Here is a 135364-nt window from a genome sequence, read left to right on the forward strand (position 1 = left end):
GTACATTTATTATTTTAATTAATCAGAATGTAGCTTTTATGAGTGCCATTTGAGAGATGAGAAAACTGAGTATTTGAGAGTTTAAGTAATTTTCCCAAGGTCAGAGCTTGACACACCCTGGGTTGAGTGTGGTAAAGCAATCTTACATAAAGATAAAACCCACTGATATTTATTTACTTTAGATAATGGCAATATTATCTACTATTCGGTTTTCACTAAATTTAAAATGGAAAAACACAATAATTCCAGCATATATTGGTTCTACTTTCTTTTAGTAAAGTTCTTGCAACAACACTATTCTCTTCTTTTTGAGACGGAGTCTCACTCTGTCACCCAGGCTGGAGTGCAATGGCACGATCTTGGCTCACTGCAACCTCCACCACCCGGGTTCAAGCCATTCTCCTGCCTCAGGCTCCTGAGTAGCTGGGACTACAGGCAAGAGCCACCACACTCAGCTAATTTTTGTATTTTTGGTAGAAACAGGGTTTCAGCATGTTAGCCAGGCTGGTCTCAATCTCCTGACTTCGTGATCTGCCCGCCTTGGCCTCCCAAAGTGCTGGGATTACAGGTGTGAGCCACTGCGCCTGGTCAACAATATTATTCTTAGTTGGGAATGAAAACAGTGTATTAGCCATTATGTAGAAGAGGAAAAAATCCTGACACAGATTTTCTTGATTTGCCATATGTCTTGTCAGAGTGATGCTCACTTATTCTTTCACTCAGTAAACATTCATGGAGTGTTTATATTGTACAAGGCTGGGAGTTTGACAATGAGGAATACAAGGCTGAATGGGAAACTTCAAGGCATTGATGACCTAGTAAGGGAGATTATAAACACATGAATAATTAAGCGGAATGCTTCAAGTCATAATCCAAGTATAGGAATACAAAGGTGGCACAGATTGTTAATACTTTTGGTTGGAAGGAAATCATACCTATGTTCTAAACATAAACACAGACAATCATGTTTAGAATTTAGCTGTTACATAGACCAAAGTTGGACTTAGGTAAATATAAAAGGTTTACTTTTGACGACTTGGCAGTTTTTTTTTTTTTTTTTTTAAACAAAAATCCAAGACATTTCCCAAAATATAAACTTTTTTTTTTTTTTTGAGACGGAGTCCGGCTTTGTAGCCCAGGCTGGAGTGCAGTGACACAATCTCAGCTCACTGCAAGCTCCGCCTCCCGGGTTCACGCCATTCTCCTGCCTCAGCCTCCCGAGTAGCTGGGACTACAGGCACCCGCCACCACACCCAGTTAAGTTTTTGTATTTTTAGTAGAGACGGGGTTTCACCGTGTTAGCCAGGATGGTCTCGATCTCCTGACTTCGTGATCCGCCTGCCTCGGCCTCCCAAAGTGCTGGGATTACAGGCGTGAGCCACCGCGCCCGGCCCAAAATATGAACTTTAGTCTTTCCTTAAAGGTAAGTTTTTAATCTAAAATGCCAGGATTCACTTTAACGTATTAAGTAGTAGACATTTTACCATTCCTCAGATTTATTTGGCATTTTAGATATATTGTCACATAATTCTAACAAGGCCAATTGTAATAAAACCAACTGGAAGACTGAAGAGAGTGTGAGCAGGAGTGGCACGCACAAGATAGTCAATAATTCTTTTTTTGAGATGGAGTCTTGCTCTGTTGCCCAGGCTGGAGTGCAATCTCGGCTCACTGCAACCTCAGCCTCCCCGGTTCAAGCGATTCTCTTGCCTCAGCCTCCCGAGTAGCTGGGACCATAGGTGTATGCCACCACGTCCAGCTACTTTTTGTATTTTTAGTAGAGACGGGGTTTCACTATGTTGGCCAGGATGGTCTCAATTTCCTGACCTCGTGATCCCATCTGCCTGCCTCGGCCTCCCAAAGTGCTGGGATTATAGGCGTGAGCCATTGTGCCAGGCCCTAATTCTTACATGTCTTTGAAATTTAAAGAGACACGGCCCGGCGCGGTGGCTCACGCCTGTAATTCCAGCACTTTGCGAGGCCGAGGTGGGAGGATCACCTGAGGTCAGGAGTTAGAGGCCAGCCTGGACAACATAGAGAAACCCTTCCTCTACTAAAAATACAAAAATTTGCTGGGTTTGGTGGCGGACGCCTGCAATTCCAGCTATTCGGGGGGCTGAGGTACGAGAATCGCTTGAACCCGGGAGGCGTTAAGTCGAAGTGAGCTGAGATTGTGCCACTGCACTCCAGCCTGGGCAACAGAGCAACTCTAGTCACCCCCCCCGCCCCCCCCCCCAAAAAAAACAAAGAAATTTAAAGGGACATGAACTTCAATGAGAACGAGCATGATAAACAAAACCTTTATCCCAGATACTAATCTAATGCTGATTGATGCTTCACCCTTTAAAAGACGTGTTGTACTTTTCCCATTGGCTTAGAATTTGAACCAATAAGAAAGGAGGAAATCTTTATAAATATTCACAACCGAAGGCTGATACTGCGAATGTTGAGTGAAGATTGCTTTGTTCTTCATTCCGGTCTCACTTTCAGAACTTTATGGTATTGATGTTCTTCTTATTGCCACAGTAAACAAACTTTAAAAACATTCAGCTTGGGTGTTGTCTTTGTGGCTTGAAATATATTTTCCAATGTTGAGAAGAGTTTATTTCTTATTGTTCTGACTTAAGATTTGATGAATCCTTAACAGATGTTCAAAGGAAAATAATTTAAATGCTAGTTTTTATTATCATGGTGAACATATTTCAAAAACAAAATATTAATTTCCTCGACATCTTTCAAGTTTATAATTACTACGGTTCTTTCATTTCTAAAGTGGCATATATTACAATTTTTAGTCTCTTATAATGGCTGTTTAGAGGCAGAGTTAATGTTAGGTTCTCAGCAACAGCTATTTATCTCTTGAGATTCTGGGTTACTACAATTTTTTGTTTTTGAAATTTAATAAAAGCATTAAGGGGTTTTTGTATAGAGATTTTTTTTTAAGGATCAACATGAAGTCTGTGATTTAACACTGGGACTCGAGACCTCTTATAAATACAAAATTCATACAAAAGGAAAAATTCCCCTATTTTTCTATGTGGATGGTTCCATCAGAAAATTTACCATCTTGAGTTCTCTCCTTATATATTACTGGTTTCTTGAAAAAGCACTAGAAAGTTCTCATTGTGAATAAGTGTTCCAGTTAGACCTAAACGACAAAAACCACTTGCACTTGCCCCAAATTTACACTCTGTTTAAAGCAACTGCCATAACAACCAACAATGTCTCTTCGATGCAAAGGGACACTTTGTCATGAGGTTATTTCGTTTCTCTATTCTGGAAAAAACCACTGCACGTGGAATGAAAAGTAATTGCAAAGGGAGGGGACGGAGGAAGTAAAAAACAGGCAAACCCACAACCACTACCATCACCACCACCACCAACCAGAAAGCAAAGGTGAAAAATTTGCGCACCCTGAAAACACTAAACATTTCACATCAGAACCCAGAACAAATAAACCAGGGAAAGCAGAGTTGAGAGAAAAAAAAAATGGTGCATGCTTGAGGACGGACTCATACTACAGCGGTCGCAAGAGGGAAGAGTCTTTGCTTTTTCTTGGCACCCGAAAACTGAAGCTCGAACTGGGGGCAAAGGCCAGCGGCTGCGGTTCCACCGGCTAAGAAGCACACATTCCTCGAGCTCAGACCGCACGCTGGCAAGGCCGATGGGGCTGGGCGGCCTCCCTCCACCCCGTGGCAGTCGCCGACCCCTTTGTCTCCCCGTGGGGCTCCGAGGCCGCGCGCCCGGAAGCCCCCCGCGGGAGGGCCGCGCGAGAGAAGGCGGGTTCCCGTGCTCGCCGCAGCGGCCACAGCCCCAGTCAGGCAATGCCGAGGCCGGTCGCTCGCCTCGCCGTCTCTCCCAACTTGCAGCCCGGACCCCGCGCGCGTCAGGGCTCGCCCCAGCTCTGCTTTCCTCTCTCCCCTCACCCCGCGAGGCCGACCTTGTTTGTTTTATTTTTTGGGGCTCGGGAGACTACCGAGGGCCAGAAACAGCTGTGGTTTACTGTGCCGCTTATTTTGGCAAAAATTCCGGGCCTGTTGCAATGTTCCCCAGCGCCAAACAGCTCCCGCCTTCCCCCCCAGCAGAACCCGACACTCGAAGTGGGGCTTGCTCCTCCAGGGACCCCCTGATAATAAAAGTGGGGACCACGGCTGGCTCTCGGGAGAGTCTTGGGGGGTGGGCGACCGGAAGCCGCCGAACCGGCCGGGCAGGGCTTGCTCTCCAACGGGAGCGGGAGAGGTGGGAGCGCCCGCGGGCTCAAGTCCCCCGGGCCGCCGCGCCGAGGCGGAGCTCGGGGACGAAGCAGAGGTCGTGGCGGACAGCCGGAGGGCTTGGGGGGGGCGGTGGGCGGCGATCCACCTGGGCGACGTGGCAGCCATTGCCGACGCCTCGAGACCCCTCCCCACCCGGCCGCCCACCCGCCCTCTCGCGGCGGGCTTCTGCGCGGCTGCTCTTCCTCGGCCGGACGGAGAGCGGCAGTGTCTCCCCGCCGGGCGCGCTCGCCGCGTCTTCCCCGCGGCCGCAGCTGCTTGCTAGCCCTGCGCGGCGCGGGAGAGCGCAGTGGCGCCGGCGGGAAAGGGTTGCGGACCTGCGGCGCCGCGTTGTGCGTTCGACGACGCGGCCCCGGCTTCGACGCCCTCTGCCCGCTCCAGAAGCAGGTAAAGGCGGCGGGTGGGAGGCAGGGAGGCGGGTCCGAGGTGAGGGCACTGGAGGTTAGGGGTCCCGGGGCGCCGAGCCGAAGCGGAGGGCCTGAAGCAGCGGCGGGCGGCGCGGCGAGTGAACCCCCAAGCCCTGAATATGGGGCCCGGCGCGGGCCGCCTCCGATCCGACCCGCGGGCCCGACTGCCCGGACGGAAGGGAAGTGAGGCGTCGGCGAGAGGCGGGCCCTGGCGCTCAGCCCGAGGCCGGGCGAAGGCGGGGGCCGCGGCCACTTCCTTGGCCTCAGAGTGCCTGGCGGGCCTCCAGGCCCCAGACACACCCCTCTCGACCCCCCGAGGTTTCCTCCCAGATCTGTTCCCGCCAGGACCTGACCTTGCGCCCCTCCAGGCGCCTTAAGTGTTTGCCAGGCGGAGCCTTCTGGGAACTTCAGGCCACCTTCCCGAGCACATAGTCCTAGCAGAGCCGTTTATTTACTCACTTCAAGTCCAGACACAGCCACTCACACGTTCGGATTTTGGAGACTGCGGGGAGACTTTCCCCTCCCCGGCATTTGTGTGTCTTTGGCTCTCGTCCCGCCTCCCCTGCCCCCATCTGCAACTTTGACCCTCACTGGGACCCTTCTAGAGCCCCTTTCTCATCGGGACCCTCTCTAAGCCGTCCGTTTGGAAATTCATTCTCAATAGAGTGAGTCATCTTAGCGGGGGCACGGTTTATCCCTCATGCGCTTTTGGTTTAAATAGTTTTTTTTTTTTCCCCTCCGAAAGAGAGCTAGAGTAATAGAATGCAGATAACAGGTCAGTGTCAGTGTTGGCTTCAAAGGCTCTTCTTTCGGCGGCAGTCTTTGTAACTAGAATCTGATATTTGTGGCACGGACAGGTTTGTACACATTCTCGCCATGCGTGGTTGTAATGTCTCCATGGCACAGTTCTGGCTTGAAGGCAGGATTGGCTGCTTTTTCTACTCGACATCTTTGAGCCAATCAGCAAGGGCTGCTTGCCTGGAGACTGGTTAACTCAGTAACGGTGGCGATTGGTTGAGCTCCTAGAAGAAAATCCTGGAGATGAACCTAGCCTCTCAGAAAACAATGACTGATTTGCAGCTGTATTAAAAACATGTTTTCTTTTAATCCCAACAGCAGCCTTTTCACTCCGTTTTTATTACTTCCAGTGTTTTTCTTTCAAACACCAGCTGTCTTTTGTAACTCGTTTTAACTCTCATCCTTCAATTTTAACTAAAAGACTTACGCGCTTTAGGAAATGTAAACATCGTGCGTTCTGTGTTTTGATAAACGTGGTTCCATCTGCCTTTCTAACATTGTTTATTGCTAAACGTCAGAAATAAACAGTTTTGAGTTTCGCTGCCAGGACCTTTAGTATTTAAGTGCCGTGCTAGGATGGGGGGTTGGAGCAAGGGGCTGTAGTGGTGGACATGGTGGGAAGAATAGGAAATAAATGGCTGCTCTTTTGCAAGGAGGCTACAATTTAGTTAATGAAAAAAGACTAACCTGTAAAACAATAAAGAATAAAGCAGTAGAAATCAGCACGCAGTACGTACGAATGCCAGTTTGTGTACTTGTTGACTTTAGTTGATTTGAAGGGGAGATAGAAGTACTGTATTTCATAGAAAAAGTGGGCTTAAGTTATGGTAGAGGCATGTTTTTTCCTTCATTAAATCATATTAAAGTAGGCATAGTATCTTGTATGTACACAGTAGAAGCTAAATATTATCACTGTAGTTGCATTTTTTTTTTTAATATTTATTTTAAATCTAAATACTGTTACATAGTTGCATCTTATTTTATTTATTTATTTTTTGAGACAAGGTCTGGCCATATCGCCAAGGCTGGAGTGCAGTGGCAGTATCTCAGCTCACTGCAACGTCTGCCTCCTGGGCTCAAGCCATCCTCCCACCTCGTCTCCTAGAGTAGCTGGGACTAGAGGCGAAAGCCACTACGCCTGGCTAATTTTTGTATTTTTTGTAGAGAGGAGGTTTCACCATGTTGCCTAGGCTGGTCTCAAACCCCTGAACTCAAGCGATCCACCTGCCTCAGCCTCCCAAAGTGCTGGGATTACAGGAGTGACCACCACGCCTGCCCGGCCGTTTTAAAATGCTGATTATTTTCCTTTTAAAATCTCTCTTTTCATCATGATTATGCATGTTTTTTGATATGCAAAGCAGCAACCATTTATTAGTCAATGAATTTCAGAAAAATAGCTAGCTACCTACCTTCTTCGCTTTCCTTTCAGCTTTTTATATGCAAAATCATATTGTAAGTCTTGGGAAGAATCAGTTGTCTATTAAATGCCTTTAGAAGTAGTTTATGTTAGGAATTTAAGAAGAGATTGAGCATTTTTTATGTATGTATGTATGTATGTATTTTGAGACAGAGTCTCACTCTGTCGCCCAGGCTGGAGTGCAGTGGCGCTATCTTGTCTCAGCCTCTGGAGTAGCTGGGATTACAGGTGCTCAACACCACAGCTGGCTAACTTCTGTATTTTTAGTAGGGATGGGTTTTTGCCATGTTGGTGAGGCTGGTCTGTAACTCCTGGCCTCAAGTGATCCGCCTGACTTGGCCTCCCAAAGTGCTAGGATTACAGACATGAGCCACCCCGCCTGGCCTTAGATTGAACACTTTTTTGATACCTACCTTGCCTGATAATGGGTAAGCATACATCAAGCCATGTATCATTATCAACCTCATTGCCCTCGTCCTCATAGTAATGAAGTGGCGTACATGTATATATACACACATGCACACCAGGTGCTGTTTTAAGCACTTTGCATATGTGATTGTATTTAATTCTTACAACTCTGAGATTTGCACTGTTCTTACAGAGGAGGAGACAGAGACTGAGAAATATTAAGAAAGTTGCTGAAAGTTACCCGACTAGTGTGTAGGAGTGTTATATATGTATCAGGTAGGTTTCAGTCAAACTTAGATCTTTGTGACCCAAAACCTTATTCTTTTTTTTTTTTTTTTCTTTTTTTAAAGAGACGGTATCACTAGGTTGCTCAGGCTGCTCTCGAACTCCTGGGCTCAAGCAATCCTTCTGCCTCAGCCTCTCAAGGCGCTGAGATTACAGGCGTGAGCCACTGTGCCTGCGCCTTGGGAAGAGTATTTTACTTTCTTACCTAAGAGCTTGAATCTCAGCATTGCCCTCCAGAAATTATTTTATTAGAACTGTACATCTAGATTGTGGTTAATCAATTCTATCTGAGCTCTCATACGTTATTTATTTTTTTTGAGATGGAGTCTCGCTCTGTTGCCCAGGCTGGAGTGCGATGGTGCCATCTTGGCTCACTGCAACCTCTGCCTCCCAGGTTCAAGCAATTCTCCTGCCTCAGCCTCCCAAGTAGCTAGGATTACAGGCGCACACGACCACGCCTGGCTAATATTTTTATTTTGAGTAGTGACGGGGTTACACCTTGTTGGTCAGGCTGGTCTCGAACTCCTGACCTCAGGTGATCCACCCACCTTCCCATCCCAAAGTGCTGGGATTACAGGCATGAGCCACTGTGCCCGGCCGCACATACTTTAAAAGTTAAAAGAGGCTTTAATAAATTTATGTGGCTAAGTAGCTAGATTTTTTTTTTTTTTTTTTTAAGACAGGGTCTCCCTCTGTTGCCCAGGTTGGAGTGCAGTGGCACGATTATAGCTCACTGTAGCCTTGAATTCCTGGGCTCAAGGGATCCTCTTGCAACAGCCTCCCGAGTAGCTGGGAGTATAGGCACATACCACCATGCCTGGCTCATTTTTAAAATTTTTTTGTAGAGACAGGGTCTCGCTGTGTTGCCTAGGCTGGTCACAAATTTGTGGGCTCAAGCAGTCTTCTCACTTCAACTTCCCAAGTTGCTGGGAATATGGGCCCGAGCCATCATGCTTGGCCTGTTTTTCTAAATGTGGATTGTGTGACCATATCCTTTGATCATGTATTAGCTGCTTTTCTTTTCTTTTCTTCTTCTTTTTTTAAAATTCAAATTGAGACGGGGTGTTGCCATATTGCCCAGGCTGGCCTCAAACTTCTGGGCTCAAGCGATCCTTCCACCTTGGCCTCCTAAAGCCCTAGAATTACAGGTGTGAGCCACCATCTCAGCTGGCTGTTTTTCTTAAAACTTTATGCAAGCACCAGATTTAAGGTTATTAGTGTCTTTATTATTATTATTTTTTTGAGGTGGAGTCTCACTATGTTGCCCAGGCTGGAGTGCAGTGGCATAATCTTGGCTCACTGCAACCTCTGCCTCCCAGGTTCAAGCGATTCTCCTGCCTCAGCCTCCTGAGTAGCTGGGATTACAGGTGCCCACTGCCATGTTCGGCTAATTTTCATATTTTTATTTCATTTTATTTATTTATTTATTTATTTTTGAGATGGAGTCTCGCTCTTGTTGCCCAGTCTGGAGTGTCATGGCATGATCCCAGCTCACTGCAACCTCCGCCTCCTGGGTTCAAGTGATTCTTCTGCCTCAGCCTCCCAGGTAGCTGGGATTACAGACACGCACCACCACGCCCAGCTAATTTTTGTATTTTTAGTAGAGATGGGGTTTCACCATGTTGGCCAGGCTGGTCTCGAACTCCTAACTTCAGGTGATCCGCCCGCCTCAGCCTCCCAAAGTGCTGGGATTACAGGCTTGAGCCACTGCGCCTGGCGTATTTTTTTTTTTTTTTTTGGGTGGAGTTTCGCTCTTGTTGCCCAGGTTGGAGTGCAGTGGCGTGATCTCGGCACACTGCAACTTCCGCCTACCACGTTCAAGTGATTCTCCTGCCTCAGCCTCCTGAGTAGCTGAGATTACAGGCACCTGCCACCACGCTTGGCTAATTTTTGTATGTTTAGTAGAGATGGGTTTTCGCCATGTTGGCCAGGGTAGTCTGGAACTCCTGACCTCGGTGATCTGCCTGCCTCGGCCTCCCAAAGTGCTGGGATTACAGGTGTGAACCACCATGCCTGGCCATTAGTGTCTTTTTTTCTTGAAAATATTTTCATTAATTTGCTGCTTTATTTATTTATTTTTTGGTTTTATTTATTTATTTTTGTTTTGTTTTTACTGCTTCATTTTTTGGTTACTTTTTTTTTTTTTTTTTTTTTTTTTGAGACGGAGTCTCGCTCTGTCACCGAGGCTGGAGTGCAGTGGTGCAATCTTGGCTTGCTGCAATCTCCGCCTCCCGGGTTCAAGCGATTCTCCTGCCTCAGTCTCCTGAGTAGCCGGGACTACAGGTGCCCGCCACCACGCCTGGCTAATTTTTTGTATTTTTAGTAGAGATGGGGTTTCACCGTGTTAGCCAGGATAGTCTTGATCTCCTGACCTCGTGATCCTCCTCTCTTTAATATCTCTTGAATCTGTTCCTTTTCCCTATCCTCACTGCTGCCCTCCTACTCCATGGTTAGTATTATCTCTCACCTGGGTTGTTGCACGAGCCTCCTAACAGCTCATCCCTGCTTTCAGTCTTCCAATGCGTTTTTCCCACTGTAGCTAGAGTAATCTGTCTAACACATTTAAGCATGTAACTCCTCTGCTTAAAACTTCTTTGTGACTTTTCATGGCCTTTAGGATAACTTTTGAACTTCTTTTTTTTTTTTTTTTGAGACTTCTGAACTTCACTTGGCTTTCAGGATCCTCATTGTTTGGATCCTTATTGACACTTGGCTGTCAGTGTGCTGGCCCTATTAAGTTCCTTGTATTTCTCCCTGAAGGGATCAGAGTTCTTAAATCTGCGCTTGAGTTCAGAAGCCTCTATCTGTCTGGAATACCTTTCCTAGTTTGCTCCTTACCCTCACTTTTGTTTTGTTAACTCAGGCTTGTCTTTCAGGTCTCAGCCTAGGTGGTAGCTCTAGGAGAAAGCCCTCGGATACTTCAAGTCTGAGTTACATGGGCCTCTTCTTTGTGTCCTTAGCACTCCGTGTTCTTTTATTACATTGTGATTGCTTGCTTATTTGTCATCTCACCACATAGCGGTAAATGGACTGTCTTAAAAAATGATGTGATTTGCATAGAGTGTATTGAAAGAGAATGAAATAGTAATTTTGGGGTTTATCTAATAGGGAGAGGAAAGGGACATTATATTTGATAGATGAAAGTTTTCTAAGCCAAAGAAGGCATACCAGGCCCTTTTATAGCCTGAATGAAAAATATCCTTTGATATCTAATTTTTATCAATTTAGTTTCTCTATTTTATTAGTTAGGACTTTTTGGAGTTCAAGTAACAGAAATACAGCTTGAAGTAGCCTGTAGGGGAAAAAGTTATTGGTTCATATGACCATATAATAGACATTGTGTGAATAAGGATGGTCATGAAGAGCTAGGGTGGGAACTTTCCCATAGTTGGGACCTTTCCATAATAATACTCTGTGCATACTGGCTTCATTCCTTTTACTGCAAATATGTTTCTTCACATGGTAAACCTGGTTCCTGGCAGCACAGGGGTATCAACTAGAACCTTGACCAAATCTAGCATTTGAGGGGATGAAGTACTATGCTTAGTTCATTCTAGGTTGTGTGATATGCTCACTTACATGGCCAGGGATCTGTTAGCAAAAAGCAGAGCAGACCTTGAGTAGGGGAGGGGATGGAGTTCTGGGCAGACATAAAGAATATCTACCTTAATTCTTTATAGTTTTATTGATTGATTTATTTTTAATTTAATTAATTAATTAATTAATTTTTTTGAGACGGAGTTTTGCTCTTGTTGCCCGGGCTGGAGTGCAGTGGCGTGATCTCGGCTTACTACAACCTCTACCTCCCCTGTTCAAGCGATTCTCCTGTCTCAGCCTCCCGAGTAGCTGGGATTACAGGTGTGCAACACCACACCCAGCTAATTTTTTTTCTTTTTAGTAGAGACAGCGTTTCACCATGTTGGCCAGGTTGGTCTTGAACTCCTGACCTAGATGATCCTCCTGCGTCGGCCTCCCAAAGTGCTGGGACTACAGTTGTGAGCCACCGTGCTGGCCAATTTTATTTATTTATTTAGAGAGATGGGGGGGTCTCACTATGTTGCCTAGGCTGGTCTCGAACTCCTGAACTCAAGTGATCCTCCTGCCTCAGCCTCCCAAGGTGCCGGGACCACCTATGAACCACTGTACCTGGCCTTATTCACTGTAATTCTTAACCACCTTTCTGATTATGAATTTATTTTCATTGGTACTTTATTTGTGGTAAAGAGATGCCCTGTAATATGGACCTGTGTATTCCAGGTACTAAAATGGTAAGTCCAACATGTTAAAGAAGTTGGCCTTTTGGCTTATGCTAGCTTATAACAAGTATTTATTTATTTATTTATTTTTTTGAGACAGAGTCTCGCTCTGTTGCCCAGGCTGGAGTGCAGTGGCGTGATCTTGACTCACTGCAACCTCTGCCTCATGGGTTCAAGCGATTCTCCTGTCTCAGCCTCCTAAGTAGCTGGGACTACAAGCGTGCACCACCACGCCTGGCTAATTTTCGTATTTTTAGTAGAGACGGGGTTTTGCCGTGTTGGTCAGGCTGGTCTCAAACTCCTGACCTCGTGATCCGCCTGCCTCGGCCTCCCAAAGTGCTGGGGTTACAGGCGTGAGCCACCGCGCCTGGCAATAACAAGTATTTATTGAGCTCTTGTTTGCTAAATAAAACACTTATCTGCAAGATGCTTACAGGCTAGTAGTCTCAACAAGTAAATACAAAGGTGCTAAGATAGAGAGATGTCTAGGGTGCATTGGGAGCTGTGGCTAAATCATGCTTTGAGATAGTGGGAAACTTTCCAAAGGAAAGTAAATTGAACCAAGAAATATGGGTTGGGTGTGGTGGGGTAGAGACGGAGTCTTGCTCTGTTGCCCAGGCTGGAGTGCAATGGCGTGATCTCGGCTCACTGCAACCTCCGCCTCCCGGGTTCAAGCGATTCTCCTGTCTCAGCCTCCTGAGTAGCTGGGTTTACAGGTACGCACTACCACACTCGCTAATTTTTGTATTTTTAGTAGAGATGGGGTTTTACCATGTTGCCCAGACTGGTCTCGAACTCCTGACCTCCTGATCTGCCCACCTCAGCCTCCCAAAGTGTTGGGATTACAAGCGTGAGCCACTGTGCCTGGCTGGGGTTAGAGGGGCTTTCAGGCAGAGAATGTATAAGGCACAGAGCTGTGAAATGGGCTACTTTGTGTGGGAAACAAATAACTAGATACAGGTGGATTAGAGAGTACCTGACGAGACATAGAAGAAGAGGAGGCCAAAGGTAGATAAGGGATCATGTCATAGAAGTCCTTGAGTGCTTTATCACAGAGTTGGAACTTGATCTTGAAAGCCATAGAGAGTCACTGAAGGAAATTTAAGCTGGAACTCTCAGGTTTGAAGTACCCATGGAATATTCAAGTGGATATGTCTGTCAAGCAGTTAACTATATTGGGGTTTGGGAGAAAATTATTGACTGGAGTCACACTTATAGGCATTGAAACCGTGGGTTTGAATGGACCTAGAAGAGGTAAATTGAACAAAAGATTAGGAACAGAACCTTAGCGAGCAATGACACTGAAAAAAGTGAGCAGAAGGCAGGAAGGAAATCCGTGACAGAGACCAAGAAGGGGCAGACAGAAAAAAACCAGTAAATGCTGCTTGGGATGGGAGGGTGGATTGTATTGGGTCAAGGAGTCAACAGAAAAAAGTTGAAACAACAAATATAAACTACTTTCATTTAAGAAACTGAAACCGTATAGGAAATAATAGGAGTTTGGTTAGTCTGATGATTATCAATTCTGTGTGCACAGAGAAAATAAAATTTCTAGACAGTTCTTCCAATGCAGGGATTTGAATTTTTTAGCATTTTTAAGGTCAGGTAGGAGCGGATAGAGGCTTTTTTGGCTGTGTTTGGGAGGTAAGAAGTGGTTGACCGGGGGCATAGATATGATACATGCACAGTCACTGGGGAGTACAAGTACCTAGTAGAGTATTTTGCACATAGTTTCTGGACCTATAAAGATCCAGTAAAGCATTTTTTTTTCTTTGAGGTGGAGTCTAGATCTGTTGCCAGGCTGGAGTGCAGTGGTGCGATCTCGGCTCACTGCAACCTCCGCCTCCTGGGTTCAAGCGATTCTCCTGCCTCAGTCTCCTGAGTAGCTGGGACTACAGGCACACGCCACCACACCCAGCTAATTTTTGTATTTTTAGTAGAGATGAGGTTTCACCGTGTTGGCCAGGATTGTCTCAATCCCTTGACCTTGTGATCTGCCCGCCTCGGCCTCCCAGTGTGTAGGGATTACAGGTGTGAGCCACCGTGTCCGGCCCATTTTTTTCAGGGGACCCAGAGTTAATTATTGATTATGTAGTTGTAATTAAATTTAGTTCATTTCTCAGGATTTCTATTTGTGATATTCTCTTCTGTTTTTTTTTTTTTTTTGAGACAGTGTCTCACTCTGTTGCTCAGGCTGAAGTGCAGTGGCACGATCTCGGCTCATTGCAGCCTCTACCTCCCAGGTTCAAGCAATTCTCTTGCCTCAGTCTCCCAAGTACCTGGGACTACAGGCATGTGCCACCACACACAGCTAATTTTTGTATTTTTTTAGTAGAGATGAGGTTACACCATGTTGGCCAGGCTGGTCTCAAACTCCTGACCTCAAGTGATCCACCTGCCTTGGCCTCCCAAAGTGCTGGGATTACAGGTGTGAGCCACCGTGCCTAGCCCTGGTCTGTTTTTGAGTCTGTCTCTCTTGAGTGAACTTTCTCTTTCTCTGCTAAATCACCTTCTCTCAATTTTTTTCTTTGTAGTTAAGCTACTCATAGTTTTTTTAGTTGGGGAAAAAAGTACAACGTATTTATTATCTTAACCACTTTTAAGAGAACAGAACAGTAGTGTTAACTATGCACATTGTTGTGCAGTTTTTTCCATCTTGCCAAACTGAAACTCTGTACCCAGTGAACCCGTTTTCTCCTTCCTAGCCCTTGGCAACCTCGATTCTACTTTCTGTGTCTAGAGTTTGACTACTTGTAGATACCCCATATAAGTAGAAACATGCAGCTTTTTGTCATTGTTATTGCTGTTTTTGGGGTGACTGGCTTATTTCACTTAGCATAATGTCCTCAAGATTCTTCCATGTTGCAGCATATGACCTAATTTCCTTTTTTTTTTTTTTTTTTTTTTTTGAGACAGGGTCTTGCTCTGTCACCCAGGCTGGAGTGCAGGGGTGTGATCATGGCTCACTGCAGCCTTGACCTCCCCAGACTCAAGCCATCCTCCCACCTCAGCCTTCTGAGTAGCTGGAACCACAGGTGTGCACCACCACACCTAGATAATTTTTGTAGACATGAGGTTTTGCCATGTTGCCCAGACTGGTCTTGAACTCCTGGGCTCAAGTGATCAGTTAGCCTTGGCCTTCCAAAATGCTGGTATTACATGCGTGAGCCACTGTGCCTGGCCTCTTTTTTTTTTTTTAAGGCTGAATAGGATTCCATTGTATGTATGTACCACATTTTTTTTTTTTAATCCATTCACCTGTTGATGGACATTTAGGTTGCTTCCACCTCTTGACTATTGTGAATAACGCTGTGATAAACATGCATGTGCAAGTATCTCTTGGAGATCCTATTATTAATTATTTTGGATATGTACCCTGAAGTGGAATTGCTGGATCATATGATAATTCTGATAATTGTTTTTAATTTTTTGAGGAACCGCCATACCCTTTGCTTAGTAGCTGAGCCATTTTATGTTCCTACCAGTAGTACACAAGGGTTCCAGTTTCTCTACATCTTTGCCAACATTTTTATTTTTTATTTTTTTATTTTTTGAGACAGATTCTCACTCCGTCACCCAGGGTGGAGTACAGTGGCATGATCTTGGCTCACTGTAACCTCTGCATCCCGGGTTCAAGTGATTCTCCTGTCTCAGCCTCCCGAGTAGCTGAGACTACAGGCTAATTCTTGTAGTTTTAGTAGAGATGGCGTTTTACCATGTTGGCCAAGTTGGTCTTGAACCCCTGACCTCAGGTGATCCACCTGCCTTGACCTCCTAAAGTGCTGGGATTACAGGCATGAACCACTGCACCCGGCCTGTTTTTTAACTTATTTGTTGATAGTGGCCATCTCAATAGGTGTAAGGTGATATCTATCTCATTGTGGTTTTAATTTGTATTTCTCTGATTAGTGATAAGTATCTTTTCGTATACTTGTTGGCCATGTGTATACCTTCTTTGGAGAAACATCTGTGCAAGTCCTTTGCCCATTTTTAAGTTGGGTTATTTGGATTTTGTTTGTTGAGTTGTAGGAGTTCTTTATGTATTCTAGATATTACCAACTTATCAGATGTACAGTTTGTAAATATTTTCTGTCATTCCATAGGTTGCCTTATTATTCTGTTGTTTCCTTTGTGACACAGAATTCTTTAAGTTTGATGTCCATTTTGTCTATTTTTGCTTTTGTTGCCTATGCCTTTGGTGTCATCTTCAAGAAATCATTGCCAAATCCGATGTCATGAAGCTTTCTCCCCGTTTTCTTCTACGAGTTTTTTTTTTTTTTTTTTTTTTTTTTATTTTCTTTTTTTTTTTTTTTTTTTTTAAATTTATGAAGTATTTATTGATCGTTCTTGGGTGTTTCTCGGAGAGGGGGATATGGGAGGGTCATAGGATAATAGTGGAGAGAAGGTCAGGAGATAAACACATGAACAAAGGTCTCTGGTTTTCCTAGGCAGAGGACCCTGCGGCCTTCTGCAGTGTTTGTGCCCCTGGGTACTTGAGATTAGGGAGTGGTGATGACTCTTAAAGAGCATGCTGCCTTCAAGCATCTGTTTAACAAAGCACATCTTGCACCGCCCTTAATCCATTTAACCCTAAGTTGACACAGCATATGTTTCAGAGAGCATGGGGCTGGGGGAAAGGCCATAGATCAACAGCACCCCAAGGCAGAAGAATTTCTCCTAGTCAGAACAAAATGGAGTCTCCTATGCCCACCCCATTCTACACAGACACAGCAACAATCTGATCTCTCCTTCCTTTCCCCACACTTCCTCCCCTTCTCTTCAACAAAACCGCCATCGTCCTCATGGCCCGCTCCCGATGGTCGCTGTCTCTTTGGAGCTGTTGGGTACACCTCCCAGACAGGGCAGCCAGGCAGAGGCGCTCCTCACGTCCCAGACAGGGCGGCCGGGCAGAGGCGCTCCTCGCTTCCCAGACGGGGCCGCCCGGGCAGAGGCGCTCCTCTCCTCCCAGACGGGGCGGCCGGGCAGAGGCTCTCCTCACATCCCAGACGATGGGCAGCCGGGTAGAGGCGCTCCTCACATCCCAGACGGGGCGGCCGGGCAGAGGCGCTCCTCACTTCCCCGACGGGGCCGCCCGGGCAGAGGCGCTCCTCGCTTCCCAGAAGGGGCCGCCCGGGCAGAGGCGCTCCTCGCTTCCCAGACGGGGCTGCCCGGGCAGAGGTGCTCCTCACTTCCCAGACGGGGCCGCCCGGGCAGAGGCGCTCCTCACTTCCTCCCAGACCGGGTGGCAGCCGGGCAGAGGTGCTCCTCACCTCCCAGACGGGGCGGCCGGGCAGAGGCGCTCCTCACCTCCCGGAGGGGGCGGCCAGGCAGAGGCGCTCCTCACTTCCCAGACGGTGTGGCGGCTGGGCAGAGGCGCTCCTCCCTTCCCAGATGGGGCAGCCAGGCAGAGGCGCTCCCCACTTCCTCCCAGACGGGGTGGCGGCCAGGCAGAGGCGCTCCTCACTTCCCAGAGGGGGCGGCCGGGCAGAGGTGCTCCTCACTTCCTCCCAGACGGGGTGGCAGCCGGGCAGAGGCACTCCTCACCTCCCAGACGGGGCAGCCGGGCAGAGGTGTTCCTCATCTCCCAGACGGGGCGGCCGGGCAGAGGTGCTCCTCATCTCCCAGACGGGGCGGCCGGGCAGAGGTGCTCCTCATCTCCCAGACGGGGCAGCCGGGCAGAGGTGCTCCACACTTCCTCCCAGACGGGGTGACGGCCGGGCAGAGGCACTCCTCACCTCCCAGACGGGGCGGCCGGGCAGAGGCGCTCCTCACCTCCCAGACGGAGTGGTCAGGCAGAGGCGCTCCTCACTTCCCATAGGGGGTGGCGGCCGGGCAGAGGCGCTCCTCACTTCCCAGATGGGGCAGCCGGGCAGAGGCGCTCCTCACTTCCTCCCAGACGGGGTGGTGGCCAGGCAGAGGCGCTCCTCACTTCCCAGACGGGGCGGCCGGGCAGAGGTGCTCCTCACTTCCTCCCAGACGGGGTGGCGGCCGGGCAGAGGCACTCCTCACCTCCCAGACGGAGTGGCCAGGCAGAGGCGCTCCTCACCTCCCAGAGTGGGCGGCCGGGCAGAGGCGCTCCTCACTTCCCAGAGTGGGCGGCCGGGCAGAGGCGCTCCTCACTTCCCAGAGTGGGCGGCCGGGCAGAGGCGCTCCTCACTTCCTCCCAGACGGGGTGGCGGCCAGGCAGAGGCGCTCCTCACCTCCCAGACGGGGCGGCCGGGCAGAGGCACTCCTCACCTCCCAGAGTGGGCGGCCGGGCAGAGGCGCTCCTCACTTCCCATAGGGGGTGGCAGCCGGGCAGAGGCGCTCCTCACTTCCCAGATGGGGCAGCTGGGCAGAGATGCTCCTCACTTCCTCCCAGATGGGGTGGCGGCCAGGCAGAGGCGCTCCTCACCTCCCTGACGGGGCGGCCGGGCAGAGGCACTCCTCACCTCCCAGAGTGGGCGGCCGGGCAGAGGCGCTCCTCACTTCCCAGAGTGGGCGGCCGGGCAGAGGCGCTCATCACTTCCCATAGGGGGTGGCAGCCGGGCAGAGGCGCTCCTCACTTCCCAGATGGGGCAGCTGGGCAGAGGTGCTCCTCACTTCCTCCCAGACGGGGTGGTGGCCAGGCAGAGGCGCTCCTCACCTCCCAGGCGGGGCGGCCGGGCAGAGGCGCTCCTCACCTCCCAGGCGGGGCGGCTGGGCAGAGGCGCTCCTCACCTCCCAGAAGGGGTGGCTGGGCAGAGGTGCTCCTCACTTCCCACATGGGGTGGCAGCCGGGCAGAGGCGCTCCTCACTTCCCAGACGGGGTGGCGGCCAGGCAGAGGCGCTCCTCACTTCCCAGATGGGGCAACCGGGCAGAGGCACTCCTCACTTCCTCCCAGACGGGGTGGAGGCCAGGCAGAGGCGCTCCTCACTTCCCAGACGGGGCGGCCGGGCAGAGGCGCTCCTCACTTCCTCCCAGACGGGGTGGCGGCCGGGCAGAGGCGCTCCTCACCTCCCAGACGGGGCGGCCGGGCAGAGGTGCTCCTCATCTCCCAGACGGGGCAGCCGGGCAGAGGCGCTCCTCACTTCCTCCCAGACGGGGTGGCGGCCGGGCAGAGGCGCTCCTCACCTCCCAGACGGGGCGGCCGGGCAGAGGTGCTCCTCATCTCCCAGACGGGGCAGCCGGGCAGAGGCGCTCCTCACTTCCTCCCAGACGGGGTGGCAGCCGGGCAGAGGCGCTCCTCACCTCCCAGACGATGGGCGGCAGGGCAGAGGCGCTCCTCACTTCCCAGATAGGGCGGCCGGGCAGAGGGGCTCCTCATATCCCAGACGATGGGCGGCCAGGCAGAGACGCTCCTCACTTCCTAGACGGGGTGGCGGCGGGGCAGAGGCTGTAATCTTAGCACTTTAAGAGGCCAAGGCAGGAGGCTGGTAGGTGGAGGTTGCAGCGAGCCGAGATCACACCACTGCACTCCAGCCTGAGCACCATTGAGCGTTGAGTTAGCGAGACTCCGTCTGCAATCCCAGCACCTCGGGAGGCTGAGGCGGGCAGATCACTAGAGGCCAGGAGCTGGAGACCAGCCCGGTCAACACGGCGAAACCCCGTCTCCACCAAAAATACAAAAACCATTCAGGCGTGGCGGCGCGCGCCTGCAATCCCAGGCACTCGGCAGGCCGAGGCAGGAGAATCACAGGAGCCCGAGGCAGGGAGGTTGCAGCGAGCGGAGATCACGGCAGTACAGTCCAGCTTCGATAACAGAGGGAGACCGAAAAAAGGGGAGAGGGAGAGAGAGGGAGAGGGAGAGGGAGAGGGAGAGGGAGAGGGAGAGGGAGAGGGAGAGGGAGAGGGAGAGGGAGAGGGAGAGGGAGAGGGAGAGGGAGAGGGAGAGGGAGAGGGAGAGGGAGAGGGAGAGGGAGAGGGAGAGGGAGAGGGAGAGGGAGAGGGAGAGGGAGAGGGAGAGGGAGAGGGAGAGGGAGAGGGAGAGGGAGAGGGAGAGGGAGAGGGAGAGGGAGAGGGAGAGGGAGAGGGAGAGGGAGAGGGAGAGGGAGAGGGAGAGGGAGAGGGAGAGGGAGAGGGAGAGGGAGAGGGAGAGGGAGAGGGAGAGGGAGAGGGAGAGGGAGAGGGAGAGGGAGAGGGAGAGGGAGAGGGAGAGGGAGAGGGAGAGGGAGAGGGAGAGGGAGAGGGAGAGGGAGAGGGAGAGGGAGAGGGAGAGGGAGAGGGAGAGGGAGAGGGAGAGGGAGAGGGAGAGGGAGAGGGAGAGGGAGAGGGAGAGGGAGAGGGAGAGGGAGAGGGAGAGGGAGAGGGAGAGGGAGAGGGAGAGGGAGAGGGAGAGGGAGAGGGAGAGGGAGAGGGAGAGGGAGAGGGAGAGGGAGAGGCCAGTTTTAAGTTTAAGGTCTTAGATTTAGGTCTTTAGTCCATTTTGAATTACCTTTTGTATTCAATGTAACATAAGATTCCAGCTTCATTCTTTTGCATGTGGATACCCAGTTTTTCCTATATCATTTGTTGAAGAGACTCTCCTTTTCCCATTGTGTGGCCTTGGTACCCTTGTTGAAGATCATTTGATCACATATGTGAGTATTTATTTCTGGGCTTTCTATTCTATTCCATTAGTCTTATGTCTATCTTTAAGCCCTACCATACTGTGTTGATTACTGTAGCTCTGTAATGTAAGGTGTTTTGAAATAGGAAGTATGAGGCCTCCAGCTTTGTTTTTCTTTCTCAAGTTTGTTTTAATTATTTGGGATCCTTCTCATAATTTTTATCCTTTTAAAAGTTCCCAGGCTGGGCACGGTGGCTCACGTCTGTAATCTCAGCACTTTGGGAAACCGAGGCAGGTGGATCCCTTGAGGTCAGTGGTTCAAGACCAGCCTGGCCAACATTGCGAAACCCCTGTCTCTACTAAAAATACAAAAATTAGCCAGGCATGGTGGCAGGCGCCTGTAATCCTAGCTCCTCGGGACGCTGAGGCAGGAGAATCGCTTGAACCTGGGAGGCAGATGTTGCAGTGAGCCGGGATCGCACCACTGCACTCCACTGAGTGACAGAGCGAGACTCCATCTCAAAAACAAACAAAAACAAAAAACAACAAAAAAATTCCCAGCCGGGCACAGTGACTCATGCCTGTAACCCCAGCCCTTTGGGAGGCTGAGGCGGGCACATCACTTGAGGTCAGGAGTTCAAGACCAGCGTGGCCAACATGGTGAAACTCCGTCTCTACAAAAAAATGCAAAAATTAGCTGGGCTTAGTAGTTCTTGCCTGTAATCCCAGCTACTCGGAGGCTGAGGCAGGAGAATCACTTGAACCTGGGAGGTGGAGGTTGCAGTGAGCCAAGATTGCACCACTGCATGAAAGAGCGAGACTGTTTCCAAAAAAAAAAAAAATTCCCTTTCATTTTTTTCCCTTCCTTTCATTTTAAACTCACTTATAGCATGATTGAATTTTTCTTTTTTCTTCTCGACATGTAAGGACAGATAACCTATACATAACCTTTGAAATATGGAGTGTGCCCTGCTTTATAAAAACTTGGCATTTTTGAATTACATGTTTCATATTAAGAGTTGATATTTGAATTAAAAAAGGATTTTGGCCAGGCACAGTTGCCCATTCCTGTATTCCCAGCACTGTGGGAGGCTGAGGGAAGAGGATTGCTTGAAGCCAGGAGTTGGAGACCAGTGTGGGCAGCAAAGCGAGACCCTGTCTCTACAAAACAAAATAAAAGAAGCAACAACAAAAAATTAGCCGGGTGGAATGGTGCATGCATGTGGTCCCAGCTTTGGGAAGCTGATGCAAGAGTATTACTTGAGCCCAGGAGTTCAAAGCTGTAGTGTTGTACCACTGCACTCCAGCCTGGGTGGCAGGCAGAGTGAGAAAAACAAAAAACAAACACAACCCCCAAAAACTCTTTCTTTGCTTTGTAGAGGTATTCTTTTGGTGGATTAAATATGGTTTTATCTTTTCAAACATCTTAGAAGCAAACCAGTTTGCTTGAAGCATGGTACATTTTAAAAACTTTTATTAGGAAAATAGAGATATAGAAAAGTAGTATGATACATTGAAACCACAGGTACCCACCTCCTTGATTCAACAGTTGTTACCATTTTGCCATATTTGTTTTATCTACATATATAAATTTCCTGAACCGTTTAAAAATAAACTAAGAGTGGCAAATAAGTTTTTTTTCAGTTTTCCCTTTTAAGTATCATATGATTGTATTATAAATGTATGTATTTTGGACTTTGACATTTAAAGATTTAGATTGATATTTGCTCTTTTAAAAGATTATAAGAAGACATATATCTTCAGATCTCTCCAAGGAAAAGGAGGACATTCTCCCTATATAGCCATAAAACCATTATCATTCCTAGCAAAATTACCAATAATTCCCTAGTATTATACTACTTTTTGATTTTTTTTGAGACAGGGTCTTGCTCTGTTGCCCAGACTAGAGTGCAGCAGCACGTTCATGGCTTACTGCAGCCTTGACCTCCCAGGCTCAAGTCATTCTCCTGCCTCAGCCTCCTGGAGTGGCTGGGGACTACAGGCACATACCACCATGCCTGGCTAATTTTTGTATTTTTTGTAGAAATGTGGTCTTGCTGTGTTGCCCAGGCTGGTCTTAAACTTGTAGGCTCAAGTGATCCTCCTGCCTTGCCTCGCAAAGTGCTGAGATTTACAGGCATGTGGCCTGATTCCCTGATACTTGCTACTTATACTATATTCAGATTTCCCGAGTTGTTCCAAAAATGTTTTTTATTGCTGTGTGGTGTTTTTTCTTCTTCTTTTTTTTTTTTTGAGAGGAAGTCTCACTCTGACACCCAGGCTGGAGTGCAGTGGCGTGATCTTCGCTCACTGCAACATCCTCCTCCTGAGTTCAAGCAGTTCTCTTGCCTCAGCCTCCTAAATAGCTGGGATTACAGGTGTCTGCCACCGTGCCTGGCTAATTTGTGTATTTTTAGTGGAGATGGGGTTTCACCATGTTGGCCAGGCTGATTTTTTTTTTTTTTTTTTTTTAATGCCAGATTTCAATCAAGAACTACCGGTTGCATTTGGTTGTAATCTCTTGAGTCTTTTAAAATATATAGGTAGAACTGTCTCTTCTACCCATCCACCTCCTTCTCTACTCTGCCTCTCCTTCCCTACTCTGCCTCTCTTTCCCTGTGATATTGACCCGTTAGGTCTGTTGAGATGATTACATTTGGTATTGCTGCTTGTTTCCTCATGGCATAGTATTACTTCTTCCTCTATCCCCTATATTTATTTCCTGTAAACTGGGAGTTAGATCTAAAGGTGTGAGTAGACTTAGGTTAAACAGTTTTGGAAGAGTACCTCATTTAGTAATGCTGTGCACTTCCTATTGTTTCTAGTTAAGAGGCATATAATGTCAGGTCCCACTATTTTGATGCTGTATTTGATCACCAACCTAATATGATGAGAACCTGATCATTTCATTATAAAGTTATGGTTTTCTTTTTGCTTCTAGCAAGTAGTAATCTATAGGGTGGTACTTTGACATCAGGTAAATTTTTTTATTTTTATTTTTTATTTTTTTGAGACGGAGTTTTGCTCTTGTTGCCCAGGCTGGAGTTGCAATGGTGTGATCTCGGCTCACTGCAACCTCTGCTTCTTGGGTTCAGGTGATTCTCCTGCCTCAGCTTCCCAAGTAGCTGGGACTACAGGCTCCCGCCACCACGCCTGGCTAATTTTGTATTTTTAGTAGAGATGAAGTTTCACCATATTGGCCAGACTGGTCTTGAACTCCTGACCTCAGGTGATCCTCCTGCCTTAGCCTCCCAAAGTGCTGGGATTATAGGCGTGAGCCACCACCCCCGGCTTCAAATTTCTTTTTTTAAAAAACATTTTTATTTTATTTTATTTTATTTTTTAACTTTTTGGAGGCAGAGACTCACTCTGTCGCCCAGGCTGGAGTGCAGTGGCACAATCTCAGCTCACTGCAACCTCTGCCTTCCAGGTTCAAGCGATTCTCATGCGTCAGCCTCCTGAGTAAGGTGGGACTACAGGCATGTGCCACTATGCCTGGCTAATTTTTTTTTTTCTTTTTTGAGATGGAGTCTCCCTCTGTCACCCAAGCTGGAGTGCGGTGGCACAATCTCAGCTCACTGCAATCTCCGCCTTCTGGGTTCAAGTGATTCTTGTGCGTCAGCCTCCTGAGTAAGCTGGGACTACGGGCGTGTGCCACTATGCCTGGCTAATTTTTTTTTTTTTTTTTGAGATGGAGTCTCACTCTGTCACCAGGCTGGAGTTCGGCGGTGTGATCTTGGCTCACTGCAACCTTCGACTCCCTGGTTCAAGCAATTCTCCTGCCTCAGCCTCCCGAGTAGCTGGGATTATAGGCACACGCCACCACACCCAGCTAATTTTTGTATTTTTAGTAGAGACAGGGTTTCACCGTGTTGGCCAGGATGGTCTTGATCTCCTGACCTCGTGATCCACCCGCCTCGGCCTCCCAACGTGCTGGGATTACAGGCGTGAGCCACCGCGCTCGGCCCACCTGGCTGATTTTTGTAATTTTAGTAGAGATGAGGTTTTACTATGTTGCCCTGGCTGGTCTCCAACTCCTGAGCTCAGGCAATCCCTCCCTGAACTCCCCCAGGCCTCCCAAAGTAATAGGACTACACTCGTGAGCTACCACGCCCGGCCCCAGATAAATTTCTTTCTGTTATTTTTGTGGGACTTTTTTTTTTTTTTGGGACAGAGCCTTTCTCTGTCGCCCACGCTGGACTGCAGTGGTGCCATCTCGGCTCACTGCAACCTCCACCTCCCAAGTGATTCTCCTGTCTCAGCCTCCCTCCTGAGTAGCTGGGATTACAGGTGTGCACCACCATGCCCAGCTAATTTTTGTTTTTAGCAGAGACGGGGTCTCACCATGTTGGCCAGGCTGGTCTCAAACTCCTGACCTCAAGTGATCCACTCACCTTGGCCTCCAAAGTGCTGGGATTACAGGTGTGAGCCACCACACCTGGCCAGGTCAATTTCTTTACCAACTTTTCACCTAATGATTTTAGCATTCATTGATGATTCTTGATTAGCTATTTAATTATAGGTTTAAAAATGGTAATTAGTTTTGGGTTCTGTTGTTCCTTTTACATTTAGTAGCTAGCCACCTCCTATAAAGATAATGTTTCTCTCATCAACTAAGGCTATTTTGTTACCTGGAATTAGTGTTCTACTTAAAGGCAGAATAGATGCTTAGTTACTGTCTTTTATACAGACATTTTCAGAGTGCAATAGTCCCTCCAGTGGCAATAAGTGCAGTCTTTCTTGTCTTTTCTCTTTTGTCACTTTCTCTTTGGAATATCATATGTATTATAAATATTATAGACATTTTTGACTTTGATTTCTTTTGTGATTATAGTTTGATGTGAATTTGACTTTAATATATAACTTTCCTTTCATAGTAAGAAGACATGTTGGATAACAAGAAGAGGTGTAGAGTTTGCATATATCAACTGTGGCCTTAATGAGCGTGTTGACAGCATCGATGCTAGACAGTAAGTGTTATTAAAGTTGTAGACTATGAATATTTTACACTTTTTTTTTTTTTTTGAAATTGAGTCTCGCTCTATCACCTAGGCTGGAGTGCAGTGGCGCGATCTTGACTCACTTCAGCCTCAAACTGCTAGGCTCAAGCGATTCTCTCACCTCAGCCTCCTGAGTAGCTGGGACTACGGGTGCATGCCACCACACCCAGCTAATTTTTGTATTTTTTGGTAGAGATGGTTTTTGTTTTTGTTTTGTTTTTTTGAGATGGAGTTTCGTTCTTGTTACCCAGGCTGTAGTGCAATGGCATGATCTTGGCTCACTGCAACCTCTGCTTCCCAGGTTTAAGCGATTCTCCTGCCTCAGCCTCCGGAGTAGCTGGGATTACAGGCGCATGCCACCACGTCCAGCTAGTTTTTTATTTTTAGTACAGACAAGTTTTCTCCATGTTGGTCAGGCTGGTCTCAAACTCCCAACCTCAGGTGATCCGCCTGCCTCAGCCTCCCAAAGTGCTGGGATTACAGGCGTGAGCCACCGAGCCCTGCTTGTTTTTGCTTTTTTTTTGAGATGGAGTGTTGCTCTATTGCTTAGGCTGGAGTGCGGTGGCACGATCTTGGCTCACTGCAACCTACGTCTCCTGGGTTCATGCAATTCTTCTGCCTCAGCCTCCCAAGTAGGTGGGAATACAGATGTGTGCCACCATGCCCAGCTAATTTTTGTATTTTTAGTAGTGATGGGGTTTCAGCATATTGGTCAGGCTAGTCTCAACTCCTGACCTCAAGTGATCCACCCACTTTGACCTCCCAAAGTGCTGGAATTACAGGCATGAGCCACCGTGTCCGGCCGAGAGATGGCGTTTTGTCATGTTGCCCAGGCTGGTCTCAAACTCCTCGGTTCAAGTGATCCGCCTGCCTCGGCCTCCCAAAGTGCTGGGACAACAGGTGTGAGCCACCACTCCTGCCCTACACAGGTTTCTAAGCTTTTACTTATATATTTGAGGGACTAAAAAAACACCTCATGAGAAGGAAAATACAACCACAGATTTTGTTAGTAGAATTTTCAAAAGAGCTTATGGTGGTATAAGACATGTTGACTGAGGAAGCATAAATAACTGAATTGTGGTGTTAGTTTTTCTATTTAATGAGTGTTTTCATTTCTCTGCTTCTTAAAGGCCAGTCTTGGCTGGGCATGGCGCCTCACGCCTGTAATCCCAGCACTTTGGGAGGCTGTGGCAGGCAGATCAGTTGAGGCCAGGAGTTTGAGACCAGCCTGGCCAACATGGCAAAACCCTGTCTCTACTAAAAATACAAAAATTAGTGGGACATGTTGGCATGCACCTGTAATCCCAGCTACTTGGGAGGCTGAGACATGAGCATTGCTTGAGCCTGGGAGGCAGAGGCTGCAGTGAGCTGAGCTCTTGCCACTGCACTCCAGCCTGGGCGACAGAGTGAGACTCTGTTAAAAAAAAAAAAAAAAAAAAAAAGTAAATAAATAAAAAATAGGCCAATCTTGCTTCTTCATATTTTACATATTGTTAGCCATCCATAAATATTTGTGCACCTGTTTTATGTGTGGTACTATGCATAGTACCATTTTGGAGTATATATCATGATCCATGTTCTCAAGAAACATTGTTAGTTGTAGATATAAACACATATAGATGGAAATATAATAAGTCAGTAACACCGACTGACTCTAAATTAAGCAAGACTAGTACTGCAATAAGTAGTTAAGGATTATAGACAGTGTTGATGTATTATACAGAAATACACTTGGAATTAAAGGTATATTTTTTCAGCAACTGGCTTTAACGTTTAACAACATGTCTCAGAGGTCTATCTAGTTTTTACACAGCTTTTCTTTTATTTATTTATTTTTTTGAGATGGAGTCTCACTCTGTCGCCTAGACTGGAGTGCAGTGGCGTGATCTTAGCTCACTGCAACCTCTGTCTCCCGGTTAAAGTGATTCTTCTGCCTCAGCCTCCTCAGTAGCTGGGACTACAGGTGCATGCCACCATGCCTGGCTAATTTTTGTATTTTTCGTAGAGATGGGGTTTTACCATATTGGCCAGGCTGGTCTGGAACTCCTGACCTTATGATTCGCCTGCCTCGGCCTCCCAAAGTGCTGGGGTTACAGGCATGAGCCACCGTGCCAGGCCTACACATCTTATTTCTATATTCCACCTATTTTTTTTATTACTGCATCGTATTCCAAAGGATGATTTCTGCCATAATCTATACTGTTTTCCTAAGTGTTTAGGGTGTTATAACAGATAGATACATATTTGTTTTTTTGTTTGTTTGTTTGAGACAGGGTTTTGCTTTGTGACCCAGGCTGGAGTGCAGTGCTTTGATTACTGCCTACTGCAGTCTTGGCCTCTCAGGCCCAAACAATTCTCCTACCTCAGCCTCCTGAGCAGCTGGGACTACAGGCATGTGCCACCAGGCCTAGCTAATTTTAAATTTTTCACAGAGATATGTTCTCCCTATGTTGCCCGGGCTTGTATTGAACTCCTGGGCTTAAGCAGTCCTCCTCCTTTGGCTTCCCAAAGTGTTAGAATTAGAGGTGTGAGCCATCATGCCTGCCCCTGATAGATATATTTAAAGATGATTGGTTACTTTAATTTGGCTACATTTCCTATAAAAAGTATTTTTTGGCCAGGTGCGGTGGCTCCTGCCTGTAATCCCAGTACTTAGAGACACTGAGGCAGGAGGATCACTTGAGGTCAAGAGTTCGAGGCCAGCCTGGCCATCATGGTGAAACTCTGTCTCTACTAAAAGTACAAAAATTAGCCAGGTGTGGTGGTGCACACCTGTGGTCCCAGCTACTTGGGAGGCTGAGGCAGGAAAATCACTTGAACTTGGGAGGCAGAGGTAGCATTGAGCTCAGATCCTGTCTGTCACTGCACTCCAGCTTAGGTGACAGAGGGAGACTTTGTGTCAAAAAAAACCCCAAAAATATCTTTTTTTTTTTTTTGAGACTGAGTCTTGCTCTGTCACCCAGGCTGGGTGCAGTGGCGCGATCTCGGCTCACTGCAAGCTCCGCTTCCCTGGTTCACGCCATTCTCCTGCCTCAGCCTCCCGAGTAGCTGGGACTACAGGCTCCTGCCACCACGCCTGGCTAATTTTTTGTATTTTTAGTAGAGACGGGGTTTCACCGTGTTAGCCAGGATGGTCTTAATCTCCTGACCTCGTGATCCGCCCGCCTTGGGCTCCCAAAGTGCTGGGATTACAGATGTGAGCCACTGCGCCCGGCCCAAAAATATCTTTTTTAGTGACATACTTTTGCTATCTCATGAGATTTTAGCATCTACCTTTTTCTTATCACAGTAGTATTTTGAAATCATCTTGTAGGTAACTTAATCCTTGGGAAAGACATTGATGATACTGGTTTTTGGTAGCTTCTCTTTCTGAGGAAGTTGTTTGCTGATCATATTTGGGAACATGCTATGTTTGGGTCCTGTAACTTCCCTATATATTACATATAGAGAGATTTTTTTTGTTTGTTTCTTTTTTGATGGTCTTAAGGAGCTAAATATTTGGTTCTTAATATCAGTTTTCTTAGGCCTATTATTCCTAGTTGGTCGATATTGAATATTATGTAGAATATATATGTGTGTGTGTGTGTGTGTGTGTGTGTGTGTGTATATTTTTGTTTTTGTTTTTGAGAGAGTCTTGCTCTGTTGCCCATGCTGGAGTGCAGTGGCGTAATCTCAGCTCACTGCAACCTCTGCCTCCTGGGTTCAAGCAATTCTCCTGAGTAGTTGGGACTACAGGTGTGTACCACCATGCCCAGCTATTTTTTGTATTTTTAGTAGAGACAGGGTTTTACCATGTTGCTCAGGTTGGTCTTGAACTCCCAACCTCAAGTGATCTGCCTGCCTCGGCCTCCCAAAGTGCTGGGATTACAGGTGTGAGCTACTGTGTCTGGCCAGAATATCTTTTTTTTTTTTTGAGACCGAGTCTCGCTCTGTCGCCCAGGCCAGAGTGCAGTGGCACGATCTTGGCTCACTGCAACCTCTGCCTCCCGGATTCAAGTGATTCTCCTGCCTCAGCCATCTGAGTAGCTGGAATTACAGGCACCGGCCACCACACTCAACTAATTTTTGTATTTTTAGTATAGACGGGGTTTCACTATGTTGACCAGGCTAGTCTTGAACTTCTGACCTCAAGTGATCCGTCTACCTCAGCCTCCCAAAGTGCTAGGATTATAGGCGTGAGCCACTGCACTCAGCCAGAATATGTTTTTTGATTGTTATAGAGATCTGTTATTTTCTGGATATTGTTCCACTGAGGTAAGTTATTCAAATTTAATTGTCCTTGTCATATACTACATATAAAAGATTTATTTATAAAATGATACGGAGTGCAGCACATTTCCTAAAATTGGAATGATACAGAGAAGATGAGCATGGCCTCTGTGCAGGGATATGACACGCAGATTTGTGAAGTGTTCCATATTTTTAGCTTCAGTATAAAAACTGTACAGATACTTGTATAGCTGATAAGGGTCTTTTTAGAGAAAATACTTAAAAAAATGCAGCTTGTACCTTTTTGAATTGGATTTTAAAGCTTCTGATGTTGAATATTTCTAAATATGTGTGTGTGTGTGTGTGTGTGTGTGTATTTTTTATTATTATTTTTTGAGACAGTCTTGTGTTGCCCAGGCTGGAATGCAGTGGCAGGATTTCAGCCTCCTGGTTTCAAGAGATTCTCATGCTTCAGTGTCCCGAGTGGCCGGGACTACAGTCATGTGCCACCATGACCGTATACTTTTTGTATCTTTAGTAGAGACAGGTTTTCACCATGTTGGCCAGGCAGGTCTTGAACTCCTGGCCTAGGTGATGCGCCTGCCTCGGCCACCCAAAGTGCTGGGATTACAGATGTGAGCCACCGTGTCCAGCCCAATATTCCTAAATATTTAATGGTTTTTTAAGTTTCTTGACTTGTGTGTGGTGGCATAGCAAACGTGGAATTGCTATCTTTTTTTTTTTTTTACTTTTTTCTTTGAGTCAGGATCTTGCTCTATCGCCCAGGCTGGAGTACAGTGGCACGCTCGTGGCTCACTGCAGCCTTGACTTCCTTGGCTCAACTGATCCTCTCACCTTAGCTTCCCAAGTAGCTGGGACTACAGGTGTGCACCATTATGCCCAGCTAATTGTTTTGTATTTTTTTGTTGAGACAGGTTTTATAAAGTTTCCCTGGCTGGTCTCGGACTCCTGGGGTCAAGCAGTTCGTCCACCTTGGCCTCCCAAAGTGCTGGGATTACAGGGATAAGCCACCTACGCTTGGCCTCAGAATTAGTATCAATAGTAAAGTTTGGGATTTTTAGGATACTGCATTTTGTTTTTTTAAGAAAATCTGTAATAAAATTGTGTATCTTGAAAAATGATATGGTGCTTTTTAATTTTTATTTTCATTTTTTTAGTTGTTTAGAGTGGAGTCTCACTCTGTTGCCCAGGCTGGAATGCAGTGGCGCGATCTCAAGTGATTCTCCAACCTCAGCCTCCTGAGTAGTTGGGATTACAAGTGTGCACCACCACACTCAGCTAGTTTTTGTATTTTTTGTAGAGACGGGGTTTTATCGTGTTGGCCAGGCTGGTCTTGAACTCCTGACCTCAAGTGATCCTCCTGCCTCGGCCTCCCAAAGTGCTGGGATTATATGCATAAATCACTGTGCCTGGCCTGATATGGTGCTTTTTTTGTATTGATGATGTGGTTTTCAGTGGGAAGGTTTTGTAGTTTTTGTTTATTTATTTATTTAGAGATAGGCTCTTGCTGTGTTGCCCAGGATGGTCTTGAATTCCTGAGCTCAAATGATCCTCCTGCCTCGGCCTCCCAAAATGCTGGGATTACAGGTGTGAGCCACTGTGCCCACCCTGGATGGTTTTTTTTTTTTTTTTTTGAAGTGTTTATTGGTGTATCTACTTTAATGGCAGTATTTTTTTTTCAGTGTAGGAAAACCACAGGCAAATAATGTCAGTATTGACCGTTGCCATAACACTATTAGAGATCATGTTTGTTCATTCTATTACTATTTGTAGATTTCATGTTCACCCTGAATTTTAAAAAACTGCTTGAATGAACATATGTCCTTATTAAAAGAAAAACAAAAAACTAGAATTAGCTGAGTGACATGTGCCCATAGCCCTCACTACTTGGGAGGTTGAGGCAGGAAGATTGCTTAAGCATGGGCAGTTGAGGCTGTGGTGAGCTGAGATCATGCCACTGCAGCTCAGCCTGGGTGACAAAGGGAGACTGTCTCAAAAACAAAAACAAAAATCTAGAGTTGATAAGACCTCTGCTTACCATGTTGGAATATTATGATGATAATCAGTGAGCAAGTATTGATTAGATCTTACATCAGGTTAAAATTATATAATAGAGGTAGAAGAATTTGAAAAATGCATATATTCATGGTATTGTTAATCATTATTTGTTTTGAGGATGGGAGGGGGGAATATATTTGTTTTTACATTGTTCATTTGAGCCAGTCCATTCACATTTCTCCATAATATATCAAACTTTATTTATGCATTCTTATTTTCTGCATCCTTTTCAAATACAGTCTCTGTTTAGGTCAGGTATGTATATGAAGAAGCTATACAAGGTTGTTTAATGTATTAATAAGGAGGCTCTCATGAAAAAAGGAAGGTACGTAAGATTAGATGATAAAATAGTTAAACCTGAGCATCACTTACAGTGGAATATGTGGGACTGAGATAAACTGGATTTATAAGTAGAACAGGTGATTGGGAGATAGTGTCAGCTATATATATATATATATACATATATATATATAAATAATATATATGTGTATATATATAATTTTTTTTTGAGGTGGAGTCTTGCTCTGTTGCCAGGGTGGAGTGCAGTGGCGCCATCTCGGTCACTGCAACCTCCGTCTCCTAGGTTCAAGCAATTCCCCTGCCTCCGTCTGGGACTACAGGCACGCGCCACCACGCCCAGCCAATTTTTTGTGTTTTAGTAGAGACAGGGTTTCACCATGTTGGCCAGGCTGGTCTTGATCTCCTGACCTAGTGACTCGCCTGCCTCGGCCTCCCAAAGTGCTGGGATTACAGGCGTGAGCCACCATGCCTGGCCTATGTATGTTTTTATACATCAGAATTTTCTTATTTATTTATTTATTTATTTATTTATTTTTTGAGATGGAGTCTCACCAGGCTGGAGTGCAGTGGTGTGATCTTGGCTCACTGCAAGCTCCACCTCCCGAGTTCATGCCATTCTCCTGCCTCAGCCTCCCAAGTAGCTGGGACTACAGGCGCTTGCCACCACTCCTGGCTAATTTTTTTTTTTTTGTATTATTAGTAGAGATGGGGTTTCACCATTTTAGCCAGGGTGGTCTCGATCTCCTGATCTCGTGATCCGCCCGCCTTGGCCTCCCAAAGTGCTGGGATTACAGGCATGAGCCACTGTGCCTGGCCAGAATTTTCTTTAATACACTAAACATTATTTGGACACTAAAACTGCCTATATGTTTAGATCTTTTTACATATAAATAGACACAGTGAAAAAAAGGGAATGGAAGGGATATATAGCTTGCAAACTGGAGGAAGTACAGAGGGAAGTCCATGATTCACCTTTAATTTATAATAATGATTTTTTCCTGATTATGGAAAAAATGCATTTATTACGGATTATGTGGAAAATGCAAAAGTAGCATATAAGAAAGTATATTAAAAAAAATCACTTATGATTCTGTTATCCAGAGATTTCTTTTCCAGTCTAATTCAGTCCCTTTTGGGTGTCTGGGTAGTTGAGTGTCTTGCTTTCATTTCTAACATTCTCTTTTAAAAAACTACAGTGAAGGCCGGGCGAGGTTGCTCACACCTGTAATCCCAGCACTTTGGGAGGCTGAGGTAGGCAGATTACCTGAGGTCAGGAGTTCAAGACCAATCTGACCAACATGGTGAAACCCTGTCTCTACTAAATATACAAAAATTAGCAGGGCGTGGTGCCGCATGCCTGTAATCCCAGCTACTAGGGAGGCTGAGGCAGGAGGATTGCTTGAACATGGGAGCTGGAGGTTGCAGTGAGCCGAGATTGTGCAGTTGCACTCCAGCCTGGGTGACAGTGTGAGACTCTGTCTCAAAAAGAAAAAACAAAAACAAAAAACTACAGTTAAATATTATTCAAATCAGGCTGGGCACAGTGGCTCATGCCTTTAATCCCAGCATTTTGGGTGGCTGAGATGGGTGGATTAGCTGAGGTCAGGAGTTTGAGACCAGCCTGGCCAATGTGGTGAAACCCCATCGCTACTAAAAAATACAAAAATAAGGTTGGGTGCTGTGGCTCATGCCTGTAATCCCAGCACTTTGAGAGGCCAAGGTGGGTGAATCACCTGAGGTCAGGAGTTTGAGACCAGCCTGACCAACATGGAGAAACCCCGTCTCTACTAAAAATACAAAATTAGCCGGGTGTGGTGGCACATGCCTGTAATCCCAGCTATTCGGGAGGCTGAGACAGGAGACTTGCTTGAATCTGGGAGGCGGGGGTTGCGGTGAGCCAAGGTTGCGCCATTGCACTCTAGCTTGGGCAACAAGAGCGAAACTCCATCTCAAAAAAAATAACAAAGTAAACTGGGTGTGGTAGTGAGTGCCTGTAGTCCCAGCAAATTGGAAAGCTGAGGCAGGGGAATTGCTTGAACCCAAGAGGTGGAGGCTGCAGTGAGCCGAGATGGCGCCACTGCACTCCAGCCTGGGTGACAGAGCGAGACCCTGTCTCAAAAAAAAAGAAAAAAAAATTATTCAAAACATAGTCTTTAAATGGCTGTCTGAATTTCCATTTTATCAATCTAAAGAGATGTTGTATTCAGTAATCTAACAATCCTAGGTTCAGCTTAATAATAGAAACAACCCAATTTACAAATGGGCAAAAGAATCCAAACACATTTATTCAAAGAAGTATATAAATGCCAATAAGAACATGTAAAGATGGTCAACAACATTTGTCCTTAGGAAAATGCAAATCAAAACCACAGCTAGATACCACTAGCATTATGTGGAAGAGTTAGTTCCTTAAGCCCAGGACTTCGAGACCAGCATGTGCAACAGAGTGAGACTCTGTCTCCAGAAAAAAAAAACAACCAAAAAGCCTAACCAAACAAACCCAACACTTCCTGGTGCTTACCACAGGCTGTATTCTTTTTTTTTTTTTTTTTTTGAGACAGAGTCTTGCTCTGTCCCCCAGGCTGGAGTGCAGTGGCTCAATCTCAGCTCACTGCAAGCTCTGCCGCCCGGGTTCACGCCATTCTCCTGCCTCAGCCTCCCGAGTAGCTGGGACTACAGGCACCCGCTACCATGCCTGGCTAATTTTTTGTTTTTTTTTAGTAGAGACAGGGTTTCATCGTTTTATCCAGGATGGTCTCGATCTCCTGACCTCGTGATCTGCCTGTCTCGGCCTCCCAAAGTGCTGGGATTACAGGCGTGAGCCACCGCACCCGGCCGGGCTGTATTCTTACACTGACTGTATAGAAAGAGGAGATAGAGTAAACCTACCCCATATATACTTCAGCCCACGCCCTGTGCCTGTTCTGTATTATGAAGCTGGGTTGGGGGGCGGTGTGGACATAGAAAAAGGAAAAAACAAAAAGAAAAAAAAAAAACAAACCCAAAACAAAACAATGGACAGTAACGGTGTTGGTGAGGATTAGAGAAATCAGAGCCCTCACACATTGCTGGTGGAAGCTGAAATTGGTGCATCTGCTTTGGAAAACCGTTTGGCAGTTCCTCAAAAGGTTAAACATGGAGTTACCATATGAACTAGCAATTCCACTCTTAGATATATACTTAAGAGATATGAAAACATGTCCACACCAAACTCTTATACAAATGTTCTTAGCAACATTATTCACCATAGCCAAAAAGTAGAAACAACCCAAATGTCCATCACTTGATGCATATATACATAAAATGTGTTATATCCGTACCATGCAATATTTTCTAGCAGTATCAGTGAAGTACCAACACAGGCTACAACATGGATGAAGCTGGAAAACGTGCCAAGCGAAAGGAGCCAGTCACAAAAGGCCATGTTTTATATTATACAATTCTGTTCATATAAATACCTAGAATAGGTAAACCTATAGAGACAAAAGTAGATTCGTGGTTGCCAGGGGATAGGAGAGGGAGGAATGGGAATGGTTGCTAATGGGTTGTGGGGTTTCTTCTTGAGGTAATAGAAATGTTCTGAAATTAGTGGTGATGGTTGTACAACTCTGAATGTACTGGAAACCACTGAATTGTACACTTTGAAATGGCAGATTTTATGGTTTATATATTATATTTTAATAAAGCTGGTATAAATAGAAATTTGGGAGCTCCCATACTTAAAACCAATCCACGACGCTACCTTTGATACAGATGGTAGTGGTGAAGGTGATGATTTTAAATGTATTTTGAATTTATTATTCATTCATTCATTCAGATGGAGTCTCACTCTGTCACCCAGGCTGGAGTGCAGTGGCGTGATCTCTGCTCACTGCAACCTCCCCCTCCTGGGTTCTCCTGCCTCAGCCTCCTGAATAGCTGGGATTACAGGCAGGCGCCACCACTCCCAACTAATTTTTGTACTTTTAGTAGAGACGGGGTTTCGGCATGTTGTCCAGGCTGGTCTTGAACCCCTGACCTCAGGTAATCCACCCGCCTTGGCCTCTCAAAGTACTGGGATTACAGGCGTGAGCCACCGCACCCAGCTTATTTTGAATTTACAACTGGCAGGATTTGTTGAATGATTAGGTGTGAGGGAAAGAATAGGCAAAAATGACTTAGTTTTTGGCTTCAACAAGTAGAAGTTGCCATTAGCTGAGATTGCAATTACTATAGATAGGGCAGGGTGGCAGAGGAGAATCAGGTCATTTTTAGATATGCCTGGTTTGAGATTTTTTTTTTTTCCTCCGAGATGGAGTCTTGGTTTTGTCCAGACTGGAGTGCAGTGGCACGATCTCAGCTCACTGCAACCTCTGTCTCCCAGGTTTAAGCGATTCTCCCGGCTCAGCCTCGCAAGTGGCTGGGATTACAGGCATGCGCCTCCACGCCCAGCTAAATTTTGTGTGTGTGTGTGTGTATATATATATATTATATACACATATATACACACATATATACACACATATACACACACATATACACACATATATACACACATATATATACACACATATATACACATATATACACATATATACACATATACACATATATACACATATATACACATATATATACACGCATATATATAGGCATATATATATGCGTATATATATATGCGTGTATATATATATATATATATTTTTTAAGACAGAATTTCTCTCTGTCACCAGGCTGGAGTGCAGTGGCATGATCTCGGCTCACTGCAACCTCTGCCTCCCGGGTTCAAGTGATTCTCCTGCCTCAGCCTCCTGAGTGGCTGGGCCACCATGCCCGACTAATTTTGTATTTTTGGTAGAGACGGGGTTTCTCCATATTGGTCAGGCTCATCTCGAACTCCCGACCTCAGGTGATCTGCCCGCCTTGGCCTCCCAAAGTGCTGGGATTACAGGTGTGAGCCACAGTGCCCGGCGTTTTTTTTTTTTTTTTTTTTTTTTTTGAGATAGAGTCTCGCTATGTCGCCCAGGCTGGAATGCAGTGGTGCGATTTCAGCTCACTGCCACCTCCGCCTCCTAGGTTCAAGCGATTCTCCTGCCTCAGCCTCCCAAGTAGCTGGGATTACAGGCGCCCACTACCACGCCCAGCTAATTTTTATATATTTAGTAGAGACGGGGCTTCACTGTGTTGGCCAGGCTGGTCTCGAACTTCTGACCTCGTGATCCACCTGCCTTGGCCTCCCAAAGTGCTGGGATTACAAGTGTGAGCTACCGCACCCGGCCAATTTATATTTTTAGTAGAGACGGGGTTTCACCATGTTGACCAGGCTGGTCTTGACCTCAGGCAATCTGCCCGCCTCAGCCTCCCAAAGTGCTAGGATTATAGGCCTGAGTCACTGCACCCAGCCTGAGATGTTTTTTAGATACACAAAGTAGAGATGTTCGATGAATAGTTTGATGTGGGTCTAGAGTCAGAGAAGAGTTGCTGGCTGAAGATGTAAATTTGTTAGCATGTTGATAGGATTTATTTTTTATTATTTTTCTTAAGAGATGGGGTCTTACTCTGTCACCGAGGCTGGAGTGCAGTGGCACAATCATAGCTCAGTGCAGCCTCCAACTCCTGGAGCCAAGTGATCCTCCTGCCTGAGCTTCCAGAGTTGCTGGAATTACAGGCACACCACCATGCCTGGCTAATTTTTAAATTTTTTGTAGAGGGAAAAGAACAGGCCCTAGGACTGAGCTCTGGAACACTCCATTGTTTCGAAGTTGAGAGGTGAAAATCTCGAGAGTGGCAGTGTCCTCGGGAGAAGAAAGCTGGTTCTTGGGGGAGAGATTGATCAGCTGTGTAAGTGCTGTTTATAGGTCTAGAAAGACAAGAACTGAGAACTGATCATTTGATTTAATTTTATTTTCTAGTTGTTGGTATAAAGAGATATAATCTAGCTGAGTGTGCTGCTCACACCTGTAATCCCAGCACTTTGGGAGGCTGAAGCAGGAGGAATATTTGAGGCCAGGAGTTTTTTTGTTTTTTTTGTTTTTTTGAGACGGAGTTTTGCTCTTGTCACCCAGGCTGGAGTGCAATGGGTCGATCTTAGCTCACTGCAACCTCTGCCTGCTGGATTCAAGCGATCCTCCTGTCTCAGCTCCTGAGTAGCTGGGATTACAGGCCTGCCAACATGCCCGGCTAATTTTTTTTTTGGTGCTAATTTTTGTATTTTTAGTAGATACAGGGTTTCGCCATGCTGTCCAGGTCTGGTCTCGAATGCCAGACCAACCTGGATTACAGGCGTGAACCACCATACCTGGGCAAGTCCAGGAGTTTGAGACCAGCCTGGACAACATAGCGAGACACTGTCTCTACAAAAATAAGAAAAATTTTAAAAAATTATTTATTTATTTTTTGTTTTTGAGACGAAGTCTTACCCTGTCACCCAGGCTGGAGTGCAATGGCATGATCTTGGCTCATTGCAACCTCTGCCTGGCGGCTTCAATTGATTCTCCTGCCTCAGCCTCCCGAGTACCTGGGATTACAGGTGTGCGCTGCCATGCCCAGCTAATTTTTGTATTTGTAGTAGAGATGAGGTTTCACCGTGTTGGTCAGGCTGGTTTTGAATGCCTGACCTCAAGTAATCCACCTGCCTCGGCCTCCCAAAGTGCAATCACAGGCATGAGCCACTGGGCCCGACCAAATAAAAAAAATTTAAAAAGAAGAACATAAGAAAAAGACTTATGGAAAGTATATTTCTTAATTTTCAAGAAATTTGGATTCTAATTATATATATTATATAGATTTAAAAAATTTATTTATTTATACTTTTGAGACAAGGTTTTGCTTTGTTGCTCATGCTGGAATGTAGTGGTGCGATCAGAGCTCACTGCAGCCTTGACCTCCTGGGCTGAAGTGATCCTCCCATCTCAGCCTCCTGAGTAGCTGGGACCACAGGTGAATGCCATCATGCCTGACTAAGTTTTTAAAAGATTTTTTGTAGAGATGGGAGTCTGACTATGGTGCCCAGGCTGCTTTCGAGATCCTGGGCTCAAGTGATCCTCCCACCTCAGCCTCCTAAAGTGCTGGCATTATAGGTGTAAGCCATCGTGCCTGGTGTAATTACATTTTTTGCTACTGATTTCTGGTATAATTCCATGTGCACTTGAAAGTAAATTGTGTTTTGTGGCTATTGGGTTCAATGTTCTATAGATATGGAGTCAAGTTATATTTATTGCACAGATCAAATCTTCTGTGTTCTTACTGTTTCACCCCTTCTTCCTTACCCCTTTCTCTCTTCCTCTGTGTTTCTTTCCTTTCCCCCTTCCCCTCCTTAAAAAAAAATTTTTTTTTGAAGTGGGGGAAACTTCTTGTGTTAATGGTTACAGAGAGGGCAGTTTTGTTTGAATTTTACATACTTTTTTCAAAACTAAAAAATTAAGTTTTTTTTGAGGCTGAGTCTCGCTCTGTCACCTAGGCTGGAGAGCAGTGGCTTGAGCTTGGTTCACTGCAACCTCTACCTCCGGGATTCAAACAATTTTCGTTTCTCAGCCTCTGGAGTAGCTGAGATTACAGGCATGTGCCACCACACCCAGCTAATTTTTTGTATTTTTAGTAGAGACTGGGTTTTGCCATGTTGTGTAGGCTGGTCTTGAACTCTGGCCTCAAATGATCTGCCCACCTTGGCCTCCCAAAGTTTTGGGATTACAGGCATGAGCCACCTTCCCCCACTCCATGTGCATCCCCCCGCCCCCCCATAAAAAAGGAATGTTGTGTAAGTGGAATAATTCAATATAACCTTTTAGGACTGGCTTTTTAAAAAATTTTTTTATTTTTTGAGACAAGAGTGTCTCTCTGTTGCCCAGGCTGAATGGCTCGATCTTGGCTTACTGCAACCTCTGTCTCCTGGGTTCTAAGTGATTCTCCTGCCTCAGCCTCTCAAGTAGCTGGGATTACAAGCATGCACCACCATGCCCGGCTAATTTTTGTATTTTTAGTAGAGGCGGGTTTTGCCACGTTGGCCACGCTGGTCTCACTATGCTGCCCAGGCTGGTCTCGAACTCCTGACCTCAGGTGATCCGCCCACCTTGGCCTCCCAAAGTGCTGGGATTACAGACGGGAGCCACCATGCCCGGCTATGACTGGCTTTTTTTACTGAGCATAATACTCTGGAATTTCATCCAGGTTGTTGTATGCATCAGTAATATGTTTTTATTGCTGACTAGTATTTCATGGAATGGATGTACCACAGTTTGTTTAACCATTTATCTACTGGAGGATATGAGTTGTTTCCAGTTTTTGGTTATTATGAATAAAGCTGCTGTAAACATTTGTTTACAGGTTTTTAGATGAATATAATTTTTCAGTCCTGATAAATGCCCAGAAGTGCAATTGCTGAGTTGTATGGTAGTTGTATATTTAGTTTTTTTAAGAAACTGCAAAATATTTTTCAGAGTGACTGTACCATTTTACATTCCCATCAGCAACTATAAGTGATGTTGTTTCTTTGAAGTCTTGCCATCATTTGGTGTTGTACCTGTTTTTTATTTTAGTCAATTTGATAGGTAAGTAATATCTCATTATAGTTTTTTTTTGTTTTTGTTTTTGTTTTTTTTGCAATGGGGTTTCGCTCTTGTTGCCTAGGCTGGAGGGCAATGGTGTGATCTCGGCTCACTGCAGCCTCTGCCTCCCGGGTTCAAGTGATTCTCCTGCCTCAGCCTCCTAAGTAGCTGGGATTACAGGCATGCACCACTATGCCCGGCTAATTTTGTATTTTTACTAGAAACGGGGTTTCTCCTTGTTGGTCAGGCTGGTCTCGAATTCCTGACCTCAGGTGATCTGCCGGCCTTGGCCTCCCAAAATGCTGGGATTACAGGCATGAGCCACCACGCCTAACCTCATTAGAGTTTTAATTTGCACTTACTTAATGGTTAGTGATGTTGAACCTCTTTTTATGTACTTATTTGCCACCTGTATCTCCTCTTTTGTGTAGTGCTTTTTCTCCTTTTTTGCTGATTTTCCAATTGTTTGGTTTTTATTTTTTGTTTTTTTGTGTTTTTTTGAACACAAAACCACAAAGGGTCTCTCTCTGTCACCTAGGATGGAGTGCAATGGCATGATCATAGCTCACTGCAGCCTCAACCTCCCAGCTGCAAACAATCCTTCCACCTTAGTCTCCTGAGTAACTGGGATTAGAGGCACGTGCCACCACGCCTGGCTGATTTTTTTCTATTTTTTCGTAGAGACAGGGTCTCACTATTTTGTCTAGGCTGGTCTTGAACTCCTGGGCTTAAGGGATTCCTCCCCTCTTCAGCCCCTGTTGGGCTCCCAAAGTGCTAGGTTTACAGGCATGAGCCGCCATGCCTGGCACACTGTTGAGTTTTGATAGGTTGTTAATACATTTTAGATATTAGTCCTTGTCCTGAATGTGGTATGCAAGTATTTTCTCATAGTCTGTAGCTTGTCTTTTCATCCTTTTAGCCAGGTCTTTCATCAAACAAAAGTTTTGATTTGATTAACTATAATTTATCAGTTTTGCCTTTTTTTTTTTTGTTTTTGAGTCATAGTCTTGCTCTGTCACCCAGGCTGTAGTGCAGTAGTGCCATCTTGGCTCCCTACAGCCTCTGCCTCCTGGGTTCAAACCATTCTCTTGCCTGAGCCTCCCAAGTAGCTGGGATTACAGGCACATGCCGCCACACCTGGCCAATTTTTGTATTTTTAGTAGAGACGGAGTTTCGCCATGTTGGCCAGGCTGGTCTTGAACTCTTGAGCTCAAGTGATCCTCATGCCTCAGCCTCCCAAAGTGCTGGGATTACAGACGTGAGCCACTGCACCCAGCCACTATCAGTTTTTCCTTTTATGGCCATGCTTTTGTGTTTTTGCCTAGCCTTAGATTCTGAAGATTTTCTCTCTCTCTCCTTTTTTTTTAGTTCCCACAAGGAGAGATTTTCCCCTTTTTTCCTGAAAATTTTATAGCTTTATGTCTTAAACATTTAAATCTGTGGTCCATTGTGAGTTAATATTTCTGTAAATATTTCTGTAAATTTCCAAGAATACTAAAGGGTAAGCATGAGACTTAGGTCAAGGTTTATTTTTTACTGATCGATGTCCACTTGTTCCAGTATCATTTGTTGAAAAGGTAGTCTTTTCTCTATTTAATTGCTTTTGCACCATAGTCAAAAATCAGTCAGGCATACTTATGTTGCTAGATTTTCTGTCTTGTTCCCAGATCTATAATCTGTTATCAGGTCTGTATTTCTGTCCCTCCACTGATGCTACATAGTTTTGATTAGTGTAGCTATACAGCAACCCTTGAAATCAGGTTGACGATTCCTCCTGCTTTGTTCTTTTTTAAAGCTGTTTTACCTATTTTAGTTCCTTTGTCTTATCAATTTTAGAATAATTTTATCTATATCTATAAAAAAATCTTGCTTGGGTTCTGGTAGGCATTTTCTTAAACGTGTATATCAATTTGGGGAAGAATTGACATTTATTGTGTTGTCTTCCCGTCTTTGAACATTTCTTTCACAGTTTTCAGCATATTAAGTTTTGTACTTGTTTTCTTAGATTTATACCTATGTACTGAAATATAGGAAGTCCTCATATAACATCATCAATAGGTTCTTGGAAACTGTGATTTTAAGTGAAATGACATGTATCAGGTCCTTGAACAACATACTTTCGTTCGTCATTCTGTTATAATGTTGATGAGGAAAAAAATTGGTTATGTATTGTTTTGCTTAAAGTTGTAGTTTACAGCCAGTCATGGTGAGTCACACCTGTAATCCCAGCACTTCGGGAGGCTGAGGCAGGCCGATCACCTGAGGTCAGGAGTTCGAGACCAGCCTGGTCAACATCGTGAAACCCCATCTCTACTAAAAATACAAAAATTAGCTGGGTGTGGTGGCATGTGCCTGTAAACCCAGCTACTCAGGAGGCTGAGGCAGGAGAATCACTTGAACCCAGGAGGTGAAGGTTGCAGTGAGCCAAGATCACGCCATTGCACTCCAGCCTGGGTGACAGAGCGAGACTCAGTCTCAAAAAAAAAAAAAAAAAAGTTGTATTTTACAAGATCCTATGGATGTTAATAAGTGAGGACTTAGTGTATTTTTCTGTTTTTTTTTTTTTTCAATTGTGAAGGGTACTGTTTCTTTAATTTCAGTGTCCATGTGTTTTTTGCTAGTATGTATAAATACAGTTGCTTTTGTATGTTTATCTTGTATCTTGCACCCTTGTTAAACTCACTTTCTTGTTGGAGATTTTATAGATTACTTGGGATTTTCTATAATACGTAGATAACCATGTTATCTGCAAATAGGGACACTTTTATTTCTTCTTCCCTAATCTATATGCGTTTTATTTTCTTTTTTTCTCTTATTTCATGAGCTAGAACTTCCAGCATTATTTTGAATAAAATTGGTGAGAGTAGATATCTTGCCTTTTTCCTGATGTTAGGAGGAAAGCGTTTAGTATTTCATTACAAATACAATGTCAGCTGTAGGTTTTTGTAGGTGCTTTTATCAGGTTGAGAATATCTTTGTTCCTATTTTTCTGGTAGTTACCATGAATGGTGTTGAATTTTGTCATTATTTTCTGCATTGATTGATATGATTCTTTCACCCATTAAGATGGTGGATTATACTGATTTTTGAATATGGAACTAGCCTTGCCTTCCTGGAATAAACCCCATTTCATTATAGTATACAATCTTTTTTTTTTTTTTTTTTTTTTGAGACAGGGTCTTACTGTTGCCCAGGCTGGAGCGTAGTGGTGTGATCATGGCTCACTGAAGCCTCGACCACCTGGGCCTAAGTGATCCTTTCACTTCACCCTGCCTGCCAGTACCTGGGACCACAGGTACGTACCACCATGCTTGGCTAATTTTAAATTTTTTTTGTAGAGTTGAGGTCTCACTGTGTTGCCAAGGCTGGTCCTGAACTCCTGGGCTCAAGCGATCCTCCCAACTCAGCCTCCTAAAGTTCCGGGATTGTAAGTGTGAACTACTATGCCCCGCCAAAATTCAACAATATATAAAAACAATTATATCCACTGCACTCCAGCCTGGGTGATAGAGCAAGACCTTGTGTCAAAAATTAAAAAAAAATGAAATATATATTGCTGAATTTTATTTGCTAGTATTTTGTTAAGGATTTTTGTGTCTGTAGTCATGAGGAGTATTGGTCTGTAGTTTTTTTGTACTGGCTTTGTCTGCTTTTGGTATCAGGATAATACTAGCATCATAAAATGGATTGGAAGTGTTTTCTTATTTTCTGGAAGAGATTATGTAGGATTAGTAGTATTTTTTCCTAAAAATGTTTGATAGAATTTTCCATTGAAGCTATTTGGCCCTGGAAATTTTTTTTTTTTGAGTTTTAAAATTATGAATTAAATTTCTTTATAAATTATAGTGATTTTATCTATGTCTTATTGGATGAGTTTTGATACTTTGTGGTTTTTGAGACATTGGTCCATTTCATATAAATTGTCAAACTTTTGTGTGTTCATAGTTTACTTTATTAGCCTTTTGATATCTGCAAGGTCTGTAGTAATATCCCTTTTTCATTCCTGATATTGGTAATTTCTGTCTTCTTTTTTCTTTGTCAGTCTTGCTAGTCTTTCAGTTTTATAGATCATTTTGGTAAAGCAGCAATTTATTTCATTGAGTTTTCTCATTGTTTTCTGTTTCCAATATTTGTTATCTGCTATTTATTATTTCCTTTTTTTTTTTTTTTGAGACAGAGTCTTACTCTGTTGCCCAGGCTGGAGTGCAGTGATACAGTCTCGGCTCACTGCAGCCTCCACCTCCTGGGTTCAAACGATTCTCTTGTCTCAGCCTCCCAAGTAGCTGGGACTGCTGGCGTGCACCACCACGCCCAGCTTATTTTTGTATTTTTAGTAGAGATGGGGTTTCACCATATTGGGTAGGCTGGTCTCGAACTCCTGACCTCAGGTGATCCACCCACCTCGGCCTCCCAAAGTGCCCGGCCTGCTCTTTTTTTTTTTTTTTTTTTTTTTAAAGATGGAGTCTTGCTTTTGTCACCCAGGCTGGAATGCAATGGCACAATTTCAGTTCACTGCAACCTCTGCCTCCTGGGTTCAAACGATTCTCCTGCCTCAGTCTCCAGAGCAGCTAGGATTACAGGCGCCTGCCACCATGCCCAGCTAATTTTTGTATTTTTAGTAGAGAAGGGGTTTCACCGTGTTGGCTAGGCTGGTCTTGAACTCCTGACCTCAGGTGATCCACCCGCCTCAGCCTCCCAAAGTGCTGAGATTACAGGCATGAGCCACCATGCCTGGCCCCGGCCTACTCTTTATTATTTTCTTCTTTCTGCTGGGTTTGAGTTTATTTTGCCCTTCATTTTCTAGGTTCTTATGGTGGGGGCTTAGATTATTCATTTGAGACTTCTTTTCTAATGTATGCATTTAGTGCTATAGATTTTCCTGTAATCACTGCTTTAGCCATGTTCTACAATTTTTTTTTTGAGACAGAGTCTCGCCCTGTCACCCAGGCTGGAGTGCAGTGGCTCGATCTTAGCTCACTGCAACCTTTGCTTCCCGGGTTGAAGTGATTCTCCTGCCTCAGCCTCCCGAATAGCTGGGATTATAGTTGTGTGCCACCTTGCGTGGCTAATTTTTGTATTTGTATTTGTATTATTTATTTATTTATTTACTTTTGGAGACAGAGTTTTGCTCTTGTCACCCAGGCTGGAGTGCAATGGCACTATCTTGGCTCACTGTAACCTTTGCTTCCTGGGTTCAAACGATTCTCCTGCTTCTGTTTCTTCAGTGCGCGTGCCAGCGTTCCTGGCTAATTTTTGTATTAGTAGAGATGGGGTTTTACCATGTTGGCCAGGCTGGTCTTGAACTCCTGACCTCAGGCAATCCACCCACCTCGGCCTCCCAAAGTGCTGCAATTACAGGCGTGAGCCACTGCGCCTAGCTAATTTTTGTACTTTTAGTAGAGATGGGGTTTTACCATATTGCACAGGATGGTCTTGATCTCCTGAGCTCAGAGTGGTCTGCCCACCTCAGCCTCCCAGGGTGCTGGGATTGTAGGCGTGAGCCACCACATCTGGCCTACAAATTTTGATATGGTATATTTTCATTGGCATTCAGTTTATTATATTTTTAAAATTTTCTTCAAGACTTCATCATTGACCCATGGATTATTTAGATGTATATATATTGCTTGGAAATTTTTATATTATTGATTTCTAGTTTGATTCCATTGTGGTTGGAAAACATACCTGTGTGATATCAATTGTTTTAAATTTGTTGTGGTTTGGTTTTAGCTTGGGATATGATCTATCTTGGTATGGTGTTCTGTTAATACTTGAAAAGAGTGTGTATTTTGCTGTTGTTGGGTGGAGTGTTCTGTAAATGTTGATTAGATCCTTAATTATTGGTGGTGTTGAGTTCTATATATTTGCTGATTTACTGTCTAGTTTATTCTGTCCATTGTTGATAGAGCGGTGTTGAAGTCTCCAACTATAATTGTGAATTTGTCTATTTCTCCTTTCAGTTTTAGCTTCACTTATTTTGTAGCTCTTTTTAGTGCACAATACATTTAGGGTTGCTATATCTTTTTTATTTATATTTATTTATTTATTTATTTTTGAGATGGAGTTTCGCTCTTGTTGCCCAGGCTGGAGTGCAACGGTGTGATCTCAGCTCACACCGTTAAATTTAAAATTAAATTTAAATAGGAATATCACAACCTCTGCCTTGTGGGTTCAAGCAATTCTCCTGCCTTAGCCTCTCGAGTAGCTGGGATTACAGGCATGCACCATCATGCCTCGCTAATTTTGTATTTTTAGTAGAGATGGGGTTTCTCCATGTTGGTCAGGCTAGTCTCAAACTCCTGACTTTAGGTGATCCGCCCGCCTCTAACTCCCAAAGCGTTGGGATTACAGGCGTGAGCCACAGCGCCTGGCCTTTTTTTTTTTTTTTTTGAGACAGAGTCTCACTGACCCCCAGGCTGGAGTGCAGTGGCGTGATCTTGGCTCACTGCACCTGTGTCTCCTGGGTTCAAGCGATTCTCCTGCCTTAGCCTCTCGAGTAGCCAGGACTACAGGTTAGTTCTTTTTATATTTTTAGTAGAGACAGAGTTTTGCCATTTTGGCCAGGTTGGTCTCAAACTCCTCACCTTAAGTGATCCTCCTGCCCATCGTCCAACGTGCTGGGATTACAGTCGCGAGCCCCTGAGTCTGGCCAGGGTTACTTTATCTTTTTTTTTTTTTTTTTTTTTTGAGATGGAGTTTTGCTCTTGTTGCCCAGGCTGGAGTGTAATGGCGCTATCTTGGCTCACTGCAACCCCTGCCTCCCGGGTTCAAGCAGCTCTGCTTCAGCCTCCTGAGTAGCTGGGATTACAGGCCCATGCCACCACGCCTGGCTAATTTTTGTATTTTAGTAGAGACAGAGTTTCACCATGTTGGCCAGGCTGGTCTCAAACTCCTGACCTCAGGTGATCCACCCACCTTGACCTCCCAAAGTGCTGGGATTACAGGCGTGAGCCATGGCGCCCAGCCCGCTATATCTTTTTGGTGGCCTGATCCTTTATCATTATACAGTGCCTTTCTTTGTCTGTGATAATTTTCTTTGCTCTGAATTCTGCTTATGTCTGATATTAATATATAAATGTACTTTTATTTAATTATAATTAATTTAAATTTAAATAGGAACATGTGGCTGGTGGCTGCCATATTGACAATGCAGTTCTGGAAGGTGGAGAGAGCTATGATACAAATTTAATTAAAAGGTAAATTTTATAACACAATAGAAGATGATAAGGGCAATGGATAGTTAGCAGGAAAGGGGAGATTGGGGCAGAGGGAGCAGGGTATATGATTTTCAGTTGGATAATCAAGAGAGAAATCATTGAATGTGACACTTGAACAAAAATTTGAAGAAGTACAGGAGTTAGCCATGCAGATATCTTGAGGAAGAGTATATCAAGGGCTAGCAGAGAGATAGGCCATTGTAAGAACTTTAGTTTTTTCTCTGAGTGATATGGAGAACATATAGGGATTTAGATCAGACCCTTTTTACATCGTATAAAGCTCAGTCTGGCTGGTATATTGAAAATAGACTATCGGGGGACAAGGTGCAAACAGGGAGAACAGGTAGGAGGTCGGAATATGGGTGAAAGATGACAGGTGTCAGACCCAATGATTAGAGCAGATTTTGGGAAATATATTAGACATTTAGTTTTAGATATGTTAAGTTTGAAATGCTTATTAGATATATTCAAGCAGAGAAAACAAGTAGACTGCCTGTAGTTCTATTCCAGGTATGAGTCCCTGCCCTTGTGGAGCTTACACTTTATTGGAATATGGGTGGTAAATACAATACGTATGTAAAACATATGCTATGTAAGAAAACAATAAGTCCTATGGAGAAAATTCAACTAGGAAAGTGGGATAAATGGTGTTGGGGCTCTGAGGTCCTGAGAAGGTAACATTTGAATAATGATAAGAAGGTGATAAGGAGATACTTGGAGAAAAGTGGTTCAGTAGAGGGAACCAAGGTGTAAAGTTTCCCAGGGGAGAACATTGCTGGTGTGTTTGAAGAAGAGCGAGGAGACTTAAGTGTGGCTAAGGGAAAGGACAGTACAGAGGTAACTAGTGTCCAGGTTATGGGCCATTTTAAGGGCCCTGGCTTTTATCCTGAGTTAGGGAGCTAGTGAATAGTTTAGTAGAAGAAAGGCATGATCCAACATGTGGTTTAATTGAGTCACGCTGGCTTTGGTGCCAAATAGACTGAAGCGGCAAGGGTGGAAACCAAGAGATAGGAGACTTATAGTAATTCAGGCAAGAGGCTGTGGTAGCTAAGTCTAGGTGGTGGCAGTGAGGAATGATAGTATTCTGGATATGTTTTGGGAGTTGCACTGACAAAATTGGCTTACCAGTTGGATGTGGGATGAGAGGAGTCAAGGATTATTCCAAGATTTTGGCCCGAGTCATTGGAAGGATATAGTTGCGCTGAGATGGGAAAGACTGGGGAAAGCAGGTTTGAAGGGGGTGATGAGGAGCTGTTTTGGACATGTTAAATTTACAATGCCTATTGGACATCTGAGTGTAGGTGTTCAGTACGCATTCTAATTATATTTATGAAGACTTTCATATTTTTAAAAATGAAAAAATGTATTGAAATAGTGTATTCATTGTTCTGAAATATATATTGTTAGCATCTTAATTTTTAACATGTTCAATCCTGGCAAAACCTGCATATTTTGAAGAGAGAGAAATTGACTACTTTTTAGCTCTGCTGTTAGAGTTGATGGTACTTTCTTAGAGCTAAATAAAGATGTCATTCCGATTTTAGAAATGGAAATATATATAGTCTGAGTATTTTTAATTGCTTTCTATTTTAGGTCTTTTTACTGCTGGATTGTGCAAGATATTTAACCCTATTTTGTTTGAATTATGACTTAAATATCAAACATCTTAACTAAGAAAAGGGAAACATTTTAGTTTTGGAAGTCAGAATGCCAAGGAGAAGGAAAAATCTTGGGGGAAATCCTTTTCGGAAGACTGCAAACCCTAAGGAAGTTGTCGTATCCAGTGTTGCTAGTCGTGAGGAGCCAACCACTACTCTGCCTTCCATGGGTGAGACAAAAGTTGATCAGGAAGAACTCTTCACCAGTATCTCAGAGATATTTTCTGATCTGGATCCTGATGTAGTGTATTTGATGCTTTCTGAATGTGATTTCAAAGGTGAGAAAAAGTTTAGTTTGAACCCTGTCCGTCTTATAAGAAGACTTTGTGTACTATGCCATGATTAATAGTAATATAGAAAAATGTCTTGTTTCTATTTTATTCATTTATTAATCATCTGCTGTTGGCAAGTTACTAAGGTTGGTATTTGAGTTGGTATTTGGGATATGAAGAATAAAACATATTTTCTGCTCTTAAGAAATGTGCAGTTCTAGGTGTAAGGTATTTGTATAGATAGCATATTCTATCTCTTTCATCTTCACTCTAGAACAGACTGGCACTATTGACACTTTAGGCTACATAATCCTTTATTTTGAGTGGCTCTCCTATGCGTTGTAGGTTTAGCAGCATCCCTGGCCTGTACACACAAGATGCCAATAGCTCCTTACCACCCAGTTGTGACAATAAAAAATGTCTCCATGTATTGTCATTTGTCCCTTGGAAGGCAAAATTGTACCTGGTTGAGAACCACTCTCCTAGAATGTAAGCTCCATAAAGACAGAGTTTTTAAAAACTTTGTTTTACTCCTGTGTCTTCAGCCCATAACATAGCAACTGACTCATAATAGGAGCTGAGTAAATATCTCTTAAGCAACTAGGTAATTATAATTATGCAAATAAGAGCTGATTAAGAGTTGAGGCTAGCAGAATAGTATAATTTCAAAACATTGACTTTGGAGTCAAGAAATGTGGGCTGGATTTCCAGCTCTGCCACTTAATCTCTCTGAGTCTCAGTTTTCTAATCTGTTAGGCAGAAATATAACAGTATGTGCCTCATAGGACTTTTTTTTGGTGAGGATTGAGTTTTAGTTTTTTGTTTTTGGTAAAGTCTTCAGTATGGTAGGTTATTAATAACTTGTTATACATTGTTTAGAAGTATGTAGACAGAAGGGAGTTTATATAAGTTGGCTAGATGAGTAAATTAAATGTTGATGCTTAGTATTGTTACTAGCCATGATTAGTATAAGATAAAATTATTCTGGATTTGGGAAGTTTTGGTAATGTGTTATAAACTTCCAGTTTCAGTCATCGTGTGGTCTGTGATGTGAGCATATCTTGTCCAGTTATGCATGCAGAAAACCGGTTGTCAGCAATGCATGATGCTCAGAAATGATAGTATATTGAGTTTTGTAAGTTACTTTGACATTTCCTAATTTTGATGTGTTTAAAATTTAATTGTTGCATATAAACTAATACAGCAATGAGGAATTACAAGAAATCCACATCATCCTATACCATACAAAACAACTTTTTTGTTTTCCAGAATCTTCTATAGACCTTGTTCATAAGCATTTGAGATTTGAGTGGTGGAATTTTATTATGCATTTTTAACTTAACATAAGCATTTGTCTATGTTGCTGTAATCTATATTTTTAATGGGTTTCTAATATTCTACTGAGTTGTGCTATAGTTTATTTAATTATATCTACGTTTTTCGTGAATAATTAATATTGCAGAGAACATCTTGGTAAAAATATATTTTTCTTTCTTTTGGCTTTTTTTCTTAGTTCCAAAATTTTATTTTCTTGCATCACAGGGTAAGAACTGCTTTGGCTCTTGGAAGCATACTGCTGAATTGTCTACCAATGAGGTGTGCTGACTTGTAATTCCACCAGGCTTGCATAAGTGTAGTGGTTTCACTTCAGCCTTTTCAACATTGTGTAGTAGTGTTTTAAGATTTTTTTTTTTGAGACGGAGTTTCGCTCTTGCTGCCCAGGCTGGAGTGCGGTGGTGCCATCTTGGCTCATGGCAACCTCGGCCTCCTGCGTTAAAGTGATTCTCCTGCCTCAGGCTCTGAAGTAGCTGGGATTACAGGCGTCCGCCACCGTGCCCGGCTAATTTTTTTTTTGTATTTTTAGTAGAGAATGGGGTTTCATCATGTTGGCCAGGCTGGTCTCGAACTCCTGACCTCAGGTGATCCACGTGCCTCAGCCTCCCAAAGTGCTAGGATTACAGGCGTGAGCCACCGCACCCGGCCCGTGTTTTAAGATTTTAATAGGAATAAAATTGCATTTTTCTTAATTTGTGTTTTTTTAATAAAGAGGAATGTTGAACATTTTTGTACATGTTTGTTTATTCTTGTATTGTTGTGTAAATTGTTCATTCATTGAAAAAAAATTTTTTTTATACCATGGTTTTAATTTTTCCCAGCAATCTGTATAAGGACTTTTTTTTTTTATGTGATAAGTACCTATCCATCTTGATCTTTAATTTACTTTTACTTAGTGTAATTTTTCATTGTATAGACATTAAGTTTTTAGTTGATCTTTTCTGGTTTTACTGTCACTTTACTGTCATGTAGATTTTTTTCATAGAAATACTCCTTATGTTTGCTTTCTTTTTTTCCCCCATCCCTGCCCCCCCCCCACCTTTTTTTTTTTCTTCCATTTTTAGGTTTTCTGTCCTTTGTAGTATTGCTATGATCTCCTAATTGGTCTCTGCCAGGCTTGCCCCCTCCAATCCCTCTTTGTTTTTCTTCTTAAGGGAACATTAATTGGGTGCTTACTAGGTGCCAGTTCTTGTGCACAGCACTTTTTCATGGATTATCTCATTTAATCCTCACAACAACCTATGAGGTAGGTGCTTTTATTATCCCCATATTACAAATGAGAAAATCGAGGTTTAGGAAAGTTAACTTGTTGAAAGTGTCATAGCCAGCAGTAGAGATTTAAATGTTGGTGTTCTGACTCTAGACCAGAGCTGTTACCTACTCTGCTGTGCTGTTTCCAGACTTATCTTTCTTAAAACAGCAAGACAAAACACAAAATAAACAACGCCTCCCTCCAAATTTCAGATGCTTGAAAATTCTTATTTTGTTTTTGTTTTTTAGTTTCCTTTTTTTTTTGAGATAGGGCCTCACTCAGTCACCCAGGCTGGAGCGCAGTAATCACTTTCACTAGAGGCTCACTGTGGCCTTGACCTCATGGGCTGAAGTGATTCTCCTACCTCAGCCTCCTGTGTGGCTGGTACTATACGCACATGCTACCACACTGGCTAATTTTTGTAGAGACAGGGTTTTTCCATGTTGCCCAGGCTGGTCTCGAACTCCTGGGCTCAAGCGATCTACCTGCCTCAGCCTCCCAAAATGTTAGGATTATAGGCATGAGCTGCCACACCTAGCCTTAAAATTTCTAATGGCTCCCTATTTGTGTTATAACAGAAAGAGCTCAGCATTGGAGTCAGATACACCAGTCCTGGCTCTGTCACTGACTATCTGTGTGACTTGGGTCAAGTTAATGTACTTTTTAACTTCATTTCTTCATCTGTTTGCTAGGAATAATATACCTCATGGTAGTATTTGAGGATTCAGTGAGGTGATGTGTATAAAACTTCTAGCTCAAATGCTATGACTAGTAGTTTCCTTCAAGTTCCCTTCGAAAATGAAATTAATATTTCTTAACATGACATACAGGACTCCTCCCAATTTCGCCCAATCAACCTCCCTCTAGGGAGAGCCAAGCCTGGGTTTACCCTTTTTTCTCTTGTGTCTGGCAAGTTACTTTTTAATCTTCAAGTCCCAGTTCACATATCACCTTATGTGAAATCTTTTCTTATTCTCCTTTGTGCTTCTATGGCATTTGTACATTATCAAAAGTGTGCATTATTTATTTATTTATTTATTGTTGAGAGGGAGTCTCGCTCTGTCACCAAGGCTGGAGTGCAGTGGCGCGATCTCTGCTCACTACCACCTCTGCCTCCCGGGTTCAAGAGATTCTCTCACCTCAGGCTCCTGAGTAGCTGGGATTACAGGCGTGCGCCACCACTATGCCCAGCTAATTTTTATATTTTTAGTAGAGATGGGGTTTCGCCACGTTGGCTAGGCTGGTCTCTAACTCCTGACCTCAGGTGATCCACCTGCCTCAGCCTCCCAAAGTGCTGGGATTACAGGCATGAGCCACCGCGCCAAAAAGTGTGCATTATTTAATCTGTATTATATTACAATGTAATTGTCTCTAATATAATTGTTTTAAATCTCTATTAGATTGCAAAGTTCTTTGAGCATATTAAAGATTTTTTTTTACAAAATATTTCTGATATGCAGTACATGCTCAAATATTCTTTGTAGTAAGTGAAATTCATAGCGTGGATCATGTAAATAAGTTAGATTTACTAAGAAAATACATAAAATACTTAATATTTAAAAGCATGCATGTAATAGGTAAGTAGTTGTTAAACAACAGGCTTTAGGACTTTTATAAATAAGCCTAATATGTCCAATTACAGATATTTATGTATTTACTCAATTCAGCAAATAATATTTATTTGATGACAGTTTATTAGCTTGGTTTATTACTGTTTTCCTGAAAGAATAGGATTGCATGTCTCCATCATTCAGACTTTTTGCTACTACAGACTTTGGTATGTTAGTAAAATATTAATTTTTAAAAAATAACATGAATATTGTACATTTAAATTCTGTTCAATGCAAAATCCAATATAATTTTAGCTGGATTTTAATAAAATTATTAAGTCTGTTTTCTCTGTCTATATTTTTGTTGTTGTTATTATTCTTGTTGTTGTACAGTTGAAAATGCTATGGATTGTCTATTAGAATTATCTGCCACTGATACCAAGATAGACGAATCATCTTCACAAAGTTTCGTTGCTTCTGAGAACCAAGTAGGTGCAGCAGAAAGTGAAATAATGGAAAAACGTCCTGAAGAAGAGAGTGAAGATTCAAAAATGGATTCATTTTTGGACATGCAGCTAACTGAAGACCTGGATTCCTTAATACAGAATGCTTTTGAGAAATTGAACTCTTCTCCTGATGACCAAGTATACTCATTTTTGCCTTCACAAGATGTTAATAGTTTTAATGACTCGAGTGAGTTTATAAATCCCGATTCAAGTAATATGACTCCCATTTTTTCTACACAAAATATGAATTTGAACAGTGAAAATTTAGAGAATTCTGGTTCTACTTTAAGTTTAAACCCATTACCTTCACATTCAGCTTTGAACGAGTCCAAGTGTTTTATAAAGGATAACACATTGGCTTTGGAAAGTAACTACCCAGAAGAGTCTCTTCTCAGTAGTTCTTTAAATGTAGCAAGTGACTCCATCACAGGTTGCAGCAGTCTCAATCGAAAACAGAAAGAACTTTTAGAATCTGAGTGTGTTGAGGCTCAATTCTCTGAAGCTCCTGTAGATTTGGATGCCAGTGAACCTCAGGCTTGTTTAAACCTTCAAGGGCTTGATTTACCAGGTACAGGTGGGGATCAGAAATCTACTCGGGTCTCTGATCTGTTTCTACCTTCCGAAGGGTTCAACTTCAAGCCACACAAACATCCTGAACTGCCAACTAAGGGGAAGGATGTGAGTTACTGCCCGGTACTTGCTCCTCTCCCCTTACTGTTGCCTCCTCCGCCACCTCCACCGATGTGGAATCCAATGATTCCTGCTTTTGACCTCTTCCAAGGAAATCATGGCTTTGTAGCTCCTGTTGTAACCACAGCTGCACACTGGAGATCTGTCAACTACACATTTCCACCCTCAGTTATTTCTCACACTTCCCCAACAAAAGTATGGAGAAATAAAGATGGAACAAGTGCTTATCAAGTACAAGAAACCCCAGTTTCTCAGGTTGTAAGAAAGAAGACATCTTACGTTGGACTAGTTCTTGTTCTTCTGAGAGGTCTTCCGGGATCTGGAAAATCTTTTTTGGCAAGGTATGAGGTTTAATTGGGTTTTAAAAAAATAGTATAATGTCTGAATTTGAACACAAGTGTGAATAAATAGGCAAAATGCTTTGCTTAGTAGAGATCTTTAGTAACCCCTAAAATGTTTTCTTTTTACTAAGGTTTCCTAACTTTGTGTAGCTAATAACACTGTTTTCTCTGGAAGTTTTTTTTATTGAATCCCTTCATCTTGGAATATCTCTTTGAAAGACAGAAGAAAAAATTAAAGACAATTCCAAAATTGTGAGCCATTGATGTAGTAGAAGAGAGCTAATTTGAGTGGGAGAAAGATGAGTTCAGCTTTGATCACAGAGTTAAAGAGATATCATTGATCTTGATTTCATGGAATGGAAGTCTTAAATACATTAATTTTACTGGTAGTTGGAAATTCAGGATTATAGAATGTTGTTAAATAATGCTTTTAGAAATGTGTGATTTGAAGGAAGAAAGTATAGGATGACAACTGGTAGTCAGAGAACTTCAAGTTTTCAGGGACTTTTCTGTTCCAAAATAGAGTACCATCAGTTATTTGATCTCATATATACACCTTTATCCCTTCCGTAGTTAAGGTAGGCTGTGAGTGCCTTAATCTGGGAGACAGGAGTCAGTGTTAGAGGCAGCTTTGTAATGGTTTCAGTGGCACTCCTTGAAGAGTATTGTTTTCATAGTCCCTCTCTATCCCTGCTTAACCTTTAAATTCCAGAAGATTTCACCTAATCTATTTTATATGCTAGTTCTTTTTTTTTTTTTTGAGACGGAGTCTTGCTCTGTTGCCCAGGCTGGAATGCAGTGGCACGATCTCGGCTCACTGCAACCTCCGCCTCCCAGGTTCATGCCATTCTCCTGCCTCAGCTTCCCGAGCAGCTGGGACTACAGGCGCCCACCACCACGCCCAGCTACTTTTTTGTATTTTTAGTAGAGACGGGGTTTCACTGTGTTGGCCAGGATGGTCTCGATCTCCTGACCTCGTGATCCACCCGCCTCGGCCTCCCTAAGTGCTGGGATTACAGGCATGAGCCACCGCGCCCGGCCTGCTAGTTCTTTTTCTTTTTCTTCTTCCAAATTTTAACCATTAGCCTTCTAACATTATCAGTTGGGTCTCTATTTGATCCTGGGTGTATCTAGTCTAGTCTTAATGAATATGCATAGACAACTGGAGAATGTCCTTCATAAACTTATTTTTAGTTTTTTTTGATATCTTTTCTGTGTCTGGGTTTCTCTGCTGGTAAATTTCCACATATTCTGCTGATACGCTTATAAGCATATTTTTCAGTAGACATGCAGGCTTTTCTAACTGACTTAATAGCAACAACAACATAAAACAATTTAATATTATAGATGTTACTGTCAGTCATGGCAGTGTGTTTCATGAAAGAGATTGGACTGAAAGGTGGTACCTTAGAAGGCAGTTGAGCTGTGAGACAAGTTTGAAGAACTAGGTTTCAGGGGCCTTTAGAATCAGAGGCAGCTACAGTGTGGGTAAAGAAAAATGTGCTTTTCACAAGGTATAAACTTAATATTTTTTGAATGAAGAGAGAGAAATAACAGGGCGAGTGTTGAGACATAGAACCTGCGTTGTCTTGAAGAGAATGGTCTAGTATTCAAACCAAAGGAAAACGATGGATGCAAAAAGCCTTTTCAGTTTATTGGAAAGAAGGTCATGAATGGATATCTGAGAAACAATTTTGTTGTCCTGTAAGGACAAAAGGGTTTAACAAGCTCTGATGATGGAGTTAAAGGAAGGAGAGAAGTTGGGTAGTAGTTGAAAGGGGTCCCAAAGTGTAGTTACAATTTTTTTTTTTTGGTCAGAGTCTGACTCTGTTGCCCAGGCTCTTGTGGAGTGGTGTGATCTCAGCTTACTGCAACCTCCACTTTCCCAGGTTTATGAGATTCTCCAGCCTCAGTCTCCTGAGTAGCTGGGATTACAGGTACCTGCTGCCACCCCCAGCTAATTTTTATATTTTTAGTAGAGACAGGGTTTCACCGTGTTGGCCAGGCTGGTCTCAAACTTTTTTTTTTTTTTTTTAAAGAGACGGTCTTGCTTTGTCACCCAGGCTGGAGTGCAGTGGCATGTTCATAGCTCATTGTTGCCTTGAATTCCTGGGTTCAAGCAATCCTCCTGCCTTGACCTCCCGAGTAGCTAGGACTACAGGCATGGGCCACCACACCTGCTCATTTTTAAATTTTTTGTAGAGACAGTCTTGCCAGCTTGCCCAGGCTCATCTCAAACTCCTGGGCTCAAGCAGTCTTCCCACCTCAGCCTCCCAAAGTGCTGGGACTATAGGCATGAGCTACCATACCCAGCCTAGTTAGAATTTTTAAAGATAGCTGAGATATATACATGTTTAATGGTAAGAAAGGAAGTGTCAGAGAAGGGAAAGCTACAAAGAGAAGAGGATAAACATAGGAATTGGGATCAAATGAGCATTCACTAGAATGTAAGCTCCATGAGTGCAAGCTTTTTTGTCTTTTTTTGTTCATTGATGTATGCTCAGTGCTTAAAACAGTGCCTGGCACTTAACAGATGCTACAGAAAGGGACATATATTTTCAGAAAAGGATAATTAAAAATTTGCTAATCTTCTAACCCTTATAAAGATTTTATAGTTAAGGATAAAAGGTCTTTGTAACATTAAAAACAAGTTTCTGAATATTAATTTACATAAAGCAAAATAGACCTGCCTTAGGTCAGATTTTTTTTGGAATTAAACTTCTGCTTAGAGTATTTGCAGTATGATCTGTTTGAATATTACAATATGTTTATTCTTTTATTTATCTATTTGTGTTTAATTTTTTTTCTTTTTTTTTTTTTTGAGAGAGGGTCTTATTCTGTCACCCAGGCAGGAGTGCAGTGGTGCAACCTTGGCTCACTGTAACCTAAACCTCCTGGGTTCGAGTGATCCTCTCAACTTAGCTTCCCAAGCAGCTGGGACTGTAGGTGCACACTACCACACCTGCCTAATTTTTGTCTTTTTTGTATAGTTGGGTTCTTGCTATGTTGCCGAGGCTGATTTTTACTCTTTTATTTTATTTATTTATTTTTTTGAGACACAGTCTCGCTCTGTCGCCCAGGCTGGAGTCAGTGGCGCAATCTCAGCTCACTGCAACCTCTGCCTCCTGGGTTCTAGCAATTCTCATGCCTCAGCCTCCCTAGTAGCTGAGACTATAGGCGCATGCCACCATACCTGGCTAATTTTTGTATGTTTAGTAGAGATGGGGTTTTACCATGTTGGCCAGGCTGGCCTTGAACTCCTGGCCTCAAGTGATCCGCAAAATGATAGTACTTGAATAATTTATTTTGTTTATGACTTTGGAAAAATTAGGAGAGAAAATTTAGAAGAAAAAATAATGAAAATTATTTCATTTGTCTTTCACAGGACTTTGCAAGAGGATAATCCAAGTGGAGTCATTCTTAGTACTGATGATTATTTTTATATAAATGGACAGTACCAGTTTGATATAAAGTACTTAGGAGAAGCACATGAATGGAACCAGAATCGTGGTAAGAACAGATAGTCAGATTCTGGGTAACGTTATGAGTAATATAAAGAAAAAATTCACTTAGTATTTGTTTGTGTGTTTGTTTTTGTTTTTTGAGACAGGGTCTCGCTATGTTGCACAGGCTACAGTGCAGTGGCATGATCTTGGCTCACTGCAGCCTTGACTTCTGGGTTCAGGTGATCCTCCCACCTTAGCCTCCCAAGTGGCTGGGACCACAGATGTGCCACCATGCCTGGCTAATTTTTGTATTTTTTGTTGTCCAGCCTGGTCTTGAACTTCTGGGCTCAAGCAATCTGCCTCTCTCAACCTCCCAAAGTGCTGAATTTGCAGAAGTGAGCCACTGTGCCCAGTTAAATTGGCTTAGTATTTTTTTTTTTTTTTTCGAGATGGAGTCTCACTTTGCGCCCAGGCTGTAGTACAGTGGTGCAATCTGGGTTCACTGCAACCTCTGCCTCCTGGGTTCAAGTGATTCTCCTGCCTCAGCTTCCTGAGTAGCTGGGATTACAGGTGCATGCCACCACACCTGGCTAATATTTGTATTTTTTGTAGAGACGGGGTTTCCCCATGTTGGCCAGGCTGGTCTCGAACTCCTGACCTTAGGTGATCCGCCTGCCTTGGCCTCCCAAAGTGCTGAGATTACAGGTGTGAGCCACCGTGCGTGGCCTATAACTGTATAGTATATATAAAATTTTAACTATCATTAACATTAATTCTTATGTTACATAGTAAGAGGTGAGTTTGTCTTACAGGGTTGTTATAAGGATTCAAAGAGTTAATTTTTGTAAGGTAGTTAGAATATTGTGTGGCATATTTAAGTTATCAGTAGGGATCTTTTGAGAAATAAATCTAATTTTCTGCTTGGGTCTCAGAATAGCTGTAAGGAAATTGCAGTTGTTTCCTATGTGTCTTTTTTTTTTTTTTTTTTTTTGACACAGTATCTTGCTCTGTCACCCTGGCTGCAGTGCAGTGGTGTGATCTCGGCTCACTGCAACCTCCGTCTCCCACGTTCAGGGGATTCTCATGCCTCAGCCTCCCAGCCTGAGTAGTTGGGACTATAGGCGTGTGACACCATGCCGGGCTAATTTTTGTATTTTTAGTAGCGATGGGGTTTTGCCACATTGGCCAGGGCCAGGCTTGTCTCAAACTCTTGGCCTGAAGTGGTCTGCCTACCTCGGCCTCCGAAAGTCCTGGGATTACAGGTTTGAGCCACCATGCCCAGCCTGGTTACTGCTTTCTAAAATGGAATTTGAACCACAAGAAATGGAATTTGACCAGTTAACCACTGGTTTTCCTTAGATTGGTTTACTCTTTTTTTTTTTTTTTTTTTTTTTTTTTTGAGATGAAGTCTTGCTGTGTTGCCCAGGCTGCTGGAGTGCAGTGGCGCGATCTCGGCTCCGTGCAACCTCTGCCTCCTGGGTTCAAGCGATTCTCCTGCCTCAGCCTCCTCCTGAGTAGCTGGGATTACAGGCGCGTGCCACCATGCCTGGCTAATTTTTGTATTTTTAGTAGAGACGGGATTTCACCATGTTGGCCAGGCTGGTCTTGAACACCTGACCTTGTGATTCACCTGCCTTGGCCTCCCAAAGTGCTGGGATTACAGGCATGAGCCACTACGCCTGGCGATTGGTTTACTTTTTTATGGAAGATAGTGTGAGAATAAAAACGACTCTCTAAACTGAATCTGTGGGGACATCATAGGTAAAAATTTAGTTTCCTGGCTAGCATAACTGTCTATTCAGTGAAGATAGTTTTATCATTAAATGTTTATTTGCATAGTTTGAATTTTCTATGGAGAATCTTATTAAGATATAGGGACTGTATTTTCCTCAGGTTTTTTTTTTTTTTTTTTTTTTTTTGGAGACAGAGTCCTGCTCTGTCGCCAGGCTGGAGTGCAGTGGCGCGATCGCGGCTCACTGCAATGTCTGCCTTCTGGGTTTAAGCGATTCTCCTGCCTCAGCCTCCTGAGTAGCTGGGACTACAGGCATATGCCGCCACGCCCAGCTGATTTTTGCATTTTTAGTAGAGACAGGGTTTCAGCATGTTGGCCAGGATGATCTCGATCTCTTGACTTCGTGATCCGTCTATCTCGGCCTCCCGAAGTGCTGGGATTACAGGCATGAGCCACCGCACCTGGCTCTCAGTCTTTTATGATAAGTGTACTGTAAAGGTGATTCTTGGGTTTGCCATCTTCAGACATTGTTAAATTTTTATATATTCTTTTTTGAACTAGAGATTAAGAATTCAGGAATCTGAAAATGCCAACATAACTAAAACCAAAGGAGGCAGTATGATTTGGTGATGAAGATCACCCTTGGATTCACCAGTTACTAGCTATATGATCTTGTGCAAGTTATTTATACTTTCCAAGTCCCAGTGTCCCCTTTGTAAAAGGGAATAATAATACTTAACTCCCAGGATTGTTGTGAAAGTTAAATGAAGGTAAAAAGTGTTAACATTGGCTGGGCACGGTGGCTCGTGCCTGTAATTCCAGCACTTTGGGAGGCTTAGGCAGATGGATCACCTGAGGTCAGGAGTTTGAGACCACCCTGGCTAACATGGCGTTACCCCATCTCTACTAAAAATACAAAAATTAACCGGGCATGGTGGTGCACACCTGTAGTCCCAGCTACTTGGGAGGCTGAGGCAGGAGAATTGCTTGAACCTGGGAGGTGGAGATTTCAGTGAGCCAAGATCCCACCACTGCACTCCAGCCTGGGTGACAGGGCAAGACTGTCTCAAAAAAAAAAAAAAAAAAAAGTGTTAGCATGGTTCAGCATGCCCTTACAACAGCAACAATAATATATGTTAATAGGCAGAATTCATTTTAAAACTGCTTTGTTAAGACAAAATTCATGTGCCATACAAATAATCCATTTAAATTGTATAATTCAATAGTTTTTAGAACTTAATATTCAGGGCTGTGCATTCGTTAATACACTCTATTTAATTTGGCTTTGCTGCAACTTTTAGAACACGCTAAATTTTAGAACATTTTTGTCGTCTCAGAAAGATTCTGTACCTATTAGCAGTCACTCTTCATTTCTCTCCAGTCTGTGTTTTGTCCCTATAGATAATTTGCCTGTTCTGGATATTTCCTACAACATGTGGACTTTTGTGATTGTCTTCTTTCACTTAGTATAATGTTTTCAATCTTCATCCATGTTGTAGCATGTGTTTCATTCCTTTTTATGGATGAGTAAGATTCCATTGGGTGGATATATCACATTTTATTAATCTATTCATCAGTTAATAGACATTTGAGTTGTTTTCACTTTTTGGCTATTAAGAACAGTGCTGCTATAAACAAACACACATGTTTATGTCTAACCTTTTTAGGAACTGCCATGCTGTTTTCCAAAGCAATCACACCTTTTTATGTTTCCTCTAATAATTTATGAGGGTTTCAACTTTTCTACATCCTCACCAACACTTGTTATTGTCCGTTTTTTTGATTATTCCTATTCTGGTAGGTGTGAAGTGGTATCTCATTGTGGTTTCAATTTGCTTTTCTCTGATGGCTAATGATGTGGAACATCTTTTTGTGTGTTTATTGACCGTTTGTATGTCTTCTCTGGAGAAATGTCTATTCATATTTGCTCTGTCACTTAGACTGGAGTGCAGTGGCACGATCTTGGCTCATTGCAACCTCCGCCTCCTTGGTTCAAGTGATTCTCGTGCCTCAGCCTCCCAAGTAGCTGAGATTACAGGTGCAGGCCACTACGCCTGGCTAATTTTTGTATTTTTAGTAGAGACGGGGTTTCACTGTGTTGGCCGGGATGGTCTCGAGCTCCTGACCTCAGGTGATCTGCCTGCCTCAGTATCCCAAAGTGCTGAGATCATAGGTGTGAGGTACTGTGCCCAGCCTCCTTTGCCCATTTTTAAATTGGTTCTTTGTTTCTTCATTAGTGAGTTGTTAGAGACTGGGCAGAACTTTGAAAACTTCCAAATAAATTACTTGTAAGACTTACTTGTTGTGGTACATCATTAATTTCCTGTATGGTCTAATTCCTTTGGAAGAAAGGTAAGACAATCCCTTGTGCAATGGTGTATTATAATGTTTTCTTTATTTCAGATCATTACATTGTGTGTGTGTATATTTGTCCATTTGTTTTTGTTGTTTGTTTTTAAACTTTATTTTTGAATATTAGATTTATGGAAAAGTTGCAGAGATACTATGGAAAGCTTCTGTATACCCTTCACTCATTTATCCTTCGTGTTAACATCTAATATAACGAGGATACATTTGTCAAAACTAAGAAATTGTTTTATTGTTACTAACTAAACTCAAGACTATAGTTTGATTTTAATTTTTCTACTCAAGGTCTTTCTCTCTTGCTTGACAGTCTTAATATGTGGGGGTTTTTTTGAGATGGAGTCTTACTCTGTCACCCAGGCTGGAGTGCAATGGCATCGTCTCAGCTCACTGCAACCTCTGCATACCGGGTTCAAGTGATTCTCCCGCCTCAGTCTCCTAAGTAGTTGGGACTACAGGCGTGTGCCACCACACCTGGCTAATTTTTGTATTTTTAGTAGAGACAGGGTTTCAATATGTTGGCCAGGTTGGTCTCGAACTGCTGACCTCATGATCCGCCTGCCTTGGCCTCCCAAAGTGCTGGGATTACAGGCGTGAGCCATCGCTCCTGGCCTTGTTTTGTATTTTTTAGGCAGAGTCTCACTCTGTTGCCCAGGCTGGAGTGCAGTGGCCTGATCTTGGCTCACTGCAACATCTGCCTCCTGGTTTCAAGTGATTCTCTTATCTCAGCCTCCTGAGTAGCTGGGACTACAGGTGGGTACCACCACGCCCAAATAATTTTTGTATTTTTAGTAGAGACGGGATTTCACCATGTTGGCCAGGCTGGTCTCAAACTCCTGGCCTCAAGTGATCTGCCTGCTTTGGCTTCCCAGAGTGCTGGGATTATGGGCATGAGCCACCATGCCCAGCCAACCCATACTTACTTAATTTTTATGTCCTCAAAGGGATATTTAGAAGTTGAGCAGTGAGTAAAAGCACATTGTGTTTTTCAAATTATGAAAAGATCAGATTTTTTGAAAATCATAATACTTAATATTGTTGTTTAAAAAATGATTTTTAATTATGTTATGTTTTTCAGCAAAAGAAGCGTTTGAGAAGAAGATATCTCCTATAATTATAGATAATACAAACCTACAGGCATGGGAAATGAAACCATATGTTGCTTTGGTTAGTACCATAAGTTGTCATAAGTTTCTAACAGTTTGTATGCAATTATTGGGGAACATTAATTATGAAAGTGAATCTGAAGCACTTAAGAATCTCAGAACCTTGGATAGTCTGTAAATGAGCTTTCGATGGTCTTCAGCAAAATGAGGAAATTAGGCCATTTAGCTGAGTTTTTCCATAAAGGTAGAGTTTTAAATTCTGAAATTCAATTTTTGAACTCTAAGATTGTTTTGTTTTTTGGGGTCTTTTATGAAAAGGTAGTGGTACTAAATTATAATTTTATTTTTTTGTTTGTACATATGTTATATATATTTATTTCCTTTTCCTCATACTTGGCAGAATCAAAATTTGTTGGTCCTTTGTTTTTCCCCAAATTTCTTTTGAAATTTTGCTGTTCTGAGAAATTCAGCATTCTGTAAACTCAGCTATTTTCTTTGAATTTGCCAGATTTCTTTTAATGTTTAAGTCCTTTCCCTTTACCTGACCTATACCTAATCCTCTTGCCCTTCTTGCTCTTTTTTGTCCACCTTTTTTTTTTCTTTCTTTTTTTTTTTTTTTTTTTTTTTGAGATGGAGTTTCGCTCTTGTTGCCCAGGCTGGAGTGCAATGGCGTGATCTCGGCTTACTGCAACCTCCGCCTCCTGGGTTCAAGCGATTCTCCTGCCTCAGAAACTGAGAAACTGGGATTACAGGTGCCCGCCACCATGCCCAGCTAATTGTTTATATTTTTAGTATAGACAGGATTTCACCATGGTGGCCAGGCTGGTCTCGAACTCCTGACCTCAGTTAATCCGCCCACCTCCGCCTCTAAAAGTGTTGGGATTACAGGAGTGAGCCACCATGTCTGGCCGAAAATTCTTTATCTTCCTTTCTTAACATTTTTTTTTAAGAACATTGTCATTAGCACATGTAGAATTTAAAAAATTACTGTGTAGTATTTTCATCTTGTGGTTATACCTTCACTTATTTAGTCAGTTCTATATTAATAGCCACGTAGTTATTTGTATTCTTTTGCTGTTACAAATACTGGAAAACTGGCTATCCTGGCATATATCTAATGTATGTATTATATAAATAAATGCTCTTATATAAGTATCAGTAGCATAAATTTCTAATAGTTAATTGCTGGGTTAAAGTGATTGTATATTTTGCCATTTTAACACACTCATCAAGATTAGATAATCTTTACATTTTATATGCTATAAATTTGGAAACAATAATTTTAATTTCTTGGAAATACCTATTTTAAAATGTTTTTGTCTTTGTTGTATGTAGTCTCAGAAACACAAATATAAAGTCCTTTTTCGGGAACCAGACACATGGTGGAAGTTTAAACCAAAGGAACTTGCAAGGTAAAACTTGGAGGCTACCTAACATGCTTTTTATATAACGGCAGACAGACAAGGTCCGTCTAGATTTTTCCCCTTGTAAATGATGAATGAATTGATTAGATTGTAACTTAATTTCTATTGCTTACAGCTTTTTGTCCAGTTTTATGAAGAGTTTCTTTGTCTTTCTAAAATTGAGTTAATTTACAGTAAAAATTCCCCTTGTATTATATACTCAGTATCTTATTACCTTTTTTGAGTTTTATTTATTTATTTATTTGTTTATTTATTTAAATATAGAGACAGGGTCTTGCCATGTTACCCAGGCTGGTCTTGAACTCCTGGCCTCAAGTGATCCTCCTGCCTCTGCCTCCCAAAGTGCTGGGACCACAGGTGTGAGCCACCATGCCCAGCCTGTACTTTATTACTTTGAATCATATGTTAATATCTAAAACTAGAACAGACCCTAGGATTTGGCACACCTGAACTATGTGCTACTGGGAGGGGCGGATTGTTGTAACTGCTTAGTGATTTAGAGCACTGGAAGGTAGTACAGATATAGAGATGGCAAAGGTAGCAAATTATCCAGCTGTCCAGATATCTCACTCCATGCCTGCCTCCCACTATGGCTATACTTTTTTCTTTATTCAGTTGCTTGACTTGAATAAAAATGTTAGTCAAGGCATGAACATACACTGTGTTTTGCTTTGTGTTCTGTACTTCCATAGAGATAGCCCTAACTTCATTTTGGTTAGGCTATTTTTTTTTTCTTGGCAATTTCAACTAATTTTAGTACTAAAGGACAACCTAATTTTAGTGTATTCACAGTGTTGTGTGATCATCACCCCTGTGTAATTTCAGAACTTTTCCATTTCCTCCAAAGAAGCCCTATACCTACAAGCAGTTACTCCGGTTCCCCCCTCCTCTTGGGAACCACTAATGTGTGTTCTGTATTTATGGGTTTTCCTGTTGTGTATACTGCATATAAATGGAACATACAATATGTGGCTGTTTGTGTCTGGAATCTTTTCACTTAGCATAATGTTTTTAAGGCTCATCCATGTTGTAGCATGTGTCACTATTTCCTTTTCATTTCCTTTTGATAGATTACTGAGTTTGGTTTTCTGATATTTCATTTAGAATTTTTGCATCTTTATAAATAAATGAGACTGACCTACAGTTTTTTTATTCCTTGACTTGTCTTGCCTGACTGTGATATCATAGTTTTAGGATCATGAAATTAATTGGGAAGTATCTTCTCTTTTCTTCTTTTCTAGGTTTATCTAAGTTTGAATGTTAGAATTTACTTTAAAAATTCTTTGGATCTGATGTTTTCTTTGTGAGAATGTTTAGTTGGAATTTTTCCATTATAGCAACATTTCCAAATTTATTAAGACTTTATTAAAGCAATTATAGTAGTCTCTTACTGTTTACACATCTACTGTGTTAGCAGTTAAGTTCCCTCCTGCAATCTTAGTATGTTTATATTATCTTCCTTCTTTTTTCTTTATTATTCTCATCAGAGATCAGATTTTTTAATTAGCCTTTTCAGATAAACAAGTCTCAGCTTTATTTGAACTCCATTGTAAGTTTTTTAATGTTTAATTAATTTCTGCTTCTCATTATTCTACCTTTATTGCTTTAAAAAATCAATTTTGCTTTTTTTATTCTCTTGTGTTTTAAACTTCTCTACCTGAAGGTTTAGGTCATTTTCTAATATGACATTTGATGTTAAAATTTCCCTATGTATGCCAGGTGTGGTGGCTCCTGCCTGTGATCTCAGTACTTTGGGAGGCTGAAGCAGGAGGATTTCTTGAGCCCAGGAGTTTGAGACTAGTCTGGGCAACAGAGTGGGACCCTGACTCTACAAAAAATAAAAAAATTAGCTGGGTATGGTGGCGTGCGCCTGTGGTCCCAGGTACTCAGATGCTGAGGTGGCAGGATTGCTGTAGCCTGGGAGGTCGAGGCTGTGATGAGCTGTGATGGTGCCATTTGCACTCCAGCCTGGGCAACAGAGTGAGACTCTGTCTCCCAGTAAAATAAAATTTTCCTATGTATTATTTTAGCTGCTCTCAGAATTTTAATATATAATACTTTATTTTTTGTCTTTTTTAGTTATTTTCTAGTTTGCATTATGATTAATTTCGTTCTTTAACTCTTGGGTTATTTAGTACTGTGTTTTTAAATTTCTGAACAGATGAGTGTTTTGTCTTTTATAAAAATTGGTTTTCAACTTAACTACAGTAGGTCAGGTGGTGTAGTTTGTATGATACTAATTCACTGATATTTTTAAGATTTTTTTGGCCTAGTTAAGTGTTGATTTTTAATACATTTCATATTTGCTTGATAAGAATGTACATGATTACAATGTGTTAATATATCCATTAAATCATGCTTATTGTTACTCATATCTCCTGTATTTGAGAGATGAATGTTGAAATCTCCCTTTATTATGTTGAACTTGTGGTTTCTCCTTATAATTCTGCCTATGTTTGCTTTATATATTTGGAGGGTAGTTTTTGAAATGTATACAAGCTTAAGATTTTTATATTACCCTAATTAATTGAACCTTTTATTATTTTCTAGTGATTTTCTTTTGTCTTTAGTAGTGATTTTTGTTGTAAAGTGTAATTTACCTAATATTGATAGACCTACATCAGCTTCCTTTTAGTTAGTATTTGTTATTTCTTTTTTCATACTTTTACTTTGAGTATTTTTATGTTCGATGTATCTCTTGTAAGCTTGATGGCTGGATTTTTCGAAATCCACTCTGTCCACCTTGACTTTTAACTGATAAACTTAGTTCTTTTATGGCTATTTTGGTTATTCATATAATTGATCTTGTTTCTTACAATTATTCATATAATTGATCTTGTCTCATTCTGTGCTTTTTGTTCATCTCACCTTTTCTGTGATTGTTCTTCTATTATAGAAAATGATGTAGTTGGATTTTTTTCCTATCATGCCTTATTTAAAATTTTAAAAATTGTTCCCAAATTTTTGTATTAAATTTTTTTCTTCTCTACTAATTTGAAAATCGTATATACTATTTTTGTTCTTTTAGTGGTTACCTTGCAAGTTTTATCATGCAGACTTTAAATCTAAAGTCAAAGCATTTTCTTGGCTTTCCTCCTCACGCATACAAAGACTTTAAAACATTTTAATTCTGACACTTGCCTCCCTCTCAATTTACGTGCTCTCATTGTCCAGAATATACAGGTAGTGTTTGTTTTCACTTATTCATCTAGTTATTGCTTTCTGCTTCATTTTTTCTTGCATCATATACCTTTCATCTGGGAATTTCCTTCTGCCTGATGTTCATCTTTGAGAATTTTGTTTACAGTAAGGGTCTGCTTGGTGTCAAATTCTTTTTTTAAAATCTGCAAATCTTTTTATTGCCCTCATTCTTGTAAGATACTTTTGCTGGATATGTATATTCTATACTGACAGTTATTTTCTGTTGTTGAAGATAACACTTGACCCCCTTCTGACTTACATTATTATTGTTGTTAAGTCAGCTGTCATTCTAATTGTTTCTTTGTAGATAACTAGTTTTAAAATGATTTTTTAAAATTTCTGGTTGCTTTTAATATGATCTCTTTGTCTTTGGTGAATGACAATTTCAGTACTATGTTTCTAGTTATGGATTTCTTATTTTTTATCTTGTCTGGCATTTGTTGGCTTCTGAAATTAAGGAATTGGTGTTTTTCATCATTTCTGGAAAATTCTCCGCATTTTTCTTTACATTGTTTCCGTCCCATGCATTCTCTTCTCTTTCCGGGACTTAGATTAGATGTTTACTAGAACTTTTGGCTCTGGCTCTTATGACTCTTAACCTCTCTTTCATATTTTCTATCTCTTTGCTTCTCTGTGATCTGAAACCAGACAAGATCGAGGTAGGTAAATATGAAAGCCAGATTTGCCCAACTGGCAAATGCATATATTATCCCTGGGATCCAGTCACAAAGCCTTGAATTCAACCCAAGACAGGAAAAGTTGCAATTGAGATGTTTTCATTAAGACCAAACCTTTGAGGGGCTAAAGCATAACATCTGGCCTCCTGGCAGGTATAAACCTAGATGCTGTGTGAAAGTACTCGGAGTTGAAGGCCTCAGAATTCTCATATATTAAGTTCAACCAAATATGAGCTTACAATAAAAAACATTTTTGAAAAAGGGACCATGAGTGAAAACACAAACAACTAACTTCATATTTGAACATGTAGAAACTTCAAATACTAGAATTTTTTTTCTTTGTTTGAACTTAAAGTGTATAATTTAAGAAATCCTTAATGAAATGAAAATTAGAATCAAATTGTATATATTGTGGTCACAATAAAGCAGCTTTGATATTCTTATCTATTAGAAATATATTATTGTTTTTCTAGACATATGTTCTGATTTTTAAAAACTTAATTATCAATATTCCTTCAACCCTTTTCTCCCCTGGAATTTTCAGGCGTAACATTCATGGGGTAAGCAAAGAAAAAATAACAAGAATGTTGGAACATTATCAACGTTTTGTTTCAGTGCCAATTATTATGAGTTCTTCGGTTCCAGAGAAAATTGAACGTATTGAGTTGTGTGCATATTCTTGTGAGGATAGAAGCACTAGGTAGGTTAAAATGCCTTATGTATGAAATTCAATTTGAAATATAATTTTTAAAAAGTATAATTTTGGAGCTTGTGGAATCATTGCTGATAAACTTTAAAAATAAGGTGGACTTGGCTGGGTGTGGTGGCTCACACCTGTAATCCCAGCAGTTTGGGAGGCCGAGGGAGGTGGATCACCTGAGGTCAGGAGTTCGATACCAGCCTGACCAACATGGAGAAACCCGTCTCCACTAAAAGTACAAAATTAGCTGGGCTAGTGGTGCATGCCTGTAATCTCAGCTGCTTGAGAGGCTGAGGTAGGAGAATTGCTTGAACCTGGGAGGCAGAGGTTGCGGTGAGCCGAGATCGCACCATTGCATTCCACCCTGGCAACAAGAGCGAAACTCTATCTCAAAAAATAAAAAAATAAATAAATAAGGTGGACTTTTGTTATTTTTAAGGATTTACTTATAGTCTTACCTGGGGTGGGATATATGTAGTTATCAAGAGAAGTACAAGTTCATATGAGAGATGACATGACAGTTCTTTTATTGTCCTCAGTTTTGTGAGTCCATGATTATGCTATGAATTCTCCTGCCAGTTTTATGTGACACTCGCTGCTAATCCAGTATTTCCCTTATCTTCTCGCTGTTATTATTTTGTATCCACTCAAATCACTTCTTAATTTCCTTAAGTTTTAATGAAAATACTCTTTCAAGCTACTGTTATAAAAATCATTAACGGTACACTTTTACCAAGTAATACAAGTCATGGCCTTCTGACAGTTTGCAATCCAAGGTAGCACTGATTCTGTTTAGCAACGAAGACACAAAAACAATTGAATAAATAAAAACAGCATTAATTGACAGAGTAAAGAAGAAACCAGAGGTCTGAGTTATCCATATGTTATGATGGTAAGGGATAGAGAGGCTCTGTTAAAAAGGAGTTGGGAATGGGGAAGAGAAAATTTATAAATGCTTTTTTTTATTGAGAAACAGTGTTGCAAAGTGGTTAAGAGCATGGACTCTTGAGCTATATTTTCTGGGTTCAAAAAGTCCCAAAGCTTTGTAATCTCTGACAAGTTACAAAATCTTTCTGTACTTCAGCTCTTCATTTCTAAAATGCCAGTAATAACACTCTGCTCATAAAAATCTTATAAGGATTATGAATTAGTACATGCAAGGGACTTAAAGTAGCATCATCTAACACATAGAAAACTCAGCGTTAGGTATGATTTCACTTAGGAAGGCATCCTGCGAGAGTTGGGACTTCGAGCACTCCTGAAGTTAAAAAAAAAAGGAAATGTGTTGACAAATTTAATCAGGAAAAATTAACTAAAGTTGAGAATATAATGATTCGCACAAGTGCTTTGAGTCTGAAATTAACATTAAATATGGCTTTAAAATATCTTACCAAATGACATTTCAAATGAAAGCTCTTTTTCTCTAATTTCTCTTAATCGGGCAAATAGCATTGGTTGGCCCTTTGTGACTTTGTAAATGAAGCTTCCTCTGTATCAGACCTATTTTACATATGCTTAGCTATGTAAAACTAAGGTCAGAAAGAAGCCAGGAAAGTGGTGTCCTCTCCTGGGAACAAATTCAGAGCTTTAACTTTAATGCATAATTAACACCTAAACTGAAAGTCTCATATGTACTATTCAATTAAAAAAAAAGTTTGAGTGCTTCATATATGCCAAGCATCATGCTAGGTAATGGGGTTACAACAGTGTAATGTGTTCATAGTGTATTAGAGAAAGATCAGAATTAGCTTTTATAATTTTAATGTAGTTTATTTATAAAATTTTCAGAATAACTGTTAAGTGCCCTGTCTGTCAATTAATGCTTCTTTAAATCATAGTATTGATGGCAACATTAAGAGACTTTCTCATGATACTCTTTAAAATAATCTTACAGCCCAAGAGACAATGAAGATATTATCTCTGAAAAAGAAAATATTTTATCTTCATCTCTGAAGCATCTAGAGTTCATTGAAGAGAAGAATCTTGATGTAACCAAAGAAACAGTGTTACCTGAGAATGTTACGTATCTCTCTAATGCAGATTTAAACAAAAGAAGAAAAGAAATAAGTGATACGAATCCTAGCATTCAAAGTGCTTTTATTCTGGAAACTCCACACATATATTTTTCTGACTCTGAAAGCAAACTACAGGCAACAGACAAAAGTGAAGAAGAGCAAATAGAAATGGTGGCTGTAAAAGGGTATAGTAAAACTGACACAGATAGTTCTATGGAGAGAGTGTCACCTAGTATTTGCTGTAGTGAAAATAATCAAGAAGACTGTGATCTTGCAAATACTGGACCACTTCAAAATGAAAAATCCTCACCTGGTGAAATAGTGGAAGAAAGAGCAACAGTAAAGAAAAAAGCCTTTGGGAAACAAAAAAGCAGATCGACTTTGGAAAAGTTCCCAAGACATGAGCTATCAAATTTTGTTGGTGACTGGCCAGTTGATAAGACTATTGGTCAGAGGACAAAAAGGAACAGAAAAACTGAAAAAACTTCATCCGTACAAAGTGACAAAAAGTATAATTACCCTCAGTCACACAAATTAGTTAACAGTGTATCTGTGAATATAGATTGTATCCAGCAACGAGGATCTCCACATGAAAGTGTAGAGGATGGCAGAAAGTCACAGTGTGATGATGCTTCAGAGCCACTCGATAGCTATAAATATGATGCTTATAAAAATATTGAAAAAAACTCATTCAACATTATGGGTGACTGGCCTTCATCTGATTCTTTAGCTCAGAGGGAACACAGATCAAGAATGCCAAAGACTGGTTTAAGTGAGCCCAACCTAGAAATTGGAACAAATGACAAAATGAATGAAATATCCTTATCTACAGCACATGAGGCCTGTTGGGGCACAAGCTCTCAAAAACTAAAGACATTGGGTAGCTCCAATCTAGGAAGTTCTGAAATGCTACTCAGTGAAATGACCTGTGAGAGTCAGACTTGTCTAAGTAAAAAGAGTCATGGGCAACACACATCATTGCCTCTTACTTTTACCAATAGTGCACCAACTGTTTCTGGAGTAGTAGAACCACAAACGTTAGCTGAATGTCAAGAGCAAATGCCTAAGAGAGACCCTGGAAAAGAAGTAGGCATGTGCACCCAGACTGAACCACAGGATTTTGCTCTTTTATGGAAAATAGAAAAGAATAAAATTAGCATTTCAGATTCTATCAAAGTATTAACAGGAAGATTAGATGGATTTAAGCCGAAAGTTTTCAATATTAACACAAAATCAGATGTTCAAGAAGCAATTCCATATAGAGTAATGTATGATAAAAGCACGTTTGTTGAAGAAAGTGAGCTTACCAGTGCAGATGAATCTGAAAATCTTAACATTCTTTGTAAACTGTTTGGATCCTTTTCATTAGAAGCCCTGAAAGACTTATATGAGAGGTGTAATAAAGATATTATTTGGGCCACAAGCCTTTTGTTGGATTCTGAAACTAAGTTATGTGAGGATACAGAGTTTGAGAATTTCCAAAAATCGTGTGATGGATCACAAATAGGGCCTTTTTCTCTGGGGTTGAATTTGAAAGAAATTATTAGCCAGAGAGGAACTTTAGAGAATTCTAATTCTCCTGTGCCAGAGTTTAGCCATGGGATTGGTATTAGTAACGCTGACTCACAGTCTACTTGTGATGCAGAAAGAAGAAACTCAGAGCAGGCGGAAATGAGAGCTGTCACTCCTGAAAACCATGAATCAATGACAAGTATATTTCCCAGTGCTGCTGTGGGTCTAAAGAATAATAATGACATACTTCCTAACAGCCAGGAAGAACTTTTATATAGCAGTAAGCAGTCCTTTCCAGGTATTGTAAAAGCTACTACTCCTAAAGATATGAGTGAAACAGAAAAAAACCTAGTAGTCACAGAGACTGGAGACAACATACGTTCTCCTTCACATTTCTCTGATATTTTTAACTTTGTATCTAGTACTTCAAATCTTGAATTAAATGAAGAAATTTATTTTACTGATTCTCTTGAAATGAAGAGAAATGAAAATTTTCCAAAGGATTATGTGAAATTTTCAGATGAGGAAGAATTTATGAATGAAGATGAGAAGGAAATGAAGGAAATTCTAATGGCGGGAAGTAGTTTATCAGCTGGAGTTAGTGGGGAAGATAAAACCGAGATATTGAATCCCACTCCAGCGATGGCCAAATCTCTGACCATAGACTGTCTGGAATTGGCATTACCTCCTGAACTGGCTTTTCAACTTAATGAATTATTTGGTCCTGTTGGTATTGATTCAGGTAAGGAAAAAGTAAATGACCATGTGTGTGTCTTTGTGTGACTAGACTACAGAGGGTTCTATTTTGTTTTTTTTTTTCTGAGATGGGGAGTCTCGCTCTGTTGCCCAGGCTGGAGTGCAGTGCCTCAATCTCGGCTTACTGCAACCTCTGCCTCCCAGGCTCAAGTGATTCTCCTGCCTCAGCCTCCAGAGTAGCTGGGATTATAGGCATGTGCCACCATACCTGGCTAGAGAGTTCTATTTTGATTGTAAAATTATATTCTATGTTAACTGAAATGCAAAAGTAATTTTATGTTGCCTAACTTCACATGGTGCCTTATTTTTGACACATTTCTGGAGGACTTTAAAAAATACAATAGGAAGAAATAGAGAATATTTATATGGAGTTTGTATTTATCCCATACATAGTTTGAACGTTTTCTCTGGTATTTACTTCACACTTAATTGTACAGATGAACCTTTTAAAATCCTTTGGTGCTACTCCAGATACATTTAAGACAAGATTAATTTTTTAGAACATATTTATTGAAAAGTCTTGACTAATAGAAATGAATAAAGTAAACATATTTAGACTCATGGAAAGGAATAACTTAGATTTACTGTGAAGCTTTGTATTACTGCAGTAGTCAAGAAGTGTGAAGACAGTAACATAGCATATAACATAAATAAAAATACTCTAAGATTTAGTAAATAGAAGCATAAGTTAGGAATTAATAATACAAGTTAGTTTTGTGATGCATGAGGTGGTTTAGTATGTTTTCTGCAAATATATAATGAGTAATGATTACATTTTCTTCCCTCCCCCTTCCCCCACAAGGGTCTCTAACAGTTGAAGATTGTGTGGTTCATATAGATCTGAATCTGGCGAAAGTGATTCATGAGAAATGGAAAGAATCTGTAATGGTTGGTAGGCTTCTTTCTATAAAGAGCTCCTTTTTTGTCCATTTTGAACCTCTGAATTTCAGTAAAATCTACCACATAATATTAAGGAGTTCTATTGAATTTTGACATTGAGATGGAAGAGTTCTATTGAATTTCGACTTTGAGAGAGAATGGACTTGTACCACTGAACAGATTACTGTCTTTTTTTTCTCTCTTTTCAGTAGTTTAAATATTTCCAGACAGCCAAATTATATAATTAGCAATGGAGCTCATTGTGATTGTTGATTTTTTAAAATCTTTTTTCTATTTTAGAGACAGTGTCTAGCTCCGTTGCCCTGGTTGAGTGCAGTGGCACAGTCATAGCTCACTGCAGCCTTGAACTACTGGGCACACGATCCTCCTGCCTTAGCCTCCAGAGTAGGTAGGACTATACAGGTGCCTGCCACCAGACCTAGGTAATTTTTTTTTTTTTTTTTTTTTGTGGAGGTGAGGTCTCACTATGTTGCCCAGGTTGGTTTTGAATTCCTGGCTTTAAGTGATCCTCCTGCCTTGGCCTCCCAAAGTGTTGGGATTATAGGCATGAGCCACTGTGCCTGACCTGTTTATTTTTTTAAGAAAAAAAATTATAAACAGTGAGTTTTTCACTCCCAGAATTAAAGACTTCAATGCTGATTGGTTAAATTTCAAAGACAGTTTTTAATTTATTTAAAAATTTTTTTTCAGACCGTTCTTCATAACAAGAAATTTTTTTTAAAAATGCAGTATTTTTACCATTCTAGAAGTGGAAAAAATATGTAGCTGTAGTCATACTACATAATTTTTATTATCTAACTTTATTGTTTACTTAGATTGAGTAAGAATGGTTTACAGTTATACGAGGAGAAATGATTTCTAGAGAAAAATAATATAACCTTGTATCCTTGTTTACTAATGCACTCCCTGTTTGCCAATCTCTTGCCTGGCTTTTGTGTTTAGGAGCGACAAAGACAAGAAGAGGTGTCTTGTGGCAGGTTTATGCAAGGTAAAGCACGTGTTTTTATTTCTAATGTCTTAATGTTGAAATTTGGTGTGTGTTTGAATTTTAACTCATTCTAAATTACTTCCACAAAATACGGTACCCACAAATTTTCATTTGCAAATAAAAGTTTTATTTATTTATTTAGAGACGGAGTCTTGCTCTGTCGCCCAGGCTAGAGTGCAGTGGTGCCATTTTGTCTTACTGCAACCTCTACCTCCTGGGTTCAAGCAATTCTCCTGCCTCAGCCTTCCAAGTAGCTGGGACTACAGGTGCGCGCCACCACAGCTGGCTAATTTTTGTATTTTTAGTAGAGATGGGGTTTCACCATATTGGTCAGGCTGGTCTTGAACTCCTGACCTCAGGTGATCCGCCCACCTCGGTCTCCCAAAGTGCTGGGGTTACAGGCATGAGCCACCATGCCCAGCCAGTTCTTTAAAAATATTTAGTATTTTATTGATATGAAATACAATAAAACTTAAAGGGGAAAAAAGCCCCTATAATATATATTGAACTTTCATGAGTGCTGTGGAACACCTAGGGTATGCTCTCAAAACATTTCCTGTTGAGGTTTTGCTCTGCATGAAAGAAAACTTTTGGTTTGAGAGCAATAGAGTGTTCATGTGTTTGATGAAGAACATCATTGAAATATTACTTGGTTATTCAAAGTTTTTATTGATGTCAGTATTGTTAGACCACAAAACCCAACCTGCTTTTTGGTACATCCTGCCAACTTGAAAATATTTGATTCCAGATGACTTCTCTTAGATAGTGTTGTCTTCAGTGACTGTTGCAGGGTGGCAGACCTGTTGTTAAGCATCCTCCTTTTGTGCCTGAGTTCCTCCACAGGCCTCTGTTGTCCACTGCACACTGGGACCAAGGCAAGGAGTTCCACCTTGAAGATTCTTAGGATCCACACCTGTGCTCATGTCATAGCCTCAAGAGCTACAGCTGATGTAGGGATAGAGGTGCCCAAAGGATGGTGTGCAAATGCCAGTATCTATTGTTTCTTCACTCTCTAGGACAGCAGAGGAATGTATCAGAATGTGTTGATACTCCTCTGAGAAGTTGAAATGTTACACATTAAATTCTGTTGTTGTGAACTTCGTAGAATGTTCAGTTCCTTATTTTGAATATCATTTGCCCACTCTTTATTGTGTGCCTTCACTGAGTTACAGGTTTGCCAAAGTAATCGATCTTCTTGGTCCTTAGAATGGGTGGCCAGAGCTGACTAGCTGTTATGGTTGCTCACTTCCAGCTGGCTATAACTTCCTCTGTTTACCAGTGTCGTGTATACATGTCACTATATTTTGGGTTGATATGATATGAAAAAGAGTGGGAAGCATTGAGTCAGTTTAAAATTATACACAGACTGGCTGGGTGCGGTGGCTCACGCCTGTAATCCCAGCACTTTGGGAGGCCGAGGAGGGCGGATCACCTGAGGTCAGGAGTTCAAGACCAGCCTGGCCAACATGGTGAAACCCCGTCTCTACTAAAAATACAAAAATTAGCCAGGCATGGTGGCGGGCGCCTGTAATCCCAGCTACTTGGGAGGCTGAGGCAGGAGAATCGCTTGAACCTGGGAGGCAGAGGTTGCAGTGAGCCAAGATTGCGCCATTGCACTCCAGCCTGGGCGATAGAGCAAGACTCCGTCTCAAAAAAAAAAAAAAAAAAAATTATACACAGATCATTACTCTTTTAAAATATTGCTACATTAACACATACTATTTCTTGCAATGACGTGAAGATGTATTTTACAATTTCAGAGTTGTGTTATATTTACAAACTGAAAATTAAAAAACTGTTCCCTTGGTCTCTGAGGTAAATGTAACAGAGTGAATAATGTTTAATTTATACATTTATTGTTGAGAGTATGACAGTATTTATACTACTTTATAGATCCTTCCTTGGTTGGACATACTGGGCTTGATAATTCCGAACAAAAATCATCTCAGAGAACAGGCAAAAAATTACTGAAGACTTTAACAGCATCTGAAATGCTACCTTTATTGGATCATTGGAATACTCAAACTAAAAAAGTATCACTCAGAGAAATAATGTCAGAAGAAATTGCCTTACAGGAAAAACATAATTTGGTATGAATTAATATAAATATTAAGCTACTGTCTCTGATTCTGGTTTATTGTGTATGTTTACTTTGTGATTTTTTTCAAAGTATTTTCTAGTCTAGAATCCATATTTAACCTGATGGAATTTAATGTTAAAATTGAAAACTATTTTAAGTATAATTTGAAGCTGGAGGTTTTTGCTTCAGGGAAATTAGTTAATACTCAACTATAAGCCATCCATGTTAAGTTTGTGTTGTTTTAGATTTAACTTTATAGGTGATTGAGCTGCATCTTTCTTTTTCTTTACCTTTTTTTTTTTTTGATACATGGTCTTGGCTCTGTTGCCTACACTAGACTACAGTGGTGTGATCACAGCTCATGGAAGACTTGACCTCCAGGGCTCAAGCGATCCTCCTACCTCAGCCTCCTGAGTAACAGGGACTACCATGCCTGGGTATTTTTTTTTTTTTTGAGATGGAGTCTCGCTCTGTTGCCCAGGCTGGAGTGCAGTGGTGTAATCTTGGCTCACTGCAACCTCCATCTTTCGAGTTCAAGTGATTCTCCTGCCTCAGCCTCCCAAGAATCAGGGACTACAGATGTGTGCCACCATTCCTGGCTAATTTTTAGTAATTTTAGTAGAGATGGGGTTTCACCATGTTGGCCAGGCTGGTCTCGAACTCCTGACCTCAAGTGATCCACCTGCCTCAGCCTCCTAAAGTGCTGGGATTACATGCATGAGCCACCATGCCTGCGAATTTTTGAATTTATTATAGAGACAATTTTGCCATGTTGCCCAGCCTGGTCTTGAGTTCTGGGGTCAGTGATTCACCTGCCTTGCCCTCCCAAAATGCTGGAATTAAAGGCATGAGCCACTGTGCCTGACCAGCTGCATCTTCTTCTTCTTTTTTTTTTTTTTAATTTTATTTGTTTGAAACAGGGTCTTGCTCTGTTGCCCAGGCTGGAGTGCAATGGTACAATGGTACAATAAGGCTCACTGCAGCCTCAACTCAACCTCCTGGGTTTAAGTGAGCCTCCTGTCTTAGCCTCTCAAGTAGGTGGAACAACAGGCACGTGCCACCATGCCTGGCTACTTTTATTTTTTGTAGAGAGGGGGTCTTGCCATGTTGCCCAAGCTGGTCTTGCACTCCTGGGCTCAAGTGATCCTCCTGCCTCAGCTTCCCAAAGTGCTGGGATTACTAACACGAACCACCACGCTCAGCCAGCTGCATCTTTTTCAGCTTTTAATATTTACCTCTATTTTTTTATTTCTATAAAAAACATGAAAGAAATCTTATTTAAAGATAATTATATATATTAGTAATAAGAAATGTCTGTCTTACTATTAAAGATGTCTATCTTTGAGAAAATTTTTTTTTTTTTTGAGACGGAGTCTCGCTCTGTCACCCAGGCTGGAGTGCAGTGGTGCGATCTTGGCTCACTGCAAGCTCTGCCTCCCGGGTTCATGCCATTCTCCTGCCTCAGCCTCCTGAGTAGCTGGAACTACAGGTGCCTGCCACCACGCCCAGCTAATTTTTTGTATTTTTTAGTAGAGACCGAGTTTCACCGTGTTAGCCAGGATGGTCTCGATCTCCTGACCTTGTGATCCACCCGCCTCGGCCTCCCAGAGTGCTGGGATTACAGGTGTGAGCCACCATGCCTGGCCAAAACAAAATTTTTTAGAGAAAAATTTTAGAAACTTATGAGTTTGAATAAAAAAATTACTCTTCCTTTTCAAATAGAACCTTCACTTTACTTTGAATTTTATTTTTGGTCTTTATTTCAAAATATCTAAATATATGAAGCCATACGTGCAGTAGATTTCGTTTGGATTTCATCTTACTCTTTTCTGGAATTCTGAAAATTAGTATTAAAGAATTCCAGGTCAAAAGGGAAAACATCTTAGAGGTTATTTAGTCTAATTCTCAAGGGAAAAAAATAATTCTTAGATGGTATTCTTAAAACATTTTAACACTTTCTTATTCGTTTGACTGCACAAAGGAGCACCTTTATATTTGGCTGTAATACATCCAGTTAAGGCATGGGGATTCCTATTCCTTCATATTTATTTTTTAAATTTATCTTGGTTAACTAAATTAGAAATATACTGCCATTCCCATCTTTGTATCCTAACGCAATCCAAGGAATAACCTCTTTAGTAGATCTTAAAATTTTAGTGTCCTGTCAAATAGCCTCTTCAATTAATATATGTAATATATGTATTAATTTGAGGCAATGAATTTTCTTTTTTCTTTCTGTTTTTTTTTTTTTTGTTTTTTTTTTTTTTGAGTCTCGTTCTGTCACCCAGGCTGGAGTGCAGTGGTGCGTTCTTGGCACACTACAACCTCCACCTCCTGGGTTCGAGTGATTCTCCTACCTCAGCTTCCCAAGTAGCTGGGATTACAGGCATGTGCCACCATACCCAGCTAATTTTTGTAATTTTAGTAGAGATGGGGTTTCACCATGTTGGCCAGGCTGGTCTTGAACTCCTGACCTCAAGTGATTCGGCCTCCCAGAGTGTTGGGATTACAGGCATGAGCCACAGCGCCCAGCCAGCAATGGATTTTCTTAAAAAAAAAAAATAAATAAATAAAATAAGGGAAGCCTAACACTTAGCCTTAAATAGTGTGATACTTTCTATTGAAATGCCATTTTCCACTATTAAAACTTGTCTTTACAGTTCTACCCTCCCTTTAATATCTTGATGTAATAGGTGAACAAATGAGCATCTTTTGACTTCACAACTTACTCCTTTGTTTTGCTATCAGTGATTTTTGCTTGTTTTTCTTTTTGTTTTTTTTTTTGAGACACAGTCTGGCTTTGTTACAGGCTGGAGTGCGGTGGCACCATCTCAGCTCACTGCAACTTTGCCTTTTGGGCTCAAGCCATCCTCCCACCTCAGCCTCCCAAGTAGCTGGGACTACAGGTGCGAGTCACGATGCCCTGCTAGTTTTTGTTTTGTTTTGTTTTGTTTTGTTTGAGACAGAGTCTCGCTGTGTTGCCCAGGCTGGAGTGCAGTGGCACAGTCTTGGCTCACCGCAACCTCCACTTCCCAGGTTCAAGCGATTCTCCTGCCTCAGCCTCCCAAGTAGCAGGAATTACAGGTGTCTGCCACCACGCCTGGCTAATTTTTGTATTTTTAGAAGAGATAGGGTTTCACCATGTTGGCCAGGCTGGTCTCAAACTCCTGAGCTCAAGCAATTCACCTGCCTCGGCCTCCCAAAGTGCTGGGATTATAGGTATGAGCTACCACACCTGGCCTTTGCTTGTTTTTCTATAGATTGGGTAATATAATAGAAGCTGGTTGGCTTTGTCCCAAGGATACCCACCTTTACCTTTACATGCAGCCTCGGAAAGATAATTTTTTTCTTTCTTTTTTTTCTCGAATAGAGATGAGGTCTTGCAATGTTGCCCAGGCTGGTCTCGAACTCCTGGCTTCAAGCAGTTCTTCTACCTTGGCCTCTGAAAGTGCTGGGATTGTAAGTGTAAATGACACTGCACTCAGCCAGATAATTTCCTAATGCTGTCCTCACTCTTTGTCCCCAAAGGAGAAATATACTTTGTATATATTTTTTAAAGCAAAAATATAACTTGAGACATAATATATGAATAGAATAATTAATTTTAAGATGATTAAGGTTACAAGGTTTTAGTTCATTGATGAAACCTCAGAATTTATAGTTTAGAAACTATGACCCGATAGATTGGTAGAAAATCTGATTATTGAATTTTTTAGTAAGTTTAGATTACATGCATATCTTAAGTAAAATGTGAAATATTTTAATTAATTTTTTTTTTGAGACTGGGTTTCACTCTGTTGCCCATATTGGAATGTGCAGTGGCGCAGTCTCCTGGGCTCAAGCAATTCTGTCACCTCAGCCCCTCAAGTAGCTGGGACCAGAAGCACACATCACCACGCCTGGCTAAAAATAAAATATATTTTTAGTATAGATGGGGTTTTGCCATGTTGCCCAGGCTGGTCTCGAACTCCTGGGCTCAAGCAATCTGCCCACCTTGGCCTTCCAAAGTGCTAGGATTATAGGCATGAGCCACTGCACCCAGCCAGAAATATTTTAAATTCTTCAGGTAGCTTGTTTCCATCACTCCTGTTGTATGTTCAGCTTTATCACTCCTTTTTAGTCATATTGTCACCTCTTGTGGTTCCTCTTTTATTGCTGTTTGGTGTTATAAATGGCCTAAGTATGGTTAAGCTTTAAAATAAATAACAATTCTAGCATTTTCCCAGATTATTTTGTTTATTTATTTTTGATACAGGGTGTCACTCTGTTGTCCAGCCTGGAGTGCAGTGACTTGATCTGAGCTCACTCTAGCCTTGACCTCCTGGGCTCAAGCCATCCTCCCACCCCAGCTGGGACTCTTGCCATCACACCTGGCCAGTTTTTAAAAAACAATTTTATGTAGAGATAGAGTCTTGCTATGTTGCCAGGTTGGTCTTGAACTCCTGGGTTCAAGGAATCCTCCTACCTCAGCTATTGTAATTTTTAAATTTAGGAATTTTCAGTCATTTTATTGCCTTTGAAATTGTATAGGAAGTTATTTTTCAGACATCAGCATTTTTGTAGCAAACAAAATTATTTTGTTGCATCACAATGTTGACAAATTGCCACTTTAAGAATATTTATTATCATCTTTGGTTAGAATTAAAATAGCATGTTTTTAGGAAAGTTCTTTTGGTCTGACAGTTTAGAGCAGATCCAAATATGAAATGTGAGTAATAATATAATTCTTATACAGTTATTTTGGAGTAAATATATTTGTGAAAAACTGAAAAAACAATTGTGAATTCCAAGATTTCTGTCAATCTGAATTTGCAGCTTGTTTGTACACTAGTTTCTGCCCATTGAGGAGAATATGTTTTGAGGACGATGTTCGCAGCATCACACAGTGTCACTTTTATGAGGACCCATGGGGAAATTTCTCTCAGGTCTCAGTACCAGAAAAAGCTGTACTTTTCCTGAGCAACTGGTTTGTTTTTATTTTATGGACACTGAGAATCTTTGTTTTCCCCTTTGCTTTGGCCACTAAGAGTCTCAGAACTAAATTTGTGGCCTACTTTTAGCAATTGTACAGGATTTTGTGGCATGCATTTATATACTAATACTGCTAGCCTTATCTTATATTTTATCTTTATTTTCTCAGACTTCATTTATTTATATCCTGTTTATGTGTGTGTATGTATATATATGCCTCTATATCTTCATCCTTTTAATGATTCAATGTGTTGGATATGCATGTGTGACAGTATGTGTATATATATTTACATACAGATGCCCACACATACATGTATACATGTGATTGTGTGTGTGTGTGTATATTTATGAGCAACTTCAAATACTTTGCAAAAAATGGGATATAAATAAATAGTGCAAGAGTACTCATATTACTAATTTCAGCCTTTAATCAGTAAAGAAAGTCTGTGATTGCTTTTAAATCATCAGTAGTTTTGCAACAAGTTAACCATGCCTTTGGTCAGTGTTTCTAGTATTATACATTTCATCTTGAACATGATTTTTGTGTTTTTGTTTTAGAAAAGGGAGACCCTTATGTTTGAAAAAGATTGTGCTACTAAACTAAAGGAGAAGCAGCTCTTTAAGATATTTCCAGCCATTAACCAAAATTTTCTGGTGGACATTTTCAAGGACCACAAGTGAGTGCTAGAAGGATTGTCTGTAGTTTCTACTCTGATGTCACTGAAAGCATGTGCCATGTTTATTTTTCTGATAACAAAAATAATGTTAAGTCTACAGTAGTCTCTCCTAATCTGTGGGTATTATTCCAAGACCCACAGTGAATGCATGAGACCATGAATATAACTAAACCCTATATATACCCTCTATATACTATGTTTTTTTCCTGTAAATAAGAATTGATTTACAAATTAGGCACAGTAAAAAATTAACAACTATAACAATAAAATAGAACCATTATAACAATATATTGTAATATAAGTTATATAAACATGGTCTCTCTCTCTGTGTCTCAAAATACAGTTGTCCTTCAGTATCTGGGAGATTGGTTGCAGGACAGAAAATCTTTACCATTATTGTTTCTGAGTTTTATGTTTTATTTAGGGAGTCTGTTATGTCCTAATATTATAAAAGTTTTTCTTTATTATTTTAAATGTCTACCTTTTTATGTATGTGGTATGAGGTAGAGATTTATAAATGAGCTAGAGATTTAACTTGTCTTTCCAAATGACTAACCAAATGAATGGATCATCTTTGCCCACTTATATAAAACATAACCAGTAATACTACATTCCCAAATATATATTTTGAGGACTTTAATTCCATTGAGCTATTTGTTAGATCCTGAGTTGCCACCATGTTGTTTTAATTATTGTAGTGTTATGTTAGTTATATCAGGAATGCTCTGGTTTGAAAAATACATACTTTTGATCATGTATCTTTCTTAAATTCTTCACAAGAGCTTGTTTTAAATAGGTACTTGTTGAGAATCTTTTGAGAATCTAATATAGATTTTGATCTTTAGTTTATTAATATATTTCATATCAATCACAATAATGGATTTCTGGAATAAAACCTACTTTACTTTCAGATTTTTTTTTTCCTTTAATGCAGGTAGGAATTGATTTACTAATTCATTGGGATTTTTACAGTAGTAGTGAAATGGTGATGGTCTGTGATTTTTTTTCTGTTCCTGGGCTATTTTTGTCAGATTTTGGTTTCAGTGTTTTATTTGGTGTCAGGCTTAATAAAACAAACTGGCAGCCCGCCATTTTTCCCTCTGCTATGGAAAGTTTAAAGAACTTAGTACTTTGAGGGTTCTGGGCTTGTACCTTCTCAGAGAGAGAATCTTGGTTTATTGGTCAAAGTCTATTTTATGCTGTCTTATCATTTATTTTTACTGATATCTTTCTCTTAAAATTTTTAGTGTATTTTCAACTCTGGTTAGTTTATTTCCTTTCAGTCTTTAATAACATACATTTAAGGTATGAATTTTTCTCTATATGTTTTGATTTTGATACATATTTTAATTTTCATTATTTTCTAAATCTCAAATTTTAGTTTGATTTTCTATTTACCCTGGAATTTCTTTCTCTTTTTTTTTGAAACAGAGTCTCACTTTGTCTCCCAGGCTGGAGTGCAGTGGTGCCATCGCGGCTCACTGCAGCCTCCGCCTCCCGGGTTCAAGTGATTCTCCTGCCTCAGCCTCCTGAGTAGCAGGGATTACAGGCGCACACCACTACGCCTGGCTAATTTTTGTATTTTTAGTAGAGACAAGGTTTCACCATGTTGGCCAGGCTGGTCTCGAACTCCTGACCTCAGCTGATCCACCCACCTTGGCCTCCCAAAGTGCTGGGATTACAGGCGTGAGCCACCTTGCCTGGCCAATTTTTAAGGCATATAAAAACATGAGTGAATTTTATGTTTAGACTTGGCCCCCATTCCCAAGATACCTCATTATGTATATACAGATATTCCAAAATTTGGAAAGATCTGAAATCTCAGCCACTTCTGATTCCAAGTGTTTCAGATGAGGAGTAGTCAACATATACTTTTTTTTGTGTGTGTGTGTTTGTGTGAGACAGGATCTTGCTGTTGCTCAGGCTGGAGTGCAGTGGCATGATCTTGGCTCATTGCAGCCTTGACCTCCTGAGCTCAAGTGATCCTCCCACCTCTGCCTCCCAAGTAGCTGGGACTATAGACATGTGCCACCACGCCTGGCTAGTTTTTGTATATTTTTTGTAGAGATGGAGTTTCACCATGTTGCCCAGGCTGGTCTTGAACTCCTGAGCTCAAGGGATTCTCCCTCTCTTGGCCTCCCAAAGTTCTGGGATTACAGGTGTGAACCACCGTGCCCAGCCCAGTCTATACTTAAGAATATTTGTTCTCTGCTGAGTGTGCTGAGTTCTAAATATGTCACCTAAATCAAATCTTTAAAGGTAGTATTCCAATCCCTAATTTTCTTATTTATTTTTGCTACCTAACTTGCTATTTTCTGAGAGTTTTGTGTTAAAATCTCCCAGATGCCAGAGGGTGATGCTAGCATATGGCCACTCCTGTTCTATGAGTACCTAGGGCAAGAGGCCTGAGGTGAAATAGCTCAGAGTTGTGCTTCCCCAGGCAAAGGAGGGGGCTGGGTATGTCCTTTCTGGGGATGGCCAGTGATTGGTCAGCCAGGCCCCTCATGTTAGGTGGCTGATTGCCTCCATTTGTCTGCCAACGGTTGGCTGATTCTCTCAGCTAGCAGTAGGTTCAGCTTCATCCTGGTAAGAAGGGTAGGTGGGCTCAGTTACTACAGTATGTGCTTGAGGTGTAATCTTCTAGGGCTGTTTGCCTCAAACAACATCAGGGCTGGAGACTGACTTCCAGCAGGTGGGTGATTTTAAGGCCTAGAAAGGATGTGGATAATTGTTGGTAGCATCCAGCCCCTGATACTGATATCCTTTGTGTTGAGCATATCTGAGGCAGCAAGATGAGAGGGGAAGTGGAACTGGTAGTTGCACATGGCTTCCCTTCAAGGGTTGTCTTTAATAAATTGAAGAATAGCAAAATACCACATTATTTTGGATAATTAGTTTACCAAATTTCTTTCCCTCTTTCTTTCTTGCTTTTCTTTCTTTCTTTCTTTCTTTCTTTCTTTCTTTCTTTCTTTCTTTTTCTTTCTTTCTTTCTTTCTTTCTTTCTTTCTCTTTCTCTCTCTCTCTCTCTCTCTCTCTCTCTCTCTCTCTCTCTCTATTTCTCTTTCTTTCTTTCTTTCACAGAGTTTTGCTCTTGTTGTTCAGGCTGGAGTGCAGTGGCACCATCTCGGCTCACTGCAACCTCTGCCTCCTGGGTTCAGGCAATTCTGCCTCAGCCTCCCAAGTAGTTAGGATTACAGGCACCCGCCACCACGCCCGGCTAATTTATTTTTGTATTTTTAGTAGAGACAGGGTTTCACCATGTTGGCCAGGCTGATCTTGAACTCCTGACCTCAGGTGATCCACCTGCCTCGGCCTCCCAAAGTGTTGGGATTACAGGCTTGAGCCACCGTGCCTGGCCTAGTTAACCACATTTCAAAAAATATTCGTATATGGTCAGTTCCTCAGTATCTGGTCAATGGAAGAGGTGAGAGACATAAATAGTGTGAAATACTGAGCAGCATATAATCTTTTTGAATGATTTTCTTTAGATATTGGAACGTGAGTGTATCAGACATTTGTTGATTTGCAGAATTTCATTCTACAGATAATATAGTATCAACCTCAAGATATGACTGAGTAATGCAGGGATGAGAGGTAGGGTAGTGCTTAACTTTTTCTTTTCTGTATCCCCGCTTAGAATTTGACTAAAATCCCATGGTAAAAGTAAATGTAGAATTTGACACAGTAAAAATGTCAGCTTAAAGGTCTATTGTCTGTGTTTGATGTTTGAAGGAAATGAAGTATAAATCCAACAGAGGATTTAAGAAGAATAGGTGATAAAATGAAAGAAAGATTTGTTGTGGCTAATCTGCCTGGAATAAAGGATTAGAAATTGAATTACCTATCTATCTATCTATCTATCTATCTATCTATCTATCTATCTATCTATCTATCTATCAATCAATCTATCTAATCTGTCTATCATCTATCTATCTAATCTATCTATCTATCTAATCTATCTATCATCTATCTATCTAATCTCTATCTATCTATCCATCATCTTTTTTTTGAGACAAAGTCTTGCTCTGTCGCCCAGGCTGGAGTGCAGTAGCACTATCTCAGCCCACTGCAACCTCTGCCTTCCGGGTTCAAGCGATTCTCGTGCCTCTCAGCCTCCCGAGTAGCTGGGATTACAGGCGCGTGTCACCACACCCAGCTAATGTTTGGATTTTTTGTAGAGACGGGGTTTCACCATGTTGGCTAGGCTAGTCTCTTAACTCTTGACCTCAAGTGATCCACCCACCTCGGCCCCCCGAAGTGCTGGGATTACAGGCATGAGCTACTGTGCCTGGCTGAATTACCAATATACTATCTTTTGGCATTCATTTTTTGAAAATTAGCTTTTGAGAACCTATTATTTGATAGTTTCCTTCTGATTATTATTGATTTTTTTTAGATATACCATGAGCATTTAATTTCAAGGTTGAAAACTTAAAAGTAAGCCAGTTTTTCATATTCGTGTAAGATATTTGAAGATTGCTTGTGTTAATGTCTCCACACAACTTATTTTCATTTATTGACATTATGTTTCTACTTAAATTTTCTACAGCTATTCATTAGAACACACAGTACAATTTCTTAACTGTGTTCTTGAAGGGGACCCTGTAAAAACAGTTGTAGCCCAAGAGTTTGTTCACCAAAATGAGAATGTCACATCTCATACTGGCCAGAAGGCTAAAGAGAAAAAGGTACGGAGTTACTAATTTTTTTTTCTACAAGGGTAGATAATTGCACATAAAAATATAATTGGTTCATTGAGTATAATAATTTAATGATTATTTCTCACCATTTTGACTAGACTGGAAATTTAACCACCAATGGCATATTTGGCTTATAATATCTGTGCACTCAAAATAATGAATTTATAGCTGATTTTTTTCTTCGTGTGCATGATAAACAGGCACTTGAATTTCTGCAACTTCTGTATACTCTGACACAGTAGAGTATGTGGTTTAATTGAATAGCAGTAATATGGTGGGTCTTAAATATAAACATGTGGGCAGAAATATTTAGGCTTTTGGGAAAGTGCCAAATTTTTTCCCAAAGTGGCTCTACCATTTTATATTTCCACTAGAACTGTATGAGGGTTACAATTTTTCCACATCTTCACGGACATATATTATTATTTAACACCTGTCTTTTTATTATAACCATTGTAGTGAGTGGAAAGTTGTTTTAAGAATACCGAGGATTTGTTTTAATCAGGTATGGTAAGACGTGCAGACATGGAAGTGTCGTGAAGGAAGTTTATCATACTCACAGAGTTCTGGAAACAGGAGGTATGGCTTGCTACCCAAGGCCACATGGGGAGCCAGCAGGATTGGTCAGGAGGCAGAAGGAGTAGGGGGGAAATGTGGGCAAAAGCCTGTATTTTGGTTTCTGTGGGAAGGTGTGGGTAAGGCAGGGTAAGCAGGTTTAGGATTGGCTAGTTTAAATAATTTCAGCAGGCTCCGGGGCATAGGGACTACCCCTGGTTGTCTGATACTCGGGGGCAGGTGGATAGTGCCCTGGAGTGGGAGAACTCCATTAAAGGAGGAAGTTGGAGGCATAGTTTCTGGATTGGTTGGTTTCCAAATGAAAGGCGTGCTCCCAGACAGGTGTTTGTTATCTCTAGGAATTAGCTAAACCTGAGGGGGTTGTGAGAGTGGATGGAATGAGGGGGCAGAGGGAGCAGCCTCTCTGGTGTCATGAAGGCTGCAAAAATGCCAGTGCCAGAATACAGAAAATAAAAGACATGGTTAATACAGAAGTGGTGTCTTATTGTGGTTTTGATTTGCATTTCCTTGATGACTATTGATGTTGAGCATCTTTTTATGTGCTATTGGTCATTTGTACATCTTTGGAAGAGTGTTCATATCCTTTGCCTGTTTTTAAATTGGGTTATTTGTCTTTATTGTTGAGTTGTAGGTGTTCTTTATATATTCTAGATACAAGTCCCCAATCAGACATGTGATTTGCAGACATTCTGTCCTTTCCATAGGTTGCCTTTTCACTCTGTTGTTTCTGTTGTGACACTGAAGTCTTTTAAATTTGATGTAGTCTAGTTTGTCTACTTTTGCTATGTTGCCTGTGCTTCATTGCCAAATCCAATGTCATGAACTTTCCTCCTGTATTTTCTGTAGGAGTCTTATAGTTTCAGGCCTTTCATTTAGGTCTTTAATCCATTTTGAGTTAATTTTTGTATATGTTGTGAGATAGAAGTTTAAGTTGATTCTTTCGCATGTGGATATCCAGTTGTCTTGTACCATTTGTTGCAAAGACTATTCTTTCCCCATTGAATTTTCTTGGCACTCTTGTTGAAAATGAATTGGCCATAGTTGTAAGGATTTATTGCTGGACTCCTAATTCTATTCCATTGATCTGTATGTCTATCCTATTGCCAGTACCACTTGTCTTGATTACTGTGGCTTTGTAGTAAGTTTTGAAATTGGGAAGTGTGAGTTTTCCAACTATGTTCTTTTTATTTATTTATTTATTTTAAGAGATTTTGGCTATTCTGGTGCCCTTGGATTTCCATGTGAATTTTAGGATTAGTTTGTGAATTTCTGCAAAGAAGCCAGCTAGAATTTTGATGCGGTTCGTGTTGAATATGTAGACCAATTTGAGGAGTATTGCCAATTAACAATATTAAGATTTTCAATTCATGAAATGGAGTATCTTTCAGTTTATTTAGGTCTTCTTTAATTTCCTTCAACAATGAGCTATAGTTTTCAGAGTATAAATTTTACACATCTTTTGTTAAGTTTATTTCTAAATACAGTATTTTATTCTTTTTCATGCTATTGTAAATGTAAATGGAATTATTTCTTTTGTTTGTTTTGTTTCTTTCTGGTCTGGAATTATGTCCTTTTTAAAAGTTTATTTTTTGATATTACTTTTAAATTAAAAAGAGACGAGGGTCTTGCTATGTTGCCCAGACTAGTTTCAACTCCTGGACTCAAGCAATCCGCCCGCCTCAGCCTCCCAAAGTGCTAGGATTACAGGCTTGAGCCACCTCACCTGGCCTGGAATTATGCATTAATTTTATTTTTGGATTGTTTATTACAAATACATAGACATGCAGTTGGGTTTTTTTGTATTAATTTTGTATCAGCATTAGGCTTTTTTTTTTTTTTCTTGAGACAGAGACTCACTCTGTCGCCCAGGCTGGAGTGCAGTGGCACGATCTCGGCTCACTGCAATCTGTGCCCTCTGAGTTCAAGCGATTCTCCTGCCTCAGCCTCCCGGGTAGCTGGGATTACAGGTGCCTGCCACCGCGCCCAGCTAATTTTTTGTATTTTTAGTAGAGACGGGGTTTCACCATCTTGGCCAGGCTGGTCTTGAACTCCTGACCTCGTGGTCCACCCACCTTGACTTCCCAAAGTGCTGGGATTACAGGCGTGAGCCACCGCGCCAGGTGTAGCATTAGGCTTTTTTTTTTTTTTTTTTACATTTTTTTCTTCTTTTTTTTTTTTTTGAGACAGGATTTCACTGTGTTGCTCAGGCTGGAGTGCAGTGGCAGGATCACAGCTCAAGTGATCCACCCATCTCCCCCTCCTGAGTAGCTGGGACTACAGGCATGAACCACCACACCTGGCTAATTTTTGTATTTTTTTAGAGATAGGGTTTTGGTTGCCTAGGCTGGTCTCGAACTTCTGGGCTCAAGTGATCCATCTCGGCCTCCCAAAGTGCTGGGATTACAGGCATGAGCCACCACGCCCAGCCTTATTATTTTATTTTATTTTATTTTACAGAATCTTATCATCCTGCAATTCTTATTAATAAGACCACTCGGGTAAATTATATGCTCCCTTTCTTCTTTGAATGTTTCATTGTCAGTTAGTTGGTATTTAGGACTTAGGTAATTTTGATTTTCATATGATCTGTTAGTGCTACCACTGATGCCTCTGCCCACCTAGAAAACATGCTGTCATGGATAGATAGATGCAGCATATTATAAAAATGCAGTGAGTGTACACAAGATGATTATGAGACCTTATGGGCCAAATTGGCAATAAAGTTACTTCTCCCTCCTGATAATATGCAAGGCACTGTGAGTCATTATGGTAATGGGGGTGATAAGAAGGTGTGCTTGCTCAAAGTGGGAGATGATTGGAAATGCCATCAGAAAGAGAGTTTTTGTGAGTTATGTAAACCTTGGCCAAAATGTAAACTTTAAATTATTCTGGAAATTATTTTTGCACTTATTCTCTTAAATTATCATCTGTAGTTTCAAAACTCAGACCACCAATGAACAGTCTTTTCAACTGCTCTGGTTCCTTTGGATCATGGCCCTCCTCTCCCTGGTGGTGGTGGCGACGGCTGGAGTTGGGCTGGGGGTGACCGGGTGGTGGTTTTACCTCCATTTTGAGACTGGACTCGCCTCTTCCAACTTGGAGTTCAATATCCCTAATTGTATTTTGATAATTTTAGAGAACTCTTCAACATCTCCTAAGAGTGGTTAAAGAAAGGGTAACCTTAGCGGCATAGAAAAGTTAATGATAGTCGATAAATGCCTGACTTACAAGGTAGACACTGCGGAGTTTCCTGAGGAGAGAGATGAAAATATACGACAGCCCAGTTTTCATGTGCGTTTTGTGAAGGTATAAGGCATGAGTTTTTTTTAACTTTCTGTGTGTGTTACTTATTGTTTAATATCTTATAGCCAAAGAAATTAAAAGAGACTGAAGAAACACCAAGCGAACTGTCTTTCCAGGACTTTGAGTACCCAGATTATGACGACTACAGAGCAGAGGCTTTCCTTCACCAACAGAAGAGGATGGAGTGCTACAGCAAGGCCAAAGAAGCTTATCGGATAGGGAAAAAAAATGTCGCCACCTTTTATGCCCAGCAGGTAAAGTGGAAAACTGATTATATATTTTTTGTCAGTTATAATAGCTAAATACTCTTGAAGCAGATAAGACACCCATATTGTGGCTAGATTAAGTTATTCTGGGGAATGTAGTAGTTATATAAGTGATACAAATAAGGTATCCTAAGGAATGTATGGTTCTGAGAATTTCATCTCCTGCTGTTTTGAGCATTTGAAATGCTCAGTTTCTGTGGTTGCTTTTGCATTTACTGCTTATGTGAATTACAGTTTATTCCGACAGTCCATATTTCTGGCAGCAGAATATTAATATTGGCCATCTCGGAGTGAGATTAAAGGGGGTTTGTGCCTTCTATCATGTTTGAATTTTTGGTAATATATCACTTTCATAGTAGAAAAATAACTAATTTTTTTAGGGAAGTAAAATTTCTACCTGGGCTCATTTAACATATTATAAGAAACTTGCTTTTTTTTTTTTTTTTTTTTTTTAAAGATAAGGTCTTGCTCTGTTGCCCAGGCTGGAGTATAGTGGTGCAATCTCGGCTCACTGCAGCCTTGACCTCCCAGGCTCAGGTGATCCTCCCACGTCAGCTTCCCAAATAGCTGAGACTACAGGCACGCGCCAGCAGGCCCAGCTAATTTTTGTATGGGGTCTTACCATGTTGTCCAGGCTGGTTGTGAACTCCTGAGCTCAAGTAATCCTCCCATCTCAGCCTCCCAAAGTGCTGGGATTACAAGTGCAAGGTACTACTTCTGGCCAGGAATCTGCTTAACTTTTTATGTTTGTGTTTCCATATGGGTTACTTCTTTGTGATTGAGCAGAGAAGAGTATCAAACTGCTATAGGCCTGTGAGCCCTAACAGTAGTCCTTGGGGGATAGCTTCTGGGGTAGGTAACTACAAAATGTTGAAGGTGAACGCCAAGATGAGACCCAGCATTATTAAAGGATACACAAAGAATAAACCAGTGGTTCCTTCTTGAGATGGTGTATTAGAGTTCTCTAGAGAGACAGCCCAGTAGGATATATGAAAGATAATTTATTAGGGGGAATTGGCTCTCACAGTCACAGAGGTGGAGAAGTCCCATAATAGGCCAGCTGTAAGCTAGAGAACCAAAGAATTCGATAGCATAGCTTAAAGCCAGGAGTGTAGCGCAGTCGAAGTTCAAAGCCTCAGAACCAGGGATACTGACTGCAGACCCCAGTCCAGGGTCAAAGGCTCAAGAGCCACTGAGAGGCAGCTGGTGCAGGTCTCACAGTCTAAAAGCTGAAGAATGTGGGTCTGAATTCCAAAGGCAGGAGGAGAACATCTGCCTGTTTGTCTTAGCCAGCCCCCGGCTGCCCACGTGGTTGGTGCCTGCCTGCATGGAGGGGAGGTCTTCTTTCTGTCCACTGACATGCAGGTCAGTCTTCTCTGGAAACACCCTCAACAGACACACCCAGAAACAATGCTTCACCAGCCATCTAGGTATCCCTCAGTCCAGTCAAATTGATACCTAAAATTAACCATCACATGTGAGGATCGTATTTAGTTAAGTTTCCCACTTTGACGACTTTTGGTTCAGAAAATGTTAGAAAGAATGACTCAGTAGTTTAAGGACTACATTATTAATTCACTGAAATTTACCTAAATTTTGGTGCATTCTTATATATTAAACTCATTGCATTATTTAAGATTTTAGATTTATTATTCCCTTTTTTCCCCCTTCCTTTTATTTGGGGCACTATTAACTTCCTCATCACCCAAGTAGCAAATAGCAAAACTGTCCCTTGGTGATATGTTTATGATTTAGGGTACTCTTCATGAGCAGAAGATGAAAGAAGCCAATCACCTTGCTGCCATAGAGATCTTTGAGAAAGTCAATGCTTCGCTGCTGCCACAGAATGTTTTAGACCTCCATGGGCTGCATGTGGATGAAGCTCTAGAACATTTGATGAGAGTTTTAGAGAAGAAGACTGAAGGTAGGACTGTGGTAATCACAAGTTTTCAATAGAATATATGTCTTTGCTTATATTGGTATAGCTTGCAAATTCAGGAGAGTCTGAATATGCAGGCTGAGAATATCTGTGTAACATTTGTAAATGTTTGTGTTACTCATTCTTCAAGAGAACCTTCTTGGGAAAGAATCCTCATTGGTATGATGATTAACCTTTTCTTCATTTGTATTCCTGTGCTGTATTTATTAACGGGAGGGCATGGTGTAATCTGCGAATCCTCTCTGTGACTTATAAATGAGACCTTTCAGGAATATTACATATCTTTGTCCAATAGACATTTATTAAACTTAATTGATATTTCTTGGATTTCAGTTTTTCAGTAGATGTTTGATAAAATACAGAAGTAAATAAGGTGATATGATTCTTCCACTCCAGTAGTTTTTTGTTGTTGTTGTTTCTTTTTTTGAGACATAATCTTACTCTGTTGCCCGGGCTGGAGTGCAGTGGTGCCATCTCGGTTCACTGCAACCTCTGTCTCCTGGGTTCAAGCCATTCTCGTACCTCAGCCTCCCAAGTAGCTGGGATTACAGGCGGGTGTCACCAAGCCTAGCTAGTTTTTGTATTTTTAGTGGAGACAGGGTTTTACCATGTTGGCCAGGCTGGTCTTGAACTCCTGGCCTCAAGCGATCCACCAGCCTTGGCTTCCCAAAGTGAGCTACTGCACCTAGCCTGACCCCAGTAGTTTTTAAATGGAATTTTGGAAATCTTGCAGAAAATCTAGAAAACAGTAAAGATTAGAAAAGAGAAACTTTAAGAGCCATTTAGATACATTATTATTTAATCCAGAGAGAAGAAAACTCTTCAAGTATATAGAAGTGTTATGAGAGAATATTCTCTCTATAGAGGATGAATTAATAGTGTTTTACTCAATAAATATTTGGTTATCTTCTGTATTCTAGGCATCAAGGATAAGGTAGTGAAAAAGACACACAATCCTTTATTGGAGTTTATTTTCTGGTGGGGTATACCATCTAGTAGGGTAGATAACAGTGAACAAATAGTTACATAAGTAATTAGTATTGTGATAAGAAAATACAAGTTGTGGCCGGGTGTGGTGGCTCATGCCAGTAATCCCAGCACTTCAGAGGCTGAGGTGGGCGGATCACCTGAGGTCTGGAGTTCGAGACCAGCTTGGCCAACATGGTGAAACCCCGTCTCTACTAAAAATACAAAAATTAGCCAGGATGGTGGCGTGCACCTGTAATCCCAGCCACTTGGGAGGCTGAGGCAGGGAGAATTACTTGAACCCTGGTGGCGGAGATTGCAGTGAGCCAAGATCACGCCACTGCCCTCCAGCCTGGGTGACAGAGCGAGACTCTTTCTCAAAAATAAATAAATAAATAAATAAATAAAAGAAAACAAGAAAATACAAGTTGTATTTAGGATAAATTCTAAAATCCCTGCATAATATCTCTTGCTTACCTCTCCAGTCTCATCCTGTGTTTTTTTCTCCTTTTCTGTATATTTAACTACACTGTCAGTCTTGACCCCCATACTAATTAGGCCCCCTGTTAATAACTTCTCACAGAACTCCTACCTCTCACAGTGTTTATAAAAAGCTTATTGTATAATTGGTTATTAAATATCTGTCTTTTTGGCCAAGAATTGAGCCAGTGATGATCATGCTTTTTCTTCAACACTCAAAAAGTTTTTGAATAAATGACTAAATAATGGTAGGTATTACTCTTATTTTTTTTGACAAATAAGATTGTTTATATTGAAAGTATGCAATGTAATGATTTGATAAATGTACACATTGTAAAGTGATTACCACAATGAAGTACTTTAGCACATACATCACCTATTATTGTTACCATTTTGTGTGTGTGAGATGAGAACACCTATGACTTAACGCTCATAGCAAATTTCAGGTATATGATATAGTGCTATTAAATATTATTACCATGCTACACATTAGCTCAGCAGAATGTATTCTTTTTAGAACTAAAAGCTTGTACCCTTTGACCAGCATTTCATTTCCTCCTCTCTATTCTGGCCCCTGGCAACTACCATTCTATTATGTTTCTATGTGTTTGGCTTTTTTAGGTTCCACATATAAGTGAGATCATACAGGATTTGTCTTTCTGTGTCTGGCTTATTTCACTTAGTATAATGCCCTCCAGCCACATCTGTATTGTTGCACATGGCAGGATTTTCCCCTTTAAAAAAATTTTTAATTAAATTTTTATTTTTATTTTCATTTAAAAGAAATAGGAGGTGTCAGTGAGTTGCCTAGATTGGTCTCGAACTCCTGGGCTCAAGTGATCCTCCCACCTTGGCCTTCCAAAGTGCTGAGATTGCAGATGTGAGCCACCACGCCTGGCGTGAGCCACCACGCCTGGCCTGAGCCACTGTGCCTGGTCACCTTTTTATTGTTGAATAATATCTCATTGTGTCTGTGTCAAATTTTTTTAAATCAATTTATCCGTCGATGGACAATTAGGTTGTTTCACTGCAGCCTGGATGACAGAGTGAGACTCTCTAAGAAAAAAAAAAATTGAAAAATTGAAAAACAGAAAAATGAAATGGAAAGTAATCAGTATTGTTAAGGATGTGGATAAATTGGAGCCCTCATATATTGCTAGTGTAGCCACTGTGGAAAATTTCACTAGTTCTTTGAAAGGTTAAACATATAATTAACCATATGACTCAGTAATTCTGCCCCTAACTATGTACCCAAGAGAAATAAAAACACAATATGTCTTTACAGAAACTTGAATATGAATGTCTGCAACAGCCAAAAAGTGGTAGTAACCTAAAAGTTCATTAACTGATGAATAGAGAAACAAAATGTGGTAAATCTATACAATGAAATTTAATTTAGCCATGTAGAGAAATGAAGTACTGATACATGCTACAGCATGGATGGACCTTGTAAACATTATTCTTTGTGAAAGATGAAGGCAGATAAAAAGCCTTATGTTGTATGATTTCATTTTTACCAAATGTTCCGAGTATGTAAATCTAGAGAGACAAAAATTTGATTAGTGGTTGCTGGGACTGGAATGGCAAGAATATGGGCAGTGACTGCTATGAGGCACAGAATTTCTTTGTGAAATGATGGAATGTTCTGGAATTAGTGGTGGTGGTTGCACAACATGATGAATATGCTAAAAACCGCTTAATTGCATATTTTAAAATGGTTAGTTTTATGTTAATTTTATCTCAATTAAAAAAATTGTAAGAAGAAAAAAAGAGGCCAGGCACGGTGGCTCACGCCTGTAATCCCAGCACTTTGGTAGGCCAAGGCTGGCGGATCACGAAGTCAGGAGATCAAGACCATCCTGGCTAACACAGTGAAACCCTGTCTCTACTAAAAATACAAAAAAAATTAGCCGGGTGTGGTGGCAGGTGCCTGTAGTCCCGGCTACTTGGGAGGCTGAGGCAGGAGAATGCTGTGAACCAGGGAGGCGAAGCTTGCAGTGAGCCGAGATCGAGCCACTGCACTCCAGCCTGGGTGACAGAGCGAGACTCCGTCTCAAAAAAAAAAAAAAAAAAAGAAAGAAAAAAAAGAAAAAAGAGCTAAGTAATTTGCCCAAGGTAACACTTGGTCAAGATCCAAGATGCAGATCTTTTCTGGAAGCCAAAGCCCATCTCTAGTGCATGCACCACCTGTGGTAGTCTGTAGTTACTGTCAGTCACCACCAGGTGGCAGTATTGTTGAATAGAAATGAATCCAGTGGAAGATTTGTGGCTCTAACCTGCATTGCTTTTTGTCATAAGATTAAGGAGTGTTAAAATCGGAGATGAATTTTTTAAAAAATAGAGACATCTGGACCTTATGTCCCTTCTGGTTGAAATATACACTGTTACCTATGAATCATTTTTGCCCCCAAATCAAACTAGGAGCAGATCAAACCTTTAGAACTGACTACTATTTTATAGGGATTTACAGGGGACAGAGGAACGTGTTAAACAACACCATGGGGATACAGTCAGCAAAATTCAGATTGTGAAAATCTAGGATAGGCTGGGTGTGATGGCTCATGCCTGTAATTCCAGCACTTTGGAAGGCCGAGGCAGTCAGATCACTTGAGTCAGGAGTTTGAGACCAGCCTGGCCAACATGGTGAAACCCCGTCTCCACTAACAATACAAAAATATTAGCTGGGCATGATGTCTCAGGCCTGTAATCCCATCCACTTGGGAAACTGAGGCAGAAGAATTGCTTGAACCCAGGAGTCAGAGGCTGCAGTGAACCGAGATTGTCCCACTGCACTTCATCCTGGGCAACAGAGTGAGACTCTGTCTCAGGAAAAAAAAAAAAAAAAAAAGAGGAAGTCTAGGATAAATGATCCAATTTTTTTCAATAAATTGTAAAGAAAAACACCAGGGGAGGGGAAACCTTGTTAGTTAAGAAATATATCAATCAAATAGAATGTAAAGACTTATTTCAATCTTGATGCCAACAAATCACTGTAAAAACATATTTTTGAGATAATTGGGGGAAATTTTTGGAAACTAATGATATTAAGGAACTTTTATTAATTTTATAAGGTATGATGGTGCCATTGTAGTTACGGTTTTTAAAGGAGTCCTTATCTTTTATGAGGTATGTACTGAAATATTTGCAGTTGAAATAAGAAATCTGGAGTGTGCTGAAAAATGAGTTAAACAGTCCTTTCAAAGTTGTTAAACAGCCAGAACAGCCTGTATTTGGGAAACAAAACATATACATTAATTCATGCAGCAAACATCCTTTGAACTCTTACTTGAGGCATGTGAATCAACTAGAGAATATTTTCAGAGCAATAAGTGAACTATTAGCAGGTGATAATGGTATAAATGACTGACCTAAGTGATAAGGGGAGCCATAGTGAAGAGCATGAGTTATGGTTAGAGATTTAGTTGGGCTTTTTTTGTAAGTAAACTTTTTCTTTTTGAGATGGGAGTCTGGCTCTGTTGCCCGGGCTGGAGTGCAGTTGGTTGTGACCTCGGTTCACTGCAACCTCCACCTCCCAGGTGCAACCCATCCTCCTACCTCAGCTTCCCAAGTAGCTGGGTCTACAGGTGCGCCTCACCATGCCCTGCTAATTTTTGTATTTTCAGTAGAGATGGGGTTTTGCCATGTTGCCCAGGCTGGTCTTGAACTCCTGAGCTCAAGTGGTCCACCTTCCTTAGCCTCCCAAAGTGCTGAGATTACAGGCGTGAGCCACTGTGCCTGGCCAAAGTAAACTTTTATATGTAATATAACATATGTAAAGAACAGTGCCCAAAATTATAGGTATATAGTGCAAAAACTTTGTAAAAAGTTCATAAAAAGGTTTTACACTATATACCTAGAATTTTGTGCACTGTGAATATTGTGAAACTAGCACTCAGTTGAATTTTGAGCAACATATTGCTTGAAGTAATGGATGTGGATTAGAGATGGAGATCATAAACAGACAAGTAATTAGAAATGGAAGAGCAACATATTCTTTTAAAATTCCAGGCTGAATATCATCTTGGAGATATGATACTTGAAAAACCATTTGTTTGTATTCTATTAGGAGTATTAGGACAATTTAATAAGCAGACTGTGGAATGTTTATATTTTGTGTATGTTTTAAATTTATTAATTCATCTCATTAATAGGTTTTTTTGTTGTTGTTATTCTGCTACAGCTTTTATTAGTTTTCAGGATTTATACCCTTGATTTTCACAAGGTCATTTCCAAAATGGAACTTCAGTATTTTAGGAGGCTCAGACTCCTTTGATGTTTTAAGAAGTATCTATCAGGAAAAGTTTGTTAACAATTGATTATCTTTAATAGTAAGACTGCAATCCAGCTGTGATTAGTGGATTTGCTAATAGCTATTACTGGAAGATAATCTATAAACTAGTTGCTGTCATTATCCCTTTTTCCTGATGAGAAAATAGGCACAAAAGAAACTAAGTAACTTGTCCATGGTCACACAGTCATTTAGTGGCAGAGCTATGATTCAGAACAAAGCTTGATGGCTTTAGAATATTTAATTAACAGGGTTGTTGTGAAGATTCTTAGTTAATAAATATAAGCCACTTAAAGCAGTACTTGACTACTTTTGTATAGTAATTGTTAAGTATCATTAATGTTATTATTGCCATTATCATTATTTCAGGGAGAACTTCTGGTAGTGCACAGAAATCTCTTCCCCCATAAAGGAAGAAGTCCCATCAAATCTTTTGATGGATAGATTACAATGAGGCTATGTGTTTTAAAACATACATCTTAAAACATTAATTTGGGGGCTTTTTGAGATAGCAACTCTATCTTACTATTACTGTTTTGAGATAGCAAACCCCAAAATCCTCATGAAAACAATTTCATGTGCTTGAGTAGTTAAGGTTTATGTTTTCTATTGAGAATGTAAGATAAATGAATTTTAACTCCCCTAATTTCTGTTGTAACAGAATTTAAGCAGAATGGTGGGAAGCCCTATTTGTCTGTGATTACGGGGAGAGGAAACCACAGCCAGGGAGGAGTTGCTCGCATCAAACCAGCTGTCATTAAGTACCTCATAAGCCATAGCTTCAGGTGAGTGTAGATTTCTGTTATTGATAATGGCAACTGCCCATATAGAGCTATATCAGGTATTTCTGTGAGTATAGATTTCTGTTATTGATAATAGCAATAGCCCTAATATAGCTAGGTAAATAAACACTAATAGCATACTCAGAACAATCTGTTAAAATAGTTAACTAAATTTAATCATCTGATTTCAGCCACAGATTCATGCTTAAATTATGATATAACTTTCCCTGCTGGATTTTTGTTGTCTGGTAAACCAGAAATAAGGAAAAATGTGTTTGTTGCCAATAATCATCTGATAAAACTTTCTATCATGAAGTTAAAGTTTTAAAAGAAAGTAAATATATTTGTTTCTTTGATAATATGCAAAATAATTAGGTAATATGTATCATACTTTAAGATTTGCTATTATTCTTTTGAAAGGAAATAACTTTGTGGATTTTGGATGGAACTGGGTGGCTTCTATTGAAATGTAGTTATAATTTAGGTACGTTTAAACTTTAGCAGAAATGTTCCAGTTAATATGAATTTATTTGTGTTTTCATAAGTTAAATGCCATTAATGACCTGTGTTGACAAACATGAAATGTTCTTTTTCATTAAGTGATAATTATTTAATAACAGAAAATGACAAGAAAGTCAAAGATGAAATATCTGTTGATGGATAGATTTCCTGCAGATGTGTATCATTAACTCCTACCCATCAATTTCAGCGTAGCATATTTATTTTATGCCATGTAATAAGATGTTATTTGGCTACGTTATTGAAAATGATAGCATAAGTTATGAGCATAAAACAGGTGACATCAGGGTTATTTTTATAAAAGGAGTAGTTAGACTGTAACATTATGTTGAGATTAATTATCTATTTTAGAGACTAGTCTTCCTTTAAATTCTCTATGGATAGAGTTGAAAGCATTGCATGGCCAGATTAATCTACCTGATACATCAGAGATTTCTTCTTGGTGCTTTCATGATACACCAAGGACTTTATTCTTCCTACAGCATACTCTTTTTCATAAAGGTAAAATTCAGGCCTCACAGGTTTTGACACATCTTAAGTTATACTAACTACTAAGTCAAGAGCAACCCCCAGCTTTAAGATTGTATTTGTTTTGACCGTAGGTAAAAGGAACATAAACCTAGATGTTGGTCTTGGATATTGACTTAATAAGGGTCAATACTTTGGTAGTAAATATTATATTAAGCGTAGGTACTTGGAATTGATTACAAGGTATATTCCTTAGCTAATTTGAAATTTTCATCTTTAAAATAACTCTTTTCTCATTTCTGCAGGTTCTCTGAAATTAAACCAGGGTGCTTGAAAGTCATGCTAAAGTAAAATAAACGTCCTTGAATTAGAAGTATGAAGGTTTGTAGGTTAAAATTACTTTTATTTGCAGTAATCAGTCAATTCTACCCTAAAGATGTGTTTTCTTATAAATAATATTGTTATGAAACAAAAAAATTATGATGTTTTTCAAAATCCAAGTGAGGTTTGATTTTTTTTTTAACTGAATCAAATGCAAATGTTACCTGTTAAAGATATTAGAGAGAAATTTTATTGATTACAAAATATGTAAGAAAATTATCAGCTACAGTTTTAAAGTTTAAAATGCTCTGATTGTTTCTCAGAAAAGGTTACCTTTGTATTAATTGTTGTGTGACATTTAGTAATGTCCTAAAAGTCTTTTGTGAGAGGTATTTAAAGTGCTTTGAGACCTGATTCATGCCCCTCAAAGGGTGGTATTAAAAGAAGAAAAAGGACATAGTAGTGGGTAGTAAAGAAAAAAAGATCTAACAAAAACACTTGAATATTTTTTATTTTCAAAACTAAACACATAAAATGCTTTATTTTGCCATATCCTACAGGAAGGAAAACATGCTTTTGCCCTTTCTTCTGCTTTGTATATGACCTGGATCTTTTACCTTTTGTTCTGTTCTTCTGTGTGCATTTTATGGAAAGAAAGTTGGGTCTGAGATGATATTGTGATTTTATACTTTATCTATAGACAGAACAGTTTTCAGAGAAAAAGAAATGGTTAAATATCTTCCAGATGTTGCTGCCTTATCGAAATGCTTCTAGAACTGTCTGTATAAGTGGTATTTCAGACAGTACTAAATACTTATATTTTATTTTTGAGGCATGTAATTTTAAAACTGCAGTAGTTTAAAATTCTATTAAATATAGAAAATATTTTGGTTATAATTGGCCTGGTGTGGTGGCCCATGCCTGTAATCCCAGCACTTTGGGAGGCCGAGGTAGGTGATCACCGAGGTCAGAAGTTCGAGACCAGCCTGGCCAACATGGTGAATCCCTGTCTGTATTAAAAATACAAAAATTAGCTGGGTATGGTGGCGTGTGCCTGTAATCCCAGCTATTTGAGAGGCTGAGGCAGGAGAACTGCTTAAACCTGGGAGGCGGAGGTTGTAGTGACCCGAGATCGAGATCACACCACTGCATTCAGCCTGGGTGACAGAGCAAGACTCCGTCTCCAAAAAAAGAAAAAAAAAAGAAAATATTTTGGTTATAATCATAAGAAGAATCCTTACAATTTAAAATATTTTCACTTTTATTTTGAAAAAGAGCCAACTTTCTCAAAGGAAGCTTTCATTAACTTCTGTTGTTTGGTTAGCTAATAAATTCTGTTAGTATGCAAGTTAAACCTGTGTAAAGGAGGTTATAATGTGGTAAAATATAATTTTCCAATATGAGACAATGGCTTAAATTTGCCTTTGGAGATGGAGAATGTTTTCAACATATATAATTTTAACAAACAGTTTTGTTGCTTTTTGTTAAGCTTAAAAAAAAATTTGGATCAGAAATTACAGGATTGAGCTGGTACCAAAAGAATCCTGAAGTACAGAATGGTTTTCCAAAAGAGCAGACATTTCAATGAAAATAAAACCCCAAAACATTTTTTTGTATATCATGATTGCATGCTTTTAAAATAAGGAGGCTTATCATTGAATTTTAGTTCCATAAAAATGAAAATACATGTTTATTATTTAGAAATGGTTAGTGACTGGTATTGAAGTATTATTCACACTTATGTTTGTAATAATTTATTTAAAGAATGCCAACAGTTTAGCACACTTTTGTAATCTCTAGAACAGTTCTATACATTAAAAATAACCATTAAAAATAAAGCAGTTCCTTTAAACAACTTACTATAAAACTATAATTGTTAATGAAATAAGATATTCCTATGTATAAATTAGTATGATTTAAGAGTATGAAAAACAGTGCTAAAATGTGGAGTTATTGGAATGTGTGCAGCTGCATACTCACTTTCTGTGTTTTTATATTTCCTTACCTAGTTTTAAAAATCATCACTTTTGGGCACTTCAGCTAGACTTATTTCAATATTATAATTATGATTAATGAAGGAGCAGTCAGAAGTAGAGGTGTGGTATTCCATGGACAGAAGTCAAATGAAAAAAGCTATATTGTTTACTTGTTTACTATATCAATGTTAATATTATGCCTTATTTTGATAAATCAAATAGTATATCTTAATCATTGTTGATAAATATACAGGCAAAGTTTGAGCATCATATGTATTTTTATGAAGCTGCTTAATTCCAAATTGCCTCCCACCCCACTATCTAGCACAGTTTAAGCAACACATAATTTTGAAAGAAAAGTTTATAATCCCTCCTTTCTTTTTTTTGCCCATTTCTAAATCCTGTATGCCCACGGTAAACATAGTTTGAGGATTTTAAAAGTTTTCTCTGTTACCCATTTCTAAATCCTGTATGTCAAAGATAGTTTGGAGATTATAAAAATTTTCATGTATTGGTGTAGGTTGAATATCCCTAATGAGAAAATTCAAAATCTGAAATGCTTCAAAATCTGAAACTTTTCGAGCACAGACATGATGCTCAAAGGAAATACTCATGGAGTATTTTACATTTGTAGGTTAGCGATGCTCAACAAGTAAATATAATGCACATGTTCTAAAATTTTCCCCCAAACCCCAGCAATCCAAAACACTTCTGGTCCTAAGCATTTTAAGTAGGGGATACTCACTCAACCTGTATATTTGTGCTAATACATGACTCATTAGAATGATTCATTGTAAACTTAATATTTTAAAAGTACAGCACTTCTGTAGTTTGGAAGGTTTCAGTAATAATTATATTCATTCAGTAGTCTCTTACCATTCTCTCTCAGATGGAAAAAGAGGACTAATGTGGAAACCCCAGAGGGTGTCCAGTTGGACCAGGCAGATATTAGATACTTAACAGTATTTTCAGTCTGTCCATCTCTTTATTCCAATGTGAGATATGGAAGTATTTTTTTTTTCACATTTATTGCTCTTCATATTTCTCTACATTATTTTTAATTTGCAGTTTCTTCAATTTGTTAGTATTTCCATACTATTTGCAATTTTATGGCCTTTAAGTATAGGACATATTATATAGTAGAAATTTTGACTTTAAATCCTCTTGAGTAGTATATTTTGAGAAGAAAAGCTATACTGCTCTTCTGGATGGTTTCCATCCTTTATTTAGGTCTTTTCTTTTTTGAATTCAAGTGTTTTGTATGCTTAGAAAGTGGACATGTATAATAGCGAGATTGGTTATTTCTGAGCTGGAAATTGGAAACTTTTGAAACTCAGGAAATTGCTCTGACAATGTTTTAACTGCTCTCAATTTAAGAAAATTGACTAAATGTATAAAAAAGACAAAAATAACGTGTGCTGTTTTTTCTAAGTGCTTTTTCTAAGTGCTTTTCCATTGTGCAATGAGGTGAAGTTTGGTAATTTTTCTGTGTAGTAGTTAAATATTGCTCATTTTATTTACATGTAAAGAAAACAGATTTAAATGTTTATGTGGCCAAAAAGTGTCATTTAAAAGGTAAAATAAGTTTATGTAGAATGTATGTTCATGGTGCTTATTTTTAAAATGTAATTCAAGTTTACAGTATTACTTAATGCTTCTTTACAGAATTTAATAGAGAAACAAGGCTAGAACACATCTACATCCTGAAGAGCCGTTTATAACTTCATATTATATGATGACAAAGTTCATTATTTTCCTTAAAGTTGAGCAATTGACTTTTATGGTCCAATGATGAACTTATTATTAATAAATGATTGAATTAACTGTGAGGCTTCTCATTAAAATACAATATTGCAGCTATCAGTTGGAGAATATATTATAAAATTTTCAGACAGTATATCAGAAAAATGTTTTTATTTGTACTGTAAAGAAAATGTAATTTTGCTGTTAACTCTGTACTTTTTAAATTGAAAATGTTTTCTAAATTTGCTTTTAAATTTTCTTATGAAGCCATTTTCAAATTACATACTTAATTTAATAAAATACTTTAGCCACAGTCCAGTGTGAGGAAATCCTTCATTTGATGTATTAGGGTTAGTGGTTTAAATATTTTAACATATTTTTATGTCTAACTTTGTAATTTCAGGGGGAAAGTGTCATAAAAATTTTATTTCTGTACCACAACTTTTCTTCTAGTTTAAGTTTTCTGTAGCAAATAAGAGTCTACTTTTGAACCAGATAAATGGATTAGCTATGGTTTCTCTCCTCACACCCTGTATCTTTTGACTGAGGCCGGGCATGGTGGCTTATGCTTGTAATCCCAGCACTTCAGGAGGCTGAGACGGTCAGGTTGCTTGAGGTCAGGAGTTTGAGACCAGCCTGGCCAACATGGTGAAACTCTGTCTCTACAAAAAGTACAAAAAATTAGCCAGGCATGGTGGCACACGCCTGTAGTCTCAGGCACGAGAATTGCTTGAGCCTGGGAGGTGGAGGTTGTGATGAGGCGAGATTGTGCCACTGAGCTCCAGCCTGGGCAACAGAGCGAGACCATCTCAAAAAAAAAAAAGAATCTCTTAGAGACTCAAGTAATGCTTCAAATAATATTAATGACCTTTGGACTTTATATTTGAGTCCAAAGCAGAATTCACTCATTTTGCAAGGACTTAAAAACATTTATCTAACAAATATTTAGAGCACTTGTTACTGGGGTTACAGTGTAAATGCGATAGAGCTTTTATCCAGAGTTATCGTTATTCTTATCAACTACTATGTATATAGTGACTTATACTATGGGATACTCTCGTATATGTTATATTTTAAATCTCAAGAGAATTTTATTACATAGGTAGTGCTATCCCAATTTAATGAATAAAACCACATAGACTTACAGAAGTTAACTGGTTTGCTGTTTAATGTCAGACGTATAACTTGAACCACATTCTCTGACTCCTAATATGGAGCAGCTGCATTTGTCCTAAGAGAGAATAGTTACTTATAAAGAGATAATATTCTACTGTTCTCTCCAGAGAGTTGTGGCTCCACAGTATATGTCTTTGAAAACCTGCCATTTATGATTCTGCCTTCTTCCTTTATACGAAAGCTGGTACTTTGGAAAAACCCAAAATACTAATGGCAAAAGGTAAAAGTTTATTTCTTTCTTCCTGTAAAATCCCAGGGATAAAAATTCCAGGACTGCTGGAAATCTTCTTTTACTTGACGATTTTGGGAATCCAGGAAAGTTCATCATTCTGCCATACCCAAGATAATGGCCCTCATTTTCCTAGGCCAGGGTGGGTGGCTACCTCTCTGTCACATCTGTATTCTGCTGGAGGAAAGACAAAGAAAAAGGGAGCAAAAGGCAAGTGCCAGTGGTCTTAAAGATGGTTTTTGGAAGCTGCCGTAGGACACTTCTACTTACGTCCTATTGGCCAGAACCTAGTCATGTCATATCTAGCTGCAAGGGAGGCTGGGAAATTTTCTATTTCAGACTGCCATGTTCTGCTGAAATTTGGTATTCTCTTGGAGGAAAGAGAACGGATATTAGGAGAATGAATAGCAGTCTCTGCCACATCATTTTTTATCATTATATGCAAATAATGTGAAAAATTAGTTCTTGATACATTGATGACTTCTGAGTGTTAGGAATCAAAAAAAGGAAATCACAGTTTTTTTTTTGTTTTTTTTTTTGAGATGGATTCTCACTCTGTCACCCAGGCTGGAGTGCAGTCTCCCGAGTAGCTGTGATTACAGGCACCCACCACCATGCCTGGCTCATTTTTGTATTTTTAGTAGAGACGGAGTTTCACCATGTTGGCCAGGCTGGTCTCGAATTCCTGACATTAGGTGATCCACCCACCTCAGCTTCCCAAAGTGCTGGGATTACAGGTGTGAACAATCACACCCGGCCAGGGAATTTTATTCAGGGAGGATTGCTGTATATGATCCTGTTCTAGCCTCAAGTAGGAAAAAACTAAATGACACGGACTAGCTTAATAAGTGCTAATGGCAGGAAGTATGTTAGTCAAAACATGTTTTTGGCATTGCTACATTAGCCCGCCCTATTTAATATAGGATATATGTACAGATGGTCTCCCACTTAGGATGGTTTGACTTACTTTTTGATTTTGTGATGGTGTGAATGCCGTATGCGTTTAGTAGAAACCATCCTTCAAAGCTTGAATGTTGATTTTTCTTGTGCTGGTGATGGGCTGATGATATGTGGTGCAATACTCTCCTGTGATGTTGGGCAGTGGCAGCGAGCTGCAGCTCCTAGTCAGCCACGCTAACGTTAACTTTCCTAAGCACATTTAAGATAGGCTAGGCTAAGCTATGATGTTCAGTAGCTTAGGGGTATTGGATGCATTTTTCACTTAAAATATTTTCAACTTACAGTGAGTTTATTACATAAGTGACCCCATTGTAAGTTGAGGAACATCTTTATTTCACATGCATTTCTTAGTTAGAAAACTCAGACTGACCCCCTAACTGGGAGAGTTGGGGAAACAAAAGATTCTGGATGAAAATACTAAACACACACTAAAAACACTGCATAGTTGATAAAGGGGCTTAGGTCAGAAATCTAAGTGAGAATATTAGAAGCACTTTTGCAAAAGGTGCCTCTGCTCCTGACGCATGTTAAGTTTTAGTTTTCAGTTTTGGGATGGAAGGACAGATGACAAAGGACAGCAGACTTAAAGACTAAGACACTCCATAAAGCTAACACCCCACAGAGCTTTATCCTCAGTGGGGATGGGAATGAATAAAACAATTTCACCCTCCTTCCCACCTCCAGAAGGACTGCAAGGAATATTGTCTTGGCATGAGCAGAAGAGACCAAAAAATCAATCAATCAATCCTGACAAGTTAAAATCACAACTGGCCCTCACAGAATAACAGCCCCAAGTCATAACACCTAGAGTAGTCAAAAAAAATGACAAGTCGAGAATTGAATTGGTAGAGGTCTTGGCCTGATAATGCCGCCACTAGCTGCCTGTCAAAGGCAAACGCAAATTTTCTCGGAGGGAATGCACCCTCATCTTGGAGAATTAGATCTGATCAAGGCTGTAGATCCAACAACCAATTTATAGGGGTTACAGAGGACAGAGGAATATGTGAGACATCACCATTGGGATGCAATTACCAGGATAGACTTTGGGAAACTGACAACACAATTTCTTTAAATAAGTTGAAGATAAAACCACACAGGTGGAGGGAGAACTTACCCATTGAAACAAAAGAGGCATATACCAGTTGCAATTTTTGGACCTTTTTCGGGTACTGGTTCAGCAGAAAAACTTGACAATCACACGACAGTTGGCAATGTGAACATTGACTCGATAATTAAAGAACAATTGTTTTTCAGGAATGATGTGGTTGTATTTTTGAAAGGATCTCTATTTTTAAAAAAGAGATACATGCTGAAATATGTACGTAAAATGATACAATGTTAGCAATTTACTTCAAAATAAGATGGAGGAAGTGGGTGTGGGTACTTAGGAAACAAGATTGCCCATAAGTCTGTAAATGGGAAAGATAGATGTTTATTATACTAGAATGTCTACTTTTGAATATATTCAAAGCTCTATAAAAAAGCATTTTTAAAAAGTTGGTGGAAGAGCTGGAGAAGTGGATTCTAGACCTGGCTCTGGGGATGAATTCCAGAATGCTGCAGAATTAACCTGCATAGTAGCTACTACCTCTGCCGTAATTTAAAGGTGAGGAATCAGGAGGCCACCATGGCACTGTTGCCACAGCTGTCTCTTAACCATTCTCAAAGCTGGTGACTAGGCACCAGAAAAGTGTTGTAGGGTCTCCATCATTTGCCTTTTGAGCAGAATGAGCCGTACCAGTGGGTAGATGGCCTCCACCTTACTTATGCCTCCCAAATCTCGTTGGAGTGTATCTAATTGGTAGAAACTATTGTATTCTAATATATAGAGAATTTTACCTTCATAAAAGATCTGGGAAATGTTGTTTTAAACTTTACGGAAAGGCTCATTAGAAGTAGAGCTGGGGCTGGGTGTGGGGGCTTATGCCTGTAATCCCAACACTTTGGGGGGCCAAGGCAGTCAGATCACTTGAGGTTGGGAGTTCAAGACCAGCCTGGCCAACATAGTGAAACCCTGTCTCTACTAAAAACACAAAAATTAGCAGGTGTGGTGGCATGTGCCTGTAATCTCAGCTACTCAGGAGGCTGAGGTAGGAGACTTGCTCGAAACCAGGAGGTGGAGGTTGCAGTGAGCCAAGATAGCACCACTGCACTCCATCCTGGGTGACAGAGCGAGACTCTGTCTCAAAAAAGAAGAAGTAGTAGAGCTGGAGGATGACTATCAAATGTTCATATTTGCTACACCGATGATACTTGTCTAACCAGGTATAGAGATAAAATGGCTTGACATATTAGTCACAAAAGCATTGCATGTCAACTGGGATATTTAGAGGTATGCCACGGAGTACCCCAAGTCCAGGATAAGCTTAGGATATATTTCAGGAGCATTGGTTTTACTCAATGGCAAATAATACACATTATTATTTAATGTAGCTTATTGGTATATGTATTAAGGTTCTCCAGAATGAATAGGAGATAGGGGATTTATCAGGAGAATTGGCTCTTGTAATTCTGGAGGCTGAGACGTTCCATTCCAGGCCATCTGCAAGCAGGAGAACCAGGGAAGCCAGTAGCATGGCCCAGTACAAGTCTGAAGGCCACAGAGCCAGGGAAGCTGATGGTATCTTTCAGTCCAAGTGTGAAGTTCTCAAAATCCAGGGGGAGAGGACCCCATGTGGGCCTCTCCAAAGGCTGCTTGAGTGTCCTTACAACATGGTGGCTGGTTTCCCCAGAACGGGTAATCCAAGTGAGCAAAACAGAAACTGCAGTACCTTTTATGACTTAGTATTGGAAGTTTTTTGCAGTTATCTGCCAAATTCTGTTTGTTAGAACCAAGCCATTAAATTCAGCTAACTTGGAAGCACAGGAGAATTAGCTCTACCTTTTGAAGGATACAATATCAAGGGATTTGCGTATGTATTTGGAAGCCATTATGTTTACTATGAACTAGGCACCACTAGGTACTTTGCAGATGTACCCAGTATAATCATAACCACCCACTGGGGTAGGTATTATTGCCCACATGGCAGACGTTGTCCTACCCAATAGTTATTCCTTCTATTACAGCTCTTTTTGTTCAGGCAGTGTGCTCAGGGAAGATCAACCCCTCTGTAGCTCCTGCAGGTGAGTTTTGATTGGTGGAAAAGCCAATCGTGGCAATGCCATTTCCCCTTGCCAGTGATTAGTTGGAGGATGGATATATGATCATACCAACAAGAATTCTGCTAGATTGGTTCTAGGAAAGGTTTTCCTCATGAATACGGAGAAACACATAGGAAGAAATGCACTCTTGTTCAGCAAGACTTTGTGTCTGTATGTGATGTCTGGAATTGCAGTTGCCTTTTTGAAACCATGAAGAGACAAACCTAAGGCCCAAGCCAATGTGCTAAGGATGGTGAGTGTAGAGAAGAAAAACCCCCTGTTCTTGATGATGTCATTGAGCTAACTAACCCTGGAACTGACCTTTAGTGGCCTTGTTATGAGAGACAATAAGCTACCTTTGTTTGGGTTTTGTGTTACACCTGGAAGCATCCTAATGATTTGATATACACCGTTTTACAGACTAGGAAACATGTTCAGAGAGATTATAGAATTTGCGAAAACTTTCCCGGCTAATAATAGCAGAGCTGGGTTTCAGACTGAGATGTCTATGTTCTAAGCACCTGGTCTTTTATCAGTTAAGTGACTTTTCTCCAGCAATTCTCAGGAATCAGAGAGGAGAAACAGACATCAGTTGGTTTCAGCAGAGGTAGTGATTGGCGGACAGGTATAGGAAGGGTTCAGTGTGGGAAGGAAAGGAGACGAAATTCACGATGCTGTATGTGTAAGGTTGAAAAGCTTGACTGTGAGATACAGGCTGGTAAGGAGTCAAGTGGAATCCAGAGGGGGCTGATAGACTGGAAAAGTGGAGGTGAGCAGTGAAGGTATAGTTGAGGAAAGAACAGATTCAGAAAGTTTGAGAGGGAGGGGAAGTGGAAGGAAGTTGTAGGAAGGGAGAGAACTTCAGAGTTCAGGAGATTGGGATGTGGGTATTTGTTCCTAAGGGAGTTTGATTTGTGGAGATGATGGCAGTCGGAGTGGAGAAGGTCATAGAATTGACACCAAATTTCTGGATCATCCACTTTGTGTACATATTACCTAGAAAAGTGACAGGCAGTGCAGTAGAGAGGAAGATTGAAAGCCAGTCTGCTAGATGTCTGGGTGAAATAAAAATGTTTTATTTATTTGCGTGGTCTCCATTCTTCAGACGGATAGGATCTGACTCAACACAGCCCCATGTTGAAGAAAGAATTATAAGGATTATTCTGTTTTAATCTGCTACTTTGCCAAGACTGGAGAGATGAGATAGATGGGGTCACTGGGAGGGGCTGAAAGGAGAGAGTCATGAGAAATGGAGTTTCCTAGGTCTTTCTGAAACAGTTCTTTGCAGCGGGACCTCACTGTTTTGTTTGAAGTTGCTTCTTGCCTATTTATTTAATCCATCTGAATTTAGGAAAACCAACAAAATAGGCTTACATATTGCCCATTATTTCAGATTATTGTGGTTTCCCTATTTATTTAAACAATTACGGGCAACTCTGCTGATCTCTTTGCTGAGACTCTGAAGACTCTGGTGATCTCTTTGCTGAGCTGTAGAGTAAGAAGAGCTCACTGTCTTCTTAAGCTCTGGGCTACATTTTTCTTTTCATTGTTCTGTCCTTTCTTAGATAAAATTAATTTTTTCTTTCAAAAATAATTTTTGGCAGTGGATTACATAGGAATCTATTTTTAAAGTACCGTATTAATTTTATGTTACCTTCATGGAATCATTAGCTAGAATATCTGAATATAGTTTCTTCCTTGTCTCTTATATTTCTTGGTTCCTGTCCTTAGAGTCATGTTAATAGTTTTAGGTCGTATTCCTGTGATTTTATTTTAAGCTAACTCAAATCTTTTTTTGGAAATAGGATAAAAATCAATCTGTATTTTTTTTTTGACTTGCTCTGTCACCCAGGCTGGAATGCAGTGACGCAATCACAGCCCAGTGCAACCTCTGCTTCCTGGGCTCAAGCAATCCTCGTGCCTCAGTCTCCTGAGTAGCTAGAACTACAGGTGTGCGGCACCATGTCTGGCGAATTTTTGTAGTAGAGATGGGGTTTTGCCATGTTGGCCAGGCTGGGCTTGAACTCCTGGCCTCAAGTGATCTACCTGCTTCGGTCTCCCAAAGTGCTGGGATTACAGGTGTGAGCCACTGTCTCTACTTTTAAGAGAAAAAGAAGCAAGGTGCAAAAGGGTACTCACAGGATGATCCATTAGTGTGTTTTTTAAAAGGATATGTGTAGATAGATCCACTGATATACTATACATCTCTATGTACATATGTGTGTGTGTATATGTATATATAAATGCAAACCCACACATAGAGTGAATAGAATAGATTCTGGGCCCCTTATGACTCAGTTTCAGAGGATGTGATGTTCAGAAGTCAGTGTTCCCCAAAGAACTTATAGGAAACATTTGTGTTTTATATAGCACAAGTTGAAATTAGTTTTCCCTTCATATTCTTTCTGTATCCCATTCTCATATTCCGTAGATACCCCAAAGCCTCTGTCTCTGTATTTCTTCCTCTCCTCCTTTCACCAAAACCCTCCCTGATGTCTCTACCACTACTAGGCCTTATCTGTCTCCCTTCCTATTTTCTTTCTATTTTCTTCTGCCTAGTGAATAGTTCTGGGCCTTTTGCATATAAATCTCTCATCTCAGCTTCCTTGGTTCTTCTCATAGGACACACCTCCCTCCCATTTATTTTATCTACACAATAAGACAATGGAAGGTGGGGGTGTAGCCAGTGGGAAGTGGTCAGGATGCAAATATTGGAATTTTTTTCTTTGTTAGTAGGCAGGAGGAAGGAAACTACAAATACCCCCACAGTAATAAGTTTTTTCCCTGTTTCACATGAAGAATTTCTGAAGGATTCTGTAAGAAACTGAACAGCAGGTTATCTTGCAGGATAGGCCTGTGGGGTCAGAGGTAGGAGAATTAGATTTTGCTTTCATTGTCTGAACTGTTTTTGTTTTAAAACTATATATATTACTATTAGAAAGTCATTAAAAAATAGAGATAATTGGCTGGGCGCGGTGGCTTACGTCTGTAATCCCAGCACTTTGGGAGGCTGAGGCAGGTGGATCACCTGAGGTCGGGAGTTCAAGACCAGCCTGACCAACATGGAGAAACCCCCGTCTCTACTAAAAATACAAAATTAGCCGGGCATGGTGGTGCATGCCTGTCATCCCAGCTACTTGGGAGGTTGAGGCAGGAGAATCACTTGAACCCAGGAGGCGGAGTTTGTGGTGAGCCAAGATCACGCCATTGCACTCCAGCCTGGGCAACAACAGTGAAACTCTATCTAAAAAAAAAAAAAAAAAAAAAAAGAGAGAATTAATAGATGTACTTTTTATTTTAAAATTTTGTGGGTACATAGTAGGTATATACATTTATGGGGTACATAAGATATTTTTGATACATGCATGCAATGCATATTAATCACATCAGGGTAAATGGGATATCCATCCCCTCAAGCATTTATCCTTTGTGTTACAAACAATTCAGTTGTTTATAGTTATTTTAAAATGTACACTAAATCATTGTTGACTGTAGTCACCCCTTTATGCTATTAAATACTAGATCTTATTCATTCTAACTACACTTTCACATTTTGAAACATAGTGAAAATGTCATACTTGATATTAGAGTGAATTATTCAGTGTACAAATTATATGTATTTTAATATGTTTCTCTTTAGGCTGCCTTCTAGTACCAAATGTTATAATCAGATAATTGACCTGGTGTTTGTGATGATCTGATATTATCAGGAAAAGCATTAATCTGCCTTTTTAAACTCTTAAATTGATACAACTGCTGGAAGAAGGGAGGACAGATCCAAGAGATCTAATTTGTGTATAATGGGAGTTCCAGAGTGAAATACAAGAGAAAAGCCAGATTTAATAGAAGTAAATTTCCTGAGCTGAATAAAGCCTTATATTTGCAGGTTGAAAGTGTTCACTAAATTCTAGGCAGGATTGATGAGAAAAGGCATACACCTAAACATACTCTGACAGAATTCCTGAATCTCAAAGTTAAAGAGAAAAATATATAAGATTCCAGACAGAAAGAAGTGATTTGCAATGGGAATAGAATTGGACTGGTATCAGACAGTGGAATCATATGTATACCTGTTAAGAGAAAAGGAAAGTAACCCAAGAAGTCTCTTTCCAGCCAAGCATCATTCACCTGCCAGAGTGAAAAAGATGCAGAAAGGATTCCAAGAATCTATCATCTGCATATCCCCATCTGAAGAAACTGAAAAGAGGACTGTAACTAAATAACAAATTAATGAGAATAGAGACTTCAAGAAATGAGAAGGTAAAGTAGAAAGGGAAAATGATGAGTGAACAATAAGCCTTGTAATATACATGGGTATGTATGTTAATGTACTTGGATGATGATGAAATGACTGAAAATGTGTAATATATGTGTTAAATAAAGACTCTTTAAGATAAATGAGACTCATCTAACTAGAGCCTGGGAGTAAAAGTTACAATTTTTCTCAGCAAAACCTAAGAGGTGGTATTGGAGGAAAGGGAGGAAGAAGTGAAAACATTCTAAATTTTATCTTATTGGGTGGAGGGAAAGCATCAAAGAATAGAGTAACTTGGTGGGGAAATAGTATATTCTTACATAATAGTAATAAAATATGTGTTTGAGGATGTGTATTAAAAAAACATAACCACTAGTGGAGTGGGAAAGCATAGTGTCATTTTGAAATTATAAGAGGAAACAAAGGAATAAATTGTAACTTGATCATACCAGTATATACAAAGAAAAGGAAAAAAGAAAATTAATGAGGTAAGTTTAATAGTAAATATAAGCAAGAGAGACGGAATAAAATGAAGAATATCAGTGATTATATTAAATGTAAATGAGCCCAATTTTCCTATCAACAGACAGAGACTATCAGAATGGATTAAAAACAAACCCAGTGAATATGTTGTTTACAAGAAACACACTTAGAGTGATAAAGAAATATTTAAAGCAATTGGAAAAGCAATACTACAGATATATAAAGAAATTAAAAATTAGGAGAGGCAATATTAATATCAGAAAACGTGGGACAAGCTATTAATGAACTAAACAGGGAGAAGAACAGTACCTATAAAAGACAATATATGAAGATAAGCACTGAACAATATCATAAACATATAAATCAGAAGATTGTTATAAATATAAGGATAACATCATAAAAATGAAATTTGTGGATTTTACTACACCTTTTTCAGAACTAGACAGATCTAGTAGACAAAAAATAGAAGACCATAGAGAAACCAACTGACCCACTTGCTTTAATAAATATATAAGGAATTATACATTCATCAGTGAATAAATACGTATTTTCCTTTTTTTCTTCTTTTTTTTTTTTGAGATGGAGTTTTGCTCTTGTTGCCCAAGCTGGAGTGCAATGGTGCGATCTTGGCTCACTGCAACCTCCGCCTCCTGGGTTCAAGTGATTCTCCTGCCTCAGCCTCCCGAGTAGCTGGGATTACCAGTGCGCACCACCACACCTGGCTAATTTTTTGTATTTTTAGTAGAGATGAGGTTTCACCATGTTAGCCAGGTTGGTCTTGAACTCCTGACCTCAGGTGATCCGCCCACCTCTGCCTCCCAAAGTGCTGGGATTACAGGCTTAAGCCACTGCGCCTGGCCAAATATATATATATTTCTAAATGGCTGCTAACTAGTTACAAAAATTTATCATAAACTTGGCCACAAAAATAAAAAATAAAGGGCCGGTCATGGTGGCTCTCGCCTGTAATCCTAGCACTTTGGGAGGCCAAGGCGGGGGGATCATCTGAGGTCAAGAGTTTGAAACTAGCCTGGCCAACGTAGAGAAACCCCACCTTTACTAAAAATACCAAAAAAAGCCTGGCGTGGTGGCGCACACCTACAATCCCAGCTACTTGGGTGTCTGAGGCACGAGAATTGCTTGAACCCAGCGGGCGGAGGTTGCAGTGAGCTGAGATCGCTCCACTGCACTCCAGCCAGCAAAACAGAGCAAGGCTCTGTCTCAAAAAAAAAAAAAAAAATAGAGATTTTTAAATTTCACATTATTTGATGAAATTAGAAGTAAATTAATGAAATTAGAAATATATAAAAGATTTAAAAATAATTATTTGAAATTTGAGACCACCCTCCTAAATAATCATTGGATCAAATTAGAAACTAAACTGAAATTACAAACTTTGTAAAGGAAAAAAGGGAAACTCCACATAACCAAACCTACAAAACCCAGCAAGAGCTGTACATAAAGTACATAAAGATTGGAAATTCAGTGCTCAAACAAAAAAAAGGAAGCTGGGTGTGGTGGCTCACGCTTGTAATCCCGGCATTTTGGGAGGCCGAGGTGGATCACCTGAGGTCAGGTGTTCGAGACCAGCATGACCAACATGGTGAAACCCCATGTCTACTAAAAATACAAAAATTAGCTGGGCATGGTGGCAGGCGTCTGTAATCTGAGCTACTTGGGAGGCTGAGGCAGAGAATTGCTTGAACCTGGGAGGCAGAGGTTTCAGTGAGCTGAGATTGCACCATTGCACTCCAGCCTGGGTGACAGAGCAAGACTCAATCTCGAAAAAAAAAAAAAAGTAAAATAACCATAAAAGAAAATAGAGGACGAAATTAATAAAAGACTCATATTAATGAAATTTAGAAAAGATAAAAAATCTCTGAAAAAAGAGAAACATCTTATGAACTTGAGGGTAAAAAGCTTCTAAAAAATAAAATATACATTTAACTCAATAATTCTGTCATAATTCTCATGGAAATAAAAACATAAATTTCAAGATATATACCCTCAATCATTCAGTTTTTTTAGGGGGCCTACTTACTATGTACACTGGTCATCCCAACTTAAGAGTCCATTGTGGTAATATATTTAAAGATTACAAATAAAAAAGAAAATGAACTAGGTAGTTGTCTAATAAGAGCACATGCAGGATGGCCGGGTGCGGTGGCTCACACCTGTAATGCCAGCACTTTCGGAGACTGACGCAGGCAGATCACTTGAGTTTAGGAGTTGAAGACCAGCCTCAGCAACATGACGACACCCTGTCTCTACAAAAAATACAAAAATTAGCCGGGTGTGGTGGCGCGTGCCTTTAGTCCCATGCGCCACCACAGTCCCGCTCTACCTGGGGGGCACTGAGACAGGAGGATCACTTGAATCTGGGAGGTTGAGGCTGCAGTGAGCCGAGTGGTGCCACTGAACTCCATCCTGGGTGACCAAGTGAGACCCTGTCCCCAAAAAAAAGCACATGCAGGAGCTCAGCAGACCTCATCCATTTTTGTGTTCTAATTGGAAATTGTTGACTACCTTTTTTCAGCTGTATCTTTTTGGCCAGATGTTACCAAATGAGATCATTTCCTGTTCAATAGCTCTATCAGCTTATGCATTAACTTAAATGATTGAGTTAATATGTCATGGGCCATTTAAGGCAGTGCAATTGTATTTCACATATCCTCATTTTGCTCAATGATGTATTTTCTATTTTGGTTCCTCTTTGATATGTTGGAAAGGGACTGAAACTAGGAGATAAGTGATATGGAAAAGGCTTTTACATGTTTATGATTGAGAGATTTATTTACTTTGTTGGCAACTTGTTTGAGAATACAGTTTTAATATTTCAGCAAAAGCAGATTGGTATATATTTTATTTAGGGATGCCCAGTTTAATGATTGTATCAGTTATATTGGAGTTTGGTCAAGGCATTTAGGTATATTTAGCCTATCCTGCTAGGTTGCATATTTAAAGGACTGGGCTTCCACTTTTCTCAGTCTATCTTCTGCCCTTTGCAACTTCTTCCAGTGTGAAGTGCCAGGGCATGCTGTCACTTTCATTGTTTGTCCATCCCTTCTGCCAAAAACTAGCCAGGAAACCAGGAGCCGAGCTCTAGGAGAAGGCTGCCAATACCATTGGCAGAAAGAAAGTGCCATCTTGTTTTCTACTTATTGCTGTTGAGCCTGGTGTTGGTGCTACCTTTGCTTCCCAGGGTAATGCTGTGTGGTGATTCCCATGCAACATGGCCAGAGAAGCATTTCAGTGTTGTCTGATGACACTTAGGTTCAGCTTTGGATCATCCCCTATGATGTGGCTGGGTGTTATGGCTTGAATTATGTTCCCCCAAAATTCATATGTTGAAGTCCTAACCCCCAGTACTCCTGAATGTGATCTTAATTGGAGGTAAGGTCTTTACAGAAGTAATCAAGTTGCATTAGTCAGGGTTCTCTAGAGGGACAGAACTAATAGGATACATACATATACATAAAGGGGAGTTTATAAGGAGTATTGACTCATACGATCACAAGGTGAGGTCCCACAATAGGCCATCTGCAAGCTGAGGAACAAGGAAGCCAGTCCGAGTTCCAAAACCTCAAAAGTAGGGAAGCCGACAGTGCAGCCTTCTGTCTGTAGTCAAAGGTCCAAGAGTCCCAAAGCTGATGGACATGGAGTCTGATGTTCGAGGGCAGGAAGCATCCAGCACAGGAGAAAGATGGAGGCCGGGAGACTAAGCCAGTCTAGTCTTTTTCTGAGATGGAGTCTCGCTCTGTCGCCCAGGCTGGAGTGCAGTAGGCACGATCTTGGCTCACTGCAACCTCCACCTCCTGGGTTCAAGTGATTCTCATGCCTCAGCCTCCTCAGTAGCTGGGATTATAGGCATGCGCCACCACACCTGGCTAATTTTTTGTATTTTTAGTAGAGATGGGGTTTCATGATGTTGGCCAGACTAGTCTCAGTCTTGAACTCCTGACCTCAAGTGATCCGCCCACCTTGGCCTCCCCAAATGCTGGAATTACTGGTGTGAGCCATCAAGCCCTGCCAACAATCTAGTCTTTTCACATTCTTCTGCCTGCATTTATTCTGGCAGGCAGATTAGATTGGCAGCTGATTAGATTGTGCCCACCCAGATTGAGGGTGAGTCTGCCTTTCCCAGTGCACTGACTCAAATTTTAATTTCCTTTGGCAACATCCTCACAGACACCCCCAGGAACGACACTTTGCATCCTTCAAGCCAATCAAGTTGACACTCAATATTAACCACCACACAAGTTAAAAAGGGGGTAATTTGGGTGGACCCTAATCCAATGTGACTGGTGTCCTTATAAAAAGGAGAAATTTGGACACAGAGATAACCACAGAGGGAAGATGATGTGAAGAGACACAAGAAGAAGACAGGCAAGGAGAGAGGCCTGGAACACCAGAAGAAGACAGGCAAGGAGAGAGGCCTGGAACAGCTCCCTCCCTCACAACCCTCAGAAGGCACTAGTCCTGCTGACACTTTGATTTTGGAATTTAGCCTCCAGAACTATGAGATGATACATTTCTCTGAAGCCACCCGTTCTGTGGCACTTTGCTACTGTAGCCCTAGCAAACTAATACAGTGAGGTTGGATCAGTTCAACTCAGCAGCGTGTTTAAATCTGTGAATGACCATTTCACTGCAATCTTCCCAACAATGTGTTTTATGATATCTTAAAATCTCCAAATCTCCAGCACATGCCTGGCTAAAGTAATATTACTGTTTGTTAAATAAACAAAGGAATGGTTACATTGAATCTACGAACTTTTTTGCTTTTTTTTTGCAAAAGCACCACCCAGTATTCCCTGTAGGTGTCTTTGAAATTATGTCCAGTTGACACTGCCTTGCTGTTGACAGTTTGCTCCCCTAACTTCCCCTCCCATTGTCCCCATCCCTCTACCCCCAGCCCAGAACAAAAAAGGATCTTTGTGGTCATCTAACTCTACTATCACCATCAGTAGAGGACATCTCTTGCGCATCAGGCCAACTTCCCCTTGAACCCCGTGTGCCCTTAGAGGGGCTAGTTTAGGAAACCTCTGTTCTCCCACCTCAGCAAATTGCTCAGATCCTGGGTATGGACTAATTGGCCACCCAAAATTGCAAAAGGTAGCTGATTACCCTAAATGCAGGAACTCCCCGGAAAGCACCCCATGATCACAAATAGTTTTTGCTTGAATATAATTGGATGAAGATGAGAATGTGATCCCTGGCAAGTTAGATGCTGTGGGAATACAACCCCTGTCCTCAAGGGTTTACACAATAGCAGGAAAGAAAATAGGGCACTCATTGCTATACTAGGAGGCAGCATTTGTAGTACACACTATGTGAGAGGTATGAGGGAACAGAGGAAGAAGTTCATTTTGACTGGGGCAGCCAAGTAAGGTTCATGGTGATGAGCATCGGATGGAGGTGAAGGGAAATACGCTCTGTGCAAGGTTAACAGTGTATTCCCAAACACACCCTTCCTTGTAAAGTGAGCCTGAAAACAGGCTGAGAGTCGGTGGATATACACCAGTGCAAGTGGACCAGTTAGTCACAGTCAAAGTCAAACTGTGTTCTCACTGCAGAGAGCCTGGGCCAAACTCTTGTTAAATATTTTGCATATCACCTCTATTGGCAAACTAGTATTTCCTTTTCTCTGCGTTATCACTTTCTCTTTCCTCTCTCTGCTCCCCTGTCCTCTCCTTTTACCTCCCTTTTCTTTTCTCATTTCTTTTTTTCTTTTTCCTGAACAGATGGCAAGAAATAGAAAGTACGGATTTGAAGTTTTACTCATAAACTTTTCTGGGCTTATTTTTGATTATAAAAGTAATAATGCTTGTGAGAAAAAAAACACTAAAACTACAAAAAAAAGGTATAAAGCAGAAGAAATTTGAAGGCTTTATTAATCTCACTGAAAACAAACAACTGGATAGCTATTATCAAAAAGACGAGAGGCTGGGTACAGTGGCTCATGCCTAATTCCAGCAGTTTGGGAGGCTGAGGCAGGAGGATTGCTTGAGTCTAGGAGTTCGAGACCAGCCTGGGCAACATAGCAAGACACTGTCTCTACAAAAAATAAAAAAATTTACCTGGTGTGGTAGTGCATGCCTGTAGTCCCAGCTACTTGGGAGGCTGAGGCAGGAGAATCACTTGAGCCTAGGAGATGGAGGCTGCAGTGAGCCGTGATCATTTAAAGAAATTAAAAATAGAATTACTAGATGAGTCAGCAATCCCTCTTCTAGGCATATACCCAAAGAAAATGAAATTACCACCTCATAAATATATCTGGACTCCATGTTCATTGCAGCGTTACTTACAATAGCCAGGATGTGGAAACAACCTAAGCGTGTGTTGAAGGAAGAATGGATTAAAAAAACTGTGCTGGCCAGGTGCGGTGGCTCACGCCTGTAATCCCAGAACTTTGGGAGGCCGAGGTGGGTGGATCATTTGAGGTCAGGAGTTCGAGACCAGGCTGGCCAACATGGTGAAACCCTGTCTCTACTAAAAATGCAAAAATTAGCCGGTGTAGTGGTGCACACCTGTAATCCCACTTAGTCGGGAGGCTGAGGCAGGCGAATCGCTTGAGCCTGGGAGGCAGAGGTTGCAGTGAGTGGAGATTGCGCCACTGCACTCCAGTCTGGGTGACAGAGTGAGACGCTGTCACAAACAAACAAAACTGTGCTTAGTGTTCACAGCAGTTTGGGAGGAAAAAAAGAAAAGAAACTGTGCTATAGATAGACTCTGGGATATTATTCAGCCTAAAAAAAAAAAAAAAAAAAAGGAGATCCTGCCATTTGCTGCCACATGTGTGAACCTGAAGGACATTATGTTAAGTAAAATAAGCCAGTCACAGAAAGAAAAATACTGCTTGGTCTCACTTGTATGTGAAAATTTTTTTTGTTTTTTCTTTTTTCAAAGACAGTCTCATTCTGTTGCCCAAACTGGAGTGCAGTGGCACAATGAGAACTCACTGCAGCCTAGAATTCCTGGCCTCAAGCAATCCTTCTGTCTCAGCCTCCCTAGTAGCTGGGACTATAGGCGCATGCCACCGTGCCTGGCTAAGTTTTTTTTTTTTATGGTAAAAACGGTCTCGGTGTGTTACCCATGTTACCCAGGCAGGTTTTGAACTCCTGGCCATATGTGCGTCAGCTTCCCAAAGTGCTAGGATTATAGGCATGAGCCACAAACCTGTGTGAAATATAGAAAAAAAAGTGAGTATGTGAAATATAGAAAAAAAAAGCCGAATATACAGAGACAATAAAATAGTGATTACCTGGGGCAGGGCGGGAGGTAGGAAGTAGGGAGATAGAGGATGGGGGGATACAAAGTAGCAGATACCTGGGATGAACCAGTCTAGAGATCTGATGCAAAACATGAGAACAGTAGGTAATAATGTATTGTATTCAAAAGAAAAACAACTGGCCTATCGTTGCTGAGGCTCATGCCTGTAATCCCAGCACTTTGGGAGGCCGAGGTGGGCGGCTCTCCTGAGACCAGCCTGGGCAACAAGGCAAAACCCTGTTTCTACCAAAAAATACAAAAAGTAGCAGGATGTGGTAGCGGGCGCCTGTGGTCCCAGCCACTCGGGAGGCTGAGGCACGAGAATCGCTCTCAAACTCAGGTAACGGAGGTTGCAGTGAGCCGAGATTGCACCCCTGCACTCCAGCCTGAGCAACAGAGACTCTGTCTCAAGAAAAAAAAAAAAAAAAAAGGCCTGTATTCCCAGCACTTTGGGAGGCCGAGGTGGATGGATCACGAGGTCAGGAGATCGAGACCATCTTGGCTAACACGGTGAAACCCCGTCTCTACTAAGAATACAAAAAATTAGCCGGGTATGGTGGTGGGCGCCTGTAGTCCCAGCTACTCGGGAGGCTGAGCCAGGAGAATGGCGTGAACCCGGGAGGCGGAGGTTGCAGTGAGTTGAGATAGGGCCACTGCAATCCAGCCTGGGCGGCAGAGCGAGGCTCCGTCTCAAAAAAAAAAAAAAGAGAAAGAAAAAAAACATTTTGGTGATTTTCCTATCCAGCCTCTCTGCTGTGTATATAAACATTTAAATAGTTGTGATCATATTTTATAAATATGTATCTTTGCAATGATGAAAAATGATTTTTCATCTTGCAATGATTTTGCAAGATGAAAAAGTTAAACCATTCATCTTTTCTGATGTTCTAAAAAGAAATAGTTACAAACATATAATAATAACATAATTTATTTTCCTGTTGTTGGACATTTATGCTGATCAAAATCTTCATCACTAAGAATATGAACATCTATCCTTATTTTTATTTCCAAAAGTAGATTCTTAGATTAATTTTTGTCCCTTATATCTCCCTTTCTTTGATTAGATCATTGTTCATTATCCAAGGAGTGGAGAGTGTATAGTTTTGACAAAAATACTCCCGAGGTGATTCTGATAAGCACACCTCCCTCTCCCCCAACTCCAGTTAAGAAATGTAGGATTAAGGCATTGAAGTCACTCTGTGACGACTGGGAGAAAACACGAGAACAGTAACCGTAACAAATGCCTGAATAATTGTGATACTCTTTTCTCACCGAGTTAATTATTCAAACTCCCTGTGCTAGAATTCACAGTCAAAGCAGATGTCCCTGAGACAGCCATGTGGGAGAGGGTCCCTGGAGAAACTCCACCCAACCTGCCCACTGAGGTGGAGCCTCGGGAAGTTCATGATGTTTGCAGCGGGGAGGAACCTGGCCCCTCCTCTTCCTGGGTGGAACCTGGGATTCAAACTGCGGGCTGGAAGCGCTCTAGCAGGAGACTGGCCTTTCGGGGGATCCCTGTTTCCCCCGCTTTTTTCCCTTTTCATCCAGTAACAGCCTTTTCTCATCCTTTAAACCGTCTGCAAGCCTACATTTTAATGGTTATGGGACGGACAAGAACCCCCTCTTTAGCGGAATTAAGGAAAAGTCCTGCAACATTAACCAAGAGTATTTTTGCAGCAGACAGCAGTGGAAAGCTAGCCTGCTCCTCTGTCTTCCAGAACTTTCCTCCAATGACCAACCTGGAGGGGGTCGTGCCTAGCTAAAGCTCAACTCTGAACACAGAATTCACACAGTATTTCATGCTTCTATTGATTATGAAAGGAAACAGATAACTAGGTTCTTTGGGAGATAACAGGTGATCTGGTACCATGCAGAGGGAAGGAAGAGAGGGAAAGGGAATTTGTAGTTGTTTTGCTTTTTAAATACTTCTTCCTGGGCCCGGCACGGTGGCTAACGCCTGTAATACCAGCACTTTGGGAGGCCGAAGCAGGCGGATCACCTGAGGTCAGGAGTTCGAGATTAGCTTGGCCAACATGGTGAAACCCCGTTTCTACTAAAAATACAAAAATTAGCTGGGCATGGTGGCAGGTGCCTGTAATCCCAACTACTCTGGAGGCTGAGGCAGGAGAATTGCTTAAACCCCGGAGGCAGAGATTGCAGTGAGCTGAGATCAAGCCACTGCACTCCAGCCTGGGTGACAGAGCAAGACTCTGTCTCAAAAAATAAAATAAATAAGAAGAAAAAAAATAAAGACTTCTACCTCAACTAGAGCACAGGCTCCGTGTGAGGATACCTGATTTTCAGTATCAAATGCTCTTATTTTCTAGTGTCAGATCCCTCATTTGTAGAGTGTAAGGCTTTGGCTCTCCTTACGGCTGCTCCCAGCTCTAATGTTCTTCCATCTTCTCTGCAGTCATCTCACATGCAGGGCTCTTTAAGGGAGAGCAACTTTATTTTCACAAATCTTACATAGCCCAGGTGCTTGCATGGGGTCACTCTGTCCTTTGAATAAAATTGTCTCAAATAAATGCTTTTGTTATGACATGAGAGCAACAGAAAACAGAAAGATGAGGCATTTAACTTAAGCAACCAGAAAAAAACGAAAACAAAAAAAGTGAGCCGAGATCATGCCACTGCACTTCAGCCTGGGTGACAGAGCGAGACTGGGTCTAACAAACAAACAAACAAAGAACTCAACAAAACAAAACAGTAGGATGAATTCTTTGCTCAGAAATCTGTACAATCTAAAAACAATCTTTATCTTTCTCTCAACTGTCAGTGTCAACACAAATGGGATAGAATCAGAAATGAATAAATTGGAAAATAATGATATAGCAAGAATTAGCAAGTAAAATCAAAAGTTGTTCCTTTAAGATATATAAATGTTGTAGGAAAACCTCCGGCAAGACTACTCCCCCGCCCCGCCACCAAAAAAAAAAAAAAAAAAGAACAGAAAAGAAAAACATTCATCTTTAGGCACAAGAAAGGTACTCACAGATATGAAAGAGATTGAAGAATTGTAACTAGTGGTACTGGGGCAGCACGTACCTTTCTGGTAGATTTCAATGATTATTAACGTGGGCATACTTTATCATTGTAAAAAACAATCACCACTCTTGGTCTTCCAGCTACCATGCTTAACAAGGACAATATCCAGCTCTCTAGATAACTAAATAAGTTGCCCAGGACAAAATAAAGATTTGGAAAGGTTTGAACAGACTCTGCCTGCACAGTTTCCTTGAGACATGCGAAATGTGTAGGGAATGAGCTTCCTTTGAATATGAGCACACATTTGCCTTCCATGGGATAAGACATGCTTAGTGCAGCTGCTGTCGGAGAGCTCTGTCAGGGCAAGACTCACAGTTGAAACTCCCTGCCTCATGTTCTTCTATTTGCTTAAAGCTGGCTGAGTTTTTGCAGTTGGTATTTCTATTTGATTTGCAGTGTGACACTGCCCTTCTCATTTTCTGTCTTTGTGGTTGCCGATTTTCATTTTTATTGATAGCAGCAGGTGGCAGAAAGCATAAGACCATTATAAGGAATGGATGTATTTGTGGAGCATTTATTTATGGGTCCTAGTAGATATTAAAACATTTTGGAGGCTGGGCGCAGTGGCTCATGCCTGTAATCCCAGCACTTTGGGAGGCCGAGGCGGGCAGATCACAAGGTCAGGAGATCGAGACCATCCTAGCTAACATAGTGAAACCCCGACTCTACTAAAAGTACAAAAAAAATTAGCTGGGTGGTGGCTGACGCCTGTAGTCCCAGCTACTTGGGAGGCTGAGGCAGGAGAATGGCATGAACCCGGGAGGCGGAGCTTGCAGTGAGCCGAGATCGAGCCACTGCACTCCAGCCTGGGCGACAGAGTGAGACTCCATCTCAACAAACAAACAAACAAACAAACAAACGAAAAACATTTTGGAAAACTACTATTGAGTCACAGCAAAACTAATAGTAGCTAATGTTTATTGAAATCTTCTGTGTTACAAGAGGGTGCTAAGCAGTTGGTATGTACTAATTCATTTAATCCTCACAACAGCCATAAGAGGTGTAGAGGCTATTATTATCCCCATTTAACAGTTGAGGAAACTGAGGCACATGGAAATTAAATAATTTTCCTGAGGTTACACAGCATAATCAAGATTTAAACTCGGGCAGATTGGTGCCAGAGACTGTGCTCTTAACCATTATATTATTGCAGTGTAATTTTGAAAGAATGATAAATCATGAATTATAGGAAAATATTGTTTACATTTTAGAGTGGTAAAGCCTTTCTTTTTTTTTTTTTTTTTTTTGAGATGGAGTTTCACTCTTGTTGCCCAGGCTGGAGTGCAGTGGCGTGATCTGGGCTCACCACAACCTCCACCTCCTGGGTTCAAGCCATTCTCCTGCCTCTGCCTCCCGAGTAGCTGGAATTAACAGGCATGCGCCACCGCGCCCGGCTACTTTTGTATTTTTAGTAGAGACAGGGTTTCTCCATGTTGGTCAGGCTGGTCTTGAACTCCTGACCTCAGGTGATCCGCCCACCTTGGCCTCCCAAAGTGCTGGGATTACAGGCATGAGCCACCGCGCCTGGCCTAGAGTGGTAAAACCTTTCTAAGCAATTGCTAAACTTAAAAACTTGGGCATGGCAAAAGACACCATAAATAAAAGACAAATGACTGAGAGATAATGTCTGTAACATATAGACAGATTATTGATATCTTTCATATACAAACAACTTTTCTAAACTGATATGACAATAATCAATAGAAAAAAATGGGCACAAGATATAAATATGCCATTTTAGAGGAGAAATACAAATGACCAGTAAATATGTGAAAAGATATTGAATCTCAATAATAATTAATTAGCAAGACACCACTTTTCAACTAAAAAACTAAAAAAATTTCTAATAAAATCTAAAAAGATTTCTAACATTTGGTGTTGTGATAATGCAGGCAGATAGTCACTCTCATACATCACTGGTGGACTTCCCTGGAGTGGATTTGGCAATATCTACTACAATAAAAAAAAAATCTAGTCTGAAACCTGCAAAGTCAGTTCTTGTCATTATTCCACAGGAATACTTAATTACTCATGCACAATTCATTCATGTACAATCAATTCAGTTCATAATTACAAAACGTGTTACATCGTTTTGTACAAGTATAGCACTGTTGGTAATAGCAAAAAAGTGAAATACATCAAGATGGGCTAGTTAAATTAATTATGGTACTTCCATACAATGGAATATTATGTTGCTATTAAAGGGTGAGGTTAATCTATTTTCCAGACTTCTTGTCCTTGCTATATTGATTGGTCAAAACAAAACAAAAATAAGTTGCAAAACAATATGTCTACCATGATAAAGAAAAACTGTAGGCCAGGCACGGTGGCTCACACCTGTAATCCCAGCACTTTGGGAGGCTGAGGTGGGTGGATCATGAGGTCAGGAGTCCGAGACCAGCCTGACCAAGATGGTGAAACCTCATCTGTACTAAAAATACAAAAATTAGCTGGGCGTGGTGGCATGTGCCTGTAGTCCCAGCTACTCAGGAGGCTGAGACAGGAGAATTGCTTGAACCCGGGAGGCAGAGGTTGCATTGAGCTGAGATCTCGCCATTACACTCCAGCCTGGGTGACAGAGCGAGAGTCCGTCTCAGAAAAAAATATATATATGTTGGCCAAATCTTTGCCCTCGTTCCCTCCCCTAAAATAGTCATTGGTGGCTCTAGCTTGTCACCATATTGCTAACCCACTGTCTCTTCTTGTCTCTGTTTTCTTTTTCAAGCAAGCTTGAAACTTCCCCAACTTTCTGTTCATTTCTTCCGGATAGCAATTCAGTGCTACTGTTGTCATCCCTTCTTCTCAAAACATTTTCGATACTAGCTCGTCTTGTAGATTAATATATCAATTAGGATTAGGTTAAACTGTATGTGACAGAAAACCCCCAAGCAATGGTGGGCTGTGCAAGATAGAAGTTGATTTTTCCCTACTGTGCAAATGAAACTGAGAGGTAGGTGCTCCAAGGCTGGTATGGCAGCAATGTCATCTTCAGGGACTCGGCTTTCTTTTTTTTTTTTTTTTTTCATTTGAGTAATAGGACTTTAGTAAACCACAGACAAACATTTAAGAAACCACCCTTAAAGCTGTTTGTGGGCCATGTTTTAGCCTATCAAAGGTGAACTTTAGGAGAGGTACGTAATGACAAATGAATGCTTTTTTTTTTTTGTGACACAGTCAAATGACCCACTGGGAATGTGACCTTGTGATTCACCCAGGCGAGCAAGCTTGACATGATTGGACATAAATCTAGGTCAATAACTAAAGAGGTACTCAAATGTGCTACACGTGTCAATTGTGACATAACAAACTGAAGGCCATTCATTCTCCCTTGAGGGAATGAGTCTGATACAGCAGGGGACTGCAGACTCCACTGCAGAATCAGGGTCTTGATGCTCACATACTGAAGGGAGTAGATCCTACTTCACATGTGGAGTAGGATCTACTGGCTCCTAAGGCTGAGTATTTCACAAAGACACCGGCACTCGGCTTTCTTCTCTCTTTTTCCTCCGAGCTCAACTCGCGGCTTTCATTTCATAGTTCAAGTTGGCTGTTCAAACTTAAGTAAGCACCTAAGAAGGAAAAGACAAAGAAGAAGTCCGGGCGCGGTGGCTCACGCCCGTTAGTCCCAGCACTTTGGGAGGCTGACGCAGGCGGATCACCTGAGGTCAGGAGTTCAAGACCAGCCTGGCCAACATGGTGAAACCCCGTCTCTACTAAAAAATACAAAAATTAGCCGGGCATGGTGGCACACATCAGTAGTCCCAACTACTCTGGAGGCTGAGGCATGAGAATCGCTTGAACCCAGGTGGCGGAGGTTGCAGTGAGCTGAGATCATGCTACTGGACTCCAGCCTGTGCAACAGAGCAAGACTCTGTCTCCAAAAAAAGAGAAGGGACAAAGAAGAGAGTACTTCTTCCCATCAAAGACGTTCCTGGGATTGCCTGGAGGTTGCTTACACCCCATTAGCCAGGACTTAGCCACATGACTACATTCAGCTGAAAAGAAGATTGGGAAAAATAACCTTTATTATTGGCTACAGTGCTCAGTTGAAAATTACGTTCTGTTGCTAAGGAAGCGGATTTTGGGGGATAGTCAGCAGTCTCTAACACAACTAACAGTGTTTTACCTTGCACACAGGAAAGGCTTTTCAGGCTGGTACAAGAACATGTGCAGAGACAGGAAAATGTGTTCATGTGCCTCAAACAGGACATGGGTGAAAGGTCAGGCTAGAAAGAGAGGCAGATGCCACGTTAGGAAAGGCTTTGAGGGTCAGGCTGAGAAGTTTGCTTTTGTCCTGTAGGCAGTAGGAAGCCAAATAGAACCTTGTATTTGGTATAAATCCTTCCAGGGATTTAAGCTAACAGCTTGTCTGAGTTCATTTTTTTTACTTATTTATTTTGAGACAGGGTCTCACTTTGTCACTCAGGCTGGAGTGCAGTGGCGGGAACACAGCTCACTGCAGCCTCCACCTCCCAGGCTCAAGTGATCCTCCCACCTCAGTGCCCCAATTTTTTTTTTTTTTTTTGTAGAGACGGGGTTTCACCATGTTGCCCAGGCTGGTCCATTTTATATATATACATATGTATAGAGAGACAGAGTCTTGCTCTGTTGCCCAGGCTGGAGTGTAGTGGTTGGATCTCAGCTCAATGGAACCTCTGCCTCTCAGGGTCAAGCGATTCTCCTGTCTCAGCCTCCCAAGTAGCTGGGATTACAGGTACCTGTCACCACGCCCAGCTAATGTTTGCATTTTTAGTAGAGATGGGGTTTCACCATGTTGGCCAGGCTGTCTTGAACTTCTGACCTCAGGTGATCCACCCACCTCAGCCTCCCAATGTGCTGGGATTACAGGCATGAGCCACCATGCCTGGCCCCATTTTATATTTTTTAATATAAAAATTGTGTAAGTCCCAACATTTAGAAAATAGAGGAATGTATAAAACCAACCATGTTACCCCAAGACAATTCCTGTTAGTGGTTTGGCTTTGTTTCCTCATAGTCTTTGGAAACACTATTGTAGTCATAATGCACAGATACAATCCCAAGTCCTGTTTCTCTTTTTGCACATAACCTTGTATCATGAGCATCTCCTTATGTGGTCACATGATCTTCCCAGATACTATTTTCAAATGACCGTGTGTAACATCCCAGTAAGATAATCTACCAATCATTTCTATACAGTATTCTAGATTTTTGGCCATTTAGGTTGGGTATTGGCTAAACTACTTTTTACCTTTTTTAATTTTTTTGGAGACGGAGTCTCGCTCTGTCGCCCAGGCTGGAGTGCAGTGGCGCGATCTCTGCTCACTGCAAGCTCCGCCTCCCGGGTTCACGCCATTCTCCTGCCTCAGCCTCCCGAGTAGCTGGGACTACAGGCACCCACCACCACGCCTGGCTAATTTTTTTGTATTTTTAGTAGAGACGAGGTTTCAAGCCAGGATGGTCTCAATCTCCTGACCTCGTGATCCGCCCGCCTTGGCCTCCCAAAAGTGCTGGGATTACAGGCTTGAGCCACTGTGACTGGCCTACTTTTTACATTTTGTAAGAGGTTGATAGCTTCAATGTCATAAGCTTTTTGTTATTTGTTACTATATCATTAGAAGACATTCAAGTATTAGAGTAACGAACCGTGGCTTAGGTAAGACATTTATCTCACATAATAAAAAGTAAGAGGTGGTAAGTGAGTCAACAATGCCAGGCTTCTGCTGTGTCTCTTTGCAGTTTTTTGGGTTTCTTTGCTTGTCCTCAGGGCTGCTGTAACCCTCAAGGCATCTAATTCTCCCACGACTACACCCAAAGCATGTAAGGAAGACGGGTGCTCCTGCCCGTGTCTACTTAATCTAACTGTTGAGGAGCACCTCTCCCAGGAGCAAGCAAGACTTTCCCGAACATTTCATTGATGAGGACTGGGTCACACAGCCACTCATAGCTGCAGGGGAAGCTGAGAAGCAGGAATCAGAAGATTCTTTTTCAGTCTTAGACATCATGATTCATCCCCTGGAACAGAACATTTTGTCTATCTCAAAATAGAGGTTCTTTAGCAAGGAAGAAGACATGACTATCGGGCAGGTAGTCATCTATGTTAAACGTGGGACTTACTGTGGAGACAAAGAAAACCACAAAAATGGTTTTCAGATTAAGTTCTCAGAATCTGCCCTGTATTGCTGCATGGGCTAGAATGGAGAAACAAGCCCTCAAAATGCAGCCCTGGACTTCACATTATTTTTTTTTCTTTACAATGAAACTTCATCTGCCTTTTTTTTTTAAATAAAAAATTCCCAGCAAAGCAAAAAACTGAAGTGAAACCAAATGCATTAGAGAATCACTGAAGAGAATAAACTATATGAGTACAGCTCTTTATTAAAAATAGATTGTAATGTTTATTTTTCTGATTATAGAGTTAATCCTTACTGATCATTAAAAATCTGCAGAGTACAAAAAATTAAAGAAAAAAGTGAAAAAAAATTGTCTCCGATTTTACCATTCAGAGACAGTCACTATTACTATTGGGTCTAATTATTTGTTGCCTTTCAGACATGTGAAAAATTTGTTTCATATTAAATTGGGATTTGGGCTGGACGTGGTGGCTCATGCCTGTAATCCCAGCACTTTGGGAGGCTGAGGCGGGTGGATCATCTAAGATCAGGAGTTCGAGACTAGCCTGGCCAACATGGCGAAACCCCATCTCTACTGAAAACACAAAAATTATCTGGGCGTGGTGGCACACACTTGTAATCCCAGCTACTCGGGAGGCTGAGGCATAAGAGTCGCTTGAACCTGGGAGGTGGAGGTTGCAGTGAGCCGAGATTTTGCCACTGCACTCCAGCCTGGGCAACAGAGTGAGACTCTGTTTCAAAAAATAAATAAATAAATAAATAAAATAAAAAATAAATTGAGATTTTACTGTACAGATAGTTTAATTTTATAGCTTACTTTTGTAATAATAAATCTATGTCCCTTTAAAAATAACAGTTGTTCTCTATTTTTTGCATGTTTCCCTTCCATTTGATGTGTACCTCTTGTTGTACTATAATGAATTAATTTGAAAAGTAATTTGTCTTCTGTAAGGGGAAATACTGTAGAAGTAAATTGATTCAGGGAGTCCCCTTACTCATTGGCTGTGTGGCCCTATGTAAGTTGCTTAACCTTTCTGAACTTCACTTTTCTCATTTATAAAGTGAAGATGTTGTAATAATAGTAATAGTGGTTTTTGCTGTTTTATGGTTTTCTTGTGATAAATGATAATATAAAAGGATATTGTAAATTGAATTTGAAAGACAAAAATTTAAAGTTAAAAGCAAACTTAGTAATGTGAATATCCTTTCAAAGTATTTTTAGAGATCTCATTATTTTATATTTAGAAGATTAAAAGACAAGAATTAGAGAACAAAAACAATTTTATTTTCTATTTCGAATAATAAATACTATAGAGATAGGTTTGCTCAAAATTGTAAAGCTTGTTTTGTTTTTGGTAAACATTTGAGAACTTAAATTTATTGTTTGGAAAAAACATTTTAATAGAAATTTTACTTTTTAAAAGGTTTATGTGGTTTTAAAAAAAGCAAAAAACATTTGTTTATGATGAATCTTGAAATTGTATGTATAATTTAAAATGTCATTTAAGCAGGAAGGTACTCATTTAGGAGAAATTACAAAAATACTTCCTTTTCTTTTAAATGATTAAAAAAATGCACAGCTACAATAATTTAGGTAATAATAATAATAATGAGAACGCAGCAGGCTTAGTTTGAAACCAGACCTTGCAATCCTTGACTGCACTTGTCACAAACATGTTTTCCTCTAATGAGCCTCAAGCATTTCCCACTACCTCTTTCTTTTTGAGCACAGACACTGAGTTAATTTCCCGGAAACCTCACTTTTTTATTTTTGAGTACTCCTTTATCTTCCCATGAGAAGAGAAAGCTACTGAGATTGCCCAGGATGTGTTTCCCAGGTATCATTTCCATTTTAAGGGAAAGTTAAGACAGGGCTTCTAAGAGGTTTGATGCAAAAGCCTCTGGAATCCCTTGTTTTTGGAGTGTGTCTGGAAGTTTGAATTGGCATCGGGTTGGAATCCTCTAAATATGAACTTGTGTAAGCTGAGTAATGAGGAAGATGACTTTGCTATGCTTAGCTGTGGTTCAGTGATTCTCCCCTGAGAATCAACTGCTATAAAAATCACTGATTATTATGTAAAACATTGTGACCGAAGCAATGACAAGGGTTTATAGAGAAAACTTAGGTAGACTTGCTCAATGAAGTTAAGAAAAATAAAAAAGGAACAACAACTTTTCATCTGGTTAATCTAAATGATAGATGCTCATTATAGAACATTTGGGAAATATGTGGCTGGGCAGCATGGCTCATGCCTGAAATACTCGCTTGCCCACAGCTCACCTCCTTCTGTGGGGCCCAGTTCCTAACAGGCCACAGATGGGTACTGGTCTGCAGCCCCAGGATTGGGGACCCCTGACCTACAGGTTGCCTCTATAAACACTGGCATGTGTGTGTGTAACAAGTTGAATCCAAATTTGTTTTGTAACCTGCTTTTTTCACTTAACAGTATATTGTGAGCATGTTCCCATGTCATTAAAGATTTTTTGATTTGCAGTGAGCTGATATTGTCTGCCTCCTGGGACTGAGCCAC

The 135364-nt window shown here is 41.0% G+C and overlaps 1 protein-coding gene, 1 non-coding gene and 1 pseudogene across 11 annotated transcripts; all 3 read left to right on the top strand.

The window, feature by feature from the left end:
• Positions 1–4467: 4467 nt before the first annotated feature.
• On the top strand, positions 4468–106469 carry N4BP2 (NEDD4 binding protein 2). Of its 10 annotated transcripts, XM_063664482.1 has the most exons (20): positions 4615–4658; positions 25227–25319; positions 47576–47655; positions 49270–49612; positions 54137–55280; positions 58666–58790; positions 63901–63989; positions 65264–65340; positions 69775–69930; positions 71825–74199; positions 75016–75101; positions 76056–76101; positions 77995–78191; positions 83711–83829; positions 88379–88517; positions 92474–92662; positions 94430–94598; positions 101009–101132; positions 102422–102497; positions 106079–106469. In XM_063664482.1, the coding sequence occupies exons 4-19, from the start codon at positions 49384–49386 to the stop codon at positions 102465–102467; spliced, it is 5310 nt and encodes a 1769-aa protein (XP_063520552.1). In that variant the 5' UTR covers positions 4615–4658; positions 25227–25319; positions 47576–47655; positions 49270–49383; the 3' UTR covers positions 102468–102497; positions 106079–106469. The 10 variants fall into 10 exon arrangements, with proteins under 10 accessions (XP_063520553.1, XP_063520551.1, XP_063520554.1 ...); XM_054485571.2 differs by lacking the exon at positions 4615–4658 and adding an exon at positions 43632–43754 and having other exon boundaries at positions 25225–25319; positions 102422–106469; XM_054485573.2 differs by lacking the exon at positions 4615–4658 and adding an exon at positions 43636–43754 and having other exon boundaries at positions 102422–106469.
• On the top strand, positions 29675–29773 carry LOC129035899 (U6 spliceosomal RNA; annotated as a pseudogene).
• On the top strand, positions 34758–34883 carry LOC129035970 (small nucleolar RNA SNORA51). Its single transcript, XR_008502445.1, has one exon. It is a non-coding gene; the product is annotated as a small nucleolar RNA SNORA51 (small nucleolar RNA).
• Positions 106470–135364: the final 28895 nt, after the last annotated feature.

Source organism: Pongo pygmaeus, chromosome 3 (assembly GCF_028885625.2).
Source record: "Pongo pygmaeus isolate AG05252 chromosome 3, NHGRI_mPonPyg2-v2.0_pri, whole genome shotgun sequence".
NCBI lineage: Eukaryota > Metazoa > Chordata > Mammalia > Primates > Hominidae > Pongo > Pongo pygmaeus.

Excerpts from the sequence above, each read along its gene's own strand:
- N4BP2 (XM_063664483.1), top strand. The coding sequence starts at position 49,384 with ATGCCAAGGAGAAGGAAAAATCTTGGGGGAAATCCTTTTCGGAAGACT. Across the intron at positions 69,931-71,824 it reads TGTGAGGATAGAAGCACTAG|CCCAAGAGACAATGAAGATA; the intron begins GTAGGTTAAAAT and ends ATAATCTTACAG. Across the intron at positions 76,102-77,994 it reads TTGTGGCAGGTTTATGCAAG|ATCCTTCCTTGGTTGGACAT; the intron begins GTAAAGCACGTG and ends ACTACTTTATAG.